This window comes from Oncorhynchus mykiss, chromosome 12 (genome assembly GCF_013265735.2).
Source record: "Oncorhynchus mykiss isolate Arlee chromosome 12, USDA_OmykA_1.1, whole genome shotgun sequence".
NCBI classification, from domain to species: Eukaryota; Metazoa; Chordata; class Actinopteri; order Salmoniformes; family Salmonidae; genus Oncorhynchus; species Oncorhynchus mykiss.
Window position 1 is genome coordinate 22,675,593 of NC_048576.1, and position 144,179 is coordinate 22,819,771.

The 144,179-nt window shown below is 42.3% G+C and overlaps 3 protein-coding genes, 1 long non-coding RNA gene and 1 pseudogene across 13 annotated transcripts in view; 2 read left to right on the forward strand and 3 right to left on the reverse strand.

Moving 5' to 3' along the window:
• Window positions 1-18,106: 18,106 nt before the first annotated feature.
• LOC110537220 (protocadherin alpha-C2) lies at window positions 18,107-81,390 on the reverse strand. Of its 8 annotated transcripts, none has more exons than XM_021623094.2 (4): window positions 78,855-81,390; window positions 30,908-30,966; window positions 26,140-26,225; window positions 18,107-21,013 (listed from the first exon to the last, which is right to left on the reverse strand). In XM_021623094.2, exons 1-4 carry the CDS (start codon window positions 81,237-81,239, stop codon window positions 20,706-20,708), a joined length of 2,838 nt encoding a protein of 945 aa, XP_021478769.1. In that variant the 5' UTR covers window positions 81,240-81,390; the 3' UTR covers window positions 18,107-20,705. The 8 variants fall into 8 exon arrangements, with proteins under 8 accessions (XP_021478769.1, XP_021478772.1, XP_021478770.1 ...); XM_021623097.2 differs by lacking the exon at window positions 78,855-81,390 and adding an exon at window positions 72,406-74,909; XM_021623095.2 differs by lacking the exon at window positions 78,855-81,390 and adding an exon at window positions 69,149-71,686.
• Window positions 81,391-94,290: 12,900 nt separating this feature from the next.
• LOC110537223 (protocadherin alpha-C2) lies at window positions 94,291-103,894 on the reverse strand. Of its 3 annotated transcripts, none has more exons than XR_002475588.2 (3): window positions 101,222-103,894; window positions 98,638-98,699; window positions 94,291-97,329 (listed from the first exon to the last, which is right to left on the reverse strand). XR_002475588.2 is itself a non-coding variant. In XM_021623103.2 (3 exons), exons 1-2 carry the CDS (start codon window positions 103,673-103,675, stop codon window positions 98,688-98,690), a joined length of 2,466 nt encoding a protein of 821 aa, XP_021478778.1. In that variant the 5' UTR covers window positions 103,676-103,893; the 3' UTR covers window positions 94,291-97,329; window positions 98,663-98,687. The 3 variants fall into 3 exon arrangements, 2 of the variants coding, with proteins under 2 accessions (XP_021478778.1, XP_021478777.1); XM_021623103.2 differs by having other exon boundaries at window positions 98,663-98,699; window positions 101,222-103,893; XM_021623102.2 differs by lacking the exon at window positions 98,638-98,699 and having other exon boundaries at window positions 101,222-103,891.
• On the forward strand, window positions 102,976-108,189 carry LOC118937650. The gene is made up of 4 exons (XR_005034915.1): window positions 102,976-103,037; window positions 105,227-106,025; window positions 106,142-106,216; window positions 106,369-108,189. It is a non-coding gene; the product is annotated as an uncharacterized LOC118937650 (long non-coding RNA).
• Window positions 108,190-116,515: 8,326 nt separating this feature from the next.
• On the reverse strand, window positions 116,516-121,141 carry LOC118937814 (annotated as a pseudogene).
• Window positions 121,142-138,655: 17,514 nt separating this feature from the next.
• LOC110536821 (fibroblast growth factor 18) overlaps window positions 138,656-144,179 on the forward strand; it is a 6,897-nt gene continuing 1,373 nt past the window's right edge. The window contains exons 1-3 of the mRNA XM_036939650.1: window positions 138,656-139,350; window positions 140,731-140,770; window positions 140,874-141,051. Of these exons, the coding sequence (XP_036795545.1) occupies window positions 139,319-139,350; window positions 140,731-140,770; window positions 140,874-141,051 (250 nt within the window). The 5' untranslated portion in view covers window positions 138,656-139,318. The remainder of the gene's footprint in view (window positions 139,351-140,730; window positions 140,771-140,873; window positions 141,052-144,179) is intronic.

Here is a 144,179-nt window from a genome sequence, read left to right on the forward strand (position 1 = left end):
ATACAAAATAACAGCCTAGAATAATACATACATTCAAGCTAATAGAAGAACAGTAGATGCCGCCAATGACCAATAATAAACACATTCAGGCTAATAGAAGTACAGTAGATGCAGCCAATGACCAATAATAAACACATTCAGGCTAATAGAAGTACAGTAGATGCAGCCAATGACCAATAATAAACACATTCAGGCTAATAGAAGTACAGTAGATGCAGCCAATGACCAATAATAAACACATTCAGGCTAATAGAAGTACAGTAGATGCTGCCAATGACCAATAATAAACACATTCAGGCTAATAGAAGTACAGTAGATGCAGCCAATGACCAATAATAAACACATTCAGGCTAATAGAAGTACAGTAGATGCAGCCAATGACCAATAATAAACACATTCAGGCTAATAGAAGTACAGTAGATGCAGCCAATGACCAATAATAAACACATTCAGGCTAATAGAAGTACAGTAGATGCAGCCAATGACCAATAATAAACACATTCAGGCTAATAGAAGTACAGTAGATGCCGCCAATGACCAATAATAAACACATTCAGGCTAATAGAAGTACAGTAGATGCAGCCAATGACCAATAATAAACACATTCAGGCTAATAGAAGTACAGTAGATGCAGCCAATGACCAATAATAAACACATTCAGGCTAATAGGAGTACAGTAGATGCAGCCAATGACCAATAATAAACACATTCAGGCTAATAGAAGTACAGTAGATGCAGCCAATGACCAATAATAAACACATTCAGGCTAATAGAAGTACAGTAGATGCAGCCAATGACCAATAATAAACACATTCAGGCTAATAGAAGTACAGTAGATGCTGCCAATGACCAATAATAAACACATTCAGGCTAATAGAAGTACAGTAGTTAGTCTTCTGATGACTTAATCTTGCTCCAGACTGCCATACCACATTTTTTATTTTGTTATTTAGCAGAAGCTCTTATCCAGAGCGACTTATAGGATAAATTAAGGTTAAGTGCCTTGATCAAGGGCACATCGACAGATTGTTCATCTAGTCGATTTGGTGATTCGAACCTGCAACCTTTTTGTTACTGGCCCAATGCTCTTAATACTAGAACCCAAACCATATGTTGCTGACATACCTGCTAATAAAACATAGGGTAATGCATTTCAGATTTGCACGTTTGCTATTAGACAAACTGCAAATTAGTAAGATCTCATCTGAAAACCATGTTACCATTCCCATAAATCCTAAATAAAGGCATCTCACTGGGCACACACTGGTTGAATCAACTTTGTTTCCACGTCATTTCAGTGATATTAGGTTGAACCAATGTGTAATAGATATTGAATTGACTGTGTTCAGTGCAGTGGGTAACCTCAAAGTCTCCTGCAGTGTTGATACTCCTTCTAATAAGTTACCTGGGCTCCTCTTCAGTGTCTGATCAGCCTGCAGCATGCTGTCATGTTATAATATGCAATCTGTCAGGTTATAATCTGATATTATCTCATGGTCTAGCTCATCTGTATTTACCAGAGAATAATAGTTGTTGATTGAGGGGTTTAGTTTGAAAGGAACATTTTGTTGAATGGAGCAGGGGACCTGCCTATTTCCCTGTACATTAATAATGCCCACCTCTGTGCCAGATAACACATTTTCAGGGATGGGATTGGTCAGAGATGTCCAATGTATTAGCGGGGAATTGTAATTGACAACTGTAATTTCTACGACTATATTGGCAAATGACCTCAATCCTGAGGCATATTTGGCTTGGATACTTATTTCATAAATGGACTCTTTCGAAGTCCATCCGTCCAGCTAGACTGATGTCTCCCATTTTTTGGGTCAAGATAAAATAATGTATTAAATTCCACTGAGATGGGTCCAAAACCGTACATATCTTCCCTATTTGCTCCCTCATCTGCATCTGTTGCCATGAGAGTAATAACTAATGAACCTAATTGAGAATTGTCGGCCACACTGACCATATAGATCTCCTGGCTAAGTACTGGAATATTATAATTTGCATCTAGAATAGTAACGGATATAAATAACTACAGTGCACACACATGATAACACAAGCACTTTACACACACATACACATGGATTTTGTATTGTAGATACAGTATGTGGTAGTTGCCTGAGGGAACACACTTCATGGGTTGTGGAAAGTGTTATGAAATGTAATGTCATGTAACATTTTGTAATTGTATAACTGCCTTAAAACGTCTTATGGCTGGGGGGCAGTATTGAGTAGCTTGGATGAATAAGTTGCCCAAAGTAAACGGCCTGCTCCTCAGTCTCAGTTGCTAATATATGCATATCATCATTACTATTGGATAGGAAACACTCTAAAGTTTCTAAAACTGTTTGAATGATGTCTGTGAGTATAACATAACTCATATGGCAGGAAAAATCCTGAGGAGAAATCAAAACAGGAAGTGAGAAATCTGAGCTTGGTATGTATTCACCACAGTTCCCATTAAAATCCCCTTGAGATATTAATGATGTTGCACTTCCTAGGACTTCCACTAGATGTCATTCTCATCTGTTATGAAGACACTCACAGCCACGTCACTGCTGAGTGGAGGAGAACCATTGTCTCTGGCTACAACGTGGACTTTGGAGCTCCTTAACTGCTCTTAATCAAATGCTCTAACAGCGTGGATCACCCCAGTGTCTCCGTTTATGGATACAAATGATGAAACCGGAACCCCATTGACTTTATTGGGTAATATAAAATATACCACAATACCGTTCTGTCTCCAGTCTGGGTCTCTGGCTGTAACAGAACACATAGAGGAGACAGGTGTGTTATTTTCAGTCACATAGGTGCTGTAGGATTGTTCTTCAAAGACAGGTGAGTTGTTATTTATATCAGAAACTTAGAAAATCAAAATAACACTTGATGACAAGGACGGCGTTCCTCCATCGGTTGCTATTATGTTGACATTATACACAGATATTTACTCCTGATCCAGGGGGGCTCTGTTCATTAAGGTGAAGTAGTTTCTAAATGGTGTTTAAAATGTAGGTTTTCCACAATGAAGCCCTTCACTCTGCTGTTCTCTCCATGGTCCTTGTCCTTAACATTAATAACAGCTATTTCAGTGCCTGCTGGATCATTCTCTGGAATCGGTAACGGATTTTACAGTTATTGTGGGTGCATTGTCATTTATGTCAGTTATTTCTACAAGGACTTTGCAGTGTCCAAGCTTGACCTCCGCCTGAATCACTTCATAAGACGAGGCCTTTTTGTGGTCAAGCTCGCCTACTACTGTAATCTCCCCACTGTTTTGGTCAATGTGGAATAAACCCTTGCTGCTTTGCTGTCCTTGCTGCTTTGCTGTCCTTGCTGCTTTGCTGTCCTTGCTGCTTTGCTGTCCTTGCTGCTTTCAGACACATTTCATGTAATACGCTTTTTGACCATTTGCTCCCTCATCATTATCAGATGCAGTAACCTTGACAACAGAGTTGCCTGGACTTAAATTTTTAATCACGTTAACTGTATAAAGAGTTTGTGTGAAAACATGGGCGTTACCATTAACATATATGCCGACAACCTATATGACGAGGATTACCCCCATCAATTGCCGTCAGTGTTAGAGAATGCTCCCCTTCTTTCTCTCGGTCAAGGTTATTTTTCAAAACATGTTCCACAACTTTCTTTACTGCCTTTTGATTCCAACACAAAGTACTTAAGTCTCGAGCCAAGGCTATTTTAAATCGACTCCCAGTTGGAGCGGTCTCGCTTATTTCCAATTTGATGAAAACCTTTGGGAAAATGGGAGGGTTATCATTATTATTATTATTGTCCTGTATGTCCACCACGATATTATGCAGTTCCAAAGGGTTCTCCAAGATGAACTCAAAATGCAAGAGGCAGGGTTCCACAAAGCATCTCCCTGTCGATTATATAGAGAACAATGAGATCTCCAGAGTACAGTTTCTGTCCCTGGTAATCAACTCGGGCTTTCCGAACCCTCAGTCGCCTAACATCCAAACGAAGGTTGGATTACATGTTTTGTCTTTGTCTCTTCGGGAACAGAATATATAATGTCCGCAACAGAGGCCTGAATGATGGTAAGAAAAATCACAGTACACTGCATACGCCATTTAGATCCGCACGGTGTAGTAAATATCGACATTCACTTAGGCCAATGGCTATGTGTCACGTTCTGACCTTAGTTCTTTTGTTATGTCTTTGTTTTAGTATGGTCATGGCGTGAGTTGGGTGGGTTGTCTATGTTCCTTTTTCTATGATTTGAGATTTCTGTGTTTGGCCTGGTATGGTTCTCAATCAGAGGCAGCTGTCAATCGTTGTCCCTGATTGAGAATTATACTTAGGTAGCCTGGTTTCACTTTTGAGGTGTGGGTGATTCTTTTCTGTTCTGTGTTTTATTTCACCGTTCAGGACTGTTTGTTTTGTTGTTTTATTGTTTTTGTTTCAGTGTTCACTATTCTTATCAAAAACCAAGATGAACACTTACCACGCTGCGCTTTGGTCCTCTCCTTCATACGACGACCGTTACACAATATCACAAAAAAATTCAAAATATGTCAACAAGTACAGCACTTTATGTTCCGCAATGCACACAATGGCCGAGTGGATAAATCCTGCTCATATAGTTAAAAACGAAACGGGAGTGTTTAAAGGCCCAATTTTAATAAAATTTTTTATTTCACCTTTATTTAACCAGGTAGGCTAGTTGAGAACAAGTTCTCATTTGCAACTGCGACCTGGCCAAGATAAAGCAAAGCAGGGTGACACAGACAACAACACAGAGTTACACATGGAGTAAACAATAAACAAGCCAATAACACAATAAACAAATCAATGACACAGTAGAAAAAATAAAGTCTATTTACAGTGTGTGCAAAAGGCATGAGGAGGTAGGCAATAAATAGGCCATAGGAGCGAATAGTTACAATTGAGCAGATTAACACTGGAGTGATAAATGAGCAGATGATGATGTGCAAGTGGAGATACTGGTGTGCAAAAGAGCAGAAAAGTAAATAAAATAAAAACAGTCTGGGGATGAGGTAGGTAGATTGGGTGGGCTATTTACAGATGGACCATGTACAGCTGCAGCGATCGGTTACCAAAATGTTCAAGCTTCAAATTTTAAAAATGAATCTCTCCAGAAAAAAGTCTCTCACTGTTGCTGCCTGTTATAGACCCACCTCAGCTCCCAGCTGTGCCCTGGACACCATATGTGAATGTATTGCCCCCCATCTATCTTCAGAGTTCGTTCTGTTAGGTGACCTAAACTGGGATATGCTTAATACCCCGGCAGTCCTACAATCTAAGCTAGATGCCCTCAATCTCACACAAATGATCAAGGAAACCACTAGGTACAACCCTAAATCCGTAAACATGGGCACCTTCATAGATATTATCCTGACCAACATGCCCTCCAAATACACCTCTGCTGTTTTCAATCAGAATCTCAGCGATCACTGCCTCATTACCTGCATCCGCTATGGGTCCGCGGTCAAACGACCACCCCTCATCACTGTCAAATGCTCCCTAAAACACTTCTGCGAGCAGGCCTTTCTAATTGACCTGGCCCGGGTATCCTGGAAGGATATTAACCTCATCCCGTCAGTCGAGGATGCCTGGTCGTTCTTTAAAAGTAATTTCCGTCTTAAATAAGCATGCCCCTTTCAAAAAATGCAGAATTAAGAACAGATATAGCCCTTGGTTCACTCCAGACCTGACAGCCCTTGACCAGCACAAAAACATCCTGGGTCGGACTGCAATAGCATTGAATAGTCCCCGCGATATGCAACTGTTCAGGGAAGTCAGGAACCAATACACACAGTCAGTCAGGAAAGCAAAGCTAGCTTTTTCAAACAGAAATTTGCATCCTGTAGCTCTAACTCCAAAAAGCTTTGGGACACTGTAAAGTCCATGGAGAACAAGAGCACCTCCTCCCAGCTGCCCACTGCACTGAGGCTAGGTAACATGGTCACCACCGATAAATCCATGATTATCGAAAATTTCAATAAGCATTTCTCTACGGCTGGCCATGCTTTCCTACTGGCTACCCCAACCCCGGCCAACAGCTCCTCATCCCCCGCAGCTACTTGCCCAAGCCTCCCCGGCTTCTCCTTCACCCAAATCCAGATGGCAGATATTCTGAAAGAGCTGCAAAACCTGGACCCGCACAAATCAGCTGGGCTAGACAATCTGGACCCTCTCTTTCTAAAATTATCCGCCGCCATTGTTGCAACCCCTATTACCAGCCTGTTCAACCTCTCTTTCGTATTATCCAAAATCCCTAAAGATTGGAAATCTGCCACAGTCATCCCCCTCTTCAAAGGGGGTGACACTCTAGACCCAAACTGTTATGGACCTATATACATCCTGCCCTCCCTTTCTAAAGTCATCTAAAGCCAAGTTAATAAACAGATCACTGACCATTTTGTATCCCGCTGTGCAATCCGGTTTCCGAGCTGGTCATGGGTGCACCTCAGCCACACTCAAGGTACTAAACGATATCATAACCGCCATCTATAAAAGACAGTACTGTGCAGCCATCTTCATCGACCTGGCCAAGGCTTTCGGCTCTGTCAATCACCGTATACTTATCGGCAGACTCAATAGCCTTGGTTTCTCAAATGACTGCCTCGCCTGGTTCACCAACTACTTCGCAGACAGAGTTCAGTGTGTCAAATCGGAGGGCCTGTTGTCCGGACCTCTGGCAGTCTCTACCACAGGATTCAATTCTCGGGCCGACAATTTTCTCTATATATATCAATGATGTAACTCTTGCTGCGGGTGATTCCCTGATCAACCTCTACGCAGACAACACCATTCCGTATACATCTGACCCTTCTTTGGACACTGTGTTAACTAACCTCCAAATGAGCTTCAATGCCATGCAACACTCATTCCGTGGCCTCCAACTGCTCTTAAACGCTAGTAACCCTGGTTCGATTCCAGGCTGTATCACAACCGGGCTTGATTGGGAGTCCCATAAGGCGGTGCACAACTGGCCCAGTGTCGTCCGGGTTTGGCCGGGGTAGGCCGTCATTGTAAATAAGGATTTGTTCTTAACTGACTTGCCTAGGTTAATAATAATAATAATAAAGATTAAATAAAATAATACAACATTGAAAACAATTGTATAAGTCTCCGCACAGCAGAGCCTGGACCATTTCAGCACCATGGACAGCGGTGACTACCGCTCTTTTCCCTTGCAAAAGAGCCATTGGTTTCAATGGGATTTCCCTGTTAAAATAAAGGTTAAATAAAAACCATAAATAAATACTAGGCCTACTGCATGTTGTTCAGAGGATCTAATTGTAATTATAAATTGAGTAGTTTAAGTACTGGATGCTGAGACTAAAAATAGTGGTGTTTCAGACAAAATACCACACAAAATTACTTGTTTACTTTTCTAATGACTTGGTAACCAGTTTATAATAGCAGCAAGGCACCTCGGGGGTTTGTGGTATATAGTCAATATACCACGGCTAACGGCTGTATCCAGGCACTCTGCATTGCATCGCGTCTAAGAACAGCCCTAAACCGTGGTATATTGGCCATATTAAGCAATAAGGTGCCTTATTGCTTAATCACGCATCCCCAGCTATGTTCATATTTGATTGGGTAAGGATATGCAGGTTGTATAAATCGGACCGCTCTAAAGGGATTGGTGTATACTGTAAAACCCATCACATAAAGAGATGAGCCAGAATCTCTCTTCAGGCGCATCACTGCCACATACAGGCACTACCTTGGTTGCATTTAGACAGGCAGCCCAATTCTGATATTTTATTCCACTAATTGGTATTTTAAAATAATCACATCAGATCTTATTAAGAGCTGATCTAATTGGTCAAAAAAGATCAGAATTGGGCTGCCTAACTAAATGCAGCCTCTGAGCCACGTGCTAGACAACAGCATAGGCAGCCAGTATCTCTCAATAACTGCAATGTGCAATATAAATCACAAAGGATCTGCTGATAGACAGATTTACAGTAATGAAATGCGTGTGCAAAGACCTGCAGCTTATTAGTGTAATATCTGTAGGCCTAGTCAATTTTCAGCAATGTTTTGATTCAAATCTCATTGGCTGCTGCTGGAGACCAGGAGTTTTAGCAAGCCACTGTTGTAACGGTATTCACCGTCTGAAGAAGAGGAGTCATCGGACCAAAGCGCAGCAAGGTAAGTGTTCATGCTTGTTTTATTAAAACTGAACACTATAACAAAAATAAACAAGAGAATAACCGAAACAGTCCTATAAGGTGCAAAACACTAAACAGAAATTAACTACCCACAAAAACCATGTGGGGAAAAGCTATCTAAGTATGGTTCCCAATCAGAGACAATGATAGACAGCTGTCCCTGATTGAGAACCATACCCGGCCAAAAACAAAGAACTACAAAAACATAGAAAAGGGAACATAGAATGCCCACCCAAATCACACCCTGACCAAACCAAAATAGAGACTAAGGTCAGGGTGTGACAACTGTTCCCATCTCAAAAGTATGTATTCTTAATAATTAAAGCTCACCACATAGGCTATAGAGCAAGATATGACAAAAGCAACCCATTTGATTGCAACTTAAATTCATGCCACTTGCGGGCGATTCCTCATTGACAAACCCTGTCAGGCCCTGTCAGGGCAGCACTATTCACAACACTAGTGTAAAGTTTATATCTTGATGGTCATAACACAACTTTTTTGAAGAGTAACAATTCCTGTAATAGCTGAATCCATATTCTGTTTTTGGTTGAATTTAATTTATTTTGGGTAACAGACATACAACAAAAAGTATATTTTGGACCCAGAGGATATCACTTGAAAGTAATAATTAAAATGCTTGTTTCCAGTGGTCCTCGAGCTCCAATGGTAAATTGACACACAAAAGAAAGCACAAATCAATCTCCGTACCAGATGTTACTGTGAGTAACCCATCACTTTATGTATATTTTGGTGAATAAAATAACAGACTGGAATGAGGGTTTCTTACCTGTATAGCCTATATCATGTCCTCTGAAACGGTGGCCACACAAGGAGCAAAGGTCTGTATAACTGTTGCCTTACTAGAACATAAACCATTATACAGAATTACCAAACATGCAAGTCAGTGCAGATACATAGGGTTGTGTGTTGGAGTAGCACAACACACTTTGTTTTACACACAGTGCAATGTTAAAAGATGCATGCACCTACACTCTTAGAAAACAAGGTGCAATCTAGAACCTTTTTGGTTCCATGTAGAAACCTTTTTTGTTTCCAAATAGAACTCTTTTTCCCTGTGTGGAAAGGGTTCTACATGGAACCAAAAAGGGTTCTCCTATAGGGACAGCCAAAGAACCCTTTTCGAACCGCTTTTTCTAAAAGTGTTGTGTGCATGATCACCCAGGCCAGTACATCATATCAGTAGTCTAGGGCAGGCTGCTATATCGTTTGTCAAATTAACCATAATACTTTGAGATGGTCATGTTTCCGTATATATAAAGCCATATTCCAAGTCGGCCTAGACCTATTCTGGGATATAACGATATGAGGGTCACAGCGAGTGTTGGGGAATTCGATCTCTATTTTTGTGTGATCTTAGCATGGCTAGTTTCTTTGTGACGTTCATGATGACAAAAAGTTAAGCCTATGCTAATCAGTCATCACCAAAGAAAGTAAATCCCAATCACCACATAATCAATCAGCATAACAGCTGAAGTCCTGGCTAACAGCAACCTTCTTTTTTTATTTACATGTTGTTGTCTTGGCTTCGGTTAGAAGATGTGCGTTTCAAGTTGTCAACATACTATGGACAACACTTTTCTGCTGTTTGGTAGCTACCTTCTCACAAGTCATTCAGGCAATATATTCCTGCTTGGATTGCAGTTTGGCGCCGTTGACCGCGGCTTGAGAAAGGTTCTGTCTGACGCTTCATTCTGGGAGCATTTGTTTTCGTCTCCCCAAAGGTACTCTCAGCAGTGAGAAGAGGTATGATTTGATTAGAGTTATGGTGTGTTTATGATAAGTGGATAAATGCTGTTTAATTGATGGGGTAACATGGGTTGGTTCATATATGATAAGACAGGGACAACAAAATAAAAACCTCTCTCTTTTTCGTTCGCACATTATGTGCACGCACACACACACACACACACACACACACACACACACACACACAGACACACACACACACACACACACGCACACACGCAAAAACATAATCAGTAGCACTGACAGTAAACACTCCCAATTGCATGATACATGGGGTTGCATATCATCTCATTTCAGCTTGTGAGTGAACACAGACACGCTCTGCCACATTTCAGCTAATTGACTGCAAAATGAAAATCCAAACAAGTTGATGATGGAATGTCTCAAAAATACTCTGACACCTAACCAGTCTCCGACTTCAGCTCTGATGTCTTTGATGTCCATCATTTCATTCCCTTGATGGCACCTCTCCTGGCCTCTCCCCATGTGAACAGATTCATTGACAGATACAAGGATAGTGCAGTGAATTTGACTCCATCTTCCTCATCTGCCTTGGCATAGCAGCTGTAGCCACTGGATGCCTTAACTCCTCCATCAGTCTTATACTTCCTCCCTTCCTTCCCTCCTACAGACAGTCTTAAACAACACACCCAATATATCTGGTGGCCTGTTTTAAAGGATGCTCTCTAGAGTGATCTGTTTTTAATGATGCCCTCCACCCTTAAGGACACTTTAGGTATCTTGGGTGTGTTTATTGAAGACAAACAGCTGCTGATGTATGGTGGTACATTATAAATGTATATAATTTGAGTCTGTGGGGTTGAGAGAGGTCAATATCAGGAGTGGTGGAAAAAGTACTTGATTGTCACATGTGGGACCTATGCTTGGTGCCCCTTGTGAGTGATTGCCCCAGTTTAGCCTCTGTGAGGGAAGCAGCCTGTATGAGTGAAGCAGCTTGTGAATGATTTTACTCCCAGACTCCCAGATGGCATGGCTGGGTACTCAGCCAGACAAGCCCAGGGGGAAGAGGAAAAAATATTGTCACTGCTTCAGCTCATTCAGGCCCTGGTAAACCTTTAACCCAGGCCAACAGTCAGCCTGTTTCCTTCAATCAAGCCCCCTTATAATTAAATGTCCTCTTCTTACCTTTCTAACCTTCTACTGCCAGTCTATTGTTCTCTTCTTATTACTGTGTTTTTGTTGACTAGATTACCGTTGCCGTTGGGATGAAAATGGTGACATATCTTTGAACAAATAAGAGATGACATTGATACATACATACAATGATTATTACCCAAGATGGCATAGCAGTAAGACGTCCTTTGTCCTCGTCTTGTTGTGTCCCGTGTATATATATATATATATTTACACCTTTCTTCGCATATCTTTTACATATTTTATTTTCCAAAAACTCAACTTCAAAACACTCTCGACTAAGCATGCCTCTCCTTAATGTCAATATGCCTTGTCCATTGCTGTTCTGGTCAGTGTTTTTTGCCTTATTTCACTGTAGAGCCTCTAGCCCTGCTCATTATACCTTATACAACCTTTCAGTTCCACCACCCACACATGCGATGACATCATCGCATGTGTGGTGACCTGGCCAAGGCTTTCGACTCTGTCAATCACCACATCCTCATGCCACAGGGTTCAATTCTTGGACCGACTCTCTTCTCTGTATACATCAATGATGTCTCTCTTGCTGCTAGTGAGTCTCTGATCCACCTCTACGCAGATGACACCATTCTGTACACTTCTGGCCCTTCTTTGGACACTGTGTTAACAACCCTCCTGGCAAGCTTCAATGCCACAACTCTCCTTCCGTGGCCTCCAATTCCTCTTAAATACAAGTAAAACTAAATGCATGCTCTTCAACCGATCGCTGTCTGCACCTGCCCGCCTGTCCAACATCACTACTCTGGATGGTTCTGACTTAGAATTGTGGACAACTACAAATACCTAGGTGTCTGGTTAGACTGTAAACTCTCCTTCCAGACTCACATCAAACATCTCCAATCCAAAGTTAAATCTAGAATTGGCTTCCTATTTCGCAACAAAGCATCTTTCACTCATGCTGCCAAACATACCCTTGTAAAACTGACCATCCTACCGATCCTCGACTTCGGCGATGTCATTTACAAAATAGCCTCCGATACCCTACTCAATAAATTGGATGCAGTCTATCATAGTGCCATCCTTTTTGTCACCAAAGCCCCATATACTACCCACCACCGCGACCTGTATGCTCACGTTGGCTGGCCCTCGCTTCATACTCGTCGCCAAACCCACTGGCTCCAGATCATCTACAAGACCCTGCTAGGTAAAGTCCCCCTTATCTCAGCTCGCTGGTCACCATAGCAGCACCCACCTGTAGCATGCGCTCTAGCAGGTATATCTCTGTGGTCTCCCCCAAAACCAATTCTTCCTTTGGCCGCCTCTCCTTACAGTTCTCTGCTGCCAATGACTGGAATGAACTACAAAAATCTCTGAAACTGGAAACACTAATCTCCCTCACTAGCTTTAAGCACCAGCTGTCAGAGCAGCTCACAGATTACTGCACCTGTACATAGCCAATCTATAATTTAGCCCAAACAATTACCTCTCCCCCTACTGTATTTATTTATTTATTTTGCTCCTTTGCACCCCATTATTTCTATCTCTACCTTGCACATTCTTCCACTGCAAATCTACCATTCCAATGTTTTATATGTTCTATATTGTATTTACACATGGCCGAATACAAGTGAACACTTTACCGTGAAATGCTGACTTATAAGCACTTAACCAACAGTGTAGTTCAAGAAGAGTTAAGAAAATATTTACCAAGTAGACTAAAATAAAAAGTCATAATAAAAAGTAATACAATAACAATAACGAGGCTATATACAGGGGGCACCGGTACCGAGTCACTGTGCGGGGGTACAGGTAAGTTGAGGTAATTTGTACATGTAGGTGGGGGTGAAGTGACTATGCATAGATAATAAACCGTGTGTAGCAGCAGTGTACAAAAATAGGGGGGGTGGGGGGTCAATGTAAATTGTCCGGTGGCGATTTTATTAATTGTTCAACAGTCTTATGCCTTGGGGGTTGAAGCTGTTGAGGAGCCTTTTGGTCCTAGACTTTGTGCTCTGGTACCGCTTGCTGTGCGGTAGTAGTGAAAACAGTCTATAACTTGGGTGACTAGAGTCTGACAATTTTATGGGCTTTCCTCTGACACTGCCTATTTTATAGGTCCTGGATGGCAGGAAGCTTGGCCCCAGTGATGTACTGGGCAGTTTGCACTACCCTCTGTAGTGCCTTAAGGTCAGATGCTGAGCAGTTGCCATACCAGGCGGTGATGCAACCGGTCAGGATGCTCTCGATGGTGCAGCTGTAGAACCTTTTGAGGATCTGGGGACCCATGCTAAATCTTTTCAGTCTATTGAGGGGAAAAAGGTTTTGTTGTGCCCTCTTTACAACTGTCTTGGTATGTTTGGACCATGATAGTTCGTTGGTGATGTAGACACCAAGGAACTTGAAACTCTCGACCCGCTCCACTACAGCCCCGTCAATGTTAATGGGGGCCTGTTAGACCCACCTTCTCTTGTATTCCACGATCAGCTCCTTTTGTTTTGCTCACATTAAGGGAGAGGTTGTTGTCCTGGCACCAGACTGCCAGTTCTCTGACCTCCCCCTATACGCCATCCCATCGTTGTTGGTGATCAGGCCTACCACTGTTGTGTCAACAGCAAACGTAATTATAGTGTTGGAGTCATGTTTGGCCACACAGTCATGGGTGAACAGGGAATACAGAAGGGGACTAAGTACACACCCCTGAGGGTCCCCAGTGTTGAGGATCAGCGTGACAGACGTGTTGTTGCCTACTCTTACCACCTTGGGGCGGCCCGTCAGGAAGTCCAGGATCCAGTTGCAGAGGGAGGTGTTTAGTCCCAGAGTCCTTAGCTTAGCGATGAGCTTCGTGGGCACTATGTTGTTGAACGCTGAGCTGTAGTCAATGAACAGCATTCTCACATAGGTGTTCCTTTTGTCCAGGTGAGAAAGGGCAGTGTGGAGTGCGATTGAGATTGTGTCATCTGTGGAACTGTTGGGGTGGTATGCAAATTGAAGTGGGCCTAGGGTGTCCGGGCGGATGTTGTTGATGTGAGCCATGACCAGTCTTTCAAAGCACTTCATGGCTACCGATGTGAGTGCCACGTGACTGTAAAAATTTAGGCAAGTTACCTTCACTTCCTTGGGTACAGGGACTATGGTGGTCTGCTTGAAACATGTAGGTATTACAGACTCGGTCAGGGAGAGGTTGAAAATGTCAGTGAAGACACTTTACAGTTGGTCCGTGCATGCTTTGAGTACACGTCCTGGTAATCTGTCTGGCCCAGCGACTTTGTGAATGTTGACTTGTTAAAAGGTTTTGTTCACATTGGCTACCGAGAGCGTTATCACACAGTCATTCAGAACAGCTGGTTCTCTCGTGCATGCTTCAGTGTTGCTTGCCTCGAAGCGAGCATAATATGCATTTAGCTCGTCTTGTTGGCTCGCGTCACTGGGCAGCTCGCGTCTGGGTTTCCCTTTGTAATCCGTAATAGTTTTTAGGCCCTGCAACATTCGAAGAGCGTCAGGGCCGGTGTAGTAGGATTCAATCTTGATCCTGTATTGACGCTTTGCTTGTTTGATGGTTCGTCTGAGGGCATAGCGGGATTTCTTATAACCGTCCAGATTAGTCTCCCACTCAATGAAAGCGGCAGCTTTAGCCTTTAGCTCAATGCGGATGTTGCCTGTAATCCATGACTTCTGGTTGGGGTATGTACATACAGTCACTTTGGGGATGACGTCGTCGATGCACTTATTGATGAAGCCGATGACTGAGGTGGTATACTCCTCAATGCCATTGGATGAATTCCGGGAACATATCCCAGTCTGTGCTAGAAAAACAGTACTGTAGAGTAGCATCCGCGTCATCTGACCACTTCCGTATTGAGCGAGTCACTGGTACTTCCTGCTTTAGTTTTTGCTTGTAAGCAGGAATGAGGAGGATATAATTATGGTAATACTTGCCAAATGGAGGCAGGGGAGAGCTTTGTATGCATCTCTGTGTGTGGAGTAAAGGTGGTCTAGGATTTGTTTTCTTTGGTTGCACATGTGACATGCTGGTAAAAAATTGGCACAAGAAGTAAAAAAATAAGTTATACAAAAAGGCAAAAAAACTAACAAAATAGCGCAATTTGTTGGGAGAATGTAAAATGTCCGCCATGTTCTTCGGCGCCATCTTCTAAAACGAGACTGGACCCACTGGACCCGGGTGTAATAAAAGTGTGTGTGTAGGTGAGCACAAGTAAAAATGAAACTAAAATGTTTGCTATGTGACTTCACTCTGTCTTCCTCCTCCCCGGGCCTTCTGTTTCAACATAGCACCAAGAATCTCTGTCTCCCACTTTTCTTGCAATCTATGCCCTTTGTAGAGTGTGAAACTACACAATGTCTTGCGGGAACCTCCACAATGTTATTACAATACATTATTTAGATACCTCATTTCGATACATTGTAAAAATTCAGTACTTTCCCACACTCTACCCCAGCCAGGTGCAAATTGGGGGAGGAAAGGAGCGTCTTCCACTTTGGACCCTCAGCCAGCCACAGGACTAGCCCGTCATTATCCAACTCATCAGCAGCCTGCAGGAGGATTTTTTTTTTTTTTAATTGAATGGTCTTCTTGCCCAAGGAATGAGCCACCCGCATGGCTGTCAATATGATAAGGATGCAACCAGGGCCGACGCGGATGGTGGTTACTCATGTGCAGGACATAAAGTCTATTTTTGAACTGTTCATCCCAGACACCATCCAGAAAATCATTATGGACTGCATTAATATGGAGAAGGTGTGTTTTTGGAGAGAGATGGAAGGAGATGGACCAAACTCATTTACATGCAAACTTTCGGGTTCTTATCCTTGCTGGTGTTTTCAGATTCAATGGGGAATTCACAGTATCCCTGTGGGATGCAGAAACTGGCAGAGAACTTTTCCCTGCAACAATGTCTTTGGAAAACTGTTTTACAACCCTGGGCCCAACGTTACTGTTTATGAGCAGCTTATGCCATTTAGGGGCTGCTGCCTCTTCAGGTAGTACATATCATCTAAACACGCAAAATATAGAATCCAAATCTGGGCAGACTGTGATGCTGCTTCATCATATGCGTGAAACTTGCAAGTGTATACAGGGAAGCCAGATGGAGGAGCCCCTGAGAAAAACCAAGGGATGTGAGTTGTCCTGGACTTGACACAGGGACTCCGTGGCATTAGCATCACATGCAATAACTCTTTAAATTCGCACAAGCTGGGATAGGAGCTCCTCAAGAGGAAGCTGACAATAGTAGGAACAGTACGAAAAAACAAGCCAGAGCTCCCACCTCAGCTGTTCAATACACGGAGCAGGCCTATTAATTCCTCTAAGTTTGTGTTCATGGCCAACACGTCCCTAGTGTCCTTACGTGCCAAAGAAAGGCTGAAATGTGGTACTCATGAGTACGCTGCATAGGGATGGGAGAATATGTGGCTAGGAACATCAAAAAACAGAAATCATAATAGATTACAATGCTACAAAAGGAGGAGTGGACAATTTAGACAAGCTGGTGACTGGTTATAGCTGCAAAATAAGAACCCTACACTGGCCACTTCTTCAACACACATTCTGCAACATCTTGGACATCTCGGCGTACAACGCGTTTGTCATCTGGATGCCGTTGAACTCAGATTGGAACAACAGTCGAGAAGCTGGGCAAGGCATTGGTAAGACCTCAAATCCAGAGGAGGCAACATATCCCAAGGACCCCAGCTTCTGCAGACATCATGAGGAGGATTCAGGAGGAGGATGTTGGTGCCCCATCCGCCCAACCCACAGAACTAACAACTCCAATACCGGAAGTAAGTGTGAGTGATGTTGTTGCGTGTGTGTGTGTGTGTGTGTGTGTGTGACTCTCCTACCTTGGCCTGCTGTAACTGCATATGTGGGTGAGTGAGATGTTAGTAAAATTCCTGAACTAAGTGTTTCATCATTCTAGATTGCAGCCGGTAGCAACAAGAAGTGCTGTGATGTGTGTGGACCCAAAAAGGACAGGAAGACACAGTACACGTGCATCAAGGGCAATAAATACATTTGCAATAAACATGATTTATTCCACCCATGTCTTGATTATAATTGTTTTTTGTTTACAAAAATCCAATGTTATTTTAAAAAAGCAAATAGCGCTTTAATTGATAAATGTGATCTAGCAGAGTTAAATGGCAAATATTAACAATGTATGCTGTCTATATTGCTTATAATTGATATAAGTCAACATCTAAGTATTAAGTATTGTATGTACCTTGTTATTGCTATTGCTGTATTGTTTTAAAAACCCAATAATGTTGTGGGTCCAACAGACCCGCAAACATTTGAGTGAATAACAAAAACATGAACACCACACAAGGGTTAAATTGTTCTTGCTCTGACTGGGAGAGCCCTGTCAGCCACAGATATATAATTTATCATAGAGCAGAGCTGTCTCTCCCTACAGTGACAAACTCAATGAGATGTGTTATCTAACCCAGATGAGAGTCCACGTTGGGTCCGGGTCTCTCAATCTCATCTTCAGACCTGGTCAGATTTGCCCCTAGCACTAATAGCAGGTTAGGATAACTAATATAGCAGGTTAGGATAACTAACGTAGCGGGTTAGCATAATTAACATATTAGGTTAGGGGAATGAGGTTAAGGTTATGGAAAAGGGTTTGGATTTTGCTACAATACTAGTTGACCCATAGAATATGAGAGCAGCTAGGATCCAATAGAAAGAGAAGCAAGACGGGGTTTGGTTCCCCGGGGCGTTTCTTCCCTGGACTTTCCCTGGATGCAGGTCAGGGGCAGACCCTTCTCGTTGATTAGCGCTCAGGTATTAGACTCAGGGGTGTTTGTGTGGGTCTTTCTGCAGTTTTTGAGCGTTTTTCTCCTGTAGCCGTTAGGTTTCTACAGAACTTAGGATATTATTTTGTCAATTGTAGCCAAAATCTGTAAATATATGTAATTGTCATTTTTGCAGTGGGCCTGTTCAACCTTGTGCCCAAAACCCAACTAACCAGGCTGCTGGGCTTAGCAGTATACATTAGTTGAAATCCAGGCACAGACCATTTTTTCCCAATATTTAAGAAATAACATTTTATTTGTGATTTATAAACAAAACACGATACCAGATCCATCAAATAATAAAGAAGACAAATCACTATATCACCATTACATTGATGAGCAGGTGTACAAAAAGGTTAACAGATCTGCAATGTCGCAGTCGACTGCTTTGTGCCATACAGGCACCAGATGACTCAGGAAACATTCACTTCACACAAGCAGAGAGTACATCAAGATTAGCTTCTTTTTTTTGTGACAATTTTGTTCGTTTTTTTTTTCTCAACATTATAAAAACATTTTCAAAGGTGTTCGGGATATATATTGATGGTGAGTAAATGATTCAGTATTACGTTAGTGTTTCCTTGATCATCAGTTCATAGCTTAACACAAGGTATAAGGACTCATTTTGTAATCCTCAAAAATCATAAGGGCATGAACAAAAATAGCATTTCATAGCATATCTACAGCATTACTTATATTTAGAAGGTTATTTTAATTGAACTTCAACAGAATAAAAACAAGTGATTTCTGTTTGTCTAGGAATACATAGTATGTGTGTATTTGTGTTCATGTGTGTTTTCGAGAGTGAGTATGTATACATATTTTAGCAGAGTTTGTGATAAATGGTTGAAGGAAATGAAACATATCGATCTATATATATATTTCCTTTGCTTATAACATGCAAACAGCCACTTAGTGATCTGACAGCACAGATTCACACCTGAAGGGGGAGCACATGTTTAATATGGGGGGGATTCAGTCCAATAGCAGCGCTAGCATCATCCCTGTGTCCCCTCTGATTGGTCAGATATCAGCCAGGAAGAGGAAACAGAGAGGTGAGTAGGAGATGCTGTGGAATTAGCCCTCACACATATTGAGTTCATTCTGGGGATGCTCTATTCTGGAGAAGACTCAATGCTGTTGATGCTTCCTTTTCATCACAAAATATGAGTAGAGTTTAACACAGCAACAAAGCTCTCCAGGGAATGTCTGTGGACTGGAGTGCCCATCACAACAAATCCACTTCTCTCTCCTTGCCTCTACATCCTTCCATCCCTCTTTTTCTCTCCATCTGGACAGAAGGAAGCCCGTCCATATTTCTGCTAAGCTCCTTATGTTTGCCCCACTACCCTGTATGTAACTGGTGGAAGAGACGGCAACTTGTCCCCAAAACAGTGCTAGGAATGTTGATATTTCAGTAGCAAGGCTTGGTTAAAGCTAACAGAAAGTGTGTGAGTGTGTTACACAGGTTCATTCTGTTGCTGTGTTTGCAGAGGAACAAGTTATCTGAAGTTAAGAGTGTCTTTGAGAGAGGCCTTCTGAACATGGTGATCGGAGGACGGAGGAGTCGAGGGTCAACAGACGAGGCGTGCGAGAGAATCCTACTAGCACCAAAGCGGGAAAGGTAAGGGGGCGGGGCTTTAAGAACTACTGAACATTGACTATTGAACATTGCATTGACTGACAGAAGCTGGGGGGGGGGGGGGGGGGGGGGGGGATCAGGCTTGAACAGAAACAGGCTGTCATATATTACACTCCCATAGAAAAGAGGCCACTGAAATAGGCCAGTCTTTTGGCTGAGTTAGAGCTGTACACTATCCTGAGAGGTGTGTGCATGTCCCCCCCAGACTGTCTAGTGTGTGTGTGTGTGTGTGTTACAGTGGTTGTGTGCTGCACAGACTGTGGGTCCAAGGTCCCACTGGCCTATTTTGTGTTCTAGATGAGAAGGCGGGGCAAGGTCTTTAGCCCCTGCCCTATGCTGCCAACAGTGCCAACAGTACCAGGCATGAAACAACCCACGGGCAGCCTAATCCAGAACACGGTCAGCCTAATCCAGCCTTCAATCCCAGCCAGCACTAATCTCAACACATTCCAATCTCACACAGCTCACTGTACTGTACATATACACGTCAGGTGTCTTGTTTGCACCACTTTTTCTTTTTTATATTTTGTCGAAAAAAAACCGACTCATTTTTTTGCACAAGGCTTCCATCTTACTGTAGATGAGAGCCTCTGTGTCACTCTTTGTCAGATTGAGCTCCTCCTCCCCCCCTCCAATCAGGAGAGCAGAGGAGGCAAGGGGCAGAGTAAAGACAGAGATGCCAACAAGGGGCCAGAAGGGCCAGGGAGAAGGGTCCCATTTCAAGCAAGGTTGGGGAGGTGGGCTGGCAGGACTATAGCACCACCATTAATAGGGTATGTGAGGTTTCTCTCACATACTGTATGGCATTTTATACATGAAACGTCTGGGTATCGGTAGTTGATTGCATTATCATCTTTAGGTTATTCTAATCAAAGATTTTTGTGGAATTTTCAGCAAATGTCTGGTAAATGAGAGCCTATTAAATATATTTAAAAATAGTGTTTTATAGCCAGAGGTATGGAAGCTTCAGAGGGCCAATCTGGCAGAGGCTACTATTGGCTGCTTACATGTCTTTATAGAGATAGGCCTCTGCTAATGGGGACTTGGCTGGGCAGACTTAACTATGCAAACACAACACATGGAGACTCTCCTGATTCGAAAATATACATTTGGCTTTTTGTCTTGCAGCTGTTATTTGGACTTTAGTTGGTAGCTCTGTTTTCATATCTCCCCTTTCTCCTCTACTCGTCCACATCCTCCTTCCCCTTGTCTTTCTTGTCTTTCTTCTCCTTCTTTTTCTTTTTCTTCTTCTTGGCTTCCTCCTTCTTGCCGAAGGAAATGAAATCACTCTTGTCATCCTCTCCTCCCGGGCCCTGGCGGATTGAGATGATGGCGGGGGAGCCGGGGATGATGAAGGCTTCAGGGGGAATGTCTCCAGGCTTCAGGACCTGAGGGGGGCCGTAGCCAGGGCCAGGCCCGTAACGGAAGTGCCAGCTGTTACTGTCGATGCCAGCTCCAACCGGAGGGGACAGCTCACCCCCCTCACCATCTACAAGAGAGAAAGAGAAGAAACAGAGCGAGATAGAAGAGCTATGTCTTATTCATGATCATCTTCATCCCCATTATTGATCACCACAGTGAGATTGTGAACATACCAGCACATTCATAAATTGAGCCTTATTCAGTCTCCTATTTCCGGCTGAGGTAAAGTGTTACCACAGCTGTAATACAGCCAGTGGTGTAAAGTATGTAAGTAAAAATACTTTAAAGCACTATTTAAGTAGTTTTTGGGGGTATCTGTACTTTACTATTTCAATTTTTGATCACTTTTACTTCACTACATTTCTAAAGAAATATTGTACTTTTTACTCCATATATTATCCCTGACACCCAGATACATTTTGATATGCTTAGCAGGACAGGAAAATTGTCCAACTCACACATTCATCAAGAGAACATCCCTGGTCATCCCTATTGCCATCTGGTGGACTCACTAAACACACATGCTTAATTTGTAAATTATGTCTGAGTGTTGGAGATAGCCCTTGGCTATCAGTACATTAAAAAATAAGAAAATTGGGCGTCTGGTTTGCTTAATTTAAGGCAGTTGAAATGATTTATACTTTTACTTTTGATACTGAAGTATATTTGAGCAATTACATTTACTATTTATATTTAAGTATATTTCAAACCAAATAGTTTTAGATTTTTACACAAGTAGTATTTTACTGGGCGACTTTCATTTTTACTTGAGTCATTTTCTATTAAGGTATCTTTTACTTTTACTCAAGTATAACAACTGGACACAGCATAGATAAGCAAAAGAATTCAAGCCAGAGGCACACCGATAAACTAAAGAAGGGGAAAGTGATTGCAGGGAGTATAACTTTATCAGCCAGTGGTGCAGCTGATAACAGACTAAACAGACGTGACCTTTAACGGCAGAGAGGTACTGGGATGTTTAACACTTGTGATGTGACAAGAATTAGCACGTAAGGATGACAGGAACTGTGAAAACCCAGCACTAACCTAATCCCACTCTCACAAGGGCTCGACACAGCAGTGGAAAAAGAGAGAATCTCATATAATATGCCATCATGAATATGACAGAGAGAGAGAGAGAAGCAGGGTGAGCGGAAGAGACAATGAAAGAAAAAGACCAAGAGAGCCTAGAGAGGGTGAACTGAAGTACTAAGAGAATGAGACCCTATTCTCCTTTCATTTAGCATACAGTATAAAGCAAGATATGAAAGAAATTTAATTCTAACCAGCAGGCAAGAGACAGAGGCATATGAAGGGAGATATCGATTGAGGTGAAGAACAATGCAGAAAAAGAAGAGGGGAAATGAGAGGGCGTCAGTAAGGGAAAGAAATAGTGAGGTAATGTTCTCCGGGCTCGGCAGACTCAGTGCTCTCAGTCCCACAACAGCTTCTCTGGGCTCGGCAGACTCAGTGCTCTCAGTCCCACAACAGCTTCTCTGGGCTCGGCAGACTCAGTGCTCTCAGTCCCACACCAGCTTCTCTGGGCTTGACAGACACAGTGCTCTCAGTCCCACACACCAGCTTCACTGGCTCTGACCTACTTTCTGCCTGTGTTTTATTTAGATCAAACTAAGGCACTGCAAATAGATTATTTTTGTATTTTATTTGCAGGTTAATTATGAAATGGCTGGAGTGCCTAATTAAATTCATGCATGGTGCCACAGGGACGTTGTACTCGAATATAGCCTACTATTCTGACAAGATCCTTAAAGTGAAACAGTGTGTGTGTGTGTGTGTGTGTGTGTGTGTGTGTGTGTGTGTGTGTGTGTGTGTGTGTGTGTGTGTGTGTGTGTGTGTGTGTATGCCTGCAATGACTGTAGCATGCAATGCAAGAGCTCTCAGAAATAAAGTAAAGTAAATAAAATGAAACAAACACATAGATCCGCTCTGGTACCCTCTTCAGTACAGTAGCTCCAACAAGCCCTAGGGAACCAAAAGTACTGAAGAGGGTGTCGTACTAGCTCCAACAAGCCCTAGGGAACCTAAAGTACTGAAGAGGGAGTTGTACTAGCTCCATCAAGCCCTAGGGAACCTAAAGTACTAGGGCTTGATGGAGCTAGTACGACACCCTCTTCAGTACTTTTGGTTCCCTAGAGCTTGATAAAGCCAGTATGGCTGAACAGCTCAGATAATTGTGGCACGCAGCCATAACAATTATTTTACATTAGAAACTAAATTAAACCTCTGTCCCTGGTTAGTGTGGGGAAGTTATTACATTACAACAACATTACCTCACCTAAAGTACATCACTTCCCTCAAGCCCACTGTGATTGTGTTAATGGGGGTAGCCTATACTGATCAACAACATTTTGAGTGCATTGATTATTTGTCAAAGCAGGTCAGTTGAGCTTGTCATTGGTTTGGAGAGGCCCACATGTTTGAAAGTGGTGTGTGTAGATGGAATAATCTAATGTATTTATCAAATGTGCACCTATTGAAAGAAACCAAAAAACAGTTCTACACCTGTACTTCCTCTTCTCTTTCTGTTTTTATCTCCCCTCTCTTCATCTCTTTTGCGTGTCTACATGAGAGAGTTGTATCAATTTGCAGAATGTTACTCTGTGGAAGATGTGAGTCTAATTCTCAGCGGGGACTATGCAGGAGCAGGCGTGACATGCTCTGCACACACAGTGCCTTTGTATATCCAGTAATATGGAGGCTTATTTGGAGCTCTGCTCTACCCTGACCATTGCCTATTTCCCCCCTCCGCAAACATCATATTAAAATGATCCTGCTGTGGCTGCTGATTTGCAGGTTACTATAGCTTTCTGTAAGGAGGTTAACATGGTACTCAGCTGTCTGGGGTGATTCTAGCCTCATTTCAGCACCCAGTGTTCTACATTCAAGTCCATTATTCCTGGTCCAATCTGGGTTACTCCTCAGCCCATTCTTCTTCTTTGTTCTACACATCCCAATTTAAAGATCATAAGTTAGATTAAGGTTTCTGAATATGAGTGTGTGTTTATGTTATTTGTGTGTGTGTTTTATTTGTATTATTATTCTACGCTATTTATTAAGTGTGTGTGTGTGTGTGTGTGTGTGTGTGTGTGTGTGTGTGTGTGTGTGTGTGTGTGCACATGCTGTATCCGCATTCTTTATGAATACATTTTTCTCTTAAAAGCTCACTGTATTTCTGTCTTTTCCACCTCCATTTTCATTCTTCTCAATGTCTGACTGTTCACTCTTTCCTCTTAACACCTATCCATCTCTTTTCTTCTCTCTGTCTCTCTCGCCCCCTTTCCTCTCTGTTTCTCTCTCATCCTCTAAATCTTCCATTCAGCTTTTGAATGGTTGCCATGGAAACTGCTTTCACCCACTCCCTGTTGATGTAGGATGGTGCAGCAATCTCTCAGTTAGACAGAGTTGCCTAGAAGCAAGTCACAGCTTTCCCTAGCAAGTACTGCAGGGCCCTGACAATCCTAAACCTTTCTCTTTCTCCAAACCCCCATACCTCTCTTTCCTTTACCACCCTTGTCATTTGTGTCTCTCTTTTGTCCTCTCGCAAATTACTCAGAATTCCAATAGTACTCTAAAAAAGATGGCTGTCTTGCCATGCTTTATTCAACACCCTCTCTATCTAACTCTGTGTCTGGTCTTAATCCAACCATGCCCCCTTCCCCTTTCTCTGCAGGTAACTCAAATGAATCACATTGAGGAAGTATACTCTCTCTTTGAGGTGCAATAGCACTACTATGCAGTATGTGAATTATTTCCTTTACACTTCCAACCCTACTTGATTCAACATTTAGAAACAAAGCCAATCCTGCTATATGACATCATATATATACTGTATAAGCCATAAGGCTTTGCTTACTTCCCCTATAATGAAAACTGTCTCACCCTGCAGCATACCAGGATGTAGCACTAAGCCCCTATTAACCCTGCATGACATTTCTGATAAGCCTGCAGTACACTCTGCATGTCCTCTGCCTCCACAGAGTATTGGATTCTCTGCAAGACCACAGAGTGCAAGTTTTCCCTAAGCTCAAAAAAACGTCAGTCAGTAAAAAGAAAAAAAATCAATAGCTTGATACACTCTCTCCCTCTCGTTAACCTACTCTCTCTCTCCCTCTCGTTAACCTACTCTCTCTCTCCCTCTCGTTAACCTACTCTCTCTCTCCCTCTCGTTAACCCTACTCTCTCTCTCCCTCTCGTTAACCTACTCTCTCTCTCCCTCTCGTTAACCCTACTCTCTCTCCCTCTCGCTAACCCTACTCTCTCTCTCCCTCTCATTAACCCTACTCTCTCTCTCCCTCAATCTCCCAACTCAATTTCAGCTTGTGCAGACACACACATAGAAACAGACACACTTCAGTCCATCACCGTGCTGATACCTCAACCACCTTAAGGTCCTACACCTGTACTCTAACTCTTGTCACTGGACAGTAAATCGATGAGTCCTCAGCCTGGGCTGGCAGGCATTAGAGAGGAAGCAGGCAGCTGACAGGAACACCAAACCAGCGCCTAGGCATTCTGACAACCCCTCCGAATACAACCACAGGAGCGAACCAGTCAACTGTGATCAAGTCAGCCCTCTCTGTCTCTTTCACTCGCTGTCTAGTTATCCCTCTCTTCACTACCAGACAGATTCCTAAAATAGTCTTCAAAGGCGATTGTTTTCGCTCCATTTTATCTAAGATACTGTGTATATGGACAAATGAATGCCTTGCTTTCTCTCTTCTTTTGTCAGTGGCAATGGTTTTAAATGTACCACTCCCAACAGCACCCCATTACAACTATTAAGTTGGGCATGGTGCAGTGTCACACTTCACTTCACTTATCAAAGTCTGTCCCAATTTCCCCTACCTAACCAACAGACAGATATTAGCCCACATTTTCTTGTCTTGTAACAACTTCTCATTGGCTCTTTTATTTTGGCAGATTGTGTTGCTGTCTGTCATTGGCCTTCCTCTAGTCTTTCCAGGATGCTCCCTCTGGAGTCTCAGCGCTAATGATTAGCATTCATCTGGCAGGGATTCTAAAAGGTCACCTGCATGTTTCCCATCTGACTTCCTTATTTCTATTTATCTTCTGTCATTTCACATCACTATGTGTGCAGAGTGCCTCCATTACAGGAGCGGGCAGCAGATAAACACTGTGTGCTTTTGACCCCCACCCAGCCAGCCATTTCACCTGCAGCACTGGACACTGTGGGCCAGTTCTGGACCAGCATCCCCTGTGCTCCCTGCATCACTGACGACTCCTCCATATGGACCGAGCTGGAACACAAAACACACATTCACGTATGCTCATTAGATACATCAATATTATCCCCTGTCGTATCAACACATTAATAAGCTGAAAGTAAAGTATAGCTTTGGTCATAGCCTATCAAAACCAGCCAGATGTGTGTGTTGGCCCACCAGGTTGTTTAGAAAACCTCAAACATTCTGATTGATGGCATCACAATAGGCTACCAACTCAGTCCTTAGTCAGTTTTGCCGCCTGATGTCATAACTCAGGCCTGTACATTCTGATTGATGACATCACCATAAACTACCAACCCAGTTCTTTGTCATAGTTTTCCTGTACGATGTCATAATTCAGGACTGAATATTCTGATTCATGACATCACAAATAGCTGCCAGTTAAGTTTGTATTTAAATATTTTTCCGGGTGATGTCATAACTTGAGTTCAGGTCACAATTGATAGTTTGACCATCATTCTCCAAGTATGGATCACCTAAAGGCTATGAATAGTTTTTTTTGCAACCCTCAAGCTACCAACATATTTTACATATACCAGAGAAGAAACTACTGGAAAAAACAACAATAATAACAAAATATCAACTTATGTCTTATCAAAACACCATTAGACATGTAATAAATAAATAAAGACTAAAACAGACTTATTTTAGCAAAATTATCAGTTATTTGCATATTCTGATTAACAAAAATATGCATTTTTCTTTTATATAAATGTGTAGTTTTACAAAGTACAATCCACATTAGTAATAAAAAGCTAATTTACCATCATATAGCATCATTTACTTTTCAGATTATTTTAATCAATACTACTTTTGTCATCTGTATGTGGTAAAAACTACTTCCATTTAAATATATTCTTAAAAAATTGCAAAAAGGGATTCTATTCACTTCAAAAAGTAATCCTTTGAGACATTGACCAACAAATATGGCTTAGTTTTCTTTATGTAATTACCCCACAGCCAGAATTAGCATCGCTGTTAGTGAAACAATGGGAGTGGTAGGGGCTTTGGCAGCATGCTTCAAAAAGCATAACCACATGTTCTAAGTCACTTCAAAGCAAATTATATAGCAACTAAATCATAACAAGTTGCACATATAGAATATTGGAGGATATTATAGGAATTCTGGTATTTGTATCACATTTTCAGTAGAATAAAGCATTTTTGGAGAATAACTTTGGTTTTGTACACAGTCAAACGATGTGGTATTGAAAAGTACAATCTTAGGCAAGTACATGGGGAGCTAGCTGCAGTGTATCTCTGCAGGTGATCTGTCTATCTGGTCAAAATGAATGAAACAGGTCCCCTTCCACCCTCGGATGATGTGTACTACTTAATAGTATGTCTCCAGAGAAACCTAGATTAAAATAAAGGTCCAATTTATCAAATGACTATAGGGCAGGGTTTCCCAAACTCGGTCCTCAGGACCCCAAGGGGTGCACTTTGGGTTTTTTGCCCTGGCACTACACAGCTGATTCAAATAATCAACTAATCATCAAGCTTTGATCATTTGAATCAGCTGTGTAATGTTATAGCAAAAACTAAAATGAGCACCCCTTGGAGGTATGGAAGCAAGGGTTTGGATTGGCTGTGTGCAGAAAGAGGTATAGGGAGTGTGCCATTTGAAACTGCTGCAGCAATGCCAAGACGGTGGATGAGAGTCTATGAGAGTCTATGTCACCATGATACACAATCTCTCTGCATACCAGATAAATCATCAATCCAATATATCAAAATATCCTACTCAAATGCATTAAAACCAAACCGGAAAATCCGACTCCATTGAGATAGTACACAAAAGGAGGACCTGCACTCTTAGCAGATGATTGCGTAATTGTTGTAGAATGGCTAAATTGTATGCATGGGAGAAACATTGCCCCTGGAGGAGAATATTAATGTGTTTGTATAGCAGTGCTGTTATTAATCTAAAATGTCTTCTGCCGTCTGTGTTCACACCCTCTGCCCTTCCCTTCCCTTCACTTCCCTCACACACACACACACCCTAGTGCGCATGCACACACACTAGGGTTGAATGGCGGGAACCCGGTTACCAAGATTTACCTCCCAAAACCACTCCCTTTTCCAGTGATAAATAACTGCCTAGAATCCAGAAATGATAATACATTATTTAAATGAAGAGCATGGGGTGAAACAGAACTGTTAAATTATATACGATATCTAAATCTGGCTTCTCTAAGCCTCTGCATGATGAATCAACGCTCAGGGTGGGGACAGACAGCCCATCTTAGTATGGAGTGCAGTTCCCAATGCATGAAGACCCATCATCTCACCATGGGAACTATTTTTCTTAGGCCTACATTTTCTGCAGCATAGCCTATGCTACAGTAAAATAAACACAGAATGAGCGTCTAATTTACCCGTCTCCATCTGGCTTTCAGGGGTCACCTTGTTTTTTAATTGTAAATAATATAATTGTTTTAATTGCAGCTCCAGTTTTAAAACAGCTTAGCACTCTAATATTATTGCTCTAAATCAGTGCACGCGCGAGCAGTCTCTCCTTCTCTCTCTCCTTCACCCCCATTTCGAATTGAATCCAAAGTAGATCATCTTTTCTAGATTGATATATAGCCCTATATATACACAGTGGGGCAAAAAATTATTTAGTCAGCCACCAATTGTGCAAGTTCTCCCACTTAAAAAGATGAGAGAGGCCTGTAATTTTCATCATAGGTACACTTCAACTATGACAGACAAAATGAGAGAAAAAAATCCAGAAAATCACATTGTAGGATTTTTTATGAATTTATTTGCAAATTATGGTGGAAAATAAGTATTTGGTCACCTACAAACAAGCAAGATTTCTGGCTCTCACAGACCTGTAACTTCTTCTTTAAGAGGCTCCTCTGTCCTCCACTCGTTACCTGTATTAATGGCACCTGTTTGAACTTGTTATCAGTATAAAAGACCGCCAGGTGGAAGTTTAGGGCTACGGCCATTCCCCGCAGAAATGTCCGGGAACTTGCATTGGTGGAAGACTGGGGAAACATCTCACAGCAAGAACTGGCAAATCTGGTGCAGTCCATGAGGAAGAAATGCACTGCAGTACTTGATGCAGCTGGTGGCCACACCAGATACTGACTGTTACTTTTTTTTGACCCCCCCTTTGTTCAGGGACATATTATTTAATATCTGTTAGTCACATGTCTGTGGAACTTGTTCAGTTTATGTCTCAGTTGTTGAATCTTGTTATGTTCATACAAATATTTACACACAATTTGCTAAAAATAAACACAGTTGACAGTGAGAGGACGGTTCTTTTTTTGCCGAGTTTAGATTGTGTGTATTAGGTTTTGTTTTGGAATTTGTTAGATATTAGGTTTTGTTGTGGAATGGTTAGATATTACCTGTTAGATACTGCTGCACTGTCGGATCTAGAAGCATAAGCATTTCGCTACACTCGCAATAACATCTGCTAACCATGTGTATGTGACCAATAAAATGTGATTTGATTTGATATGTATGGTTCCCACTGTGAACCATGGAGGAGGTGGTGTGATGGTGCTTTGCTGGTGAAACTGTCTGTGATTTATTTAGAATTTAAGGCACACTTAACCAGCATTGCTAGCACAGCATTCTGCAGCGACACGCCTTCCCATCTGGTTTGTGCTTAGTGGGACTATCATATGTGTCCATATCCATATCCATATGTGTTATTTCATAGTTCTGAGGACTTCACTATTATTCTACAATGTAGAAAATAGTTTTTTTTTTAAAGAAAAACACTTGAACGAGTAGGTGTGTCCAAACTTTTGACTGGTACTGTATAAATATATATAAATATATTCAGTACCAGCCTTATACAAATAGGCCCTATTACAGTATATTTCAAAATGTTTATCAAATTTGCTAGCCTATACTTGTAACTTTGTAGGCTGCATGTGCTGCACTAGAATTCCATGTTCTCTTCTGCTTTATCATGGTTTGAACGATGTGTGTAATTCCAGTCCATATAATACAGTATAATACAATACAGTACACACTTCACACTCAAAAAGATTAGCCTACTGATTTTGTTTATTTACCCAAGAGAGCATACACACCCCCCCAACCGCCAGGGGCTACTGATTAACACATTCATGTAAATAACGAAACGGTCTGCAGCCCTTTATAGTGTGTGTGTGTGTGTGTGTGTGTGCGTGCATGCATTTGTGTGTGTGTGTGATGATCTGAGGCTGAGAAAGCTCCCAGTCAGTTCATCAGCTCATTTGTCCTTCACGGTTCCTTCTGAAAGACTGTGTATCTGGGAAGAGTGGTGCTTGGAATGTAGATGACCTATATACACTATGGCAGAGCAGAGGAGCAGAGCTACTGGGGCCTGGCTGGAACAGCATGGCTCTGCCCCACTGTCTCTGTGTGTACCCCTCTGGGGTGGCTGACAGGACAGCCAGGGCACAGCTGGCCCAAACAGGGCAACAGGGGGCTGAGTGGGGTCAGACACATGTTGAGGAGCCACTAGTGGTTATGGATTCTGTTGTTAATCTGATCTGAGACCTGTCTGTGGTCATGTTATGCTGTCTGCAGGCAGGTGCTTCTGCAGAGTGCAGTAGTCATAGTGGCTGCCTCCCAGTATACTGTAATATACTGTAATTCTAAGAGCTAAAAGTCGTAAGGGGCTTAGGAATCTTTTTAAGGAGGGTAGAATTTACAAGAGGGCAAAAGAGTAAAGTGCTTACCTCTGCATCCCTGTCCTCAGAGAAGTGGAGTATTGCCAGTCAGCATTTGGGGCCTTCGGCTAAGAGAGAGAGGGGGGGGGGGGGGGGGCAGATATGGTCTCATTAATTAATCATGGTGCACATCCCAGCTCTGCATCCTGATTGGAACACTGCAGTTCTGGAAAACAGTGTATCACTGCCATCAGATACACACACACATGCCCTTTACCAAAGCAATGACTTTGAGAGACACACTGATACATTATTGGATTACCTGTGTGTGTGGGAGTTCTTCTGTGAGAGAGAGAATGTGTGTGTGTGTGTGTGTGTGTGTGTGTGTGTGTGTGTGTGTGTGTTTGCTGATGAAGTTTGCTTGAATGCCATGAGCTCAGAGCTCCAGGCAGCCCTTTTAAATTACTGCCTCATCAGTCACACTGCAGCTGGGCTTTGAGCTAATCCAATCAGGACGAGCCCCTCTATCACCATCCCTGCTCATGTTGGGCTGGGGTTAAGACGTAAAGGGCGGGTCTCCTAGGGCAGTCACACATTACTCAAGTTCATTGATGTTTTCCTCCAGAAGGCTGCTGCTCCATGTGGATGTGGGTTTTTTCAATTAATGTAGTTTGTTTTCCACAAGGTTTACACATTGCATGAAGGTTCATAATGGAGCTTCAGAGATTTCAATATGTATATCTTAAAAACACAAATCATAACCACTGACATCATCAGAGCCCTAGACATCAGATCTGTGGGTAGGGGTGAGTACTGTAGTAGTTTAAGACCCATACCTGTTTAGGCTTCAGTAGGTACCCCAGATAAAGAGGGTACATAATGTTATTTAATTTGTTTCATTCTGAAGGGAGTATCTCCTGCTCTGAGACACAACCTCTCTGAGTGAATCTAATTTGTGGGGCTGGAGGTTAATTTAATTTCCACCACCATTCTTATCTTGGCCAGATGCTGCCTCTGCTTGTTGCGCCATCTTGACCCATCCACGACCACAACCTAAACCCCAAAACATTCCAATCAACCCCATGTCGCCTCCGAACTACATTCTGATAATGTTTTGACAATCAATCTATCCAATGCAGAGAGTGGAGCGCTGAAACAGTAGAGCATCAGATCGTATGACAGCCAGCCCATTAGAGGACACAACCCAGATCTCTGCTCGTTAGAGTAAACATGAGTTCCCGCCAATTAAACAGAGACAAAAATTCAACAAATCAACCTTAAAAGATGGCTAATGTAGGCAGAGAGCTCATGGATCTCAAAAGACATAGCTGCTGAATACAGCCATTTGCACACTCTCCAGGAACGTTCATTCCTTGAGCTCTAGTCTGTAATGAAGCACCCCTATTGGGAGTTTTACTGAGGTTAAACGAAAACTCAACTTGTGGTTCCTCGTTAGAGAACATGTTTATCATGAGTGCTGCTGCAATACAATGCAATTTTCATTTCCTGTAGTACTCAGCCTTGGCTCCTAAGCCATGCTCGACCATGAATGCCAACACTTTCCTACGGCAGCATAGTGCTGCAGTAGAATAGGTTCTAGAGAGGAGAGACAGCAGGAAAGACTGCTAGAGAGAACTCTGGGTGAGGAGTCAATGTGGCAGACTGGAGAGGAAGGAACACAGGAGTAAAGTTATGAGAGGATCTTTCAGTTACTGCAATTTAACACATACGTTGTTGTGACTAAAGAAAAAGAAGACACAAAGACACACACACACACACACACACACACACACACACACACACTGTGCAGCCACATTTAAACTGGAGAAATCACAGGCACACACAGGCACTGTGAGATATGATGAAGTCAAACACACTTGGATAGAAAATGAGCCAGTGGTAGAGTCAAAATGACCTGCACTGACTGAATATGTGATGACAACATCAAAGTGAACTACAAATCCCTGAATCATCAAAAATACAGCAGGACTCCAGAAAGTCTTCCAATCTTACACTGACACAGTGTGAGTGCTGAGCTCGGTGGAGGAAGTAGCTACACTGTGCAACTAGAGAGAGGAACTAAGAGACACACAGACACACAACCATACACACACACACACAAACACACAAAGAAACATGTCATATCTGACGCAGTCTCAAGATGTACTGGCAAATAAAAAGAATATGACAACAAAGCAAACAATATGACAATGAACGACTTAAGCTAGCATGTAAAACCACTGAGCCTCTACAGCCCTTCATGTAACAGACAGTTCAAAGAACAGTGGTAGGATGGAATGTGTTCTACAACACTCATCTAAAGACAACCAGCACCAACATACCCAATACATATAAAGCCTAGTACAGAGGTGTCAAACTCATTCTGCCCTGGGAACCACAATAGGTCTTCAACATGGTCCAGAGAGCCACTCTGAAAATGTTAAATTTTTCCTCACCGTCGAAATTTGCAAAAGACAGTCCTCTATCCTTTGTTTTTTTTTTAAACATTTTTGATACTCTCTAGCTTTAATTTCTGTGATTATTAGTGAGCTGGACACAGTCAAGAAACTTTATAAATGCAGGTCCATTATAATTTCTACACACTTTCAATTTGGGTTTAGTCATTTTAAAGTATATTGAGAAAAGCATATCGTTTTTAAATCATTTCTGTACTCAAACCACCAGCAGGCTGTATGCTTGACACCCCTGGCCTAGTATGTCATCTGGAGAGGTGGCAGATTGTGAGGCTATACTTCTGTTATGCCATGTATGACCTGTTAGTCATTTGGCTTAAAAGAAGAGGAAAAATATGACGCACCTCTGGGCAGACTTGCAGTGAAGCGTCGGGCATGCTTAGTCTCCGTACAAACCCACTACCTCCTGTGAAGAAGCGCTCAGAACCCCAGGTGCCGCTAATGGGCCGGCCTGTGTTGTAGAACATGAAGGTGTCGCTGCCTGAGGTGGCCGTCAGACAGGTCTTGTAGCAGTAGGTCTTGGTCATAGAGCCATTCCCACGCACCTCAATGTAGTGAGGCTCCACCTTGAGGTCTCTCCGCAGCGCCACATTGTTATTGGGTTGTCCCCCACCACCACCTACTATACTGCTGCTCCCGCCGTCAGGGGGGGTCTTTTGGGATACGCAGCAGGGGGAGCAGGACCCAGGCTGGGTGCAGTAGGCATGGCAGCGCACGATGGCCAGCACCACCACAGTTACCAGGAACACAAAGGTGGTGGCGCTCAGAGCCACGATCAGATAGAGGGTCAAATTAGAAAAGAGCAGGGTGCTGTGGGGCCGGATGACCCTCTTAGGGTCAGGGGTCACCTTGGGTGGCACCTCCATGACAGCCACATTGACAGTGGCAGTGGAGGAGAGAGGCGGCTGGCCGTGGTCCCTCACCAGCACCGTCATGCTGAAGGAGGTGGAGTTGTCCTCCAAGACCCTGCGTGTGGTGCGGATCTCCCCCGTGTGTTCATGCACCTTGAACAGTTCCAAGTCTGTGCACTGATCCAACACATAGATCAGCCAGGCATTGGGACCTGCATCTGCGTCGTACGCCACCACCTTGGTCACCAGGGCGCCAGCCTCAGCGTTCTTCAGGACTGTCTCTGTGGAGCGCGTACCGTTGCCTGGGGGATTGACGATCTCAGGCACGTGGTCGTTCTGGTCCATGATATAGATGTAGACAGTGGCCACCCGGCTGAGGGGGGGAATGCCCCCGTCCTGAGCTTTGACCTGGAAGTGGAACTCCCTGAGTGACTCATAGTCAAAGGCGCGCAGGGCGTAGGCCTCTCCCGTTTCGGCCTTCACAGAGACGTAAGAGGTGACAGGGATCCCATGGTTGTTGTCGTTGAGGACAGTGTAGGTGATGCGTCCGTTCTCGTTGACATCTGAGTCCTGGGCCTTAACAGTGCACAGTGAGGCCCCGGGGGCGTTGTTCTCCGTCACATAGACCGTGTAGGAGGTCTGCTCGAAGCGTGGCGGGTTGTCATTCACATCAGCCACATCCACCTGTATGGTCTTTTGGGAGGAGAGGGGTGGGGTGCCGGCGTCAGTGGCGCTGAGGGTGACATTGTAGGCAGCGGTGGTTTCACGGTCCAGGAAGGCAGAGGTGACCAGGGTGTAGTAGTTTCTAAAGGACTTGATCTTGAAGGGGAGGCCCAGGGGTATTTCTAGGCTAACCTGTTTGTTAGCACCAGAGTCCCGGTCTGTGACACTGATCAGGGCCACCACGGTGTCAGCCCTGGCATCCTCCCTCACCGGGCTGGAGAGAGAAGACAGGACTATCTCTGGGACGTTGTCATTCACATCCACCACCTCCACCACCACCTTACAGTGGGCTGCCACAGCACCAGGGCCTTTATCCATGGCCTGGATATACATCTCATAAGAGTTGGTCTCTTCATAGTCCACATTGCTCCTCACTCTGATCTCTCCCGTGTTGCTGTCCATGCTGAACATCTGTCTGACTCTCTCAGAAGTGTAGCTGCTGAAAGAATAATACACCTCACCATTGGTACCCTCGTCAAGGTCTGTGGCATTCAATTTGATGACCAGTGTGTCTTTTGGTGAGTTTTCTAACAATTTTACTTTGTACACTGAGCTGTCAAATACAGGGACATTGTCATTGGTGTCCAGGACTCGCACATTAATTTTAGCTGAACCGGTTTTTGCTTGCGTTCCGCCATCAGCAGCAGTCAGAATTAATTGGTGGTAAAGCGCCAGCTCGCGGTCAAGGGGCTTTTTGAGCACGAGCTCAATGTGCTTGCTGTTGATGGAGGGTTTGTTGGAATCCAGCGCGAAGTGTTCGTTTGGGCTGAGTCGATATAGACGAACGGAGTTGGATCCCACGTCCGGATCCAGGGCATTCTCAATGGGGAAACGAGACCCTGGTAAAGCCGATTCTGTCATTTCCAATTGATACTCATCTCTAGGGAACTTCGGCGCATTGTCATTAGCATCCACAATCTCCACCTCAACATTGTGCACCTCGGATGGGTTTTCAACAAGCACCTCTAAATGTATAAGACAGGTGCTGCTTAAATCACACAACGTCTCTCTGTCGATTCTTTCAGTGACAATTAATTTTCCATTTTTGGGATTGACATCCACATACCGTTTTCCAGTGGTGGAGGTTACCTTTATCTTTCGATTTGAGAGCTTTCGGATATCCAACCCCAAATCCTGCACAAGATCCCCCACCGCCGCTCCATTTTCTAATTCCTCAGGAATGGAGTACCGTAGTTGTCCAAGTGAAAGGCCACAAAATAAGAAAAATACAACAAAAGAAAGAGCCACATTGTTTCCTATACAGTTACATATCCTCGTAACAGCCATTGCAAGCTCATGGGATCCGCAGACGGATTAAATACAGCTTTCCGCCTTTTTAGCTTGCAGTACCTCGCCTCCCACCACCGCATTAAAATAAGATAATTGGTTCCCCGTTAAGTGCAGGAGGAACGGCACATCCATTCCGTTATCTGTTTAAATGGATACTTCTCCAACGCATCCATGTTGTCTTTGTCCGTGATGTATTTTTTCTCCCCTCAGCGCGCGGCTGACGGGTGTGTTTCCCTGCCACTGGTGCTGCGTATCTCGCTCTCGCGCGCAACGGTCTCTCTCTCTCTCTCTTTCTCCTCTTCTCCTTCCCCACTGGTGCAACCTCCCCCCGTCCCCATCAATTTCTTCCTGTGTCTCTCTCTCTACCTCCAGTGCTCAATGTGATGGTGTCGGTGCAGAGCAGCGGGGGAGGGTCCGTGTGCTCAAAGACGGTTGGCTCCATTTCACATATCAGCACCTTAATTAAGAACAATAACAGAACTGAATACAAATCCACCGCCTTAGATTGGTTTAATTTATGGCCATTTACCGTGTCTGTGCACATGATCAATTGAGTCACCACTGCAATTCATCACTCGTTTAAATGGATATGGAAAATCAGCACTGCTGTATGGTTTAAAATTAAATTGTTAATTTGGGCTGTCCCACCAATTATTCTCTAGTTTTTTTTAAATCATGATATCAAATTTGCAATTAGCCTGCCTCATGCTGCGACGCAAAACCCTGCAGTCAAATTGTACAACAGGTAGCCGTTCTCAAACATGGCACGTTTTGGGGACTGTCATTTCCCTGATTTGTTTGAACCTGAACCGCTGCATGGCGGCTTCCCCTAAAGCAGCTCGAATAGCTATGTCCTCTGCTATAGCGCACCCTGCGCCTCCACATTTGGGAAAGGCATATAACGATGCAGATCACTGGCATCGCCCTTACATCCACAACCTCTAACACCGGGATCGCTGTCAGTGCTAGACTTCAGTGTCAGCTCAAATAATCACATCTAAGATGCCCGTGGTGTCCCCAATAAGCCCTACGTCTCATTCCCTCTCTGTATCACCACTGTGCACGCGGAACCCGCTTATTTTCTCCACCATCATCCTAACTATCCAGCACCATCACTTTCCACATCATCATCACAGTAATAATCGTCATCTTCATCATCATCATTAACATTATTGTAATCATCTTCATCATTGTCAAAATGTTAACAGATTTACACGAGACAGTGCAGACCATATTGGCCAGCATGCCCCAGGCACGCTCTCTGTGCATCCATCAACAAAATTAGAGTACATTAATCTGTCACTCTGAAACTACTGTCTATTCAGAGTGACAATTGAGTCCTGTGCACAAGAGTTGGCGAATGGGGAACATGTGGTAGGCCTATTACTGGGCAGATACTTTAAAACATCTGTCTTTATAACATCTGTAGGCATACAGGGTTTATGGCACAGACAGAATTCACTGTAATGTTATGGATTTTAATGCAGTAGTTTACTTTCTCATTGAGCAAGTTAACACAAAGTCAGTCATATACTGTCAGTTTTGGACTAGTAATATCTTGAAGTTGCTAAATCGCCAATACAAACCTGCTCCAGCATATAATTAACATATAATTAATTAACCTTACCATCCAAGAAAACAAATACAGATGTAGCATCTTAATTTGAGCCAGTTTTTTACAGCCGGAATATAATCCTGCAGCAACAGGAAATGTGAATTATTATGTGGATTATAATTAATGTACATTTTTGTTGGGGTTGATCATTTTTTTGTAAGGGAAAATCAAGTCTGACATTACAAAGTGGAAATTACAAACTTCAGAAGCCTTTTTAAACTTCAAATACACTACAAGTTGTTTTCCTGCACTGCAGGAAAGTTCCCCTGGAACAGGGTGATCAAATTAAGATCCTACATCTGTAGAACAAGTGTTTTCCTACAGAAAAGAAAGAAGCTGCTTTCTGTGGTTAAAGCAGGAGGGCACAAGACTTCAAGATGATAGTGTGTTGCCAATGTCATGTATTTGCTGAGAAACACTTTGTTTGGGGCGCTGACTTCAGTGAAATAAATTCAGGTGACTCATTAAATCACAACTTGAGTACCAAAGTTAATGATGCTCAATACATTTTGTACCGAGAGCAGTGAAGTCAGTGTGTCAATAGCTTTAGCTATATCTAACAGGCCGTTGAACGGAATGATTTGCTTGTGTTACACACTCTATGAGCTTATAAGGTAAACTCAAATGTGAAAGGTACTGTTTATTTACTTTTGATGTTGCGACGTGTGTGTGTGTGTGTGTGTGTGTGTGTGTGTGTGTGTGTGTGTGTGTGTGTGTGTGTGTGTGTGTGTGTGTGTGTGTGTGTGTGTGTGTGTGTTTGAGAGAAAGAGAGAACGGCTCTGACTCATTACCGAAAAGCCCATTATCTCCAACACAGGCCCATGGACTTGTAAGTCTAAACCCAAGCAAGGCTATGTGTCATTGTGAGGACAGATGATTCCGAGCGAATCAGGGGATCTTGGGATCTGGGTGAATTATTCCTGCAGTAAGCAGCGGACTACAGATCACTGATGCACTGAGCAGCCAACCCATATCCGCAGTCCTCATGCAATGGGTAACCCACATCCTAACGACTCTGGCTGACCAAGACACCCTGACCCCATCACAAGAAGAGGAAACGACAACTCTGAGCTGGACTCGGAAAGGAATACTGGGTGGAAAGGTCACCAAGACATATCTAACATAGCCAATCTATTCTAGAGATTCTGTTGATGCACACCAGCAATAAACCTTTATCAATCATGTCATGTTATAGTGTTGGATACTGAAGAACCAAAGGGAAAATGACATCTGGAATGGTTCCACTTAGACAGTTTGCATAATTTCCCAACTTTACACTAACAAATAAGGGTAGCAGTAACTAAATAATTTAATGAATAAGTCATCTCCTGGTTTTATATCCTGATTTTCATCTGTTGACATGAGAGTAGAAAACAAAATGACATTTAGTCTTTCAGCTGGAGGGACTGGTTATCACAGCCTGAAAAACAACACAATCCTATCAATTACACACACAGCAGCACAATCTTTCCACCTGGCTCCCGCAGCAGGGAAAAGTACCTCTTCTGGCTCATATCTTAAATCTTGTCTAATTGTCTCTTTTAAGGAGCTTGTCAGGCAGCTGCCCCATCTGTTGTCCACATTGTAAATAAGAGCCATTTCCTGTTGTAGACTCTGATTGAGAAATATCATCCCCACTGTGTATATAAAACACAACCCTTCCAAGTGAGTCAAGAACGACAGGTCCAGAACACATTTCACAGGAACACTAAGTGACACTGTGTTCTAATGACCTGGGTCTGCTTTTCATCAACAAGACCAGGAAGATATCTGACACAGACAGGAAGAGAGATACTGTATATTGAGAGGTGAAGAGAGTGACATAGAAAGATGGACAATAAAGAGTACACAGATACTGTAGATACAGTGTGTGAAAGAGATCTCGGAAGTGTGAGTAAAAGAGATAGGTACATTTCTCCTGTTCTATAAAAATAGCAAATTCCAAAACACAACATACAAAAAGTTAATGCAAAACTGTCTGGGGGTTGTCTTTGCGTCCCAGAACTGTGCCTCTCAGAAAGTTCAAAATGATTCTGTGCAAACACAAATTGAAAATAGAAATACTTCTTCGAGGGAGAATGAAAGAAAGAGAGAGAGAGAGAGAGAGAGAGAGCATAGAGTTGGGAATGAACATCCATTTCCAGTCCATTATTTTATTCTGTGTGGTATTTTGATTACTTGTGCAACGTCTTGTGTGTTATTTCTGTGTACTATAAATGGCTTTTTGCAACATTGGATGGTACTTCTCCTGTCAATAAAGCTTATTTGAATTTCAACTAGAGAGATACATATAGATAGAGCGAGATGAACAGGGGAGGACACAGGACAGTGAGTAGGGGGAGAGGGGTCTGTCTAAGTGGATTAAAGGCTTATGGCATCGCTCCATTCCCCTTCATGTTGACACAAGATAATGATGACCTATGAACTCCAGAAAGTGGTACATTCTTTTTGGCATCTGAACTCACACCCAAAGCGGTCGAGACACCAGAGTTCAGACATGCCCTCCATCTCATCAACGGCAGACAGACAGCCCCCACCACACCAGAACAGCGCACTCACCAACGGCAGACCGACAGCCCCCACCACTGCAGAACAGCACCCTCACCAATGGCAGACAGACAGACCCCACCACACCAGAACAGCACCCTCATCAACAGCAGACAGACAGCCCCCACCACTGCAGAACAGCACCCTCATCAACAGCAGACAGACAGCCCCCACCACACCAGAGCAGCGCCCTCATCAACAGCAGACAGACAGCCCCCATCACAGAAGAATAGCACCCTCAACTAGACCAGACAGATAGCCTCCACCACAGCAGAACAGCGCCCTCAGCAAGAGTAGAGAAACAGCCCCCACCACAGCAGAACAGCACCCTCAGCAAGAGCAGACAGACAGCCCCCACCACAGCAGAACAACACCCTCAGCAAGAGCAACTGCGGACACACAACCAGCTACAGGCACGACAGCTACACGGACCACTCAAGACAAACTCTCTCTCTCGATCTCTCTCTATCCCTCCCTTTATCAAACTCCATTCTCCCACTTGTTCCAGTTATTTATCCAGCTCTCTCTCCCCCTCTCTTGTTCTCAAGCCGAGACTGGACACTGCCGCAGCCTGCAGCTGAAGGGTGTGATCACAGACTAGATCTGACATTGGGTGCCCTCTAGTGTCCATTTCTCACTGCAGTATTGTATGAGGTTCCAACATAGTGCACATTTCACAGTGCCTGATGAATTCTGCCCTGTCTATCCGAACACCTCAATATATCTAGCTATCAGAGGAGCAATTCAGGTATATTAGTTCCTAAGTCTGTGCTATTATACAGAACCAGTCAAAAGTCTGGACACACCTACTCATTCCAGGGTTTTTCTTTATTTGTACTATTTTCTACATTGTAGAATAATAGTGAAGACATCAAAACTATGAAATAACACATGAAGTAATCAAAAAAGTGTTAAACAAATCAAAATATATTTTATATTTGAGATTCTTCAAAGTAGCCACCCTTTGCATTGATGACAGCTTTGCACACTCTTGGCATTCTCTCAAACAGCTTCACCAGGAATGCTTTTCCAACAGTCTTGAAGGAGTTCCCACATATGCTGAGCACTTGTTGGCTGCATTTCCTGCAGCCTGCGGTCAAAATCATCCCAAACCATCTCAATTGGGTTGAGGTCAGGTGATTGTGGAGGCCAGGTCATCTGATGCAGCACTCCATCACTCTCCTTCTTGGTCAAATATCCTATACACAGCCTGGAGGTGTGTTTTGGGTCATTATCCTGTTGAAAAACCAATGATAGTCCCACTAAGGGCTCCCGAGTGGCGCAGTGGTCTAAGGCACTTAATCTCAGTGATAGAGGCATCATTACAAACCCTGGTTCGATTCCAGGCTGTATCACAAGCCCCCGTGATTGGGAGACCCATATGGCGGCACACAATTGGCCATCATTGTAAATAAGAATTTGTTCTTAACTGACTTGCCTAGTTAAACAAAGGTTAAATAAAAATCAACTAAAAAGTGCAAACCAGATGGGATGATGTGTCGCTGCAGAATGCTGTGGTAGCCATGCAAAGATCCAAAAATCTCACATTTTGATTAATCAGACCAAAGGACAGATTTCCACCGGTCAAATGTCCATTGCTTGTGTTCCTTCACCTAAGCAAGTCTCATCGTCATATTGGTGTCCTTAAGTAATGGTTTCTTTGCTACAATTCGACCATGAAGGCCTAATTCACACAGTCTCCTCTGAACAGTTAATGTTGGGATATGTCTGTTACTTGAACTCTGTGAAGCATTTAAATTTGGGCTGCAATCTGAGGTGCAGTTAACTCTAATGAACATATCCTCTGCAGAAGAGGTAACTCTGGGTCTTCCTTTCCTGTGGCGGTCCTCATGAGAGCCAGTTTCATCATACCACAGCAGAGGTAACTCTGGGTCTTCCTTTCCTGTGGCGGTCCTCATGAGAGCCAGTTTCATCATATCACAGCAGAGGTAACTCTGGGTCTTCCTTTCCTGTGGCGGTCCTCATGAGAGCCAGTTTCATCATGGAGCTGCAGCAGAGGTAACTCTGGGTCTTCCTTTCCTGTGGCGGTCCTCATGAGAGCCAGTTTCATCATGGAGCTGCAGCAGAGGTAACTCTGGGTCTTCCTTTCCTGTGGCGGTCCTCATGAGAGCCAGTTTCATCATAGCGCTTGATGGTTTTTGCAACTGGACATGAAGAAACTTTTTGAACATTTCCGGATTGACTGAAGAAATGATGGACTGTCGTTTCTCTTTGCTTATTTCAGCTGTTCTTGCAATAATATGGACTTCGTATTTAACTAAATAGGGCTATATTCTGTATACCACCCCTAGAACTGACTGGCCCAAACTTATTAAGAAGGAAATAAATTCCACTAATTAAATTTTAACAAGGCACCTGTTAATTGAAATGCATTCCAGGTGACTACCTCATGAAGTTGTTTTAGAGAATGCCAAGAGTGTGCAAAGCTGTCATCAAGGCAAGGGGTGAGTGGCTACTTTGAAGAATCGCAAGTTAAACCAATATTTTGATTTGTTTAACACTTTTTTGTTTACTACATGATTCCATGTGTTATTTCAGAGTTTTGATGTCTACACTATTATTCTACAATGTAGAAAATAGTCAAAAATAAAGGACAAACCTGGAATGAGCATGTCCAGACTGGTACTGTATATCTACGTCAAGCACGTGACAATTAATGTTACATTTAACCAACAACTACACCTGTACTCATTATCCTATGGATTGAGAGATTGGTTTGCTTTAGTACAATAACCTGAAGAGTACCCTACTCATACAAAACTAGCTGGTAGTGAACATTATACAAGGAAATAAATCCTGACTTGCACAGAATGTGGCAGCAGATGAATGTAGCTGTTTAATTTCAGAAATCTGCATCATGTACATGACCTCCAAGGTCAACTGGATGTATTATGACATAGTAATATAAACCAGCATGCCTTGAGTCAGTGTTTATCTCTGTCTGTGTCTCTGCTGATGCATAACATGGCAAAGAGAACATCCCATCACACAGAGATTGTGGGGGATCAGTGACACGCAAAAAAAGGTAGAACTCTACAAACAATTTCAAGCACTGAGGAGTTCTAATGGGTAGATCTCTTGGCTGAGTAAGACATCCAAAATTGGAGCCTTTTAAAGACACTTCCAGAGACAACTCCCATCCTTCCCCCTTCCATCACCACCACTACACAGACAGAGGGCGCCAGTGAACTTGCTAGCAGCCAATGCACCCAGCTCGGCTTAGCTTGGTCTGCCACCTGCAGCCCTCCAAAGAAACATACCAGCCAAGCCATGCAAAAGACTGACTGATCGAAACACTAGATTATCATGACCTGGGCCTTGCAGCTATAGAAATGCATAATAAAGAACATACTGTACATCTTAGAAGACAATGACATGACTAGAAACACATCACATACTTACAGCAGTGATATAGTACAGATAAAGGGATATCTAGGTGTAGCTGTGTGTGTTCTCTCTGTCTATCCATCAATCTTTCAGTCAGTCAGTCTCTCTCTCTCTCTCTCTCTCTCTCTCTCTCTCTCTCTCTCATACTGATCTGTAATGATGTTATGCCTTTGGGTCTGACCCATGACCTTTGGATGTGAGCAGACTAATGGATGGGGGTGGACTAATGATGGTTGTATAACGGTAGATAGATGGCTACGGATTACCATTTTTGTGAGAGGGATGCTGCTGCCTCCCCACTGGCCCTGCTGAATAATACATAAAGAGATGCATGACCGATAGAAGAGTTGACATTTGTGATTCATCTGTCCAAGCAACACACAGGTGATGTGGCACGGAGAGGAGAGAGATGGCGAAAAGAGAGAGAAAAAAGGGAAATAGGAAGAGAATGGGGTAGGGAAGGACACAATACAAGAAGGTGGGAATGAGAAAAGACAGAGAGAGACCTGCATGTGACAGTGTGTGTATCTGAAGCCACACCTTTCCCCCAGCATAGCCCTATATCTGGCTTCAGTGGTGCAGTGGAGAAATACAGAGTGGAATATTACTGGCAGGCATCCTACACAGCCTGCAAGCCAATGTGTGTGCATGTGTGTGAGAATGCGTGTGTGTGACTCTGCATATCACATCTGCTGCCTGTGACTGGAACGAATTGCAAAAATCGCTGAAGTTGGAGACTTTTATCTCCCTCACCAACTTCAAACATCAGCTATCTGAGCAGCTAACCGATCGCTGCAGCTGTACATAGTCTATTGGTAAATAGCCCATCCATTTTCACCTACCTCATCCCCATACTGTTTTTATTTATTTATTTACTTTTCTGCTCTTTTGCACACCAATATCTCTACCTGTACATGACCATCTGATCATTTATCACTCCAGTGTTAATCTGCAAAATTGTAATTATTCGCCTACCTCATGCCTTTTGCACACATTGTATATAGACTCCCCCTTTGTTTTCTACTGTGTTATTGACTTGTTAATTGTTTACTCCATGTGTAACTCTGTGTTGTCTGCTCATACTGCTATGCTTTATCTTGGCCAGGTCGCAGTTGCAAATGAGAACTTGTTCTCAACTAGCCTACCTGGTTAAATAAAGGTGAAATAAATAAAAAATAAAAAAAATTACACACCCTCCTTAATGCAGTACTCAGCATAAATGAAACACAGATGTTTCCAAATATATCAGTCTATTAATATGATTGTAAAATTCTTCCTGAATTCCCTTGGGCATTTGGAGCAGGCTCGCTTAAGGTACAAACAAAAGCAGAAGGCATGAAAGGATATCCTGTCTCTTCTATTCCCTCTCCTCTCCTCTCCTCTCCTCTCCTCTCCTCTCCTCTCCTCTCCTCTCCTCTCCTCTCCTCTCCTCTCCTCTCCTCTCCTCTCCTCTCCTCTCCTCTCCTCTCCTCTCCTCTCCTCTCTGTCTTTGCTGCACTGCAGGGACTTGATTTTCTCTCTTCCTGAGACAGCCCTACAGCACTACTAACTAAAGACAGACAAAGTTTAGAAACTCACATTTTTTGGGGACGCTATCTGAACAATAGTGTTAATATAGCATGGGTAATTGTCCCTGTGGCGCCCCAGAGCACCAGCAGTATGACCCCCAGGGAAATGTAATCTATCAGACAACAGCTCAGGGAGTGGACTGGGGAAATCAAATCTCACAATAAGAATGTACCATTCACTCTCAATTTCAACTAGGATGGGATAAAAAGTAAGTGAAATATTGACATACACAGCCACTTTGTGTGAGAGGTGTGAGACACACTTCCTCTGTAAGGTCAACAAGTTAAAAAAAATCTTAATCATAATCCTCATCCCAGCCACCCAACATAGAAGTGGGCTCTGTGTAAGACTGACTCTAGAAGTACTTACAAAGAATTAGAGAAAAAAAGTGTAGAACACTTTTAATGAGATCCTGATTCTATATGGTGATAAAGGGAAAGAGACAGGGAGAGAGAGAAAAAAGGAGAGAGAGAGGGAGACAGAGAGAGAGAGAGAGAGAGAGAGAGAGAGAGAGAGAAAATGAGAGAGAGACAGAGCGAGAGAGAGACAGAGAGAGAGAGAGAGAGAGAGAAAATGAGAGAGAGACAGAGCGAGAGAGAGACAGAGAGAGAGAGAGACCGAGAGAGAGACAGAGCGAGAGAGAAACAGAGAGAGAGAGAGAGAGACAGAGAGAGAGAGAGAGAGAGAATGAGAGAGGGGGAGACAGAGAGAGAGAGAAAGAGAGAGAGAGACAGAGACAGAGAGAGAGAGACAGAGAGAGAGAGAGAGAGAGAGAGAGAGAGAGAGAGAGAGACGGAGAGAGAGAGAGAGAGACGGAGAGAGAGAGAAAGTGAGACACAGAGAAAGACAGAGAAAGAGGAGCAGGGCTCTAGCCCAGGCGTGTCTCTCTGGGGAGCGAGGCTGCAGTATCGCTCTCAATGCAGCAGTGAGAGTGAATCATCCTGCCTTCCACACATAATGCAAGTGGGATTGCTCCAGTACTCCGGCTTGCAGACCCAAGACCCTCTAATCCATGTATCTCTCTCTGCCAGATGGGCCAGGTGGAACCACAGGCCTGACCCACTTACAGCTGGAGTCATCCATGTCCTCTGTTAAGGACTCATGCACAACTGACCCATGGGATGGCATTACAGAAACATGCTATCATTACCTATCCTCAGTGAGAACCACAACACACAGTCAGAGCTGAGCTCAGTGGCATAGAGTATAGGCAATTATAGGGAAATAATGCACTCTCTAGAATGCCCTTCATGCAGAAAGGGGTATTCAACAATGCCATGGTATAAGCTGAAATCATGCATTGATGTCAATGAGAAGTTTACATGTAAGTTTGAATTAACTGGATCAGTATACATTGTCACAGTCTCCTCTGGACCTTAGAATGATAGCTATATGTTCCCTGAGAGGCCATGACAGGATGGCTACACAAGCTGTGACAAACACAGACACAGACCAAACACAGAGCATGCAAAGAAAGGTTTACATGATTATATGGAGGTTGACTTGTGAATCCACAGTGGCCATGCATTTTTTTTAGGGTACAGATTAAATAAATGATGATGAACTTCACATCCTGGTGAAGGTGATGCTATCAAGGGTCTTATTCTGGTGACATGATGATCGATTCTTGGCTGCCATTTGACAAATACAAATTATCTCGCTCTTTTGTCCATTATAATCGTATCATATAGGCTATACCCGCACTATATATGTGAGCTGTTGGCTAAATGATTCAGCATGCTTCAGTTCGGCTGGCGCCAGCCAGACTCAGCTAGGCAAACTGAAAGAGAGATCTTGCAAAGTGCCTTATTAAAAGACCTTTGCTTGAAAAACAAGGGAAAGAAACAGCAATAGTACCATGCTTCTCCACCTGCATTGCTAGCTGTTTGGGGTTTTAGGCCGGGTTTCTGTACAGCACTTTGTGACATCGGCTGATGTAAGAAGGGCCTTATAAATACATTTGATTGATTTGTCCATTTTGAGACGGTAGCCAAAATAGTCCAAATTAGTCTGAGATAACTGAAGAAATCTGTAATTAATTTTTCCGAGGATATCTTAGTCGAGCAATATTACATCGAACTAAGATGTTTGGTGCAGTATTTCTCAATGGGGAAAATGAGCATGAAAACGAGTCGTCTCTCGTTGAATGACAACAAAGACTTTATTGAAGTATCCCTGCTGTTGACCAATCATCGCCGAAAGGACATGCCTCCAGAAAATGTTTTGTTTTCCGAACAGTCGAAAAATCCCTCAATGAATTCCAAAACAAACTAAAACTTCACCAAATGTCGTCATAATGTATGCACGAACTCTTCCGAACTGTTTTCACTGGTAAGCCTTTAGGCTCACGTGCCAATACCAGTGTGAGCACAATCGCTATATGACTCAAAAAAAAGTTTTTACAAAACCATTTAACTTTTATCCGTACTTAGGAGTTTAACCGCAAAAGTTATTTTTATGTCCACTACTTCATCAGACACGGCCTTTTATCGGCAACAAGTCAATTTGATGGAAACATCTCTGGTGGGGAAATGTGCATATTGTTTTTATGCAGATTTTAGAATATTCGCATGAAAATTTGTTGCCAATTGGATGGAAACCTATTTATTCACACACACAATAGCTCATTGGAGATCAATGGGAAAGTGAGGATGTAGCTAGGTTTCCATCCAATTTTTATTTTCATGTGAATACTAGAATCCACATAAAGAAAAAATGCATTTTCTCAACAGTGGTGTTTTTCCCCCCAAATGGACTTTGTGCTAATAAAAATCAGTGCGTGATGATGTAGCGCAAACAAAAAGTACTTTTTCGCTGAAGTTTTCATTTACCTAATACAAATATCATGTTTAATATGTTTCCATGGCATTTTCAACTCTAACGTTAGTTTCGTCACAAAAACCGCTGCGATAAATTGCAAATGTGCCTACTCTGGTCTTGGCACGTGTGCTCTGGCCAACAGATCTCAGGTAGCCTACAGTGCAGGTAGGATGTGCAGTATAGTCTATATTATGAGATTATTATGGATAAGAGCTAGAATATTTATATTTGTCAAACGCAGTCAATCATTGATCCTCAGAATAAGACCCTCAATATTTATTGGAAAGGAGCATCAAGATCACAGTTCACTTTCACCACCCTGTGAAGTTTCATCTGTAGCCTAATAAACTGTATGGTTTCCTAAATCGAAGTGGGAGTACCACACGCCATATAATAACGTGACTCCAAATTAATTAGACATGATGGTTATTATACGGTATCAATATTTGCGCATAAAGGCACACATTTCTCGCATAATAAATTTTACCGACAGAAAAAGATCCCACCATGTCAAACGAACAAATTATCTGTTGGGATTTATAAAACTGTACCGAAACTTCATGTTTCCATCACAGCTGTCATCAGTGTAGCCAGCTCAGCTATCCCCATTGAGACCGTGTCTGTGCCTCGATCTAGGCTGGGCAAAACTAAACATGGCTGTGTTCGCCTTCGCAATCTCACTGGAATAAAGACCTCCATTCCTGTCATTATTCGAAAGAGATTGTGATATCTCACATCTCAAAATAGGGCTACTTAATGTTAGATCCCTCACTTCCAATGTCGTTATAGTCAATGAACTAATCACTGATCATAATCTTGATGTGATTGGCCTGACTGAAACATGGTTTAAGCCTGATGAATTTAAATGAGGCCTCTCCTCCTGGTTACTGTAACGGCTTTCCTCTTCCTCTTCTGAGGAGGAGTAGCAAAGATCGGACCAATACGCAGCGTGGTAAGTGTTCATATTTGTTTTTAATAAGAACACTGAACAAAACAATAAACAACAACGTGAAAAAACAAAACCGAAACAGTTCCGTGTGGAAACAAACACTGACACGGAAAATAATCACCCACAACTCAAAAGTGAAACCAGGCTACCTAAGTAAGGTTCTCAATCAGGGACAACGATAGACAGCTGCCTCTGATTGAGAACCATACCAGGCCAAACACAGAAATCCCAAATTATAGAAAAAGGAACATAGACAACCCACTCAACTCACGCCCTGACCATACTAAAACAAAGACATAACAAAATAACTAAGGTCAGAACGTGACAGTTACACTAGTGACCATATCCCCCGGGCATCCCGCAAAGGTGGAGGTGTTGCTAACATTTACAATAGCAAATTTCAATTAAAAAAAATAAAAATTACTGCGTTTTCATCTTTTGAGCTTCTAGTCATGAAATCTATGCAGCCTACTCAATAACTTTTTATGGCTACTGTTTTACAGTCCTTCTACTCTTCTACTCTTCTACTCTTCTACTCTACTCTTGACCTAGTTTTGTCCCGTGGAATAAATATTGTGGATCTTAATGTTTTTTATTAATGTTTAATTTTACTATGTTTGCAATCGCAACAAATAATCTGCTCAGACCCCAACCAATGATCATCAAAAGCTGTGCTATACATTCTCGGACAACACAAAGATTCCTCGATGCCCTTCTAGACTCCCTTCATCTACCCAAGGACGTAAGAGTACAAAAATTGGTTAACCACCTAACAGAGCTCTGTTAGGTGGTTAAATTATTGTTGTACTCTTATGTGTAAGGTTATGTAACCTTGCATAATACCCTAGATGCAGTCGCACCCCTAAAAACAAAAAACATTTGTCATAAGAAACTAGCTCCCTGGTATACGGAAAATACCCTGGACAAGCTCCCAGAAAATTTGAACGGAAATGGCACTACACCAAACTGGAAGTCTTGCGACTAGCTCGGAAAGACAATGCCGTGCAGTATCGAAGAGCCCTCGCTGCTGCTCGATCATCCTATTCTTACAACTTAATTGAGGAGAATAAGAACAATCCAACATTTACTTTGATTCTGTCGCGAAGCTAACTAAAACGCAGCATTCCCCAAGAGAGGATGGCGTTCACTTCAGCAGTGATACATTCATGAACTTCTTTGACGAAAAGATCTTGATTAATAGAAAGGAAATTACGGACTCCTCTTTAAATATGCATATTTCTCCAAAGCTCAGTTGTCCTAAATTTGCACAACACTGCCAGAACCTCAGATTAAGGGAGACACTCAAGTGTTTTAATACTATATCTCTTGACACATTGATGAAAATTGTCTTGGCCTTTAAACCTTCAAGCTGCATACTGGACCCTATTCCAACTAAACTAGTGAAAGAGCTGCTTCCTGTGCTTGGCCCTCCTGTGTTGAACATAATAAATGGCTCCCTATCCACCGGATGTGTACCACTCACTAAACTCATTAAAAGTGGCCGTATTAAAGCCTCTCTTGAAAAAGCCAAACTTTGACCCAGAAAATATAAAAAACTATCGGCCTATATCGAATGTCCCATTCCTCTCAAAAAGTTTAGAAAGCTGTTGCGCAGCAACTCACTGCCTTCCTGAAGACAAACAATGTATACGAAACGCTTCCGTCTGTTTTTAGACCCCATCATAGCACTGCACTCGTGAAGGTGGTAAATTACCTTTTAATGGCGTCAGACCAAGGCTCTGCATCTGTCCTCGTGCTCCTAGACCTTAGTGCTGCTTTGATATCATGATCACCACATTCTTTTGGAGAGATTGGAAACGCAAATTGGTCTACACGGACAAGTTCTGGCATGGTTTAGATCTTATCTGTCAGAAAGATATCAGTTTGTCTCTGTGGATGGTTTGTCTTTTCAAAAATCAACTGTAAATTTCGGTGTTCCTCAAAGTTCCGTTTTAGGACCACTATTGTATTCACAATATATTTGACCTCTTGGTGATGTCATTCGGAAACGTAATGTTAACCTATCCATGTGAGAGACGTAGACTCGGTCTCAACCTTTTAAGTCTTTATTGAAGACTCATGTCTTCAGTAGGTCCTATGATTGAGTGTAGTCTGGCCCAGGAGGGTGAAGGTGAACGGAAAGGCACTGGAGCGACGGATCTCCCTTGTTTCTCTTCCTGGCCGGTTCCCCTCTCTCCACTGGGATTCTCTGCCTCTAAACCTATTGCGGGGGCTGAGTCACTGGCTTACTGGTGCTCTTCCATGCCGTCCCTAGGAGGGGTGCGTCACTTGAGTGGGTTGAGTCACTGACATGATATTCCTGTCCGGGTTGGCGCCCCCCTCGGGTTCGTGCAGTCGGGGAGATCTTCGTGGGCTATACTCTGCCTTGTATATATCCCTCTAGTGGTGTGTGGAGGCTGTGCTTAGGCAAAGTGGGTGGGGTTAAATCCCGCCTGTTTGACCCTGTCTGTGGGTATCGTCGCGACAGTGCCACAGTGTCTCCTGGCCCCTCCTGTCTCAGCCTCCAGTATTTATGCTGCAATAGTTTATGTGTCGGGGGGCTATAGTCAGTCTGTTATATCTGGAGTATTTCTATTGTCTTATCCGGTGTCCTGTGTGAATTTAACTATGCTCCCTCTAATTCTTTCTCTCTCTTTCTCTTTCTCATTCTCTCTCTCTTTCGCTCTCTCTTCTCTTGGATGACCTGAGCCCTAGGACCATGCATCAGGACTACCTGGCCAGATGACTCCTTGCTGTCCCCAGTCCTGGTCATGCTGCTGCTCCAGTTCAACTGTTCTGCCTGCGGCTATGGAAGCCTGACCTGTTCACTGGACATGCTACCTTGTCCCGGACCTGCTGTTTTGGACTCTCTCTCTACCACATCTGCTGTCTCTAACTCTGAATGATCGGCTATGAAAAGCCAACTGACATTTACTCCTGAGGTGCTGTCCTGTTGCACCCTCGACAACCAGTGTTATTATCATTATCTGACCCTGCTGGTCATCTATGAATGTTTGAACATCTTGGCCATGTTCTGTTATAATCTCCACCTGGCACAGCCAGAAGAGGACTGGCCACCCATCAGAGCCTGGTTCCTTTCTAGGTTTCATCCTAGGTTCCGGGCTTTCTAGCCCCTGTGCTTCTAAATCTGCATTGCTTGCTGTTTGCTGTTTGCGGTTTCTGTACAGCACTTTCTGACATAGGCTGATGTAAAAAGGGCTTTACAAATACATTTGATTGATTGATTGATTGATTGATGTTTTGCTGTAGCTTGGTGGTGCTAAAATAGACCTATAGAATACTTCAGAACTGATGCTGCTATCCACACCGGTGGTGCTGAAATAGTCCACTGCACAGTCTACTGTCCACAACTGTATAAGCACTTTGTAACATCTGCCGATGTAAAGCTTTATAAATACATTTGATTTCATTTCATTTGGAGAACTCCCTTCACCTAGGTCTAAATTGAAATGAAAAAACTAAAACCGCAGACACTAGGCCCTGCATGGAATGAGTTTGACAGCCCTGCTTTAAAGTATGATGAAGCAGCAGATGCTGTTATGTGAAATCTGAATCACTTCACAATCGACGACAATTTATAGGCTTACATTTACATGTACACTAATAATTCGATATTTCAACTTCATTCCATTTTTAGTATTCACAAGATTATGCAATAGTCATGCAAACACGTTACTCTGTTTATCGTAATCAGCATAAAGTCAAAATAGAACTAAGCATACGCCGATTAAAACCTGGTTTTCTAAGCAATCTTTCGAATTATTAGGACATGTAAACACATTTATCCGCGTTCCAGCTGTGTGTTTGATCTGCGCATGTGCTAGCACCAGCGGAGCGAGCCTCCCTCTTTATCGCAAGTGAAGTGAGTTTGGAACAACTGAATGTACGCATCTTAGAAGTTTTTTTTTTTCACATACAAACGTTATGTCGAACTTAGAATTAAATATGTTTCACAAAAATAACATGGTCGATGTGGTAGAACGTATATTTTCATTGGGGATTTTCTGCATTCATCAGAGTGCCATCAGGTAGCCTGATTGTAAAGATTATTAGGGAAATGGTACTTCTTGCAAAGAATGTAAAAGTTGTAATCGAACTATTATATTAATCTGACTATCCACAATAATCGTACTATTGGGTGCATGTAACCGTACTCAATGTCACTGTCAATAATCATCCAACAACATTTTTATAAAAAACAAATCCATAAGCAGTGAATGAATTAAAAAGACCCTCATTCTAACAGATCCAGTACTTATTGTGAATAGTGAAAAAGGCTTACCTTCTCACTACTAGGAAGCGTTCGTGTCCTTTGAAAAGTATCCCCGCCATTAATGCTGATCAGCTCCCCATCAGCAGATGAAAACGGAGTGGGGAAAACTACTACGTCACTCTTCAGTGTGTCAGAGCTGAAACACACGTCATACTGCTGAGTAGATTTGGAGTAAGACCAGCTCCCGTCAGGGTGTGTGGTGATCATTGGGGCGCTGCACCTGCTGAAACTGCCGTCTGTCCTGTGGCATTTTACAACTATTAAACTGATGAGTATCAGTAGAAATATCACTGATACTGACACAATGGCGACGAGCAGATACAGATTTAAATCTGAGAAACTCTCCTCCTTTACAGGCAGTTGTCTGAAAGTTGTCTGTGTGTCATCTGTACTTTCAACGACCATAACATCAATAGACACAGTCGCAGACAGGGAAGGTTCTCCATTATCAGACACCAGAATGACCAACGGGTGAGTTTTTAGGTCATTGTCACTCATGCGTCTCTTAGTCCGTATTTCTCCGTTGTTGGTTCCTATTCTGAATAGATTGGTCCCCTTTGGTTCAGAGATGTGATAAGAAAGCAGCGCATTATAACCAGAGTCGGCGTCTACAGCCCTGATCTTGGCCACAAAGTATCCCGCTTCAGCAGAATAAGGAATGTTCTCAGAATTAACGGAGCCGTGGTCAGAATAGGGCGGGAGAATCACAGGACTGTTGTCATTCTCATCCAGAATAAAAACGTTGACAGTGACGTTGCTGCTTAGCGGAGGAACACCAGAATCTGTGGCCTGAACTTGGAACTGGAACGTTTTCACTTCTTCATAGTTAAATGACTGTAAGCTGAATATTTCACCAGTTAGAGAATTTAAGTGTAGAAATGTTGACAAACGGGCGTATGTTTTGTTTTTTGATAGTGTATACGTCAATTGAGAGCTTTCATTGATATCCGGGTCATTCGCTGTCACGCTGCCAACACGAACCCCCACTGGACTGTTCTCCTCTATATAAAAGTTCAATATGGGCTCCGGAAAGAGTGGGGCGTTGTCATTCACATCAGAAATGTGTACAGTAATAACACTGGTACTGGAGAGAGGTGGGGTCCCTTCATCAATGGCTTTAATAGTTACGTTATGAAGAGAGGCACTCTCTCTGTCTAGAGGCCCGTCTACCACCAAAGAATAATAGTTCTTATAGGACGACTGTAATTTAAAAGGAACATCTCCTATAATAAATGCTTTGATGAGCCCATTTTTACTCCCATCTTTGTCTCCAATACTCAATGAAGCCACTGCTGTTCCTTTCTCGGCATCTTCTTTGACTGCAATGGTCAGTGATGTTATTTCTATCTCGGGTGTATTATCATTGATATCAAGTATTTCAATTAGGACTTTTGAATGGGCACTCCTTTGTGGATTACCCTTGTCTTTTGCTTGTACACGGATTTCAAACGCGGGGTTCTCCTCGTGATCTAACCTTCCTTTAATGGTTATTTCACCTGTGTGCTGATTGACTGCAAACAGCCTATGAAGATCCATTTCTCTGTTACTAATGAAGGAGTATTCAATCTCACCGTTTGCAGCTTCGTCTATGTCTGTTGCGTTTATGATTAGAACTAAAGTTCCAATGGCAACATTTTCTAAGACTTGGACTTTATACAGAGATTTATTGAAAATCGGGCTGTTGTCGTTCACATCTATCACATTAATTATTATCTCTAAAGTCCCGGATCGTGGAGGTTTCCCTCCATCAACAGCAATCAGTATCAGCCTAATTACAGCTTGTTTCTCTCGGTCTAAAGCTTTCTGCAGCACTAACTCAGCAGTCACACTATGCTCATCGCTCTGTACATCCAGAGAAAAGTATTCATTCGGGCTCAGGTTGTAGGTTTTTATCGATTTACTGCCAACGTCCGCATCACCGGCAAGTGGTAATGGAAATCTTTCACCTGGAGAGGCATTTTCGGTCATATTGATAACGTGAATGCGCTCTTGAAATGATGGCGCGTTGTCATTTATGTCCAAAATGTTTACTTCAATCCGATGGATTCGCATGGGATGGTTCATGATAGCTTCTACATCTATGGAGCATGTTATGGAGTTGGGGCAGATGGCATCTCTGTCAATTATCTCACTGACAAAAAGAACGCCAGTCTTCACGTCGATATCAAAATACCTCCGTTTGGATCCGGTTACTATCTGAATCTCTCTATATTCTAGTTCCCTCACGTTAAGATTTAGGTCTTTGGCGACATTTCCAACAAATGTTCCTTTATCCACCTCCTCTGAGACTGAATACACGAACTGTCCGGAACACAATCCCCATGAACAAAGCAGCAGAAGACATTGTATCCCAACACGTCTTCTGTGGTCACACAGGCCCATGGCTGTACAAGTAAACGCTTATCCAAAATATACTAAAAGGGAAAAATGAAAATAATACAAGCTCTGCTAATCCGTGTTTATACAACCCAAGTAATCCAGGACGCACAAGCATTTTCCTCTCATCCCAAAACACACGACTGGTTTCAACTCCATTCCCTTTTTAGTATTCACAAGAATAGTCCAGTATTATTCCTCCTAGAAATAATGTTCATGGTCAACAGCGACATCCTGTGTTTGTTGTATATACACCGCACAAATACTATTGACATAGCTGTTTATTTTTTTAAAAACCTTTATTTAACTAGGCAAGTCAGTTAATAACAAATTCTTATTTTCAATGACAGCCTAGGAACAGTAGGTTAACTGCCTTGTTCAGGGGAAGAACAGCAGTTTTTTTTTACCTTGTCAGCTCGGGGATTTGATATTGCAACCTTTCGGGTTACTAGTTCAACGCTCTAACCACTAGGATACCTGCCGCCCCTCCCATCAAAAGAACCGCGGTATACTAGTCGAGAGATTATTCTTAACGATACTTTGCAATATAATGAAACGATCATAAATAACTTGGGCCTACAGAAGAATAGGGTGGTCCGTGGATAGTGATGGGCCTTTCCGGTAGTGCAGAACCCCCCCTTGGTGCAGCGCCCCAATGATCACCACACACCCTGACGCGTTTACATACAGTACATCTCGAGTGCATTCCCGTCTCACCAAACTTGCTTGACTGTGCCTTCAGCAGTGGAAGTGCAGGAAGGAAGGAGGAACCTAATCAACACAATATAATCACGGTTTACAGCAACACCAAGTGTTTTTACTGTGTTTATTTGTTTAAATAATAAATATGTATTATTTTAGTTATTCAAAATATTGGTATCAACAGAATTGCAGAAATGGAAGCAGATTGATTTGTTTGGTTTGCTAAGCTAGCTAGCTAACTAGCTATAGCTGTGTACTGTTTGCATTCAAAAGATGCATTCAGCACTTCTAGTTTCCCCCACCCAAAGTGAGAGGACTGCAGTATGCATATGTCACAACAGTACGCATATGGCAGAAGGTGACGTTACAATGGACTGATGTGTGGGTGAGCTTTAAGCGCCAGTATTGGCAGCAGAAGAAGCATCTCCCAAGACATTTTGATTTGTTTAACACTTTTTTGGATACTACATGATTCCATAAGTGTTATTTCAAATATGCGATGCCTTCCCTATTATTCTACAATGTAGAGCATAGTAAAAATAAAGAATAGCCCTGGAATGATTAGCTGTGTCCAAACTTTTGACTGGTACTGTATATATATATATATATATACAGTTGAAGTCGGAAGTATACATACACTTAGGTTGAAGTCATTAAAACTCGTTTTTCAACCACTCCACAAATTTCTTGTTAACAAGCTATAATTTTGGAAAGTCGGTTAGGACATGTATTTTGTGCATGACACAAGTAGTTTTCCCAACAATTGTTTACAGACAGATTATTTAACTTATAATTCACTGTATCACAATTCCAGTGGGTCAGAAGTTTACATAAACTAAATTGACTGTGCCTTTAAACAGCTTGGAATATTCCCGAAAATGATGCCATGGCTTTAGAAGCTTCTGATAGGCTAATTGACATCATTTGAGTCAATTGGAGGTGTACCTGTGGATGTATTTCAAGGCGTACCTTCAAACTCAGTGCCTCTTTGCTTGACATCATGGGAAAATCAAAAGATATCATCCAAGACCTCAGAAAACAAATTGTAGACCTCCACAGGTTTGGTTTTACCTTGGAAGCAATTTCCAAATACCTGAAGGTACCACGTTCATCTGTACAAACAATAGTACGTAAGTATAAACACCATGGGACCCTGCTGCCGTCATACCAATCAGGAAAGAGACGCGTTCTGTCTCCTAGAGATGGAAATACTTTGGTACGAAAAGTGCAAATCAATCCCAGAACAACAGCAAAGGACCCTGTGAAGATGCTGGATGAAACAGGTACAAAAGCATCTATATCCACAGTAAAACGAGTCCTATATCGACAAAACCTGAAAAGCCACTCAGCAAGGAAGAAGCCACTGCTCCAAAACCGCCATAAAAAAGCCAGACTACGGTTTGCAACTGCACATGGGAACAAAGATCGTATTTTTTGGAGAAATGTTCTCTGGTCTGATGAAACAAAAATAGAACTGCTTGGCCATAATGACCATCGTTATGTTTGGGATGAAAAAGGGGGAGGCTTGCGAGCCGAAGAACACCATCCCAACCATGACGCACAGGGGTGGTAGCATCATGTTGTGGGGGTGCTGTGCTGCAGGAGGGACTGGTGCACTTCACAAACTAGATGGCATCATGAGGCAGGAAAATTACGTGGATGTATTGAAACAACATCTCCAGACATCAGTCAGGAAGTTAAAGCTTGGTCGCAAATGGCTCTTCCAAATGGTCAATGACCCAAGCATACTTCCAAAGTTGTGTCAAAATGGCTTAAGGACAAGAAATTCAAGGTATTTGAGTGCCCATCACACAGCCCTGACCTCGACCCTATAGAACATTTGTGGGCAGGACAGAAAAAGCGTGTGTGAGCACGTTTGACTCAAGTTAAACAATTTAAAGGCAATGCTACCAAATACTAATTTTGTGTTTGTAAACATCTGACCCACTGGGAATGTGATGACAGAAATAAAAGGTGAAATAAATCATTCTCTCAACTATTATTCTGTCATTTCACATTCTTAAAATAAAGTGGTGACCTAAAACAGGGAATTTTTACTATGATTAAATGTCAGGAATTGTGAAAAACTGAGTTTAACTGTATATGGCTAAGGTGTATGTAAACTTCCATTTTCAACTGTAAATAACCAACACAGTCTCACAATCAATTCGTGCATATATGTACAAAATGCATTTCAGCGTTTTTCTGGCTTAATTCGTGAGAAAAGACACGAATTTATGTGCTTCTTAATTCGTGCGAAAAGACACAAATTTAACCAGTATGCTACACACAAGCCTTTTCAACAACCATATAGACGCGATAGTTTATATTTAATTTTTGTTCTTAAACTCGATGTAGGATCAGGCAAAATCCCTTGAGTTGCGCACCTTATGCAGGTTTGGTCCTCGGTTGGTTGCCATGTGTCCATATCGAGTGTTGTGGTCATGATGTCTAGGTCCGCTTGTCAACGGATGTGGAAAGCATAGTGCAACCTAGGAGTTTGGTTTCTAGTTTTGAGTCGGTTGATCCACTTCCATCTCTGACACGTGGAAACCGGAGGGGGGAAGGGAGGGGGTGCACTCCACACATATGCGCGTAGGCCGTCCGTAGGGTGTGGGTTAGGGTTAGGTCCAGTTGGAGTTAGGGTTAGGTATAGTTAGTAGAATAGTTAAGGTTAGGGTTAAGGTTAGGGTAAGGTATAGTCGCGTATATGGTTGTTGCAAAGGAAACAAAGATACAAACAAAGAATGTTCAGTTTTACATGAAACAACGAAAAACTACAATATTCTGACATGTTCATACCTTTATCTGTTAGAGGACAATACGACACAACTTTGCTGCAGTTTTATCTAGAAAAAGTGAGCAAGAATGAGACTGGCTAACCAAAGTAGCCACAGGTCGCTGTCCATGGTGTTGAATTAAAAAGCTGCATTCTGCATCAATTTGGAGCAAAATTTTACCCAAACTATACCGTACCCATTAAATTTGTCAAGTTAGAAGAGAACTTCCCCAAGTTTTTCGGGAATTTGAAAAAATATAATGTGCACATAAGACAATAATGTCAATTTTTAAAAAGCAATTACAAAGCAAAATCCTTAGAAAAAGTGATCCTTACCTTCTCTGTGTTGGAAAGTGTTCCTGTCCTCTGAAAAGTGTCTCCTCCACTAATACTGATCAGCTCCCCATCAGCAGATGAAAACGGAGTGGGGAAAACTACTACATCACTCTTCATTGTGTCAGAGCTGAAACACACGTCATACTGCTGAGTAGATTTGGAGTAAGACCAGCTCCCGTCAGGGTGTGTGGTGATCATTGGGGCGCTGCACCTGCTGAAACTGCCGTCTGTCCTGTGGCATTTTACAACTATTAAACTGATGAGGCTCAGTAGAAATATCACGGATACTGACACAATGGCGACGAGCAGATACAGATTTAAATCTGAGAAACTCTCCTCCTTTACAGGCAGTTGTCTGAAAGTTGTCTGTGTGTCATCTGTACTTTCAACGACCACAACATCCATAGATACAGTCGCAGACAGGGAAGGTTCTCCATTATCAGACACCAGAATGACCAACGGGTGAGTTTTTAGGTCATTGTCACTCATGCGTCTCTTAGTCCGTATTTCTCCGTTGCTAGTTCCAATTCTGAATAGATTGGTCCCCTTTGGTTCAGAGATGTGATAAGAAAGCAGCGCATTATAACCAGAATCGGCGTCTACAGCCCTGATCTTGGCCACAAAGTATCCCGCTTCAGCAGAATAAGGAATGTTCTCAGAATTAACGGAGCCGTGGTCAGAATAGGGCGGGAGAATCACAGGACTGTTGTCATTCTCGTCAAGGATAAAAACGTTGACAGTGACGTTGCTGCTTAATGGAAGAACACCAGAATCTGTGGCCTGAACTTGAAATTGTAACTTTTTTACTTCTTCATAGTTAAAAGACTGCATGCTATATATCTCACCAGTTAAGGAGTTTATGTTTATCATTGTAGACAAGGGTATTGCATTATTGCCTTCTAAAAATGAATAAGACATCTGAGCATTTTCATTTATGTCTAAATCATTCGCAGTCAAGCTGGCAATATGACCTCCCACTGGGCTGTTTTCTTTTAAATTCACCATTACGGTCTCTGAAAAGCGAGGCGCATTGTCATTCACATCAGAAATGTGCACACTAATTACTCGAGTGCTGGAGAGAGGTGGGGATCCTTCATCTGTTGCAACAATGGTTACATTGTACATTGAAACAAGTTCTCTGTCTAGTGGCCCATCAACTAATACAGAATAGTAATTATTATATGAAGACTGCAACTTGAAAGGACCAGAACCTGCAATGTTACACTGAACTACTCCATTCTTACCCCCATCTTTGTCACTGACTGTGACTAAGGCAACAGCTGTGCCTGTTTTCACATCCTCGCGAATAGTGTCAATGAGTGACGTCACTGATATTTCTGGAGTGTTATCATTCTCATCAATAACTTCAACTAAGACTTTACAACGTGTACTCCTAGGTGGAATACCCTTGTCTTTTGCTTGGACTCTTAACTCAATTGCAGCATTTTGTTCATGGTCAATCACTCCCTTTACCTCAATCACCCCTGTCTCAGGAACGATAGAGAATAGAGCTTCGTTTTCAGGCCCATATCCAACTAGAGAATATATTACTTCACCATTTATTCCTTCATCTATATCCGAAGCAAGAAGAGAAGTTACTTTTTTTCCTACCGGCGAATTTTCATTCACTTTCACTTTGTAGAGAGGTTTGCTGAAAATTGGATTATTGTCATTTATATCCATAACGTTTACCACAATCTGTAACGTCCCTGATCGAGGAGGGTTTCCTCCATCAACAGCAGTCAGTGTCAGCTGGATCACAGCCTGTTTCTCTCGGTCTAAAGCTTTCTTTAGCACTAATTCCGCAGACACACTCTGCTCTCCACCGCTCTGTACATCCAGAGAGAAGTGTTCATTTGGACTCAGCTTGTAGCTTTTTACCGCGTTACTACCAACATCTGGATCTTTTGCAATGGGTAAGAGGAATTTGTCTCCCAAAATAGCTATCTCTGTAATATTCATTGTAAGTGTATTACCTGAGAAAAATGGCGCGTTGTCATTTGTATCCAAAATCTCTATCTCGATCCGATAAAGACTATGCGGGTTTTGTGCTAGGGCCTCTAAATTTAAGGCACAAGTCTTGCTCGTCACACATAGGTCTTCTCGATCGATTCTCTCAATCACAAACAGAGCACCAGTCTTAACATTCACATCAAAATACTTCTGGTTAGATCCGGCTACAATCTGAAACATACGAGACTCCAATTCCTGAACATTGAGATTGAGGTCCTTGGCTATATTCCCAACAACGGTTCCCTTGTTCACCTCCTCTGAGACAGAATAGACAATCTGGCCGGATGATAAATTCCAGAAACAAAGAAGAAGCAGAATTCGAATAAAAATACATGCATGGAGAAAGAGGCCCATCGTTATCCACGGTTCAGTTGTTTGTGCCAAACATCGATAAGTAGATTCTGAAAGTAGTGTTATCTACCATAAAAACATTAGACATAAAACGCCCAAAACGCAGTGAGAATGCTTTCTTGTATAAAACACAAACCGAGTGCGATGTATCCTGGACCTGTACAAATCCCTCCCAGCTCATGAAAAGCCATAGAGGGAGGGGCACCAGACTGAGAAACAACCTTCATATCCATGGTCTGCAGCGACACGGTGTGACATGAAAGGAGTGTTTTTAAAAACCACCAGCGACCCAGTTATGTCGCTGTCCACCCCAGTGGTGCTGAAGTCAAAAGAAAAGTGCTTCTTAAACGAGCTGTCTTTTTTGACCTACAATTAACCATAACATTTACACCATATGAACCCCAAATTATGAAAATATTGTTTGAACAAAGTGATTAATATTCAGAAGGCAGAAAAGTTCAACAAGGTAGGCCTAACTCTATTCAACAACATAAGGTACCCACCCCTACATGACCTTGTCAAAAGGCACATTGAACGAAACAACAACATGCTGAGACATGAGGATTTCCTGATCAAAACTAATGATATAAAACAAGAGACATATTATCGACATACAAATAGCATTTTGGTCAATAGATGGTGCATAGTATGCTTTTATAATGAAGGGTAATTACCTTCTCGCTAATGGGAAGCGTTCGTGTCCGTTGAAAAGTGTCTCCTCCATTGATACTGATCAGCTCACCATCAGCAGGTGGAAACGGAGTGGGGAAAACTACTACTTCACTCTTCAGTGTGTCAGAACTAAAACAAACGTCATACTGCTGAGTAGATTTGGAGTAAGACCAGCTCCCGTCAGGGTGGGTGGTGATCATGGGGGCGCTGTACCTGCTGAAACTGCTGTCTGTCCTGTGGCATTTTACAACTATTAAACTGATGAGGCTCAGTAGAAATATCACGGATACTGACACAATGGCGACGAGCAGATACAGATTTAAATCTGAGAAACTCTCCTCCTTTACAGGCAGTTGTCTGAAAGTTGTCTGTGTGTCATCTGTACTTTCAACGACCACAACATCCATAGACACAGTCGCAGACAGGGAAGGTTCTCCATTATCAGACACCAGAATTACCAACGGGTGAGTTTTTAGGTCATTGTCACTCATGCGTCTCTTAGTCCGTATTTCTCCGTTGTTGGTTCCTATTCTGAATAGATTGGTCCCCTTTGGTTCAGAGATGTGATAAGAAAGCAGCGCATTATAACCAGAGTCGGCGTCTACAGCCCTGATCTTGGCCACAAAGTATCCCGCTTCAGCAGAATAGGGAATGTTCTCAGAATTAACGGAGCCGTGGTCAGAATAGGGCGGGAGAATCACAGGACTGTTGTCATTCTCATCAAGGATAAAAACGTTGACAGTGACCTTGCTGCTTAGTGGAGGAACGCCAGAATCTGTGACCTGAACTTGGAACTCTAACTTTTTCACCTCCTCGTAGTTCAATGACTGTAGGCTGAATAATTCACCAGTTAAAGAGTTTATATTCATCATTGTAGACAACGGTATTCCATTATTGCCTTCTAAAAATGAATAAGACATCTGAGCATTTTCATTCATATCAGGATCATGCGCAATCAAGCTGGCAACAAGCCCTCCAACGGGACTATTCTCCTTCAAATAGACATGAATTATTTGTTCTGAAAAGCGAGGCGCGTTGTCATTCACATCAGCGACATACACAATAATGACACTGGTACTGGAGAGAGGTGGGATGCCTTCATCTGTAGCTGTAACGGTCACATTGTACTGGGAACCACTCTCTCTATCTAGAGATCCATCTACTACTAATGAGTAATAGTTTTTATAGGAGGATTGCAATTTGAATGGAACAGAGCCTACTATTTGGCAGTGTACTTTTCCATTTACACCCCTGTCTTTATCAGACACTGTTATTAGACCAACAGCTGTATCTGATTTTGCATCTTCTCTGACTGCATTCATCATTGAAGTTATTGATATCTCTGGAGCATTGTCATTGACATCTATCACTTCAACTAAGACTTTACAGTGCGTTGTGCGAGGACTAGAACTCCTGTCTTTGGCCTGTACGTGCAGCTCAAACGCAACATTCTCTTCCTGATCAATCACTTCTTTTACTGTAATTTCACCAGTAGCTGGATTTATTTGAAAAACATCCAATGCTTTCTGATTGCCGTGATGAATCAAATGAAAAAATATTTCCCCATTTACTCCTGAGTCCAAATCGGTTGCGTTCAGTTTTATTATAGGTGTGCCTATAGGTACGTTCTCCGACACACGTACTTTGTACATTGGTTTGCTGAAGATTGGACTATTATCGTTCACATCTATCACATTCACTATTATCTGAAGAGTCCCAGATTTAGCAGGTTTCCCTCCATCAAGAGCAGTCAATAGGAGCCGGATCACAGCTTGTTTCTCTCGATCTAAAGCTTTATGTAACACTACCTCGGAAGACACACTCTGCTCTCCACCGCTCTGTATATCCAGAAGGAAGTGTTCATTTGGGCTCAGCTTGTAGGTTTTCACTGAATTACTGCCGATATCAGCATCATTAGCCCTTGGTAGAGGATATCTTTCACCTGGAGAGGTTGATTCTGTTATATTCAATGTATGATCACTAATATGAAATGAAGGTGCGTTGTCATTTATATCTAATACTTGGATCTCTAAACGATACATGTTGAGAGGGTTCTGTGCAATGGCCTCCAAGTTTAGAGAGCATTTTTGACTGGTCATGCAGAGTTCCTCTCGGTCGAATATTTCCTTGACAAACAAAGAACCGGTCTTTAAATTCACATCAAAATACTTGTTGTGAGATCCGGATACAATCTGAAACATACGAGACTCCAGTTCTTGAACATTGAGATTGAGGTCCTTGGCTATATTCCCAACAACGGTTCCCTTGTTCACCTCCTCTGAGACAGAATAGACAATCTGACCGGAAGATAAATCCCAGAAACAAAGAAGCAGCAGAATCTGAATCCAAATACATCCATTGACGGAGAGGTCCATTGCTATCCACTGTTCATATGCAATTTGCAGTAATCATTAATAAGGAAATCACGAAAAAGCATGTATAAGCTAACGAGATCAACTCCTCTACCCCATGCCAAACACTCCTTCACGAATACAAGCCATGATGTTATGACAAAGCCCTTCCTGCAATGAATACCAGACACCGCACAAAGACTTCAAGAAAAAAAAAGTTGTTTTTTTCCCTTGGTCTACAGCGACACTTAGTGCTTACTAATGAATATGATGTTGGTCAAACGAGAAAGTACAACAATCAGAGTGCATCATGTCTTTCTTTATACAGTTAAAATGTGATATCAGTTTGAGTATTACTAGGCGTACTAGACTACACATAGAAAAGGCTGAAATCGAAGTTATTTTTAGGAGCAATAGATTACGAAATAAAATGTAAACGTCTGGATAGGCTGCTATACTCAATAGCACTTTGACAGACACATTTAACCAAATATCTTTACAGCTGTTCATCAACAGTAGGCAACAATGATATTGTAAGAAACGTTTTGGATGTTGAAATTATGCAGGGTCGAGAAATAATCATATACATTTGTCACGTTAAACGATACTAATCTGAAGAAGCAACGTTTCTGATCGAGATCACAACAAGACTACAATTGAAAGCGCAACCTTCCTCAAAGATGAGGAAAATAGGGAAAGGACAACTCACCAATCTGCTGGAGAGGACAGTTTCTCCCACGGTGTCGCTCTCCACCAGTGTGGTGCTGATGCCACCAGGGCTCTCCACAAACACTTCTCAAATATTTTGTAATAGTTGGGAAAATCTATATTATTGTCTTACCTTCTCTGTGTTAGGGAGTGTTCGTATCCTTTGAAAAGTGTCTCCTCCATTAATACTGATCAGCTCACCATCAGCAGGTGGAAACTGCGTGGGGAAAACTACTACTTCACTCTTCAGTGTGTCAGAACTAAAACACACGTCAAACTGCTGAGTAGATTTGGAGTAAGACCAGCTCCCGTCAGGGTGTGTGGTGATCATTGGGGCGCTGCACCTGCTGAAACTGCCGTCTGTCCTGTGGCATTTTACAACTATTAAACTGATGAGGCTCAGTAGAAACATCACTGATACTGACACAATGGCGACGAGCAGAAACAGATTTAAATCTGAGAAACTTTCCTCCCTTACAGGCAGTTGTCTGAAAGTTGTCTGTGTGTCATCTGTGCTTTCAACGACCACAACATCAATAGACACAGTCGCAGACAGGGAAGGTTCTCCATTATCAGACACCAGAATGAAAAACGAGTGAAATTTTAAGTCATTGTCACTCATGCGTCTCTTAGTCCGTATTTCACCATTGTTGGTTCCTATTCTGAATAGATTGGTCCCCTTTGTTTCAGAGATGTGATAAGAAAGCAGCGCATTATAACCAGAGTCGGCGTCTACAGCCCTGATCTTGGCCACAAAGTATCCCGCTTCAGCAGAATAAGGAATGTTCTCAGAATTAACGGAGCCGTGGTTAGAATAGGGCGGGAGAATCACAGGACTGTTGTCATTCTCATCAAGGATAAAAACGTTGACAGTGACGTTGCTGCTTAGTGGAGGAACGCCAGAATCTGTGGCCTGAACTTGGAACTGGAACTGTTTTACTTCTTCATAGTTAAAAGACTGCATGCTATATATCTCACCAGTTAAATCGTTTATATTTATCATTGTAGACAAGGGTATTGCATTATTGCCTTCTAAAAATGAATAAGACATCTGAGCATTTTCATTCATATCTGGATCATGCGCAGTCAAGCTGGCAATAAACCCTCCAACGGGACTATTTTCCTTCAGATAGACATTCATTATTGGTTCTGAAAAGCGAGGCGCGTTGTCATTCACATCAGCGACATACACAATAATGACACTGGTACTGGAGAGAGGTGGGATGCCTTCATCTGTAGCTGTAACGGTCACATTGTACTGGGAACCACTCTCTCTATCTAGAGATCCATCTACTACTAATGAGTAATAGTTTTTATAGGATGATTGCAATTTGAATGGAACAGAGCCTACTATTTGACAGTGTACTTTTCCATTTACACCCCTGTCTTTATCAGACACTGTTATTAGACCAACAGCTGTACCTGATTTTGCATCTTCTCTGACTGCATTCATCATTGAAGTCACTAATATTTCTGGGGAATTGTCATTGACATCCATCACTTCTATCAGGACTTTACAGTGTTTTGCACGGGGACTAGAACTACTGTCTTTGGCCTGTACTTGTAACTCAAACGCAGCATGCTCTTCGTAATCAATTGTTCCTTTAACTGTAATTTCACCAGTGACTGGGTTTATTTGAAAAAAGTCCAGAGCGTTTTCCTCCCCATGGCCTATCAAAGAATAAATTATTTCCCCATATACTCCTGAGTCCACATCAGTTGCGTTAATTGTTATTATAGGTGTGCCAGTAGGGAGGTTCTCAAATATACTTATTTTATACAAATGTTTGCTAAATGTCGGGCTATTATCGTTTACATCTATCACATTAATAAATATATTTAATGTCCCGGATCGTGGAGGTTTTCCTCCATCAACACCAGTCAGAAGGAGCACGATAACCGCTTGTTTCTCTCTGTCTAAAGCTTTCTGAAGCACTAAGTCAGCAGACACCGTTTTCTCACCGCTCTGTACATCCAGAGAGAAGTGCTCATTTGGGCTCAGTTTGTAGGTTTTAACAGAGTTACTGCCTATGTCAGCATCATAACCTCTTGGTAGGGGATATCTTTCACCCGGAGAGGTAGATTCTGTGATATTTAATGTATGATCACTTGTACGAAATGAAGGTGCGTAATCATTTATATCTAATACTTGGATCTCTAAACGATACATGTTGAGAGGGTTCTGTGCAATGGCCTCCAAGTTTAGAGAGCATTTTTGACTGGTCATACAAAGCTCCTCTCGATCGATTCTTTCTTTCACAAACAGAGCACCGGTCTTTAAATTCACATCAAAATACTTCTTGTTAGATCCGGATACAATCTGAAACATACGAGACTCCAGTTCTTGAACATTGAGATTGAAGTCCTTGGCTATATTCCCAACAACGGTTCCCTTGTTCACCTCCTCTGAGACAGAATAGACAATCTGACCGGAAGATAAATCCCAGAAACAAAGAAGCTGCACAACCGTAATCCAACAATTTCCACAATGCATGGAATGACCCATCGTTAAATCCACGTGAATCCCACACTTTCCGTATTCTATGAGAAAATCATGAAGATAATAAGGCAAATATTTTAGAAAAGAACCACATCATATACTCTCACGAAAGAGCTGTCGTTTCAAATGGAATCTGGCTCTGTTATTCTGACAAAAGCCTGCACAACACTGACTGATCGGCTCAGAAGGAGGGGCCCTAAAGAAATAAATAATGGGTTCATATCCACGGTCTACAGCGACACCCTGTGTTTTTCTTACTAAATGGACATGACACTGCTCAATTAGAAATAAGCACATGACCTACATATGCATCATGTCTTTGCCTGAAATAAAAGGGTTTAATAGTCTAAGTAAAAAATCTACTTCATTACAAGAAGAGGCAAATAGTACGCCAACTTATTTCACTTGTGGTTTACTTTATATAATTTAGAGACCACCTACCACGTTGACTAATCAATAGCACAACACTTGAGATAGTTATCATACAGGCATCCGCTATAGTTATTAGTAGTTGAAAAAGAAACAGAGAACTGAAGGTTATAACCCTTATGGTTGAATACATTTCAAAAGGAGATGGGTCACAACATTTAGGCAGTTCACAAAATGAAGCACTAAAGAAGATAAAGAAAAATAAAAATCCTTAATTTAATAATGTGGAAGAATGACTGAGAAAACTGATGCTTAATATTTTGAGCCCGTTAATTCCAGTTATGAAAGAGAAAGGTGTCACAATTTAAGGTTAATTGAAAGTCGAGAGATGTTAACACAACCCCTCAAAGATGAAGAATTTAAAGAAAGAACAACAATGTATACTGCTCGTCATTCACCAATCCACTGATGGAGATGGTTTCTGTCGCGGCATCGCAGTCCAAGAGCATGGTGCTAAAATCACCAATGCTGGAATCTCGGCAGATTTCACGAGCTCTGCACTAAAACTTTAATGAAACATTAGAATATTGGTAAAATAAAAATATGTTCTTACCTTTTCAGTGTTGGGAAGCGTCCGTGTCCTTTGGAAGGTATCCCCTCCATTAATACTGATCAGCTCACCGTCAGCAGGTGGAAACGGCGTGGGAAAAACGACTAGGTCACTCTTCAGTGTGTCAGAGCTAAAACACACGTCAAACTGCTGAGTAGATTTGGAGTAAGACCAGCTCCCGTCAGGATGTGTGGTGATCATTGGGGCGCTGCACCTGCTGAAACTGCCGTCTGTCCTGTGGCATTTTACAACTATTAAACTGATGAGGCTCAGTAGAAATATCACTGATACTGACACAATGGCGACGAGCAGATACAGATTTAAATCTGAGAAACTCTCCTCCTTTACAGGCAGTTGGCTGAAAGTTGTCTGTGTGTCACCTGTACTTTCAACGACCATAACATCAATAGACACAGTCGCCGACAAGGAAGGTTCTCCATTATCAGACACCAGAATGACCAACGGGTGAGATTTTAAGTCATTGTCACTCATGCGTCTCTTAGTCCTTATTTCCCCGTTGTTGGTTCCTATTCTGAATAGATTGGTCCCCTTTGGTTCAGAGATGTGATAAGAAAGCAGCGCATTATAACCAGAGTCGGCGTCTACAGCTCTGATCTTGGCCACAAAGTATCCCGCTTCAGCAGAATAAGGAATGTTCTCAGAATTAACGGAGCCGTGGTCAGAATAGGGCGGGAGAATCACAGGACTGTTGTCATTCTCATCCAGAATAAAAACGTTGACAGTGACGTTGCTGCTTAGTGGAGGAACACCAGAATCTGTGGCCTGAACTTGGAACTGGAACTTTTTCACTTCTTCATAGTTAAAAGACTGTAAGCTGAATATTTCACCAGTTATAGAGTTAATGTTGACAATTGACGAGGGCGATATATTATCACTTTTACTTTCCGATAGAGAATATAATACATGCGCGTTTTCCATTTCATCTGGATCATACGCACTTACACTAACTATCAGACCACTTACTGGACTATTCTCCTTTAGAAACATGTTAATAAGATGTTCTGGAAAACGTGGTGGGTTGTCATTCATATCAGAAATGTATACAGTAACAACACTGGTGCTGGAGAGAGGTGGGGTCCCCTCGTCCATAGCAATAATACTGATGTTGTACTGAGAACATTTCTCTCTGTCCAGAGGCCCGTCCACAACTAAAGAGTAGTGATTTTTATAAGAAAACTGCAGATTGAAAGGGACAGTATCACTTAACTGACAATTCACAATTCCATTTTTACCCCCATCTTTATCTGAGAGCATGACTAAAGCAACAGCAGCGCCAGACTTGGCATCCTCTCTTACTGTGCTCATGAGTGATGTTATTGCTATCTCTGGAGCATTGTCATTTATATCGACTACTTCCACCAACACTTTACAATGTGTCGTTTTTGGAGGTTGGCCTTGGTCTGATGCCTGGACTCGCAACTCAATCCCAACGTTTTCTTCATAATCGACATTACCTTTCACTGATACATCCCCAGTATATGGGTCAATAGAAAATATACTAGATTCTTTTGCATTCCTGTTACCAACAAAATAGTAAAGAATGTCACTGTTGATACCCTCATCCAAGTCTGATGCGGTGAGAGTTAATATTTTGGTTCCATTTGAAACGTTCTCCTCAACTTTCACTTTGTAAAGAGGTTTGCTGAAAATTGGAGTATTGTCATTAGTATCGAATACGTGTACAGTGATCTGTAATGTCCCAGATCTGGGAGGTTTTCCTCCATCAACAGCAGTTAGTATGAGCTTCATCACAGCCTGTTTCTCTCGGTCTACAGCCTTCTGCAACACTAACTCTGCAGACAAACTCTGCTCTCCACCGCTCTGTACATCCAAATAAAAATGTTCATTTGGACTTAGCTTGTAGGTTTTCATAGAGTTAATGCCCCCGTCGGCATCCTCAGCCACTGGCAGAAGAAATCGCTCTCCCGCAACAGCGTTTTCAGAAATATTTAATGTCAGAGAATTTTCCATGAAACAAGGTACATTGTCATTTGTATCCAAAATCTCTATTTCAACACGAAAAACATGTAAAGGATTGTGCGCAATGGCCTGCACATTCAAAGAACACTTCACATTGGTCTCACAAAGCTCCTCACGGTCGATTATCTCATTCACGAACAGAACACCAGTTCTTAGATTTACATCAAAATACTTCTTGTTGGATCCGGATACAATCTGAAACCTACGTGACTCCAGTTCCTGAACGTTGAGATTCAGATCCTTGGCTATATTCCCAACAAATGTTCCCTTGTTCACCTCCTCTAAAACAGAATAGACAATCTGACCGGAAGATATCTCCCATAAGCAAAGAAACAGCACAATCCGAATCCAAAAATATCCACAATGCACGGAATGGTCCATCCTTATACACAGACCTTCTGATTCTTCTGTGAGTTGTTTATGATAGATTTCTAATATTGCTTAGCAACGTTTTTATGTAGAAACAATCTCTCTATTAGTATACAACGGTTGTGTCTACACACAGACCTATCTCGAGTGCGTTCTCGTCTCAACAACTCGCTTGACTTTACCTGCCTCATCAGTGGAAGTGAGGAGAGGAAGGAGAAGCCCCATATAGTTATCAACTGAATAATCACGGTCTACAGCGACACCAAGTGCTTTTACTCTGCTCTTAAAATGAATACAGATGTGACTGCTCTAGTTATTCAAGATGTTGGTATCTATCAGAAGAGTTCATATAAAAAAAAAAGATAATCCAATGAACAACGCTTTGCATGATCCTCTCAAATGTAATTTATTGCTTAGCCCTAAATCTGACAAACAGCTGATGACCAGTAGTCGAACTCAATGGCTAAATATTCTGTGGTGTGCATATACATTTAAATAACTTTACCAGTTACTGCGTCAACCATAAACCATTAAAAACTACACTAATTTGACAGATCCAAAAGATTATCTGATATGGGAGAATATGAAACAACTTTACTGCAAACTAATTGAGAAAACGTGAGCAAGAATTAGACTGACACAAATCAAAGCAAGAAGCCATATGTTGCTGTCCCTGGTGCTGAATTGTAACGCTACATTCTGCATCAATTTAGAGGAGAATTTTTTTTTAAACTATCCTAAACCGTACCCATACAATTGGAACCGTCTATGTAAATGACAATAAATCTCGGGAATTTGAAAAATATAATGTGCACACACAAGATGAAAATGCTAATAAAATAAATCTAGACGTGACAAAAACATCCCATATCATGAACAGTTCTCCTTACCTTCTCTGAGCTCGGAAGCGTTCTTGTTCTTTGAAAAGTGTCTCCTCCATTGATACTGATCAACTCATCATCAGCAGGTGGAAACGGCGTGGGGAAAACTACTACGTCACTCTTCAGTGTGTCAGAGCTAAAGACCACGTCATACTGCTGAGTAGATTTGGAGTAAGACCAGCTCCCGTCAGGGTGGGTGGTGATCATGGGGGCGCTGTACCTGCTGAAACTGCCGTCTGTCCTGTGGCATTTTACAACTATTAAACTGATGAGGCTCAGTAGAAATATCACTGATACTGACACAATGGCGACGAGCAGATACAGATTTAAATCTGATAAACTATCCTCCTTTACAGGCAGTTGTTTGAAAGTTGTCTGCATGTCACCTGACCTTTCAACGACCATAACATCAATAGACACAGTCGCAGACAGGGAAGGTTCTCCATTATCAGACACCAGAATGACCAACGGGTGAGTTTTTAGGTCATTGTCACTCATGCGTCTCTTAGTCGTTATTTCTCCGTTGTTGGTTCCTATTCTGAATAGATTGGTACCCTTTGGTTCAGACATGTGATAAGAAAGCAGCGCATTATAACCAGAGTCGGCGTCTACAGCTCTGATCTTGGCCACAAAGTATCCCGCTTCAGCAGAATAAGGAATGTTCTCAGAATTAACGGAGCCGTGGTCAGAATAGGGCGGGAGAATCACAGGACTGTTGTCATTCTCATCAAGGATAAAAACGTTGACAGTGACGTTGCTGCTTAGTGGAGGAACGCCAGAATCTGTGGCCTGAACTTGGAACTGGAACTGTTTTACTTCTTCATAGTTAAAAGTCTGCATGCTATATATCTCACCAGTTAAAGAGTTGATGTTTATCATCGTAGACATTGGAAGGTTGTTGCTAGTTTCTGTTATTGAATATGTAACTTGAGCATTGCCATTGACGTCGGGGTCAATTGCAGTCAAGCTTGCAATTAAATTTCTCGCAGGACCATTCTCCTTTAGAAACATGTTTATTGTTAGTTCTGAAAAGTGCGGTGGGTTGTCATTCACATCAGAGATGTCTACTGTTATAACACTGGTACTGGAGCGAGGAGGTGTTCCCTCATCTTTAGCAATGATGGTGACATTGCACTGCGATGCGCTCTCTCTGTCCAGAGGTCCGCCCACTACTACAGAATAATAGTTCTTATAAGTAGAGATAAGTTTAAAGGGAACTTCTCCGACTATGGTACACAAAACACGTCCATTTTTACCTCCATCTTTATCTAATGAATTTATAGATGCGACAACAGTGCCAATTGGAGAGTCCTCTTTCACGGCGCCCATGTGTGATGTTACAGCTATCTCAGGGGCATTGTCATTCTCATCAAGCACTTCAACTAAGACTTTACACTGCGTGCTTCGAGGAGGGACGCCTCTGTCCTTAGCCTGTACACGGATCTCAAATGCTGTACTTTCCTCGTAGTCTATTTTGCCTTTAGAGGTGATAACTCCCGACTGCGGATCAATGGAGAATATTTCAGCATGTTTTGCATCTCCCTTTGCCGTTAAGAAATACATTATATCTCCGTTTACACCCTCATCAAAATCAGTCGCATTTAAAATAAGAATTGTCGTTCCACTTGGGACATTCTCAGGAATCTGAACTTTGTAGAGTTGTTTGCTGAAAGATGGGGAATTATCGTTTACATCAATAATGTTAACAATAATCTGTAATGTCCCGGATCTAGGTGGTTTTCCTCCATCAATGGCAGTCAGCACAAGCTTGATAACAGCCTGTTTCTCTCGGTCTAAAGCTTTCTGTAGCACCAACTCAGCAGACACCTGCTCTCCATCGCTCTGTACATCCAGAGAGAAGTGTTCATTTGGGCTCAGCTTGTAGGCTTTCACCAAGTTACTGCCAACATCCATGTCCTGGGCTTCAGGCAGAGAAAATCTCTCTCCTGGAGAGGCATACTCAGTAATATTACAAATATGAACTGTCTCTCGGAATGATGGTGCATTGTCGTTTATGTCTAAAATATTGATTTCTATGCGGTGGAGATGTGTTGGACCTTTCAAAATGGCTTCAACGTTTACAAAACACTTGACTGAATTCTGACACAGCATCTCCCTGTCGATTATTTCATTGACATACAGAAGCCCAGTCTTCCGGTTTACGTCAAAATACCTCTTATTCGATCCAGTTACAATCTCAACTCCTCTCGATTCCAAATCTTGCACATTTAGATTGAGATCTTTGGCTATATTTCCAACAACTGTGCCTTTATCCACCTCCTCTGAGACCATGTAGACGATCTGTCCTGAAGACAATCCCCATGAACAAAGCAATACAAAACACTGTATCCAAACATGTATTCTACGGTCACACAAATCCATCGCTGCTCAGTTCCTTGACACTGTAATCGAGATTAATCCCAAATTGATCAAATTGGTAGACCTGCGATAAATCCGCGACATTCCACCCAGCCGATTTATCTGTGCAGCAAGGTATTCCAATGTGTTCTTAAACAAAGCCTCACTACTATGCTAGCCTAGATCTACACATCCTGTAGCGAAGGATAGGAGGAGCCCGGGCTAAATCAGGTGCATTTCTATCGTGGTCAATAGCGTCTCCCAGCGTCGAAACACAATAATAGTAACCCATTGCTGAACAGAACAAATGTAAAAACACTTCAATGTGAAAATAATAGTTACAGCCTGTGGGTCTTTCTATGTCCCTCTGTGTACCCTCTGTGACTTCTAGGAATATTTGAAATCACTTAAGCCCTAAAAGTCCTTTTCACCATCATTGTAAAGCATTGGTTATTTTGTTGCTTTGACAAAGTCATTTCTGTAGATAATTATTTATTTCATGTGATTAGTGATTCAGTTTAAGGAGAAATAAACCTGTCTCTTATTTTAAGGTCAACCCTGTTACGTGAACTGAACTCGTATTTTAAAATGGTGAAACTAGAAACTATAATTTTTTTTAACCTTCACACTATCAACATATTTTACGTACATGGAATACCAACTGGGGTCATTTTGACACCAAGAAGAAACACATTTAAAAAAGCAACAATCAGTCAAATATAAACTTCATTTTTTTCAAAACCAATTTAGATGTGTAAATACAGTTATCAGAAATAAATCAACAATAACCAAAACAGACAAATATTTGAGCAAAATTACAGTTAATTTGCATATTTTGCAACACAAAAATATAAATGTTTCATAAAGTGCAGCTTTTTTCCAAAGTACAATAAAATCCATATATGTCCTAAAAAGCTGATTGACCATCATTTGATTGTAGTATCACTTAGTTTTTAGAATTTTTAAGTAAATACTAATTCACGTGGTAAAAATGACTGCCATTTAAAGGGGTGGTACACAAAAATGTGAAATACACTTAATTTTATTGACAAAAAGTGATTCATTCATTGATTCTGAGAGGCAATGACCAAAAACATGGCTTAGTTTTCTTTATTTACTTACCCCACAGCAAGCATTACTGTTGTTGCTAGCAAAACAATAGGAGTGGTAGGGCCTAAGATAGGACGCTTAAAAAATAATGCCCAAATACTCAAAGTCACTTCAAACCAAATGTTATAGCAACCCAAATGCCATAAGTTCCACATATATAATAGTGTAGGATATTGTAGGAACACTGATATTCACAGTGCCTTCAGAAAGTATTCAGACCACTTGACTTTTCCACATTTTGTTATGTTACAGCCTTATTCTAAAATTGATTAAATAAAACATTTCCTCAGCAATCTACGCACAATACCCCATAATGACAAAGCGAAAACAGGTTTTTAGACATTTTTGCAAATGTATTCAAAACAAAAAACAGAAATACCTTATTTACATATGTATTCAGAAACAGGTGCATCCTATTTCCATTGACCATCCATAAGATGTTTCTACAACTTGATTGGAGTCCACCTGTGGAAAATTCAATTGATTGGACATGATTTAGAAAGGCACACGCCTGTCTATATAAGGTCCCACAGTTGACAGTGCACGTCAGAGCAAAAACCAAGCCAAGGTCAAAGGTACCAAAACATTTCTGCAGCATTTACTGTCCCCAAGAACACAGTGGTCTCCATCATTCTTAAATGGAACAAGTTTGGAACCACAAAGACTCTTCCTAGAGCTTGCCGCCTGGCCAAAATGAGCAATCGGGGTAGAAGGGCCTTGATGAGGGAGGTGATCAAGAACCCAATGGTCACTCTGACAGAGCTCCAGATTTCCTCTGTGGAGATGGGAGAATCTTCCAGAAGGACATCTCTGCAGAACTCCACCAATTAGACCTTTATGGTATTGGTCAGACAGAAGCCACTCCTCAGTAAAAGGCACATGCATGACAGCCTGCTTGGAGTTTGCCAAAAGGCACCTAAAGACTCTCAGACCATGAGAAACAAGATTATCTGGACTGATAAAGCCAAGATTTAACTATTTGGCATGAATGCCAAGCGTCACGTCTGGCGGCAACCTGCCACCATCCCTATGGTGAAGCATGGTTGTGGCAGCATCATGCTGTGGGGATGTTTTTCAGTGGCAGGGACTTGGAGACTAGTCAGGATTGAGGCAAAGAGCAATGGAGCAAAGTACAGAGAGATACTTGATGAAAACCTGCTCCAGATCGCTCAGGACCTCAGACTGGGGCGGATGTTCACCTTCCAACAAGACAAGACTAAGCACAACGTCAAGACAATGCAGGAGTAGCTTCGGGGCAAATGTCTCTGAATGTCCTTGAGTGACCCAGCCAGAGCCCGGACTGGAACCCGATCAAACATATCTGGAGAAACCTGAAAATAGCTGTGCAGCAATGCTCCCCATCCAACCTGACAGAACTTGAGAAGAGAAGAATGGGAGAAACTCCCCAAATACAGGTGTGCCAAGCTTGTAGCGTCATACCCAAGAAGATTCCAGGCTGTAGTTGCTGCCAAAGGTGTTTCAAAAAAGTAAAGGCTCTGAATACTTATGTAAATGTAATATTTCAGTTTTTTATTTTTTATAAATTAGCAAACATTTCTATTTGCTTCGTCATTATGTGGTATTGTGTGTAGATTGCTGAGGGAAAAAACTATTTTAGAATAAGGCTGTAACCTAACAAAATGTGGAAAAAGTCAAGGGGTCTGAATACTTTCCGAAGGCACAGTATATAACATTTAGCGTAGAATAACTACTTATGTAGAATACATACCAATACAGCACTACGTGTACATTTAGAAGGAAGCTGGTTTCTGCATTACAGTAATACTAAGTATTCATCCCACTGACAGACTTCAATGAGCTGTTTTGACTGCAACTTAGCAGTCAAAATGACCGCAAATGACTTAATAAAAAATGTCCATATTGATACAGAAACACTAAACAGTGATTTAATTTATTAAGAAAGAGTTGATTCACAAAGTCATGAAGATTTTGAAGAATTTAATAAACCACCTTTGGGCTATGATAACAAATATTCCTCTGAGGTCAAAATGACCCCAGTCGCCAGTATGAGGGTTAAATAATATTTTCAAAATAAATATTGAACATCTAATAGTAAAATCCTAGCGTAAAAGCAGGTGAGCTGATTCTACTATTTTTGGCCATTTTCTGATGTTTTGTGGTGGGAAACGGAGCGGTCAAGCATAACATGTCAAGCCTGTCACCCAAAGCTAGACAAGCTAGAAATGTTTCAACAATTTAAATATTTTTGTGAAGCTTGCATTTAATTGCCCCTCCCTGTTCTACACAGTAACCTTCCATTCCCCCTGTCACAAGGGGATTTATGGCTGATGTAAATTGAAATCGCCAACCTTGTTACTTTATTTGGCACTTAGTAGGCACCTACTATAGTATTTTTTCCTTCTTCTTTTTTTGACCTCTTGAGGCGGGAAAACGTGTTTTTATGAAGTTGACCATGTGGTATTTATACCAAAATGTTAATAATATCTGAAATAAACCTTTTTTTTCACCAAGTTACACTACCGAAAAGGGACTAATTTCTCGGAAGTCAATTGTTCCTGATAGCCACTCTGGCACAGGTGGGATTGCAAAAGTTAATATACACGTGGAAAACAAACCACTTTCCAAAATGGTATCTTGGGTTGGATCATTTGCCCATTAATTAGCAGTAAAGATATAACATACCATTAATCATTACAGGCAAACTACCGTAAACGCAATCCATAGCTCCAACGCGTAAAATATGAGCACGGTAGTATACTCTCCATGCCTACATCCATACTCTCTGGTCACCTGTCTGCATATATAGCCTACAAGTTGCCAGTAACCCATGACCCGACATACAGTGCCCTCTAATGTACAAATTAAGTGGAATATACAAAGACAGACAACCACAACACAACAACCACATTGTCTATCGAAATGGAATTTAAACTGTTTCAAAACAACATTAGTAGAAAAATAAACAATAGGCTAATATGGAATTAGACATAATAAAGTTACCGGCATACCTTATCTGCGTTGGGAAGCGTCTGTGTCCTTTGCAAAGTGTCCCCTCCATTAATACTGATCAGTTCGCCATCAGCAGGTGGAAACGGCGTGGGGAAAACTACTACGTCACTCTTCAGTGTGTCAGAGCTGAAACATACGTCATACTGCTGAGTAGATTTGGAGTAAGACCAGCTCCCGTCAGGGTGGGTGGTGATCATTGGGGCGCTGCACCTGTTGAAACTGCCGTCTGTCCTGTGGCATTTTACAACTATTAAACTGATGAGTATCAGTAGAAATATCACTGATACTGACACAATGGCGACGAGCAGATACAGATTTAAATCTGAGAAACTATCCTCCTTTACAGGCAGTTGTTTGAAAGTTGTCTGCATGTCACCTGACCTTTCAACGACCATAACATCAATAGACACAGTCGCAGACAGGGAAGGTTCTCCATTATCAGACACCAGAATGACCAACGGGTGAGATTTTAAGTCATTGTCACTCATGCGTCTCTTAGTCCGTATTTCTCCGTTGTTGGTTCCTATTCTGAATAGATTGGTCCCCTTTGGTTCAGAGATGTGATAAGAAAGCAGCGCATTATAACCAGAGTCGGCGTCTACAGCCCTGATCTTGGCCACAAAGTATCCCGCTTCAGCAGAATAAGGAATCTTCTCAGAATTAACGGAGCCGTGGTCAGAATAGGGCGGGAGAATCACAGGACTGTTGTCATTCTCATCAAGGATAAAAACGTTGACAGTGACGTTGCTGCTTAGTGGAGGAACACCAGAATCTGTGGCCTGAACTTGGAACTGGAACATTTTCACTTCTTCATAGTTCACTGACTGCATGCTATATATCTCACCTGTGGCATAATTCACATTGACAGGTGTCTGCGAAGCTGTAGGCCTATTTCTGGGCTCTAGTAAATTATATGTTATCTGAGCGTTTGCTTTTGAATCTGGATCCAGCGCAGTCACAGAAGATATCACAGATCTTGCCGGACTATTTTCTTTTAAGAACACGTTAACAGTGGGTTCTGGAAAGCGTGGCGTATTGTCATTGACATCAGAAACATGGACAGTAATAATGCTAGTACTGGACAGGGGAGGGGTCCCTTCATCTCTGGCTATGATTGTGACATTATACTGAGAGTTGATTTCCCTGTCCAGCGTTTCTCCAAGGACCATGGAGTAGTATTTACCCTGAGATGACTCCAATAGAAACGGCGAGACACCAGATATGGTACAATGCACATTCCCGTTTTTACCGCTATCCTTATCAATAATCGTGATTAGCGCAATTGCCGTACCCTTCTTTGCGTCCTCTCTCACACTCTCCAAAAGCGAGGAGAGTTTGATGTCCGGGGCATTATCGTTTACGTCAACTACCTCTACCAACACTTTGCAATGTGAGGCCAAAGGTGAGTGGCCTCGGTCCTGAGCTTCTACACGAATCTCATACGCACTGGTCACCTCATAATCTAAAGGTCCCGCTACTGTCATTTCCCCATTGCTCTGATTGATTGCAAATGTACCATAACCCCCCTTTTGTCCTTGTTTGCTGAACAAATACATTATTTCACCGTTCAAGCCTTCGTCTAGGTCTGTTGCATTAAGCCTTAGAAAAGCAGTGCCAATTGGCGCAGTCTCTAAGACTTTTGCCTTATACAGGGCTTTGGAAAACACTGGCGCATTATCGTTTGCATCGAGTATGTTGACAATGATTTCTGTGCTCCCTGATCTGGGAGGCTTTCCTCCATCAATAGCAGTCAGTGTTAGCTTGATCGCAGGCTGTTTCTCTCGGTCTAAAGCTTGATTTAGAATTAACTCTGCTGATGGACCACTAACAGCCTCAGTATGAACGTCTAGATTGAAAAAGGCATTTGTGGAGAGTTTATATGCGTCAATAGTGTTGCTCCCTACATCCATATCGTCAGCTGTAGACAGAGGAAATCTTGCTCCAGGTGAAGTGTGCTCAGAAATACGAATAATCTGTGATTTCACAGGAAATTGTGGTGCGTTGTCGTTTATGTCTAGTATATTTACTTCAACATTGTACATTCGTAACGGATTATTAACAATAACCTCCAAGCTTTCAGTACAAACAAGGCTGTTGGGACAAAGCTTCTCTCGGTCTATTGCTTCGCTAACGAAGAGAACGCCAGTTTTCAAATTTACCTCAAAATGTTTCTTATATGATCCAGATTCAATCTGAATCCTGCGTGCTTCCAGTTCAATCACTTTTAGATTTAGATCCTTAGCCAAATTCCCAACAAATGTCCCCGGTTTAACCTCCTCGGAAATTGAATAGGTAATTTGTCTAGAAACAGAACCCCGAAAACAAAGCAACAGCCAAAATATATTCACAATCCAACCCCACTCACGGTTCTCGAGTACAGCCATTGTTATATAATCCTTTTTAGAATGTAATCCATGGAGTGTGACAGAGAACAAAGAGAACCCAAGTAACGCAATGGATTTTTTTTAAGAAAGAGAAACATAATCCTCATATCTCCGTGCGCCATCTCATTAAGATTTCACTGACAGTCGGCTATGAGTGGGATTTTTGCTATTGTGCTAGGACCTAGGTGGAGTTCAAGAGTAAATTGGTCTTGCTGGTAGACACTGACACCGTGTGGATAAGAACTGGTCCGACATAAGAGCATACATGCAAGAAAACCGTAAACTCAAAAACTGGCATAAACTAGAAAGGGAAGACAGAAAAGCATTTCTGCACAACAAATTGTAAATTCGCATGAAGGGGGAACTTATGAGGTATAATAAACTAATTGACACATAGCCTAGTGAAAGATAAGTGTCCAGGGCTGAAATAGATTTCTATAACTATTAGGTAGGCTACTGTAAAATGTGTTATGCAATGAATGTACCCTAACACAATTCACTTGATATTTGAGACGTTCTCACTTTAAGGTCCTAAATAAATGTCTAGTGGCTATGAACTGTAAAAAATCTGTGGAAGAGAAAGGGGAAATAAAATATGACTAATGAAAATGAAGAACCCTGGAATCGGAATTCAGAACCATAGACAGCTCCTGGTTCCAGAGATCTGTAAATAACGACGAGATGTCTCTGCCCTAACAATGGGACGGGAAGCCAGACGATAGGCGTAGGTCCAAAATAAGCCAATAGAAACGCGTTGGATTTATTTTGGAAAGACTTTGGCGAGAGTGAAACCTCTCGCTTCGCTTCTTCCTCTCTGCTGATACGCAGTCAGATTGGTGGTTAAACCAGGACACAGGAGCGGCGCTCAGAGGCCAGATAAGTAAATGATCGCGCCATGGGACAAGCACACAGTTCTACATAGAGGATATTCCCTCATTCAATAGAAACAACACCGCAAACAGCAATGTAAGCACACATAGCCATCATTAATCCCATATTGCGTTATATAGTTAATACATGTAATGTTAATACTGTAGTCGCACAAACATGCAGACACAGGATAGAGCGCACGTACACACAGACGCACGGGTATTTACTCATACTAACCTTTAATTACTCAGTAAATTTCATCAATCATAGGACATCTCTTTCAAATCTAGAATTCTCACATAGGAACGAACATAATGTAACATGATCACTGTCGAAGTATCACCAAGGTAGCCAACTCCTAGTTATTGTTTATGTTTTCACTTAACTTCTTCCTTTTGCTAGTCAGATGTGTTCTAAATATCTACCATGAGGATGGGCTTCCTCTCTAGTCTGAGGAGCATATTTCACTCTATGAGTGTTTCTGGAGTCTCTTTTCTGAAAGGTTGAAGTCAGTATGATCATGTACAGTAGTGAAGCAGAGTGTCAGTAGTGTTCAGATTTTCCTCAGGGCAGACTACACCCAGGCTGCTGCCTGCTCACTTTATGTAGGCCAGACATCAGCCAGAGCCTCATCAGCAGAAGATAAAGAGAGAGGGAGAGGGAGAGAGAGAGGGTGGGAGAGAGCTGAGCCATAGACCAAGAGAGGGCAGCATTCAGATAAGTCAGAGAGCTGAGACACAGACCAAGTAAAAGTCTGCCTATCAGCTATACAATGGAATGAATAATCAATGGTGCACTGTAAGAGCTCAGCTGTATATTTAAGCAATATGGCCAGAGGAGGTGAGGTATATGGCCAATAAGGCACCTCGGGTTTGTGATACATGGCCAATATACCACAGGTAAGGAGTGTTCTTATGCACAACGCTACGTGGAGTGCCTGGACACAGCCCTTAGCAGTGGTATATTGGCCATATATCACAAACCCAAGATGCCTTATTACTATTATAAACTGGTTACCAACGTAATTAGAGCAGTAAAAATAAATGTTTTGTCATACCCATGGTATAGGTCTGTCAGCTAATACCATCGCTGTCAGCTAATCAGCATTCAGGGCTCGAACCACCCAGTTCATAATTACACTTAGTGCAGCATGCACAAGACTCTAGTGGATGCTCCTCAGAGGAGGAAGGGGAGGACCGTTCCAGGGCTGCCGTTATGGGTGGGTCTTAGGGGGCCTGTCCCGCCCTACCGTACCTACTTGCCCATCCAAATAAAACATTGAAATGTTGATCATTTATTTGACTGAAACAGCGCTCCTCTTTCTCAGTCTGTGTAGCTATGTATCTGATGCTGTCTGGACCAAAATAATATGGCATGTCATACTATTTCTGGTCAGACAGCATCAGATATATGGGCTACAAATAGTAAAACAGAGGGGGCGCTGTTTCGCTCCGGTGATAAAGTTTCAGCAGCAAGGAAGGACTCACTCTCACCAGAATTTGTCCAGAATAAGCACAATGTGTTTCTATGCGCATAATATGCAGACCTAAGCATGTCGTCTGCCTTCACACCTTTTGGACAAAGACTCCAATTGTTAGGGTAAAGACATTGTCATTGTCATTATATGCAGATTTCTGCTTTTAGCATCTTGGGAATTGGAAAGGAAAGCTGGCTTCACCTAAAGCGGTGGTTCCCAAACTTTTTATAGTCCATACCCCTTCAAACATTCGACCTCCAGCTGCGTACCCCCTCTAGCACCAGTGTCAGAGCACTCTTAAATGTTTATTTTTTTGGCATCATTGTAAGCCTGCCACACACACTGCCACATACATTTATTAAACATAAAAATGAGTGTGAGTTTTTGTCACAACCCGGCTCGTGGGAAGTGACAAAGTGCTCTTATAGGACCAGGGTACAAATCATAATATAATAATAGTCAATCATTTTGCTCTATTTAGCCATCTTACATATAAAACTTTATTTGTTATTCGAAAATTGCGAATAACTCTCTACAGGTTAATGAGAAGGGTGTGCTTGAAAGGATGCATATAACTCTGCAATGTTGGGTTGTATTGGAGAGAGTCTCAGTCTTAAATCGTTTTCCACACAAATTCTGTGCCTGTATTTAGTTTTCATGCAAGTCAGGGCCGAGAATCCACTCTCACATAGGTACGTGATTGCAAAGGGCATCAGTGTCTTAACAGTGCGATTTGCCAAGGCAAAACTCTGAGCACAGCCCAATCCAGAAATCTGGCAGTGGCTTCTGATTAAATTCAATTTTCACAGAACTGCTTGTTGCAATTTCGATGAGGCTCTCTTGTTCAAATATCGGTAAGTGGACTGGAGGCAGGGCATGAAAGGGATAAGTAATCCAGTTGTTTGTGCCATCTGTTTTGGGAAAGTACCTGCATAATTCCGCACACAACTCGCTCAGGTGCATCACTATATCACATTTTACATTGTCCATAAGCTTGAGTTCATTTACACACAAAAATCATACAATGATGGAAATACCTGTGTGTTGTCCCTCTTGAAGCAAGGGGGCAGTATTTTGATGATTGGATAAAATCGTTCCCAAAGTAAACTGCCTATTTTTCAGGCCCAGAAGCTAGAATATGCATATAATTGGCAGATCAGGATAGAAAACACTCTAAAGTTTCAAAAACGGTCAAAATATTGTCTGTGAGTATCCATTGCAAGCCTATCCTCCATTTAAAAGAATATCAACCAGATTCCTTTCCCTATGGCTTCCACATGGTGTGAACAGTCTTTAGACATAGTTTCAGGCTTTTATTCTGAAAAATGAGCGAGAATGTTCACATCGCGTCAGTGGATAGCTAGGTGTCCCCAGATTTGTGCATGCGCAAGCACCTGGAGCAAGACCTTTTCTCTCTCTCTCCTATTGAAACGGCTACAGTCTGGTTGAAATCTTATCGATTATTTATTGTAAAAACAACTTGAGGATTGATTATAAAAATGTTTGACATCTTTCTACGAACTTTACGGATACTATTTGGAATTTTCGTCTGCCCGTCGTGATCTGCACGAGCCTGTGGATTACTAAACAAAACACGCCAACCAAATGAAGGTTTTTGGATATAAAAATAATCTTTATCGAACAAAACAAACATGTATTGTGTAACTGGGAGTCTCGTGAGTGCAAACATATGAAGATCATCAAAGGCAAGGGATTACTTTTATTGCTTTTCTGACTTTCGTGACCAATCTACTTTCCTGCTAGCTGTTTGTAATGTTTTGACTGCTGAGAGAGCTGTCCTCACATAATCGCATGGTTTGCTTTCACTGTAAATCATTTTTGAAATCTGACACGCCGGGTGTAACGGCCGTCGTCAGTGGAAGAAGGTGAGGACCAAGGTGCAGCGTGGTATGTGTCCATAGTTATTAGATGAACACATAAATAACAAAATAACAAAGAGAAACGACCGAAAACAGTTCTGGCTGTTGCAGACACACAACAGAAAACAGAAAACACACACCCACGAAACACAGGTGGAAAAAGGCTACCCAAGTATGATTCTCAATCAGAGACAACTAACGACACCTGCCTCTGATTGAGAACCATACCAGGCCAAACTCAAAAACCAACATAGAAAAACAAACATAGACTGCCCACCCCAACTCACGCCCTGACCATACTAAAACAAAGACAAAACAAAGGAACTAAGGTCAGAACGTGACACCGGGTGGATTAACGACAAGTTAAGCTGTGTTTTGGTGTATTGCACTTGTGATTTCATAAAAAATAAATATTTTTTGTAATTTAATTTGAATTTGTCGCTCATCATCATGCTCATGCAAGCGGTCAGACAAGTGAAAATTATGGTCAGTAAAGAAAGCTTTAAGCTCATCTCTCAATTTAAAAAAGCATGTCAATACTTTGCCCCTTGATAAACAGCGCACTTCTGAATGTTGTAAAAGCCTTACATGGTCGCTGCCCTTATCATTGCATAGTGTAGAAAATACACAAGAGTTTAGAGGCCTTGCTTTAACAAAGTTAACCATTTTCACTGTAGTGTCCACGTTGTCAGGCTGTCAGGCAAACCTTTGGCAGCAAGAGCCTCTAGGTGGATGCTGCAGTGTACCCAAGTGGCATCGGGAGCAACTGCTTGCACGTGCGTTACCACTCCACTATGTTTCCCTGTCATGGCTTTTGCGCCATCAGTACAGATACCAACACATCTTGACCACCAAAGTCCATTTGATATCACAAAGCTGTCCAATATTTTAAAAATATCCTCTCCTGTTGTCCTGGTTTCCAGAAGAGGATGTCTTCCTTAATTGACCCCCCATAAACGTAACGGACAGACACGAGGAGCTGTGTCAGGCCCACCACGTCCGTTGACTCATCCAGCTGTAACGCATAGAATTCACTGGCTTGTATGCAAAGCAGTAATTGTTTCAAAACATCTCCTGCCATGTCACTGATGTGTCGTGAAAACGTGTTGTTTGATGAAGGCGTTGTCTGTAGTTTTTTTGTCATTTTCCCTCAGCATTGTCCTAGTTATATCCGTGGCAGCAGGAAGAATTAAGTCCTCCACAATAGTATGGAGCTTGCCTGTCCTAGCCACTCGGTAGCTCACCATATAATACGCTTCTAGCCCCTTCTTAGTAATGGTATCTTTTGCTTTTATACTTGTCCTGCTACTCAAAAGTTGTCTTAATTGTTGCTCAAAAAACTCCTGTGGCTTATTTTTCAAATTGGCATGTTTTGTTTCTGCGCAAGAGTGAAGTTTCATCGAGTTGTCAGATAGTACTTCTGCACATACTGTATAACACACTGTGGCTGAGGAAAGACACTACTCCCAATATAAGTGCTAATATAACTACTCCCAATACTCCAAATCAATGTAGTTCTCATCATATTTGCACCTCCTCGATGGTCCAACTCTCCTGTCTGTTGTTCAGTGCTTTCCTGGGTAAGGGGGCAGTAGCTCTTAGGCTGCATCAGATTCACAACTGTCAGTGTCCATGCTAGCTGGGCTAACAACAAATATGGAATTACTGATGCTAGCATTAGATGTGCTCGTGGAAGCAGAACAACTTGTGTCGTCGACAGGTTCAGGTGTAGTACTGCGGGTAGTAGCAGTACTACCAGTAGAACTGGAATGTGTCTCTATGGACGCGGGCCTTACATTTTAAACTATTCATCTATTTTCGAGCAAACGGAATGAGCAGCAACTACATTTGGCTACATAAGTGAATTCCCACGAGAGATTAATGGTTGATGTGATTGGATGGTAATTATTTGACTAGGCTACCTGTATTTGACATTGTGTTGTTATTTTGCTTTTCACTAGATGGTTTAAAAAAAAAAATTGGCAGTGAAACGAGGCTACTCAGGCGAGAAAAAAACCTCACCCAAATGTATAGCCCTGTTGGAAAATATACATGGACTGTTTGAAAATGTGAATAATTTATTATTATTATTTTTATTGTGAATTACATTTTTATTTGTATTACCCACGATGGCATTGTGTGTACCCTTGGGGGTATGCATACCCCAGTTTGGGAATACCTGCCTTAAAGTAAATTGATGTCTTGCCCACATTATATAATTACTCCTGTCTAAATAAAATCATTCAAAATACTTCACCAAAGAGCATGACTTAGTCACATAGGATCATTATCTTCTTTTCTGTTAAATAGCTGTGGATTGTTTCAAATCACAAGTGCCTATTTGGAAATCACATCATTTGGTTACATAGATTTCTGTTACTGCATGTATTAATTCAATTAATTTACCTGGCTTACTGTGTGCAAATGTGGGAAATTGCCCATTTGGCAATGTCTGTTTTCTGATTGTCTGAACTCACCACGTCCACCACTAACTTCTCAGTAATGTTTTGTTCACCTCACACGTTGTAAACCAAATCTGTTGTTTTTTTACATCCATTGCAAATGATAGTTCCTCAGTATTTGAAAAATCGTTCCAACACTCGGCCTCGATAATCATCAAGCCTTTGTGTGAATGAGCAAAATATCATGATCTGATGATCCCATATATCCAGTGGAAACAGCTGTCTGTCCTGAGCTCACTTGCGTGGGAAACTCTGAGGGCCCCAAATCGGCTAGTTGATACAATGTTGTAAGTTCGCTAGCAACAGCTTCTGGCCAGACCCAGTTGATGATTTGACACAATGTTGCACTTCACTAGCAATTGCTCAATTTAAAGGGAGGCAGGAAGGTGGAGTAGAGAGATGAATGTGATTGAAAGAACCAGAATTTTCATCAAGATATTTTCTGATGTTTTTATTTTCTCTGCTTTCTTAAACAGAAGCAAACGGAATGAAACGGGGAGGGTCTTGGCTGAATTTGTCCAATAGAAATTCTCGTTTTAGTTTTGACTAATGATTACACCCCAGATCAGATAGATGCAGGCAAGAGTGTGCAAGGCAGTATTGAATGTGCCACTGTCTCTCACCTTGACTACTCCAATTTGTCTCTCAACCTGTGCACTTGTAGGCTAGGTAGGATAGGTTATAGCAACCTCATGATGGGAGTAGGGCAAATTAGAGTATCATGTAGTAACCTAAACCTATCAATGTTACATTGAGCTGGGTGAATGGAATATGAAATCAACCAATATGTTGTAAAAGAAGAACAAAAATATGTCCTCCCTAATCTTAAACGGCACTAACCGCCCGACACTGAACTAATGCTCCATGATCACACACGTCACACACGGGGAGAGGCAGACGGCGGATCAAGAGCCCCCCTTAGTGACTCATTGTTTGCATAGATGCAAACAGTACATGATGAAGGCATATACACTGAGTGAACATACCATTAGGAACACCTGCTCTTTCATGACATAGACTGACCAGCTGAATCCAGGTGAAAGATATGATCCCTTATTTGTCACTTGTTGAATTCACTTCAATCAGTGTAGATGAAGGGGAGGAGACAGGTTAAATAAGGGTTTTTAAGCCTTGAGAGAATTGAGACGGATTGTGTATGTGTGCCTTTCAGAGAGTGAATGGGCATGACAAAAGATGTAAGTGCATTTGAACAGGGTATGGTAGTAGCTGCCATGCATACCGGTTTGAGTGTGAGTTTCCCTTGTGTATCAAGAATGGTCCACCACCCAAAATGGTCCACCACCCAAAATACAAACAGCCAACTTGATACAAATGTGGGAAGCATTGGAGTCAACATGGGCCAGCATCCCTGTGGAATGTTTTCGACACCTTGTAGAGTCCATGCCCGACAAATTGAGGCTGTCCTGAGGTCAAAAGGGGGTGCCACTCAATATTAGGAAGGTGTTCCTAATGTTTTATACACTCAGTGTGCGTTTTAAAGCATGCATGGTTAGCTTGATGAACAGTTTAATGAGTAAATATCCAGGTGATGAAGAGCATATGTCTGGGTCAGAGTCAGACATAGGAAATTACCTATAGAAAGAGAGGGGGGAGAAGAGAGGGTGGAGTAAGGTAGACAGAAAGAAGAAAATAGAGTGTGAGGAAAGTTAGGGGAAGAGAAACTGTAGAAAAAGATAAGTGAAAAAGATATGTGCTGACTCTAGTCCACATACTTTACCACAATCTCCCTCCACTTTTTTTGCTTCAACTCCTCAGATGCTGAGTGCAAATCAATACGGGAGTTTCAAACATCCAAAACCCAGAAAAATATACAAGTCAGTGGGCATGTCATATGCAACTTTTGTCATTTTAATATGTGGCTACATAAATTATGTACAACGAGCCGCAACCTGTCAGGTCATAAATCATTGATTCAATACAATAACTGGTAGGCTTCAACTTAGACAATTAAGATATGACAAAGTAGCTTTACGAATGTGTAGGCTTACCCCCACAAAGAGGAAGCTAATATAGACAGTAAGTGCTGGGCAAACTATTGGAGTTCTTGAACTACAGTGGGTTGCGAAAGTATTCAACCTCCATTGCAGTTTTCTATTTTGTTGCCTTACAACCTGGAATTAAAATGTATATTTTGGGGGTTTGTGTCATTTAATTTACACAACATGCCTACCACTTTGAAGATGCTAAATATATTTTATTGTGAAACAAACAAGAAATAAGACAGTAAAACAGAAAACTTGAGCATGCGTAACTATTCACCCCCCCCCCCCCCCCCCCCCAAAGTCAATACATTGTAGAGCCACCTTTTGCAGCAATTACAAGTCTCTTGGGTTATGTCTCTATAAGCTTGGCACATGTAGCCACTGGGATTGCTGCCCATTCTTCTAGGCAAAACTGCTCTAGCTCCTTCAAGTTGGATGGATTCCGCCTGTAAATGGCAGTCTTTAAGTCAGACCACAGATTCTCAATTGGATTGAGGTCTGGGCTTTGACTAGGCCATTCCAAGACATTTAAAGGTTTCCCCTTAAACCACCCGAGTGTTGCTTTAGCAGTATGATTAGGGTCATTTTCCTGCTGGAAGGTAAACCTCCGTCTCAGTCTCAAATCTCTGGAAGATTGAAACAGGTTTCCCTCAAGAATTTCCCTGTATTTAGCATCATCCATCATTCCTTCAATTCTGACCAGTTTCCCAGTCCTTGCCGATGAAAAACATCCCCACAGCATGATGCTGCCACCACCATGGGGATGGTGTTCTCAGGGTACCGAGAGCTGTTAAATTTTCTGTAAAGCTGTGGAATTTTCCTTGATGGCCAAAAAGCTAAATTTTTGTCTCATCTGACCATAGTACCTTCTTCCATATGTTTGGGGAGTCTCCCACATACCTTTTGGCAAACACCAAACGTGTTTGCTTATTTTTTTATTTAAGCAAAAAAAAAAATATTGACACTCTTCCATAAAGCCCAGCTCTGTGGAGTGTATGGCTTAAACGACAGATACTCCAATGTCCGCTGTGGAGCTTTGCAGCTCCTTCAGGGTTATCTTTGGTCTCTTTGTTGCGTCTCTGATTAATGCCCTCCTTGCCTGGTCTGTGAGTTTTGGTGGGCAGCCCTCTCTTGGCAGGTTTGTTATGGTGCCATATTCTTTCAATATTTTAAATAATGGATTTAATGGTGCTCCGTGGGATGTACAAAGTTTCGGATATTTTATTTCTAACCCAACCCTGATCTGTACTTCTCCACAACTTTGTCCCTGACCTGTTTGGAGAGCTCCTTGGTCTTCATGGTGCCACTTGCTTGGTGGTGCCACTTGCTTAGTGGTGTTGCAGACTCTGGGCCCTTTCAGAACAGGTATAGTGAGATCATGTGACAGATCATGTGACACTTATATTGCATACAGGTGGACTTTATTTAACTAATTGTGGCTTCTGAAGGTAATTGGTTGCACCAGATCTTTTTTTAGGGGGTTCATAGATCATTCATGATAATTTTCATTTCACTTTGACAATTTGGACAATTTTGTGTATGTCCATTACATGAAGTAAAAATAAAAATCTATTTAAATTACAGGTTGCAATGCAACAAAATAGGAAAAACGCCAAGGGGGATGAATACTTTTGCAAGGCACTGTATACAGTGGCAAGAAAAAGTATGTGAACCCTTTGGAATTACCTGGAATTCTACATAAATTGGTCATAAAATTTGATCTGAACTTCATCTACGTCATAACAATAGACAAAGATGGTGTGCTTAAACTAATAACACACAAATTATTGTGTTTTTCTTGTCTATATTGAATACATAATTTAAACAATCACAGTGTACTGTAGGTTGGGAAAAGTGTGTGAACCCCTAGGCTAATGACTTCTCCAAAAGCTAATTGGAGTCAGGTGTCAGCTAAACTGGAGTCCAATCAATGAGACGAGATTGGAGATGGTGTTTAGAGCTGCCCTGCCCTATAAAAAACACTCACAATTGGAGTTTGTTATTCACAAGCAGCATTGACTGATGTGAACCATGGCTCAAACAAAAGAGATCTCAGAAGACCTAAGATTAAAAATGGTTGACTTGTATAAAGCTGGAAAGGGTTACAAAAATATATCTAAAAGCCTTGATGTTCATCAGTCCACGGTAAAACTAATTGCCTATAAATGGAGAAAATTCAGCACTGTTTTTACTCTCCCTATGAGTGGCCGTCCTGCAAAGATGACTGCAAGAGCACAGCACAGAATTCTCAATGAGGTTAAGAAAAATCCTAGTGTCAGCTAAAGACTTACAGAAATCTCTGGAACATGCTAACATCTCTGTTGATGAGTCTACAATATGTAAAACACTAAACAAGAATGGTGTTCATGGGAGGACACCACAGAAGAAGCCACTGCTGTCCAAAAAAAACATTGCTGCACGTCTGAAGTTAGCAAAAGAGCACCTGGATGTTCCACAATGCTACTGGCTAAATATTCGGTGAACAGATGAAACTAAAGTTGTGTTGTTTGGAAGGAACATACAACACTATGTGTGGAGAAAAAAAGGCTGCCTTAGGGCCTGGACAGCTTGCTATCGTCGCCGTAAAAATGTATTCCCAAGTTTAGTCTGCCAATTGAAGCTCAACAGAAGTTGAGTGATGCAACAGGACAACATCCCAAAACACCGAAGTAAATCAACAGAAAAACAATACCCCTTCTGGAGTGGCCCAGTCAGACTCCTGACCTCAACCCTATTGAGATGCTGTGGCATGACCTCAAAAGAGCAGTTCACACCAAACATTCCAAGAATATTGCTGAACTGAAACAGTTTTGTAAAGAGGAATCGTCGAAAATTCCTCTTGACCGTTGTACAGGTCTGATCCGCAACTACAGAAAACATTTGGTTGAGGTTATTGCTGCCAAAGGAGGGTCAACCAGTTATTAAATCCAAGGGTTTGCATACTTTTTGGACTCTGCACTGTGAATGTTTACATGGTGTTTTCAATAAAGACATTGAAACGTGTAATTGTTTGTGTGTTATTAGTTTAAGCAGACTGTTTGTCTGTTGTGACTTAGATGAAGATCAGATCAAATTTTATGACCAATTTATGCAGAAATACAGGTAATTCCAAAGGGTTCCCATACGTTTTTTTGCCACTGTACTGTATATAATCTGTTGTCATAATGTAGTTATTTTTGTCCAGTGTAAGAAAAACAACAATTCATTCTTCAGTTGCTATAAAATTAGCCTATTATTTGCATGTGTGACTATGTAACATTTTCCAGATATGGACATTTTTGAATATGGGGTTGGCAGGGTATATATATGTTCCTTGCAATTAATGTATGATGTATTGCTGACTTCTTATGAAAAATGAGAGATATGACCTCTCCCTCGTGCTCTCTCTCTCTCTCTTTATCTCTATTGTGGCACAGCTTGTCTCCATAGCAATAGGAGTTTGAGGTGGGTCGCTATCCATGGTGCTGAACCTCAAGAGCTATCATTGAGGAAAATGCTGCCGATTGAAAGAGGAATGTAGTGTGTGTGTGGGCACACACGTACTTCCTCGTGTGCAAGTCAGCATATTGGTGTGTATGTCAGTGCACATACATATGTATGTATGTATGAGAGAGGGACTGAGAATGGTTGGCGATAGAGAGAGGGAGAGCAAGAGAGTAGAGGTTTGTGGGGGTTGGTACTACATATAGAAGGTGCTGACCGTTGTAACTGGAGCACTCTGCAGGGGTTAGAATATGATTTCTGAAATACTGGAGTGTCAAACAATAGTTCGTATGAATTGAAGATTACTTCATTATCAGTGCCCAAGAGATTGTGTCATGATTTCTGAAATATTTTGTGCAAAGGCAGTCACACGGCAGAAACATTCAATTAGAGAGAGAGAGAGCGAGAGGGACAGAACAGCCAAAAGGAGAGAGGGAATGATGGAGACAAAATAGAAAGCAGGGTGTTCATGATAATCCCCTCCTCCGTAATCACAGGAAGGTGGTGTGGTTGTCATAGCAACCATTTCCTAGGTGCCGGGTGGTTCCTGGCAAACAGCCACTCCCATCAATCGTTTGCAGCAGACTGCAGGGTAGAGGCTCTGTCTCTGTGCCGTCACAATGGAGATCATCCATCAGTGTTTCACTGTGCAGTGTGGGCAGTCTTTAAGATAAGAAGAAGATCACCAGGAAAGCTGTGTTTCTACCTGAAACTTCCTTCATATTAACCTCTCCCTCAGTTTAATACTCAATCTCCTTGATTTAGCATGGAGTACCGATGTGAGAAACTGGGTCATCATCAATGTCTGACGATTTAAGTATCCTAACAACACCGATAACTTCAATAATGGCCTTCAGAAAGAAAGGGACCCACAGAACCACATATCTTAAAGCTTTATTGACACCAGCATCTACAAGCAGGACATTTAAGCAACAGAAACAACATCCAAACTGTTTTTGAATAAAAAAATGTAAGCAATGCCATTCTCTCTCACTCACTTTTTAACTCGCATCTGCCAATCAGCGTTGTGGGTTGTGTCCCCGCCCCCCACCCACCTATAAATAACACAGGAAGCCCTACAGAAAGGGAGGCAGATACAGGCAGACCATAGAATCATAATGCAGGAATAAGCAGTGTAGCTACACAACAGAGACAGACATGATCTGCATGATACTTAAGCAAGCACCACAGACACCCTCCTGTACCATCAAGCCAAGTGCAGAGATTACATCAGATATAAAAAGTATATTGCATTTTTAAAAAAGTACAAAGTAGATACGCCGATACAGGTTTTAAACCCCATCCACTGTCAAAGTAGAGCTTAAGGTCTCAGGTCATATCAGCCAATCACCCAGCCACTGGCTGCTTGGGAGATTTTCTCCAAATGCCTGGGATCTAAATGAATCGAGATGACATCTTATCCCTTGCAATAATCATGACTTGAATCTGGATTAAGAACCATCATCTCATTCTCCTCAAGTCACATGTACTGGTATAATGCAGGAGACCCATAAAGAGCTCATGACGTCTGAATTTAGTTTAATATTTTCTGTTGCCTAAATGTGTAATAAATGTGTCTTCATACAAGGCTCAGGCAGCATATTCTCCCCACAGGCAGAGCAGGCAGCGCCCACATCATTAGTGTAGCAATCAGACAGCTGTGTGTCCAACACCATCAGCCCTCAGACCCAAACAGTGACCTCACATTGTGACGGGAGGTGAGGTCATGATTCACACAGGGCTTTAAATAGGAAAAGACTGATAAAGAGAGAATTGGAGAGTTAATTAGAACTTCAATCTATGACTGCACTGCAGCCTGTGGTAGATGAGTGGTGTAGCCAGATCTGGATTCAGTGGAAATCACTGTGAATAGGAATAGCTTATTGTTTTTCCCATTAAACCTACATGATTGAGATATATACAGTATTATTTAAGTTCAGTATTTCATTTCAAATGAAGACTGGATGGATTGTGAGTGCAGGGCCTATAAGGTCATACATGACATGCACTGGCGTCAAAGGAACCCCCTTTCTGTCTCACTCGTCTTCAGATTCTTTCTCCTTATCTCTCTCTCTCCTTCTTTTGGCCCTTTCCCTTCATTGTGACGTGTATATACTGCTGTCTGTTCTAGTTTCTCATTTCTAAGACCAAATTTCCTTGCATTAAATCTCTGCACTTCAGGGTATTGCTGGGAGAAGAGATACTCTATATGTCTATAAATTTAAAATAACATTTTGGCTAAATTCTTAATCAGGGGAGCGCTACATTCACATTTCATAAAATAATTTAGATTGTTTGTCTGTACACTGTATCAGATAAAATATTTGAATGATGTATTGCAATACAAATGTCATACAGTAGGCTACACAATGTACTTGAATAAGTCACATAAAAAGCAGTGTTAACAATTGTTAGTTCAAAATATCCAATAAAAACATGACAATTCATAAAACATTGTAAACTTTAAAAACATGGCCAGAGTATTGTATTGCACCATGCCAACATAAATACATTTCAAATATACAACAATACATTTTTTTTTTTAAACAGTCTTATTTTTTTAAGTGAATATAGTAACATTTCTCATATAAAGTACACATGGTTTCTTCCTCTAAGCTTCCTGTTTAACACTGAATTCTCCTTTAGCTGATTCTCTGAGGTTTGTTCACAGTGACAGGGACACTGGGAGTGTGGGATGGAGTAAGTGTTACAGTAATTGGAACCTGGCAGAGGCCTGTGGAGTTTAGTTGAGAAGGCTCAGACAGAGGTATGATAAATTGTTGTAAAGTGAACCCCTTTAGTGCCTCAGATATTCTACATACAGTGTTGGCTACATTTGACCCTCATATTGTCCTGCTTAGGCAGGTAGGAACTAAATCTGTGTATTTCTCGCTGTCCTGAGTTTTTCCTTGGACATGATTCTCACACAAAAAATTGATTATAGTCTGTGCTTTATATATATATACACATGCTGAGCAGGAAATGTTTCTCATCAAAATATACTAAATATAGCGTCAGTGTCAAATGTGATCATGAAGATTTCAACCGTGAGAATATATTAGCTATCTCTGTCTGCAATGTGAAGTGGAGTAAGATGGGGTACTTCTCTCCTACCTGGCTCATTGAATGACAGGTATGAGGTCTTGATCTATATTGTTACCAACTCAACATGCACATCCCATACCATGTCTCAGGAGATAAATAATCCCATAACATAGGCTGATGTTCAGAGTCAAAAACATAATCCAACACATTCAAGAAAATTGGTAAGGTCTAGAAAGTCAAATGATGAAAAACTTTAGTATTATTTCTAAACAAAATGTACAAAAGTTATCTATGCACACTACACATTCACAGATGAACAAAGATAGTTATTTCACTAGCTAACAGAGTTATGGCATTGACCATATTGTGACCTCTCACACATACCCCAATAATGCATTGACATCACAATGATGAGGAATCCTCACAAGGACTAAACAGAATTCCCTTTTGTGTAATGTGTTTCTTGGAGAGGTAAGGTAGGATTTTGGAAGATATTGAGTGCCTGGTCCCACATTTACAGTCAAAAGTCCCAGGGAGGGTGCTATGCATAATAACATCAGTCCAATGTTGTCTGAAAGACCTTGTGTTTGATGTTCCTTTCTTCTTTATGATATTTTCTAAATACAAGTACCTGTTGATGTAGCCATGCAGATTCATGCTTGATGGAAGATGATAAAGGTAGTCTACAGTTGCTGAGGTGGTTGGTGTGGTATGTTTGGGCAGAGGGTTCGACGAGCTGCCCCCAGAGGTAACTGTTGGATCCCAGTGATTGAAGGAGGCGTGTTGGTCACTCTTAACTTCTTTGAACGTTCTGCACCCGAATACCCTAGATTGAGGACATCATGGCAGGTCACTGCTGGCCCTGGAATCCTGCCAATAAATAGAAAACACAGTCAGCCAATAGGAGGTGGAGAGAGGAGGGGGATCAGCTTGACTGACAGCCTATAAGGAGTCACAATTCATGCAACTGTTAAGATCTCCAACTGGGGCTTGACTGGTTATTTCCACCATCAATCGAACATGGGTGGGCATTAGATACCAAGTTGCTTACTTTTACGGTCATAAACAATTAACATGCCTCTGGATTATGCAAGGAGGTGTGCATGGTAAAATCTATAAAATTGTCTACATGGGCTATTTCTCAAATCATTATATTTTATTGTCCCCACAGGAATTGAGAAATTACAGAATGGCCAAATTGCAGAATGGATCTATCATGTGCATCTAGGTCAGATTAAAAAGCAAGCAAGTGAAATTTGAATAAAACCAAACAAATGACAAAAATAGGGCAACAGAAAGGGAGATGTACCATAGAGACATGCACATCACAGTCTGTAGGAGTGAAGGATAGGCAGGCTGGTGTTTGAACTACTTTAGTGCAATTGTGTGTGTGTGTGTGTGTGTGTGTGTGTGTGTGTGTGTGTGTGTGTGTGCGCGTACGTGCAGGGCTAAAGGTAATATGTCTATGGAGGCCACAGTTAGTCTGTGTTAGACAGTGGCCGACAGGCATTGAGCAGCTCATAATTTCATTATTTCTCCCTGTATTGGGCCAATGATAAGATGTGGCTGCTGGGGAGCAGGGGCAGAGCCAAAATATGCAGGGATGTGTGTGGGTGTGACAGAGGGGCTGGATGCAGCCGCTGCTCTGAAGGTGGTGTGCACACTGAGCTTTGGAACAAGACAGTGCATACCTTAATCCTATCCTTTATCTGTGCTAGTTAGCACTTCACCCTGAGTCTCTGCCAAACAAACCACATATTGTCATTACTGCTCTGACCTGGCAGCCACTTTGGGCCTAATCTCAACTGTCAGTGATTGGTTTCCCAATCTAATCACAGATGCATCACAATGAAGGTCAATGGGAAGAAGAGTGTGCCGTGTGTGTCAGGGGAGGGGGACAGAAAACAAATAGGGAAAGGGATAGAGAAAGAGACCAGGAATTCAACCCTCTCTCTGCATCCTCTCTGGAAATCAATGTATGTCGGCTCTTTGCTGACATTTTATAACCCATGCCCCCTTTTACAAAGGAGACTGGACTCTGCCCACACAGAGTCAAACCCACGTTAGGGGTGATAAAGTGACAATTAGACCTATCATTAGAGCAGGACAGCGACACTTGCACACAAAAATAGTGAGAAACACAATTCTAGATTGAGCTACACCAATCAGTGCTCCTACATCATGTTACCAGCAACCAGCATACCTCCAGCTGTAGAATGGGCTTCCTTTCATTTTGAGTACTTTAGAACAGAAAAAGAGACAGGTTCAATGGTCAGAGTCCAACACACACACACACACACACACACACACACACACACACACACACACATACACACACACACACACACACACACACACACACTTTTCCAAAACACAAGATCCACTAATCCAATCCAAATCTCTTGTTTGTTTTCATGTCATGTCAGTACAATAGAGAGTAGACTGCCTTGTCCCTAAGTCAGAGCTAAAATTAAAACAGTACTTCAGTTAGACAAGGTTAGCCTCTTATTGGACCTGGAAAAGACAATGCACACAGACAAACACATCAACACAAAAGGAATTAGAATAAACTAACAATGTCATACAATGTTTAGCCTACACTGGCATTCCCATTATACTGTATATAGCTCACATCAGTCCATTATTTTCCCCCAGGTTAGTTTTATTATTACACAAACCCCGGTCCTGGTTTTTGCAATTCAGCTCAGAGAGTTGTAGTGTCTGAGACAACAGCAGACAGACGTTCTTGGAAAGCTATTTTTTGTTATTAAAATTGCATGAACTGCAAGCAAAGAATGAAAGGAAGTGGCACTAACATGACTTGGGAATTAGCATGGCTCAATGACTTAAATAAGCAAACTGAGCCAAACCCCAGTAGAGTGAATGACTGCAGGGCAAATTAAAAGCAAATAAGTTTTTCTGTTATGTCTGCATAACACTTACACAGTAATAGCCTAGCTGTGTTCATACACCACAGGACTGGAACAGAGCTTAAATGGATACAGTGATATTCTTGTTTTACTTTCCCAGAGTCTGGTGTACTTGTGGATGCTTTGTTTATGTGTGCTGTATAAAGAAAGTTAGCGTTAGTTCCACGGGCCAATTCTAACTAGCGGTAGTGCAATTACTGGAACTCAACAGGTACAGGAGCAATGCTACTCACAGTATCCCTTAGCGAAACACTAGAAAACCTGCAGATATCCCATGCATAGAGGACATTTTGGCAAAATACATAGAGGATTTATTTAAAACCAAACTAAACCCTGGTCAGATAAGTAGTACAGTACTACTGTATTGGTTCATTAACTGGAGTGTAGCCTGTCAGATAAGTAGTTATAAGTAGTACAGTACTACAGTATTGGTTCATTAACTGGAGTGTAGCCTGTCAGATAAGTAGTTATAAGTAGTACAGTACTACAGTATTGGTTCATTAACTGGAGTGTAACCTGTCAGATAAGTAGTTATAAGTAGTACAGTACTACAGTATTGGTTCATTAACTGGAGTGTAACCTGTCAGATAAGTAGTTATAAGTAGTACAGTACTACAGTATTGGTTCATTAACTGGAGTGTAGCCTGTCAGATAAGTAGTTATAAGTAGTACAGTACTACAGTATTGGTTCATTAACTGGAGTGTAGCCTGTCAGATAGTTAGTTATAAGTAGTACAGTACTACAGTATTGGTTCATTAACTGGAGTGTAGCCTGTCAGATAAGTTGTTATAAGTAGTACAGTACTACAGTATTGGTTCATTAACTGGAGTGTAGCCTGTCAGATAAGTAGTTATAAGTAGTACAGTACTACAGTATTGGTTCATTAACTGGAGTGTAGCCTGTCAGATAAGTAGTTATAAGTAGTACAGTACTACAGTTTTGGTTCATTAACTGGAGTGTAACCTGTCAGATAAGTAGTTATAAGTAGTACAGTACTACAGTATTGGTTCATTAACTGGAGTGTAGCTTGTCAGATAAGTAGTTATAAGTAGTACAGTACTACAGTTTTGGTTCATTAACTGGAGTGTAGCCTGTCAGATAAGTAGTTATAAGTAGTACAGTACTACAGTATTGGTTCATTAACTGGAGTGTAGCCTGTCAGATAAGTAGTTATAAGTAGTACAGTACTACAGTATTGGTTCATTAACTGGAGTGTAGCCTGTCAGATAAGTAGTTATAAGTAGTACAGTACTACTGTATTGGTTCATTAACTGGAGTGTAGCCTGTCAGATAAGTAGTTATAAGTAGTACAGTACTACAGTATTGGTTCATTAACTGGAGTGTAGCCTGTCAGATAAGTAGTTATAAGTAGTACAGTACTACTGTATTGGTTCATTAACTGGAGTTTAACCTGTCAGTAAACATAAAAAGCTGAGAGCTGCACTGAGGTGACACAGGGTCTATAGGCTCCTCCTCTCAGTGGAATATGATTGTGTAAAGTTGGTCAAACGGTCAGTCTGAAGGATGCGCAGAGGACACGCATAGAAACCGGCAGAGGTGGCTTTGGTCTCAAAAATTATGCAGAGGTGGCTCTGGTATAAAAACATTTTTTTTTTTACAAAACAAGGCCCTGTTTGAATAGTATTTGAATGCGTCCTTCATTCATGTAATCAGTGACACATAGTCTCTATGAAAGAAAGGCTACTGCTTTCATCAATCCAACCTTGTCAGATGTGTGATTACATGAAGGAAGGAAGCGTGTGCATTTCATATAAGGAAGTATATGTCAGAGGAAAACTGCTCCGGGCCTCCATCTCAGAGGCGCACATACCTGTAGCGTGGATGCTCTTGAGTCGCTGGTCTCTGTAGGCCCTGTGCTTCTGGGTATACTGGACACAAAGTAGCCTGCTCCCTTCGGTACTATAGGCTGTCTGACAACCACCTTGCCTTTCCTGGTTTCTGCTAGAAACAGGCTGTACCAGTAGGCATCACTGGAGATGAGGGTGGAATCGGCTATGGTAGAGCTCCTCTGGCTGATGATACTGTTTCTGCTGATCACACTGTTCCTGTTTAGACTGTTCAGATTCATATTCATAGCAGGAGGCATCTTCAAGGGCTTTGGTTTCTGACACTTCAGCACGATGACCACCAATATGGTGATCAATAGCAGAAAGGATACTGAGCCCAAACCAATGACCAAATACAGATTTAAGTCTGTGAACAAGTCATATTCCAAAGGCAACTCAGTAGTTTCTGAGAATGGTGTCACCATGTGTTCTACTGTTGATATCTTGATGGTGACTGTAGCGGAAAGAGCAGGGTCTCCATTGTCTTTGGCGACAACAACCAGCCTCTGATGACGGGGGTCCCTATAGCTGAACATTCTTGTGGTACGGATCTCCCCATTGTATTGATCTAGACTGAAGAGGCTAGAGTCACTGATCTGTAGAAGCTGATATGTGACCCGTGAATTCTGTAATGAGTCTGCGTCAATGGCGATTACTTTGGCAACTAGGAATCCTTTATCAGTGGACCTCGGTATCACCTCTTCAATAACCGAGCCCTGCGCACGCCAAGGTGACACTATGAGTGGGGTGTTGTCATTCTGATCCAGAATGATGATGTGAACTGTCACATTGCTGTTCAGTGGAGGTACCCCAGAGTCTCTGGCCTCTATGTGGAAAAGGAACTCCCTCTCCCTCTCAAAGTCAAAGGTCTTCAGAGCATAAAGGTTGCCATTCTCTGGATTAATAGAGAAAAGCATCGACATAGATGTGTTAAGGATCTCCTTCTCCATGATAAAATACACCAGATACTGGTTCTCATGGAGGTCCGGGTCGAAAGCACTGAGTGACGTCAACAGTGCGCCGGGGACGTTGTTCTCCACAACATGGATTGTGTAGAACGACTGGGGGAATATTGGCGAGTTATCGTTGACATCCAGTATCTCCAAGGTGATTGTCTCATTGTCAGATAAGCGAGGTGTTCCTTTGTCTGTGACTATGAAAGTGATTTCATATCTTGGAATTGTCTCACGGTCCAGTGGTTCTGAAACATGCAGAGCAAAGTAATCCTCCGAAGACTTATTAAGAACGAAAGGTAGGGATGTTTGTTGGTTCAAAGTGAGCTCAACTTCACCGTTGTCCCCAGAGTCCCTGTCGCTTATACTGATCACTGCTATTAATGTTCCTATGGCAACATCTTCCTTGAGCGTGCTTTTAAAAGATTTAATGGTAACCTCGGGATAGTTGTCATTCAGATCGGTAATAAATACCATTATTTTACAATCTCCGGATAACGAATTAGATCCTTGGTCTCTGGCTTGAATATATATATCGAAACTGTGGCTCTCCTCAAAATCAATCACATCCTTAACCTTTATTTCCCCTGTATTCGAATTTAGAGAGAACTTTTCTTGTGTCTTCTCGGATGTATATAACGTGTATGAATATATAATCTCTGCGTTAGTGCCCTCGTCCAAGTCTGTTGCGTTCAAGGTCATTACTAGAGTTCCAATTGGGGAGTTCTCAGTTACATTAATAGCATATATCGGCTGGTTAAAAAAAGGGGCGTTGTCATTGATATCCAGAACCCTAACGATGATACTGGCTGTGCCTGAGCGTGCAGGGACCCCGCCATCTACAGCGGTTAGTATTAAATTATGAACCGCCTGTTCCTCTCTGTCTAAATTACTGTTGAGAACCAAATCTACGTATTTAGATCCATCGCTTCCCGTCTGTATGTCAATTATAAAAGACTTGCTTTCGCTTAAATAGTAAGTCTTAATAGAATTCGCACCGACATCTGCATCCACAGCATTTGTCAAAGAGAATCTCTCTCCTGCAGCGGTAGATTCTGAAATATCCAAGTGCATTGTCTCCCTTCGAAAGACCGGTGCATTGTCATTTATGTCCATAATTTCAAGCTCAATGTTAAAAATTCGAATGGGATTTTCAAATATGACATCCATTTTCAGAAAACAAGACGTTGTCTTGCTCGAGCATATATATTCCCTATCTATCTTTTCAAGTATGAACAGGTCTCCCGTTTCTTTGTTAATGTCCAAATATTTGTTTCTGTGGATGATGTCAAGCTTTGCCTTGCGTGTTATCAGAGTGCGAAGGTCAAGTCCCAAATCTGTAGCCAGGTTTGCAACAACGGAACCCTCTTGCATTTCCTCGGGAATAGAGTAGCGATTAATGGACAAAGCAATTCCCCACATCGCGCTGAATACAAAGAGAACGGTGACGCACCTTGTCCATACAGTTGCAATGGAAAGCGCCATTATTGCAAAGAAATATGTTAAATTAGGTCAATACTTGAAGCAATCCGTTAAAGACGAATAACTTTACATCTACGAGCTATTGCTTACGTGAGAAACAATCCGTAGCCTTCTGTTCTGCACCGGGGAATTCATGCCGAGCTTCCACGCGGTACAACTGCGGTGCGCTGCTCTCCCAATCGTGATGACGTCTGCTGGGTAGTCGTCATTGAAAAGGAACAGCGACATGATTGATGTGTGCTATGTAAAATGGTTGTACCTTATTATGAATGTTATGGTTACGAGCGTAACGTTAATTAATGTTTACAGACGAAAAGTAATATTTCGAAAGGTTATTGCAATGGTAAACCATTTCCTATGTGAGGCACTAACGCTACCTGTTTAAAAAGTTTGCATATGCACATTTTCTGAGATTCTGTGGTTGCACTCCAATTCTGTGGTTGTTCTCTTTTTTTGACTAATGTATGAATACCAATTTAATGAAGTACAACAAATCCAACGCAAGTTCTCAATAGTAATTTTAGCACCACACAACATGCCTTCAAAAAATATTGTTTGAATGAGGAACTCTATAATGACCAGAAGTGTTATTAATATTGAAGTAGATGTCAAGCCAAAGTTATGTCCACTAGTATAGGCTATTGTGTGACGAAGGAGCATTAGCACAGTGTCCAATATTGGTCTATAAAACATTCAAAACAAATAGGCCTAAACAAGTCAACAAGTGAAAGTATAGTATTGCAATTATTCTGCATACCCTCATATCTTAAAAAGCTGCAATTTGTGATCATCAGCACCTCAAAGCCACCACTTTACGGCTCCTGTACACTAGTAAATTGTTGAGTGCCGCTTCGACCGCTCAGAATGGCTCGCTTGTGGCCGTGCTGGCAGAATATGGCAGCAGCAGTTGGTTGTGCATCAAGAATAAAGCATAGCGCATTTGTATGAAGGTCTGGTTATTAAATGAATAGGTTCTCCACATGGCTTGGAGAACCTATTCAAGTAAGTAAATACTTTTCGAAAATGTAAAAAAAACAACAATGTATTATTAGCTAACTAGCTACAGTGCAGGCTAACTAAAATGAGCTGCTAATATAGCTAGCTAGTTATATAGACAACTTTACATACTGTATAGCTGAATTAAATATCACAAGCTCCCTAACTTCATATTAGCTAGCTATCTTGATGTATTTATCATTGTAAAAAATAAACTCCAAATGCATTTGTTGGTAGGTAGCTAGCAGCCATGGAGGAGGGTGAAAGGATAGCCGCTCCAACTGTAAAAGAAGGGAGAGAGTAGGATATGCTGGATAAGGCAGATACTGTTGTACCACTTGCAATTCCAAACTGCAAGTGGTGTGTATGTATTAATTTGTAATGCTATCCTTGATATGATCCTGCTCTCTTCACATGCTACACATGCACGTATGTGCACATGCATCTATCTATCAAATGTTATCATGATTTGTTATAAGATATATTATACTTTAGTAGTCCACAATGACCTGGTGATGTAAAAGTCTAATAATGACATTATCTTCCATATTCCTACAGACTGTAGATTCCTTAAAAACGATTGCCTAAAGTTACAGTTTGGGGCACTGCACAGTTGGGTGACCAGGGCCATCTTGGACTGCCTTGTGAGGGAAATCAGGCGTGTGTGAAGGCAACCTGTGTCCTGCATAACACATGAGGACCAGGAGGGGATCTGCAGCTTGCCGCCATGTGCGAGAGGAGAGGTCTGCTGCTCTGCGTGATGTTTCAAGGATGGGGTCTAACAATGAGGCAATCCGCACGGGAGGCAATCCGTGTGCAGGAAATATTCACCTGCTACTTTTTCAAATAGGGTGCTGTTTCCTGGCAACACCATAGACTACACTATGCACAACCAACAACCAAAGGCTCTTTTAAGAGCCATCCATATTGCAATAAGAGTATTCTTTCATTTACTTAGCTATGTCAACTGCAGTTATTCAATTCCCAGTTTATCTCCCATTGATTTCTACTTCTCAGGTGAGGGTGCTGTTTAGGTAAGGGTGATGTCTGTACAAAAACAAAACAGGCTATTTTAAGAGTCACCCATATTGAAAAGATTTAGAACAATTAGACACCCTATAACCCACACCTATGCATTCGTGTATCAATCTGATGGATTGTGTTGTGCAATAAGCAGGCTCAGTTGTATAACTGTGGCTCCTTCCACCTTCAAATAATAGTTAAGAGGACCAACCATGGAGAATAGTTAGACACTTCATTATGTCTATTTATATAACTATGCCATATTGTTTGCCTCGCATGTCTGTGCATGTTTTTCAGTATAATGTACCCTGCAGCCACTGATTGTGGACATTAGGTGAGGTCCCACACACACACATTCCTGTTGAACTGTCTCTGTAACTACCTTGTTTTCTCAATAACAGTCTCTCTCCTTCACTTCATCCCTCTCCTCCTTCTCCCTAAATCCTCTAGGTTATATCAGCTGTGTCGGTGAACCCCTCCTGCATCTGAACTGCATGACACATAGAGGGCACAGCATGATCAGAGGTGAGAGGTCACTTGGTCAGGTCAACAGGAAGTATTATTAAAGCGATGCTTTACATTGAAATACAGATAGAGATGTAGTATTCCCAGAGTTAATGATCCAAGGTTAGTTTTGTGATGATTGATGATTTTTTAATTCTATCTCTCGTATGCAGATATGTTTTGATGTGAGAGAGGATGCCAACCCCCAGTCTCGTCATCGCCACCTCACCCGCTCTTAAAATAACCTTCAGGCCAACTGGGGGCCCAAGGCTGGTTAGGAGACACCGCTAGAGACACTGTTATGTAATTGTGATGACCTGAGAGAATTGTAGCACTGAATTGTAGCACTGTAATTAATTAATCATATGCTGTCTTACCTGCTCCTCTGTTCTTACCTCTTTCTCTTTCTGTCTTTGACACTCTTTCTCGCACCTCTCTCCCCAGTTTTACAGCACTCTAGCCGAAGCTTGACATTGCACATGGTGATCTTAGGCTTGTGTGCGGCTGCTCGGCCATGGAAATCCATTTCATAAAGCACCCATTGAACAGCTCTTGTGCTGATGTTTCTTCCAGAGGCCGTTTGGAACTCGGTAGTGAGTGTTGCAACCGAGGACAGACGATTTTTACGTGCTACGCGGTTCAGCGGTCTAATTCTGTGAGCAAGTGTGGCCTACCACTTCGCAGCTGAGCCGTTGTTGCTCCTAGAAGTTTCCACTTCACAATAACAGCACTTACAGTTGACTGGGATAGCTCTAGCAGGGCAGAAATTTGACGAACTGACTTGTTGGAAAGGTGGATCTAATGACAGAGCCACGTTTAAAGTTACTGAGCTCTTCAGTATGGGCCATTCTACTGCCAATGTTAGTCTATGGAGATTGCATGGTTGTGTGATCGATTTTATACACTTTTCAGCAATGGGTGTGGCTGAAATAGCCGAATCTACTCATTTGGCCATGTATTGTAGATGGGGCCACTTTTCTTCAAAGCAATGCTCCCATGACTTGTTCAAAGGCAAAACAATATTCAGAAAATAAATCAAAACATGGCCATATAATAAAATAAAGATCTGAGATCGAAGGTCTGAGATTGAGTTCCTCATTAAGCCCCCCAACTAAAATAATTGGATGTAGGATTATATTTCCTATTTATTTTATTTTCAGAACCCTTGCAGAATAAATTCCTCACCTTTTCTGGCCATGATGGGTTCATATTCCCATAGTAACCGTACAACAAATTAGCATGCGTCTCTCATTTAATTGAGCCTATGTAAATAGATAGGCTATATATTTCTAGTTTTCTGTATGTGATCGCATAGTCAATGCGGTTTAGCCAACAGACTAATTTAACAGGTGAACAGTTGACAGTTGATATTTTACTTTGAAGTATGTCTGCTATTACTGCATACCCAGCCGTCACCATGTCTTGAGACATTTTGAGAAATGTCTTGAGACATAAAAATGAAGACATCTATAGACATATCTTGGAAATACCAATGTCTTGAGACATTAAGGCATCTTGAGACATTTTATAATTTGTTGTTTTCATGTTTTACTAGTAATGAATACTAATCATTCACTCTCTCATGCACATTCATAGCAAAAATTGTGCTGCTTACCCAATCACAGTAATCAAGATTTATCCACCAAATTATCTTGTCTGGATAATAGATCATCTTTGGTATGGCCTCTATGGCATGCACCAAGTTTATAAATTCATTTTTTAAAAGATTTTTAAGACACTTATTGTTTTTAGAAATGGAGCATGCAGATATTTATTGTAAGATTTAGGCTACGTTTTTAAAAGATGCACCAGAAATGTGATTATAAATCTTGATGTCGATATCAAGCCACAGTTATTTCCTCTGTCTGTATGACAATAACGGATATTCTAAAAGGAACAGCGACTATCATTTGTTTTTCAACTAGACAATGACCCCACACACCTCCAGGCTGTGTAAGGGCTGTTTGACCAAGAAGGAGAGTGATGGAGTGCTGCATCAGATGACCTGTCCTCCACAATCACCTGACCTCACCCCAATTGAGATGGTTTGCGATGAGTTGGACCGCAGAGTGAAGGAAAAGCAGCCAACAAGTGCACAGCATATGTGGGAACTCCTTCAAGACTGTTAGAAAAGCATTCCAGATGAAGCTGGTTGAGAGAATGCCAACAGTGCAAAGCTGTCATCAAGGCAAAGGGTGGCTAGTTTGAAGAACCTCAAATATAAAATATATCTGGATTTGTTTAACACTTTTTTTGGTTACTACGTGATTTCATATGTGTTATTTCATAGTTTTGATGACTTCACTATTATTATACAATGTAGAAAATAGTAAAAAATAAAGAAAATCCTTGAATGAGTAGGTGTGTCCAAACTTTGACTGGTACTGTATATATATATATATATATATGTGTGTATATATAACAACACATGATTCAATATGTGCAGAAAGTTTGAGGTGAAATAAATGCTATCCAGCTAGTTAACATAAACCAATGTCTGCTAGCATAGCTAGCTAACCCCCAGTTAGCAGGGTTAGGGGTCAGATTTAGAGTAGGGGCCAGGCTTAGGGTCAGAATGGGGGTTAGGGTTAGGTTAACATCAGAATAGGAGTCAGGCTTAGGGCTAGATTAGGGGTCGATTCTCCACCGTTCCTAAAATACTTTTCATTTTTTTCTTTTCAGGTGTGATTTTACAAGAAAATATATGATTGTGGTGTTTATGACGAAGAGGCTCTTTGTTGTGCCTTGAATGCTATTGAAATGGGGAGGGCATTAAAGCAGCTGCCTGTGCTTTTACTGTGCCACCCAAAACCCTGAGGCACCACCGTGACCAGCAAGTCAAAACCCCAGGCTACAGCCATTTGGGTGGGTTACCGGTCTTCACTGGCCTGGTATGGTTCTCAATCAGAGGCAGCTGTCAATCGTTGTCCCTGATTGAGAACCATACTTAGGTAGCCTGTTTTCACCCTTGAGTTGTGGGTGATTATTTTCTGTTCTGTGTTTTGTGTACAGGACTGTTTCGTTTCGTTCATTGTCGCTTTATTGTTTTCTGTTGAGTGTTCATTTATTCTATTAAATCAATATGGACACTTACGACGCTGCGCATTGGTCCTCACCTTCTTCCATCACAGACGAGCGTTACAGAATCACCCACCACAACCGGACCAAGCAGCGTGGTACCCAGGAGCAGCGGGTTCAAGACTCCTGGACTTGGGAGGAGATATTGGATGGCAAGGGACCCTGGGTACAGCTGGGAGAATATCGCCGCCCCAAGGCAGTGCTGGAGGCAGCGAAAGCCGAGAGGCGGCATTATGAGGAGCTAGCACGGCAGCGCAGCTGGGACGAGAGTCAGCCCCAAAACATTATTGGGGGGGCACACGGGGAGTGTGGCTAAGTCAGGTAGGAGACCTGAGCCAACACCCCGTGCTTACCGTGGAGAGAGGTGGACCGGGGCAGGCACCGTGTTATGCCGTGATGCGCACGGTGTCCCCGGTGAGCAGGCATAGCCCGGTGCGTTACATAGCAGCGCCTCGTATCGGCCGGGCTAGAGTGGGCATCGAGCAAGGTGCCATGAAGCCGGCTCAGCGCATCTGGTCTCCAGTGCGTCTCCTCGGGCCGGGGTATATGTATATATACGCATGGTGCCCCCGGTTCGCCAGCACAGCCCAGTGCGGTCCACCTCGCCGCACTGGCCTGGCTACGGGGAGTTTTTTATTTTATTTGTATTTATTTTTTTACCTTTATTTAACTAGGCACGTCAGTTAAGAACAAATTCTTATTTTCACTGACGGCCTAGGAACAGTGGGTTAACTGCCTGTTCAGGGGCAGAACGACAGATTTGTACTTTGTGAGCTCGGGGGTTTGAACTTGCAAGCTTCCGGTTACTAGTCCAATGCTCTAACCACTAGGCTACCCTGCCAGCCAGATAGGGTTGTGCAGGCTCGGTGCTCGAGACCGCCAGTGCACCTCCACGGTTCGGTCTATCTGGTGCATCCTCCACGCACCAGCCCTCCGGTGGCAGCCCCCTGCACCAGGCTGTCTCTCCATCTCCTCCCTACAGGTGCTCCCGTCTGTCCTGAGCTGCTAGAGTCGCCCGTCTGTCCTGAGCTGCCAGAGTCGCCCGTCTGTCCTGAGCTGCCAGAGTCGCCCATCTGTCCTGAGCTGCCAGAGTTGGCCGTCAGTCAGGAGCTGCCAGAGCCGCCGGTCAGTCAGGAGATGCCAGAGCCGCCGGTCAGTCAGGAGCTGCCAGAGCCGCCTATCATTCAGGAGCTGCCAGAGCCGCCTGTCAGTCAGGAGCTGCCAGAGCCATTCCTTACTCCGGTGCTACCGGAATCGCCCTTCACTCCGGAGCTGCCGGAGTCTCCCGCCTGTCCGGTGCTGCCGGAATCTCCCTTCCATTCGGGACCCGTGGCTAGGGTCCCCAGTCCGAGGTCGGCGGCGAGGGTCGCCGCTCTAAAGAGGCCACGGAGGCAGGTTAAGAGGCGGACAAAGACTATGGTGGAGTGGGGTCCACGTCCCGTGTCAGAGCCGCCACCGCGGACAGACGCCCACCCAGACCCTCCCCTATAGGTTCAGGTTTTGCAGCTGGAGTCCGCACCTTTGGGGGGGTACTGTCACGGGGGGGTACTGTCACGTTCTGACCTTAGTTCCTTTGTTTTGTCTTTGCTTTAGTATGGTCAGGGCGTGAGTTGGGGTTGGCAGTCTATATTCTTTTTTATATTATTTGGGATTTCTGTGTTTGGCCTGGTATGGTTCTCAATCAGAGGCAGCTGTCAATCGTTGTCCCTAATTGAGAACCATACTTAGGTAGCCTGTTTTCACCCTTGTGGGTGATTATTTTCTGTTCTGTGTTTTGTGTATTCACCGTTCAGGACTGTTTCATTTAGTTCGTGGTCGCTTTATTGTTTTCTGTTGAGTGTTCATTTATTCCATGAATCGATATGGACACTTACCACGCAGCGCATTGGTCCTCACCTTCTTCCATTACAGACGAGCGTTACACCATCCTGCAAAGATGATTGCAAGAGCACATGCTCAATGAGGTTAAGACGAATCCTAGAATGTCAGCTAAAGACTTACGGAAATCTCTGGAAGTCTACAATAAATAAAACACTAAACAAGAATGGTGTTCATGGGAGGAGACCATGGAAGAAGCCACTGGTGTCCAAAAAAAACATTGCTGCGCGTCTGAAGTTCCCAAAACTAAAACTAAAAATAAATTATTTGGAACTCAACATTCGCTGTGCCTTGGTCCGTTTCTACAAACGATCGTGACAGAATATCCCACCACAACGGGACCAATCAGCGTGCCCGGGAGGAAATGGCATCCTGGTCTTTGGAGGAGATCAAGGAGAAAATAAGTTGGACCTGGGAGGAAATAATGGAAGGACAGGAGATCCTTCCTTGGCAGGAGTCACAGCAGACACAAGGAGAGAAGGGAGAACAGCGATGATGCTGGGGTTCGCGGCCACAAGGAAGGCCCAAAAGACAGCACATTTTTTTTGGGGGGGGACACAGGGTGGTCACACAGGGTGGTCGGCAGAGCCGAGGTGTGAACCAGTGACAACATGGGAGGAGGTAGAGAGGTGGTCGGTCGACCCAGGGAGAGTGCCAGAGCCCGCCTGGGAGTCAACGGAACAGTGCGAGGAGGGATACCGGGGAATGGAGTTGCCGAGGAGTATGCGGCAATGCATGCGTTTGGAGGAGCGTGTTACCAGTCCGGTGCAATCTGCCGGTCCCACGCATCAGGCCTCCCCAGTCCGGTACGTCCTGTGCCTGCCAGATGTACGCCTCCACAGCCCAGTATGTCCTGTGCTAGCTCCTCGCACTCGCCATGCGAAGTGTGTCATCGTTCCGGTAAAATTTGTGCCGGCTCTACGCGCCTGTTCTCCAGTTCGCCTCCACAGCCCAGTGCGTCTTGTGCTAGCTCCTCACACTTGCTATGCGAGGTGTGTCATCGCACCGGTATCACTGATGCAGGCTATATGCACCAGGTCTCCGGTGCGCCTTCACAGCCCAGTACGTCCTGTTCCTTCTACCCGCACTCGCCCTGAAGTGCGTGTCACCAGTCCGGTGCCACCTGTACCGGCCCCACGCATCAGACTTCCAGTGCGCCTCCCCAGTTCAGTACGTCCTGTGCCTCCTCCCCGCACTCGCCCTGAAGTGCATGTCACCAGTCCAGTACCACCAGTGCCGGCCCCACGACAGTTCCCAGTCCAGACCTTCCTGCGACGGTTCCCAGTCCAGAGCTTCCGGCGACGGTTCCCAGTCCAGAGATTCCGTCGACGTTTCACAGTCCGGATCCTCAGGCGACGGTCCACAGTCCGGAACCTCCTGAAACAGTCCACAGTCCGGAACCTACTGAGATGGTCCACAGTCCGGAACCTTTGGCGAGGGTCAATGGTCCGGAGCTTCCAAACACGGCATCCAGTCCAGCTCCATGGCAGGAGGCCTCCTCTGCGCCGATGCCCAGTCCAAACACGGCGTCCAGTCCAGCTCCATGGCAGAAGCCTCCTCTGCACCGATGTCCAGGCCAGGGCCGGTGTCCAGTCCCTCTCCATGGCAGGAGCCTTCCTCGGCATCTAGGTCCAGTCCAGGGACAGTGTTCAGCCTGGGTCCATGGCTAGATCCGCAGGATGAGCGGGTTCTTCGGCCCACACCAGAGCCGCCACCAAAGATGGTGGATCCCCGAGCTGAGCGGGTACTTCATTTCGCCCCCGATGCTGGCGGATGAGCGGGTTCTTCGTCCCGCACCAGAGCCGCCTCCAATGCTGGTGGATCAGCGGGATGAAAGGGTTCTTTGTCCTGTACCAGAGCCGCCACCGACATTAGACACCCCCCCTAACGCTCCCTTTTGGTTTCAGGTTTTGCGGCCAGAGTCCGCACCTTTGGGGGGAGGGGGGTACTGTTACATCCTGACCATAGAGAGTCCTTATTTTCTAAGGTGGATTAGGTCAGGGCGTGACTGAGGGGTTAGTCTTGGTGATTTGTATGATTCCCAATTAGAGGCAGCTGGTAATCGTTGTCTCTAATTGAGGATCATATTTCAGTAGTGTTTGTTCCCACCTGTGTTTGTGGGATATTGTATTTTGAGTAAGTGTATGTAGCACCTCTGTAGTCATGGTTCGTTGTTCATTTATTATTTTTGTTAAGTTTCACTATTAATAAATTATGTGGAACTCAACATTCACTGGGCCTTGGTCCATTTCTACAAACGATCGTGACAATGACCAATTTATGCAGAAATCCAGGTAATTCTAAACGGTTCAAATACGTTTACTTCCCATTGTATATATTCCCACTGCATAAATGTGGTGCCACAGAAAAAGGTTATTCAGGTTCAAAAACCACAACAAACACCCTAAAAGAAGGGGATGCAGAATGCTTGTTCTGTAACGAGCTCTTCTCTGTTACCTGTGGGGACTGGATACGGAGCGAGCAGTGTCACAGGTGGGCTCATGAGCCATGCTCAAATGTAACTGGGATGGGATTATTTTGCTGTGTGTGCGTGTGAACCATTTGCTCTTGAATTTTATTTAAATTACTTATGGGATTTAAAATCTTGCCTATTGAAATGATTAACTGTACATAAGAGTGTAAGGAAAGAAAAAATATAGAGACACTTCCTGGGAGGTGGGCATTTTACACAGGTAGCAGGGAAAAATGCCCCCTTCCTAAAAAAAAAAGTTTTTAATTAAATAACCAAATATCTGTCAAATGTAGCACATTTTTTTCTTTTTAGTTTGTTACCCTAAACATGGCCATCATCCACCTACATTTATTTTCCCCAAACGTATCTTTTTCGTGTCAGCAATTACACGTTGATCCTGGAGAGGGGGTTACTGTACCTTGCAATGTCTTCTTATGTATTCATAAAATGCGTGCATGTTGAAGATAGCATGCAAAGCTCACAGGTCCGTGGACATCTTCACAATTGCTATAATAATCTGCGCAGAATCTCAAACATTGATCAATTGCACTATGTACTTTTAATGTAATTTCAACTGCAATTCAGATCATGTGGTTGTGCTATTAGATGAAGCACAGTGATAGCATATTAAGTTGTTGTATAAATACAAAATATCAGATATTGTATTACCATTTGAACATTGTTTTGCTTTTAAATGGTTGAAAGTGCAGTGATAACACACTTAAATGACTATTACACCAAAAATAAAAACGTTTTTCAATTGGAATTTGGATGTACTTTGTGCTTTTTATCGCATTGAGAAACATTTCAACCAAATATGATCCAAATTGCCAACACTTTATTTTAAGGGTCCGTCGTAAAACCACTTATAAGGCATTAATAAATTGAGTTCACCATTTATTAATCATTACTCCCACATTTAAAAAAAACATTTACTTATCATTAGTAAAGTCAAAAACATAGACATGCCATTGGTAGACATTCCTTCTGTACCTGGTGAAAAAACAAACAAGCACACAACACAGGATGTTTAAGTAACTTTATATACATGTGTGAATAACTAGCTTACTAGCATTTACAAATGTGGGAGAAATTATTAATAAATTGTGAGCAAGCTGTTTGTAAATGCCTTATAATTGTGTTATAAATGGTTTATTACGGACCCTTAAAATAAAGTGTTACCCCCAAATTTCCACATTGAAATTATGTGGTGTGCCCAGTGGGATGTCTCTGTGAATCCCAGGGCAACAGATAATAGAATTACTAACTTTTGATGCAATAATCATAGATGTTAACGTCACAGCAATTGTCTATGAGTAAATTCAGCACCATATCGCATGGGCAGCGCCACACTGCAGGTCTACGTCCCAGACTGAATCATAAGGCTATGTGTGTCCAGTATACCCGACCTAACCCATTGATCAAAATAAATCAGCATACATCTCTGATTGTACACATGATAGAAATGTTTATGAAGCCAAACAGGTCAAACATAAAGGTATAAAGTAAAACAATGTGAGATATAGTGCCTTCAAAATAGTATTCAGATCCCTTGACTTTTTCCACATTTTGATGCATTACAGCCTTGTTCTATAATTGATTAAATTGCAAAAATTACTCAGAAATCTACACACAATAGGTTTTGATAAATGTTTTTTTAAATAATAAAAATAAAAAATAACAGTATAAAAAATAAAAGTATTTAAGTAAGTATTCAGACCCTTTGCTATGGACTCGAAATTGAGCACAGGTGCATCCTGTTTCCATTGATCATCCTTGAGATGTTTCTACAACTTGATTGGAGTCCACCTGTGATAAGTTCAATTGATTGGACAGGATTTGGAAAGGCACACACCTGTCCATATAAGGTCCCACAGTTGACAGTGCACGTCAGAGCAAAAACCAAGCCATTAGGTCAAAGGAATTGTCCGTAGAGCTCCGAGACAGAATTATGTCAAGGCACAGATCTGGGGAAGGGTACCAAAATATTTCTGCAGCATTTATGTTCCCCAAGAACACAGTGGCCTCTATCATTCTTAAATGGAAGAAGTTTGGAACCACCAAGACTCTTAATTGAGCTGGCCGCCCGGACAAACTGAGCAACTTGGGGAGAAGGGCCTTGATCAGGAAGGTAACCAAGAACCCGATGGTCACTCTGAGAGAACTCTGGAATTCCTCTGTGGAGATGGGAGAACCTTCCAGAAAGACAACCATCTGTGCAGCACTCCACCAATCAGGTCTTTATAGTAGAGTGGCCAGACGGAAGCCACTCCTCAATAAAATGCACATGACAGCCCACTTGGAATTTGCCAAAAGGCACCTAAAGGACTCTCAGACCATATTCTCTGCTCTGATGAAACCAAGATTGAACACTTTGGCCTGAATGACAAGTGAGTCTGAAGGAAACCTGGCACCACCCCTAAGGTGAAGCATGGTGGTGGCAGCATCATGCTTGGGGGTGTTTTTCGGCAGCAGGGACTGGGAGACTAGTCAGGATCGAGGCAAAGATGATCAGAGAAAAGTACAGAGATCCTTGATGAAAACCTGCTCCAGAGCGAACGTTCACCTTCCAACAGGACTACGACCCTAAGCATACAGCCAAGACAATGCAGGAGTGCCATCGGGACAAGTCTCTGAATGTCCTTCAGTGGCCCAGCCAGAGCCCGGACTTGAACCCGATCAAACATCTCTGGAGTGACCTGAAAATAGTTGTGCAGCAACGCTCCCCATCCAACCTGACAGAGCATGAGAGGATTTGCAGAGAAGAATGGGAGAAAATCCCCAAATACAATCTTGTAGCATCATACCCAAGAAGACTCAAGGAGGTAATTGCTTCCAAATGTGCTTCAACAAAGTACTGAGTAAAGGGTCTGAATACTTATGTAAATGTGATATTTCAGTTTTGTTTTTTTAATACATACCTTGTCATTGTGGGGTATTGTGTGTAGATTGATGAGAAACATTTTTTTTAAAATACATTTTAGAATAAGGCTGTAACGTAAAAAAATTTGGAAGGCACTGTGCATGCCTGTAAATTATTGCCTCACAGAATGCAATGCATAATCTGCAGATGGTATATCCTCAGATAATTTTCACCATAAGTGGCTATAATTGCCATTATATCTGTACAATCATCATCATCATCATCATCATCATCACCCTCATCCTAAACTAGGATTGCACATGATATGAATTAAAAGGGATAGCATTATGACACAGACACTGCTGTATTGAGACAAAATACTATGGTGTAATGTTGCAAATTATACGTGCGAAGGAGCATGGATACAAACAGACACAGAGGGTTATAATTTATGGGTTGTTGATATTAATAGTTAGTGAGCATCCACAAGAAATTACCTTGAATTGTATGCACAGTCTGTCCCACTATATTCATTTAGAAAAGTCACTGTTGATCAGATTGTCCTCTCTCTGCTCAAGCTTGGGTCATAGCTAGAGACGGACCTCTTCTTCTTTCCAAATATAGAAAATTAGTTCAGCTCTCCTCTGGGCACAAGCTTCAGTGTACAGTAGCCAGACAGCATGCCAGGGATGTAGACATTGGGCTGGTAGTCAGGTGGTTGCTGTGCAGATAGGGGCTGGGTGTACCTTAGAGTCCACGTACGGTTTAGAACACCTCCTACACTCCCAACTTCTCCTTCCTGGGTGGACATGTTGCAGTCTGCTAACAAAACAAACCACATAATAAAGTGTTGGTTAGTGTTGTGATTTCTGCAATAGCAACATGCCCTACAGTTTGAATTTCAGAGATTTTTCATAAATGTCCAGTCAATGTTCGCTTGCTTGAGAGGAAACATTTAAACAGTAAGGTTAGCAATACAGCAGAAATGATAGACCACATTAATTACAAATAATTGCCAGAAAATAAATATTATTCTGTGAGAAACATTACATTATTTAATATGCAATGGATAGTTTAAATTGCTCTTTGGAAGAAAGAAATACACACTAGTACTACAATGAATAGGAAAACGGGCAGTACAGTTGTTTCATTCTTGCATTATTAATGCGACAGTTCATTAAAATACCCATGTACCTATTGCCCCCCTGCGGCACAATGGAGCATCCCTAGGAAGAGGCAGATTATCTAAAATTGCAAGTGATCCACCATCCCGTCAGTAATTGCAAATATATGTATGCAAATCAGCATTTTGTTTTTATGATGTAGTACTTGAATTACTTTTATTTAGTTATATTCGGATGCATTCATTATTTTATCTTTAATGTATGAGTTCCACACGTCATGCACTACTAACTCGAAAGGCCTTGAAACGTCAGTTTATTCTTTAGCAAACAAATTGATATTGTTGGATTGTTGAGGTAATTAGCAAAACTATACAATACGTTGTTTTGCTTATTACACGGACTACTTCACATGACCTCTCTCTTTATATAAGTCTATAAAATATACAATTATATTATATTCAAATTATTAGTGGATAGGCTATCTAGGTCTAGTCAATGATTAAACTCGAGTCTCACTCGCTCCTGATGCTTGCTCACTCGCTCCTGAAAGTCGGCTATTTTCTTCTCCCTCCACTTCAATATAGAATCTTCACGCATAATTCTAATAGTATGACTGAAAATATTTGTTCAGTCTCTAAGATAACTTTATAAGTTTATCATAGCGTTTCTGACTCATGCATCATTGTTTTCCATTCGTTTTCTCCTATCTTTGCAATGCTTCTTATTTGTTGAAAAAGCATGACAATCACCGAAACAGGATACAAATAAAATGATATATTACAATTTTAAAATGTGTCTGTCTGATGTGATTAAGTTTGAAACAGTATACATCGTTCGGAGTAATTGCTCCGTTGTTCACTATCAGGTTGCGGAGGTCCTGTGCGTTCCAACTCGATGTCGTCTGTGCCCTTGGTGTTATCCTTCTGTGGAGTTGCAGTTATCTGGATGCATGGCTTTAGGAACATGAAATCGCTCTTTGATGATTCCTGGGTCAGTCACATCTTGAAGTAGTGTGCCTGTGAAAGGGGGCCGTTGCATTTTTGCCTCGTCGCAGTTCGTGGATCCTTTGGTGCCTGTGGTTTTCTGCACATTCAGGTTGGACTTCTTGATCACATCAGCGGTAGACTCCTCAGATCGGAACTCGCAGCATCCACTAAAAGAGAAATTAAATCCTCGAATGGAAGGTCCCTGTATGCCCTTATCCGGGCCAAAATAGCCATCAGAAACGTGAACGAGATAGCGCACAGAGACACTACTAAGCACCGCGTATTTTGGTCGAAAATAAAAACATTCACAATAACATTGTTGCTCAGGGGAGGGAAACCGGAATCTTGTGATTGGACTAAAATTTGAACGTTTCTTAGCTGATCATTGTCAAAAGAACGCTGGGCGTACATATTTCCATTGTCTGAGTTTATGAAGACGTAGGTGGACACCGGCATTCCCTGTATATGTGATATATATATATATATATATATCCAGAATAGTGTAAGAAAGATAGGCATTTTGGTCCGAATCTGGATCCAGGGCAGTAAACAAATTGAGGTTCCTGTTGCGTTATTCTCTCTCAAATATACAGTGTATGATGGCTGCTTGAATCGGGGTGCGTTGTCATTCATGTCTGACACTTGCACTAAAATAGTTGTCATTGTGAACAAGGGAGACGCGCCCATTTCCCGTGCTGTGAGAGTGATGTTGTAGTCAGAAATGGTTTCTCGGTCCAAAAAAAGTTACCAAAGTGTAATAATTCTTAAAAGAGGAGTGGAGCTGGGACATGATCTGGAATTTCACAGTCAACGTTCCCATTTTCACCTGAGTCCTTGTCCATGACACTAATGACAGCTATCACAGTCCCGGGTGGTCCGTCCTCTTGGACAGGTGTGGACACTGATGTCAAAATCACCTCCGGGAGGTTGTCATTCACATCTATGATATCACCAGAACCGTACAGTGCACGGCCACTGCCGAGGAGCTCATGTCCCTGGCTTGCACATCTATTTCTTGCATCCTGTCTTTTTCGTAATCTACGACCCCTTTCACTCTGATCTCTCCAGTGCGCGAATCCATGCTGAAAATCTCGCGCACCTTAATGGGTGCATGCCCGATGAAAGCGTATGTGATTTCCGCGTTTGGACCGTCATCCAAATCCGATGCGTTTAGTTTAATCACAACAGTGTCCTTCGGTGCGTTTTCCACAAGCTTCACTCTGTAGAAAGACTGGTCGAACACCGGCGCGTTGTCATTTGCATCTATAACTGTTATATTGATCTGCGTTGTCCTGGGCCTCTCTGGCGAGCCTCCATCCACATCAGTCAGCACAATTCGGTGCGTATTCTGCTCCTCTTGTGTCCAGGACCAACTCCGCAAACGTACTGCTAACGCTAGGCGTCCAGGGCGAAATGGCCGTTCACACTCAGCAGATAGGAGCGGAAAGAGTCGCTGCCAACGTCCAAGTCCTGCGAACTCTCCAGCAGGGGAAACGGGACACGGTTGTGGGGTCAATTTCACGACCTACGTATTGAATTCAAAATAAAATAAATCGTGAACATGAAAAAAAAAGTTGAGAATGTAAACATTATATTTCCGAGGACGGGTGAAATAATGGATGTTGAAATCAAAAACCAAACAACCCCAAAACGTGTAGGCAAATCATTTTAAAGCGAGAGCAAAACTCTATGACAAATGATAAAAACATATATTTGAAAAAAAATGCATTTTTTTTTCGGTTAAACTTTCCCAGCAACCAATACTATTGAATACATTTTGCCTACGCTCTTGCCTGCATGTATAAAATTACAGTTTGTTCTTAACTGACTTGCCTCGTTAAATAAAGGTCAAATAAAACATTTAATAAATGTACAACCTTTTGGTTACGCTACTCGTATATTTGCTTTCGATGTATGTTTCTTTGCTTTCACTGCCATTATTTTCGATTGTGAGTTGTTGGCATTTTTTTTCCGTAAAGGGCGGAGTTTAGAGGGAGGCCTAGACAATGAGTCTCCATTGGCCCGCTAGTTTTGGAGTGACGGTTTGTCTATTTTATTTTGAATTCAATACAAATTGACCCCAAACCCATGTACCGCCACCTCGGATATATCTTGATTAAACTCGCTCCACGGAAAACTGGGAGAGTTATCGTTTACATCTAAAATATCCACCTCAACCCTTAATATTTCCAAAGATTTTTCGATTACCATGGCAAATGGAAAGAGCAAGAGAGACTGTTCACATAGCTCCTCTCCATCAATTATTTCGTTTACAAATAAAATACAATTTTCTAAATTCGTCTCAAAGTATTTTAATTTTTTTTTGTGCATGAAACTATTCTGAACCTGCGCACAGAGTCTCTCCACGTAGAAACCAAAGCCCAAATCCTCGGCTATATTTCCAATTTAAGCCACATGTTCCAGTTCCTCAGGGATTGAATAGCGATTCTGAGCTCAAACAAAATCCAGGAAACATTTGATGAGAGCTAGGCATGTCACCTGCCATGTCCCCGCCAGCCGTTTCTTCGCGCCTCGGAGGTCCATCTGAGCGACGCACTATATATACAAGAATGCGCAGTCCATGTCCAAAACGCACTCCATAACCGAAAAGGGTTTCAGTTAGAAAATAGCCACATTTACATCTATGTTATTCTGTATATAATCATATCTGAATTGTCCTCTTTCCTTCTCAAAGTGGAGCCGTTGTGTTTGCCCTAGCAGAGTGTCTTTGAATGTGTGTGAGTGAAAGAAAAAGAAGAGGGAGGGGTGTTGGGAGGAGGTTGCTGTCTCTGATCAGCATTGTGATGCTCGCTAGCGTGTGTGTGTGTACGTATTTGTTTGTTAATTGGCTCAATCCCAGTATTCCGATAGGGAGAATCGACAACTGCTCTGATTTCAGTTTGATCACCACACCACCATAATCTTTTTCACTAATAAAATCCAGCGAAACTGTTATTTAGCCCAAATTCTACAGGACGAGAGATACAATGACAGGCTATCATAGGTCAGTTCAATTAAACTAATATATATCAGGTGAAGGTTAAAAGACAATTAGCCTGTATTGTCCATGGGACATCTGTAATAGCATTATTTCATATTTCAAAACGTTTATTTCACATTTTAGGGTTGAGTTACAAATATGAATCATGTTTATTTGATCCTCAATTTTCCAAATAGGTTGCACAGCATAGGCTAGGCCTACTGCAGCACCTGCATTCGAAATAGCCTATTAAAATGAAATGACTGGCTAAAACGAATAACTATTGTAATGAAATGGAAATTCGATATATTTAAAGATCAAATAAGTAATATCCCACTAAAGTAAACAACCAAAACGTATATTCAAAATACAAAAAAATATATATACAGCACCAGTCAAAAGTTTGAACACACCTACTCATTCAAGGGTTTTTCTTTATTGTTACTATTTTCTACATTGTAGAATAATAGTGAAGACATCACAACTATGAAATAATACATATGGAATCATGCAGTAACCAAAAAAGTGTTAAACAAATGGGATGGCCTATCCCTGCAGAATGCTGTGGTAGCCAGCTGGTTAAGTGTGCCTTGAATTCTAAATAAATCACAGACAGCGTCACCAGCAAAGCACCCCCATGCCATCACACCTCCTCCTCCATGCTTCACGGTGGGAACCACACATGCGGAGATAATCCGTTTACCTACTCTGCATCTCACAAAGACACGGTGGTTGGAACCAAATATCTCAAATTTAGATTCATCAGACCAAAGGACAGATTACCACATGGTCTAATGTCCATTGCTTGTGTTTCTTGGCCTAAGCAAGTCTCTTATCATTATTGGTGTCCTTTAGTAGTAGTTTCGTTGCAGCAATTCGACCACGACGGCCTGATTCACGCAGTCTCCTCTGAAAAGTTGATGTTCAGATGTGTCTGTTACTTTAACTCTGTGAAGCATTTATTTGGCCTGCAATTTCTGAGGTGCAGTTAACTCTAATGAACTTATCCTCTGCAGCAGAGGAAACTTTGGGTCTTCTATTCCTGTGGCCCTCCTCATGAGAGCCAATTTTATCATAGTGTTTGATGGTTTTGCGACTGCACTTGAAGAAACTAATTGGCTAAAACGCATTAAGAAGGAAAAAAATCTACAAATTAACTTTTAACAAGGCTCACCTGTTAATTTAAATGCATTCCAGATGACTACCTCATGAAGCTGGTTGAGAGAAGGCCAAGATTGTGCAAATGTGTAATTTCATAGTTTTATTGTCTTCACTATTATTCTACATTGTAGAAAATAGTAAATAATAAATAAAAACCATTGAATGAGTAGGTGTACACAAACTTTTGACTGGCACTGTACACACAACTACACACACACATTTTGAAACAAATACAAAAAGTAAAGGGGGGATCAACCCATCTGGTCTTGGTCCTAATTATGACAAACCTGTAAAGCTGCAGATGTGGTAAACCTGGGTAAAAAATATATATATATATCCTAATCTTTCATTTCAAATTATATTTATAGAAATGATCATCAATCTGATGTATCAAAGTCAAAAAGCAGTACAGCCTACCTTTGGTGAAGGCAGCGGTGCTCAAAGGAATTTACAGGAAGGGAAGATGCAAATGCATGATACAGTATTTTGTTTCAGTACATGTGGAGGCCAGTAGATGGAGACAGAGACTTTAGATATGGATATAATTAGTCTGAGTCAATGGGAATCTCTCTCTCTCTCTCTCTCTCTCTCTCTCTCTCTCTCTCTCTCTCTCTCTCTCTCTCTCTCTCTCTCTCTCTCTCTCTCTCTCTCTCTCTCTCTCTCTCTCTCTCTCTCTCTCTCTCTCTCTCTCTCTCTCTCTCTCTCTCTCTTCTCTCTCTCTCTCTCTCTCTCTCTCTCTCTCTCTCTCTCTCTCTCTCTCTCTCTCTCTCTCTCTCTCTCTCTCTCTCTCTCTCTCTCTCTCTCTCTCTCTCTCTCTCTCTCTCTCTCTCGAGATGGAGCAGGGTGCCACAAACAGGGAATGTCAGGATTAACACTCATGTTCAATGTATGCTGTCATGTCAGTGTCTAATGGGAGGAGGGTGTCTGAAAAGAGGAGAAGAACCTCAAGGAGATACCTTGGTAAGGAGAGAGGGAAAGGCAGAGGGCAAGAGAAGGATAGTGGGTGATGGCAAACGCAGTGGGGAAGATGAAGAGTACAGAAGGGAGAGAGAGAGAGCAAGGAAGGAGAGGATAGAGGGTAGAAGACTATAGGGGCAGACACAGCACCTGTTACTCAGTTGTGTAAACCAGAGGATTCCCTCAGAAAAAGGGCATATACTCTAAATGAATAGGAAAGTGCTGAGCGTCTGTCTCACCCCTTCACAGTCAGAGCTCGCACACGAAGTCAGAGTGTATGGTGGTGGATCAAAACATGTGTTATGTAAAAGATGGCCTAAGGTCACTTTCAGTAGGAAGTACAGATGACAGCTGGGTTAGTTCATAAAGATATCTTTACGAACTAGAAATTAGTTAATAACGATATGGGAAGGGTTAGATAGAATATGGACAGACTTCTAAAGGACTGGCATAACATACTGTAAAATGGTGTGGCTTGCAGAACTACAGTAGTTTTGGATGATTGGCTAATTGATGTGCAGTTCCACTGTGTTCCTCAAAGTGGCAGCACTGGTGCCTACATCAGTCTCACCTGGCTGTTTGTCAGCAGTGTTCATTATCTCATGTTAATATCACTTCCTGGTACTCCAACACAACTACAGTCGAGTGACCTAAATGTACTCTTTGACACTAAGGCATTCCAATGAACCCTGAACAAGGCCACAGATTAGAGATTATTATCCAAGGACAAATGCTCACCTGTTGTCCTATTCCCTTACTGTTGTGTGCATTTTTCCACCACACTTTTTATTCCCAGCAGCCTATGTTTTTGTGTGAAAAGTGAGGATTGTGAAATGTTACTTGATTGAATAACACCCATGGTGCATCGGAGAACATGCTCTATCTATGTACATGGAATACATCTCAAACTCCTGTGTTCAAACAAGGGATGCATTCAATAACCCTTCCATTGTCTGAGTGTGTCTCCAATCGCAACACTGTTTTTTTTTGTTTTTTTGTGTTTTTACCCAAAAGCTCAACTATAATCCTTCACTACTAGGCTCATACTTCAACTGTGTCTGCACAGCATTGATATAGTTATTGCACATGCTGAAGTTGGACACAACAGGGAATAAGTCACTGGAGACATTAAAGGCCTTCTATCCTATTTTATATGCCGATATTCTATTGTCTATTTCGTTATTGTCTCCTTTAATCTCCTTGCTCCTGCCAATCCATCTTCTCTTTTCCTTTCCTGTTCTATTTTGAGCTCATTTCAGGTAAGAATATCTTCACTGCTCTGAGAAACTACAGTGGCAAGAAAAAGTATGTGAACCCTTTGGAATTACCTGGATTTCTGCATAAATTGGTCATCAAATTTGATCTGATCTTCACCTAAGTCACAACAATAGACAAATATAGTGTGCTTAAACTAATAACACACAAATTGTTGTATTTTTCTTGTCTATATTGATTACATAATTTAAACATTCACAGTGTACTGTAGGTTGGAACAAGTACGTGAACCCCTAGGCTAATTACTTCTCCAAAACCTAATTGAAGTCAGGAGTCAGCTAACCTGGAGTCCAATCAATGAGACGAGATTGGAGATGTTGGTTAGAGCTGCCTTGCCCTATAAAAAACACTCACAAAATTTGAGTTTGCTATTCACAAGAAGCATTGCCTGATGTGAACCATGCCTCGAAGGAAATATATCTCAGTAGACCTAAGATAAAGAATTGTTGACTTGCATAAAGGTGGAAAGGGTTACAAAAGTATCTCTAAAAGCCTTGATGTTTGTCAGTCCACGGTAAGACAAATTGTCTATAAATGGAAAAAGTTCCAAACTGTTGCTACTCTCCCTAGGAGTGACTGTCCTGCAAAGATGACTGCAAGAGCACAGCGAGTGTCAGCTAAAGACTTACAGAAATCTCTGGAACATGCTAACATCTCTGTTGACAAGTCTACGATACGTAAAACACTAAAAAAGAATGGTGTTCATGGGAAGACACCACGGAAGAAGCCACTGCTATCCAAAAACAACATTGCTGCATGTCTGAAGTTTGCAAAAGTGCACCTTTATGTTCCACAGCACTACTGGTGAAATATTCTGTGGACAGATGAAACTACTGTTGAGTTGTTGGGAAGGAACACACAACACTATGTGTGGATAAACAAAGGCACAGCACATCAACATCAAAACCTCATCCCAACTGTAAAGTATGGTGGAGGGAGCATCATGGTTTGTGGCTGCTTTGCTGCCTCAGGGCCTGGACAGCTTGCTATCATCGACAGAAAAATGAATTCCCAAGTGTTATCAAGACATTTTGCAGGAGAATGTAAGGCTATCTGTCCGCCAATTGAAGCTCAACAGAAGTTGGATGATGCAAAAGGACAATGACCCAAAACACATAAGTAAATCAACAACAGAATGGCTTCAACACAAGAAAATACCCCTTCTGTAGTGGCCCAGTCAGAGTCCTGACCTCAACCCTATTGAGATGCTGTGGCATGACCTCAAGAGAGCAGTTCACACCAGACATCCCAAGAATATTGCTGAACTGAAACAGTTTTGTAAAGAGGAATTGTCAAAAATTCCTCCTGATCGTTGTACAGGTCTGATCCGCAAATACAGAAAACATTTGGTTGAGGTTATTGCTGCCAAAGGAGGGTCAACCAGTTATTAAATCCAAGGGTTCACATACTTTTTCCACCCTGTACTGTGAGTGTTTACATTGTGTGTTCAATAAAGACATTTAAACATGTAATTGTTTATGTGTTATTAGTTTTAAATCCACTGTTTGTCTATTGTTGTGACCTAGATGAAGATCAGGTCAAATTTGATGACAAATTTATGCAGAAATCCAGGTATTTCCAAAGGGTTCACATACTTTTTCTTGCCCATGTAGATGTTACCTTTGACACATATTACATTTCAGTGTTGTGAATATATCCTGAAAAAACAATGGCGTGTGTGTTGGTTGGGGGTTTACAGTCTTTCTGGAGAGAGAGATGAGTGCTTACCCAGGTGGAGGCATCATAAACAACATATTGCTCAGTGCCAACAAAAGAGGGGGGAAGGTATAGAGCAGGATCAAAAGTGACCTTGGGTTTGCACAGTGTGGGTGTGTGGGGGTGTTTGTGGGTGTTCCTCTAAAGTTCTGAATGCTACAGAACAGATGTGAAATTAAATCATCGACCTAAGATACATAAAATATACACGCAGTAATTCCTACTTTCTCACACTGTATTTTTTGCACATTACCTCAGGTGGTTAAGTTGAACTGCCACATTTTGTAATGACCAGCTGTAAACAACCATCAGCATACAGTGTTTGATTATGCTAGTACATCATGCTGTGTATATAAGAGGTGAGTGTTGTTTATATGTAGTACTCACTCATTCTTCTTTTTCCAATATTACATACCGCTAAACTGCTCCAAATGGGATAATTTGCAATGGGCTTGTTTCTGGGGAAATCAGAAACTTAATTTGCATTGTCTATTCACACTCATTTCTTTCTCATTCATCCCTTTTGCGATATCCATCTGCCTACAGTATCTCTGTGTCAGTATGTGTTTCTATGATTGTAAGTTGCTTTGGATAAAAGCGTGTGCTAAATGACATTATTTATTTATGTATATGCATACATCGCTCTGTGTATTGTACGTGTTGGCCTACAGATGTAGGATCTTAATTTGATCACTCTTTTGTTGCTGAGAATTTTCAGCAACAAAATGCAGATGAGCTTCATGATTTACATAAATTCACTGAAAATCTGCACTAAAACATGTTTGGTTATATTAACAGCTTTCCACTTTTCATGTAGCCTCCTTTTGACCAGCTAATAGCCTAACCATCAATCAAGCAATATTATGGACTAAACTGTCAAATCCTTTTGCTGCAGGATTATTTTGCTGCGACAATACAGGTCAAATTAAGATCCTACATCTTTATACAAGTCTCTGTTCTACCAAAGATCACAGCACAGGCAAAAAAACAGCCCAGCAACACAACTCCCTGAGCACACTACAATCCTAGAGGCCAACCACACAGTGGCAGAGTATTATACTCTTTCTGAGTAGACCAAACCATACCACCTCCTGAACACACAGGGCAACCTTCTGCCACAACACAGGCCTTCAACACAACCCCAGAGCACAGTGCTGTTCAACAACACAGCTCCACAGCCCAGCAGCACTGCACTTCTTCCTCTACTGGGCAGGTGCCAGCAGCCCTTAGCCAATCATGTTGTGGCTCTAATAAGATGACTGACAAAAGGCCTCTATGCCAAGACCAAACAGGGTCAGGGAATTCAAGCTGCCACGGTAGACGTCCCTGTCTGAATGTTAAACACATTTCCCACAAAGCTCAAAGAAACTACACTTTTTTTTGCAATTCATAAAATGCATATTTTCCTTCTCCTTTTTGTTTGAAGTTACTCCAACAGATAAATAGCAAATAGCAAGTAAAATCTTTCCATTAGATTGGGTTGTGTTCCTGCCTAACCGGCTGGTTTAGATCAGTCCAGCTTATTCCTCTTGTCATGGTCATGCAGAGGCAAACGCACGGTTCCACACTTAGATTTCATAACATAATCTCCTATCTCTTTCATATCTCTCACACTAACCAAATTATCATTAATCTGCTGCTGATAGACTTCTCACCCCTAGTCCAGGAGTGTGTGTGTGTGTGTGTGTGTGTGTGTGTGTGTGTGTGTGTGTGTGTGTGTGCGCGTATTATAATGACAGCCAGTTAGAATGAAAGAGTTGGACATGGCAGGGAAGACAGGTATGTTAAAATATTGTCAGTAGATAGCCAATCAATAGATGTATCTAAGTACAGGGATGGTGTGTTTGAAACTAGGCAATTAATATAGAGAAGTATTCCACCAGAATAGTCAGGTAAGATAAGTCCATCTCTTTCAGCCCAATGTCTCCCCAGTCTCCTTCTACCTCATTATGTCTCTCTGTCACTTAAGCTCACCCTTTCACTCTCTGTTGCTAAACTATTCCAGAGGGAAGGCTACCATGGAAAACACATAATAAGTGCACATACTTCTCCTCCAGCCAAGAATGAAATAACACAGAGAAGGAAAATGGGAGTGGGGGACAGAAAGAAAAATGGGAGTGGGGGGCAGAAAGAAAAATGGGAGTGGGGGGCAGAAAGAAAAATGGGAGTGGGGGTCAGAAAGAAAAATGGGAGTGGGGGGCAGAAAGAAAAATGGGAGTGGGGGTCAGAAAGAAAAATGGGAGTGGGGAGCAGAAAGAAAAATGGGAGGGGGGGGGGGGGCAGAAAGAAAAATGGGAGTGGGGGGCAGAAAAAAAATGGGAGTGGGGGGCAGAAAGAAAAATGGGAGTGGGGGTCAGAAAGAAAAATGGGAGTGGGGGGCAGAAAGAAAAATGGGAGTGGGGGGCAGAAAGAAAAATGGGAGTGGGGAGCAGAAAGAAAAATGGGAGGGGGGGGGCAGAAAGAAAAATGGGAGTGGGGGTCAGAAAGAAAAATGGGAGTGGGGGGCAGAAAGAAAAATGGGAGTGGGGGGCAGAAAGAAAAATGGGAGTGGGGAGCAGAAAGAAAAATGGGAGGGGGGGGGCAGAAAGAAAAATGGGAGTGGGGGGCAGAAAGAAAAATGGGAGTGGGGGGCAGAAAGAAAAATGGGAGTGGGGGTCAGAAAGAAAAATGGGAGTGGGGGGCAGAAAGAAAAATGGGAGTGGGGGGCAGAAAGAAAAATGGGAGTGGGGAGCAGAAAGAAAAATGGGAGGGGGGGGCAGAAAGAAAAATGGGAGTGGGGGGCAGAAAGAAAAATGGGAGTGGGGGGCAGAAAGAAAAATGGGAGTGGGGGGCAGAAAGAAAATTGGGAGTGGGGGGCAGAAAGAAAAATGGGAGTGGGGGACAGAAAGAAAAATGGGAGTGGGGGGCAGAAAGAAAGGGTGGGAGAGATATTATTTATTCTAACTCCAAGTTTGATATTTTGTTTTGGTGGGGACCTGTCTTATATTCGATGTCTGAACTCCCTTCAAAGTCTGGAAAGACAGAGTATGAGCCAAGACAGTTTGTTTGTGCACGTGTCTGAGACATTGAGTGAGACAGAGACAGAGAGACAGAGAGAGAGAGAGAATTGCCCATGTATCCCAACAATAACCTGAAACACAGTTCTCTGGCACAGGGAATTGCTGAGTGTGCTGATATTGATATTGAACATATGTACTGAGATGAGATGGACATCTTGCTAGATACCAACAGACACATGTAAAACATAAAACTCTTCTATGAGATAGATACTGTGCTCGGCCTGACATACAGTATATGTATAATGTGCACTATTCTGAAGTAACAGAATGGAGAACAATGGCTTACACACTGTAACAGAAAAAAAGAGCATTCATCTTTCTTCGCACTGTGGAGATTGAGCTTGTTTAAAATGGGTCCAGTTTTCCATTGTTTTGTTTTTTTATCCATATTTCAACATTTACAAAAATAACAGTGTCTGGAGCGTGAGACTACTACTGAACACACACAGAGGCAGACATAGAGAGGGCGAGGCAAGGGTGAAAAGTATAATTTGTTCTCCGGGACAAAAGGTTATCCAATCACAGCACAGGTGTCAGGTAAAGCATGACAGCTCAAATAAAAGAAGACAGAAAGTGTGTTGGTGGTGCCAGGCCCAGTACTGTGTATCAGCTCAGTCTGACACAGGCCCAGCAGCCCCATATGGAACCTTTTAAGACCATGAGTCTCTCACAGCACTCTTATACTGATGCATTAGTTCACTGGTATATTATGGCTTGTGGTGATGGAGGTGTATATCTGATTCTGCTTTTTATTCAGAACCATATCTCATCCTACATCTGAAACTGAAACCTTGTTCTTATTGAGTCAAAGGTAAAAGGCTAAATAACTGTTTATGCTAATAGATGGCATATGTTCACCTAATAGAGAAACATATTAAAATTACAAAACGGTCAAACCTGATTTTGGTTTATATATTGCTTAGGCCTCTAGAAGTCCTTCAGTCTGTGGGTACTGGGTGGGTAGTCTTGGTTTCTGAACATAGGCTAAATGCCACCCAGCCCTGTTAATCATACAACTATGTATTTCATCTGAGGGGTTTAGCATCAGAAATAACATCTGATCTACACGAATCATCTCTACTGCATCCTAACTAACTTGCAAACAAAGGCCACGAGGACAAACATCTAAGCACAGTAAATTTAATTTGACAGTTTAGGTCTATCCCAACAAACATTAATTTGGTGTGATATTGTAGCCTAGCTATTGCAAGGGGAAAATAGCAGAGATTTTCTTGTGGCCGTCTTCCCATTTCGGAAATCGAATAATAAAAAAATCCCCATAAAAATCTGTCAATTTAAACTAGAGATATGTGTTGTTTTGCATTGGATGCATCTCAATATACCACATCCGCCGATGTCGCACTTCCGCATCTGCGGTGAAAACTGACAGAGCTAGTGCGATGTTTGTCAGACTGTGAGACATCCCGAAAATTGGCCTTCTTACATAATGGTCTGTGGCGTCCGAATAGTTTGTGCTACACACTAACATGTCCCCTCTGCGGAAAGGTGAGATTCTCACGAGCACGATGGTGCTTTGCTCTAGGATGCCCACAGACCTCACAAGACTCTGAAGGTCCCCCGGTACCAGTTGAAAAAATGAATGGAAGTATATATGGAGACCGTTTCATTCCAAAAATAAAGTGTTAAATACAGTGCCTTGCGAAAGTATTCGGCCCCCTTGAACTTTGCGACCTTTTGCCACATTTCAGGCTTCAAACATAAATATATAAAACTGTATTGTTTTGTGAAGAATCAACAACAAGTGGGACACAATCATGAAGTGGAACGACATTTATTGGATATTTCAAACTTTTTTAACAAATCAAAAACTGAAAAATTGGGCGTGCAAAATTATTCAGCCCCCTTAAGTTAATACTTTGTAGCGCCACCTTTTGCTGCGATTACAGCTGTAAGTTGCTTGGGTTATGTCTCTATCAGTTTTGTCACATCGAGAGACTGACATTTTTTCCCATTCCTCCTTGCAAAACAGCTCGAGCTCAGTGAGATTGGATGGAGAGCATTTGTGAACAGCAGTTTTCAGTTCTTTCCACAGATTCTCGATTGGATTCAGGTCTGGACTTTGACTTGGCCATTCTAACACCTGGATATGTTTATTTTTGAACCATTCCATTGTAGATTTTGCTTTATGTTTTGGATCATTGTCTTGTTGGAAGACAAATCTCCGTCCCAGTCTCAGGTCTTTTGCAGACTCCATCAGGTTTTCTTCCAGAATGGTCCTGTATTTGGCTCCATCCATCTTCCCATCAATTTTAACCATCTTCCCTGTCCCTGCTGAAGAAAAGCAGGCCCAGGCCATGATGCTGCCACCACCATGTTTGACAGTGGGGATGGTGAGTTCAGGGTGATGAACTGTGTTGCTTTTACGCCAAACATAACGTTTTGCATTGTTGCCAAAAAGTTCAATTTTGGTTTCATCTGACCAGAGCACCTTCTTCCACATGTTTGGTGTGTCTCCCAGGTGGCTTGTGGCAAACTTTAAACAACACTTTTTATGGATATCTTTAAGAAATGGCTTTCTTCTTGCCACTCTTCCATAAAGGCCAGATTTGTGCAATATATGACTGATTGTTGTCCTATAGACAGAGTCTCCCACCTCAGCTGTAGATCTCTGCAGTTCATCCAGAGTGCTCATGGGCCTCTTGGCTGCATCTCTGATCAGTCTTCTCCTTGTATGAGCTGAAAGTTTAGAGGGATGGCCAGGTCTTGGTAGATTTGCAGTGGTCTGATACTCCTTCCATTTCAATATTATCACTTGCACAGTGCTCCTTGGGATGTTTAAAGCTTGGGAAATCTTTTTGTATCCAAATCCGGCTTTAAACTTCTTCACAACAGTATCTCGGACCTGCCTGGTGTGTTCCTTGTTCTTCATGATGCTCTCTGCGCTTTTGACGGACCTCTGAGACTATCACAGTGCAGGTGCATTTATACGGAGACTTGATTACACACAGGTGGATTGTATTTATCATCATTAGTCATTTAGGTCAACATTGGATCATTCAGAGATCCTCACTGAACTTCTGGAGAGAGTTTGCTGCACTGAAAGTAAAGGGGCTGAATAATTTTGCACGCCCAATTTTTCAGTTTTTGATTTGTTAAAAAAGTTTGAAATATCCAATAAATGTCGTCCCACTTCATGATTGTGTCCCACTTGTTGTTGATTCTTCACAAAAAAATACAGTTTTATATCTTTATGTTTGAAGCCTGAAATGTGGCAAAAGGTCGCAAAGTTCAAGGGGGTCGAATACTTTCGCAAGGCACTGTACAAATAAATAAATAATAATAATAATAATAATAATTGTTTCCTGATCTTTCTTATATCTCTCGGATATAGGAAAGACACTTCAGAACAAACTTCCTTTTGATTTTTTTGGGGGGGGACTTTCTGTTTTTCTATGTTGTGAAACTATTATTCAATGCGTTTGTATGGACTAATAGTGCAGTAAATAAAACCTAATAAAAACATCTGTCTCATCCAGGACCAGACTCTACGCAGACAAGTGCACCATAGCCAATCCGAGGTACAGTAGGCGAATATGCAAACAAGCAATTTACAAGAAGGGCCTGCCATCATTCATTTTGACTGTGTGTTTACAGGCAGTTGCAACAGCACAACCTTAGATCATTAAAACGCATTCGGCAAAAGCCACAAAATACACTTGAATGGATTTCTGCAATTATATAGCTAAATATCATGGGAGTCCTCTTAAATTTAGGAAATGTGCAGTCCTATTGATCAAACAAATCAAATCAAATTGTATTTGTCACATGCTCCGAATACAATACAACCTTACAGTGAAGTGCTTACTTACAAGCCCTTAACCAACAATGCAATTTTAAGAAAATACCAACAAAAACAAAAGTAAGAGATAAGAATAACAAATCATTAAAGAGCAGCAGTCAATAACAATAGCGGGGCTATATACAGGGAGCACCGGTACAGAGTCATGTGCAGGGGCAACGGTGTCGAGGTAATTGAGGTAATATATGTACATGTAGGTAGAGTTATTAAATGACTATGCATAGATAATAACAGAGAGTAGCAGCAGCGTAAAAGAGGGTGGGGTGGGGGGCAATGCAAATAGTTTGGGTTGCCATTTGATTAGCTGTTCAGGCTTGTGGGTAGAAGCTGTTTAGAAGCCTCTTGGACCTAGACTTGGTACTCTGGTTCCACTTGCCGTGTGGTAGCAGAGAGAACAGTCTATGACTAGGGTAGCTGGAGTCTTTGACAATTTTTAGGGCTTTCCTCTGACACCGCCTGGTATAGAGGTCCTGGATGGCAGGAAGCTTGGCCCCAGTGATGTACTGGGCCGTACTCACTGCCCTCTGTAGTGCCTTGAGATCGGAGGCTGAGCAGTCGCCATACCAGGCAGTGATGCAACCCGTCAGGATGCTCTCGATGGTGCAGCTGTAAAACCTTTTGAGGGTCTGAGGACCCATACTAAATCTTTTTAGTGTCCTGAGGGGGAATAGGTTTTGTCAGGACCTCTTCACAACTGTCTTGGTGTGCTCGGACCATGTTAGTTTGTTGGTGATGTGGACGCCAAGGAACTTGAAGCTCTCAACCTGCTCCACCCCAGCCCCATCGATGAGAATGGGGGCGTGCTCGGTCCTCCTTTTCCTGTAGTGCATGATCATCTCCTTTGTCTTGATCACGTTGAGGGAGAGGTTGTTGTCCTTGCACCACACGGCCAGGTCTCTGACCTCCTCCCTAAAGGCTGTCTCATCATTGTCGGTGATCAGGCCTATCACTGTTGTGTCATCAGCAAACTGAATGATGGTGTTGTAGTCATGCCTGGCCGTGCAGTCATGAGTGAACAGGGAGTACAGGAGGGGACTGAGCAGGCAACCCTGAGGGGCCCCCGTGTTGAGGATCAGTGTGGCGGATGTGTTGTTACCTACCCTCACCACCTGGGGGCGGCCCCGTCAGGAAATTCAGGATCCAGTTGCAGAGGGAGGTGTTTAGTCCCAGGGTCCTTAGCTTAGTGATGAGCTTTGAGGACACTATGGTGTTGAAAACTGAGCTGTAGACAATGAATAGCATTCTCACATAGGTGTTCCTTTTGTCCAGGTGTGAAAGAGCAATAGAGATTGCATCATCTGTGGATCTGTTGGTGTGCAAATTGGAGTGGGTCTAGGGTTTCTGGGATAATGGTGTTCATGTGAGCCATGACCAGCCTTTCAAAGCATTTCATGGCTACAGACGTGAGTTCTACGGGTCCGTAGTTATTTAGGCAGGTTAGTGTTCTTGGGCACAGGGACTATGGTGGTCTGTTTGAAACGTGTTGGTATTACAGACTGAGACAGGGAGAGGTTGAAAATGTCAGTGAAGAAACTTGCCAGTTGGTAAACAATCATAAAAAGGTAGGCTATATTTCCCTGTATACACATCAAGAACAACAAGATCAACAACTAATTCTAGCCAGAGCAAGATGAGCTAAAATCTAACAAAGGAACATTAGATAAAACCTCTCAAACGTTTTTAGCTAGTTGGCCGTCAAAATTGCACTGATAAATGATGGGGAATAGGCTGCTCATCCTTTGTCCCAACCAAGCCAACTGGCAAAGGCTGGCTAGCTTGCTAGCTAGCTACTTCCAGACACAAATGAGAGAATACCTCACTAACCATTTTACTCGCCCTAGCAGAGTTGGTTAGGCTGTTTACATGTTATCTAGAGCTTTCATGATTAACTATTACTTTTTATGCCTACGTTTACTGACACTGGTCATATTCAGCGGGTCTTGCGCATTCGTAAATTCATCACTTATTCTGCTCTCTGGCACACTCAAACAAGACGAGTGTTTTGAAATTGGAGTAGATAGCTAGTCAGAATGAATTTGCAAACGCAAGAGATATGATAACTGGATAACGGCGTTCAGCATAGTGATTCACATTTCTTGCTAGCTAACCAAATGACACGTGCATCTCTAACTGTGTAGCCACTGAAAAACAAAACGAGGGGAAAAAGTCACTCACCCACTCCTCCAATGAAATGACGTCCTCCTAGCAGCTAGCTAGCTAACGTTAGGCTCTGTGTTATTAGCTTGCTACATAAATAGATATCAATAAATCAAATGTATTTATAAAGCCCTTCTTACATCAGCTGATGCCACAAAGTGCTGTACAGAAACCCAGCCTAAAACCCCAAACAGCAAGCAATGCAGGTGTAGAAGCATGGTGGCTAGGAAAAACTCCCTAGAAAAGCCAGAACCTAGGAAGAAACCTAGAGAGGAACCAGGTTATGAGGGGTGGCCAGTCCTCTTCTGGCTGTGTCGGGCAGAACATGGCCAAGGTGTTCAAATGTTCATAGATGACCAGCAGAGTTAAATAATAATAATCACAGTGGTTGTCGAGGGTGCAACAGGTCAGCACCTCAGGATAAAATGTCAGTTGGCTTTTCATAGCCAATCATTCAGAGTATCTCTACCACTCCTGCTGTCTCTAGAGAGTTGAAAACAGCAGGTCTGGGACAGGTAGCACATCCGATGAACAGGTCAGGGTTCCATAGCCGCAGATGTAACGGATGTGAAACGGCTAGCTTAGTTAGCGGTGCGCGCTAAATAGTGTTTCAATCGGTGATGTCACTTGCTCTGAGACCTTGAAGTAGTAGTTCCCATTGCTCTGCAAGGGCCACGGCTTTTGTGGAGCGATGGGTAACGATGCTTCGTGGGTGACTGTTGTTGATGTGTGCAGAGGGTTCCTGGTTCGCGCCCGGGTATGGGCGAGGGGACGGTCTAAATTTACACAGACAGAACAGTTGAAACTGGAGCAGTGATGTTTTTGGGCTGTTGTTGGGCAACACAGACTTTCAACTCCCTCCAAAGATTTTCTATGGGGTTGAGATCTGGAGACTGGCTAGGCCACTCCAGGACCTTGAAATGCTTCTTACGAAGCCACTCCTTCGTTGCCCGGGTGGTGTGTTTGGGATCATTGTCATGCTGAAAGACCCAGCCACGTTTCATCTTCAATGCCCTTGCTGATGGAAGGTTTTCACTCAAAATCTCACGATACATGGCCCCATTCATTCTTTCCTTTACACGGATCAGTCGTCCTGGTCCCTTTGTAGAAAAACAGCCCCAAACCATGATGTTTCCACCCCCATGCTTCACAGTAGGTATGGTGTTCTTTGGATGCAACTCAGCATTCTTTGTCCTCCAAACACGACCAGTTGAGTTTTTACCAAAAAGTTATATTTTGGTTTCATCTGACCATATGACATTCTACTAATCTTCTTCTGGATCGTCCAAATGCTCTCTAGCAAACTTCAGATGGGCCTGGACAGACGGCTTAAGCAGGGGGACATGTCTGGCACTGCAGGATTTGAGTCCCTGGCGTGTGTGTTACTGATGGCAGGCTTTGTTACGTTGGTCCCAGCTTTCTGCAGGTCATTCACTAGGTCCCCCCGTGTGGTTCTGGGATTTTTGCTCACCGTTCTTGTGATCATTTTGACCCCACAGGGTGAGATCTTGCGTGGAGCCCCAGATTGAGGGAGATTATCAGTGGTCTTGTATGTCTTCCATTTCCTAATAATTGCTCCCATAGTTGATTTCTTCAAACCAAGCTGCTTACCTATTGCAGATTCAGTCTTCCCAGCCGGGTGCAGGTCTACAATTTTGTTTCTGGTGTCCTTTGACAGCTCTTTGGTGTCCTTTGACAGCTCTTTGGTCTTGGCCATAGTGGAGTTTGGAGTGTGACTGTTTGAGGTTGTGGACAGGTGTCTTTTATACTGATAACAAGTTCAAACAGGTGCCATTAATACAGGTAACGAGTGAAGGACAGAGGAGCCTCTTTAAGAAGAAGTTACAGGTCTGTGAGAGCCAGAAATCTTGCTTGTTTGTAGGTGACCAAATACTTATTTTCCACTATAATTTGCAAATAAATTCATTAAAAATCCTACAATGTGATTTTCTGGATTTTGTTTTCTAATTTTGTCTGTCATAGTTGAAGTGTACCTATGATGAAAATTTACAGGCCTCTCATCTTTTTAAGTGGGAGAACTTGCACAATTGGTGGCTGACTAAATACTTTTTTGTCTGTCTGTCTGTCTGTCTGTCTGTCTGTCTGTCTGAGACTGAGACAGACAGACAGACAGACAGACAGACAGACAGACAGACAGACAGACAGACAGACAGAGAGGGGGGGGGGCGTAGTAGGGGTTAGTATGGTTGGCTGACCATATGTCTGCGGTTCTGTGGTGAATGAGGATCTGGCGGTGTTGTTAAATCCCTGAGAAATGTTCATTTTGGATCCCACTCTTTGCTTACATACCTTATGCACACCCACCCTCCCTCCCTCATTTCCAATGTTCCCATTCCCTTTCCTTTTCCATTATGTATTTCATAATCTTAATGGAATTTAAAACGAAATAAGACAAAACAAAAACAGTTCTTCAATGTACCCATCATGTTTGTATAGTGCAAATGCAATGGAGGCTTACTCTCCAGTCATCACCACACTTCACACACATATGGAAATCTTTAAGGTCTATAGGAGAGAGGGAAAGGTTGGTCAGGTAGGCTACCAACACAAAATCCAGACTATATGGAGGAAGGGCACTAGTCTTGCTAACACCAGCCTCTCTAGCATGCTGTTTAGTCACGTGAGCTGCGCGTCAGCCAGGCTAGAAGGGCACCAGGCAGGTGTCTCATTTTCACCTGCAGAACACCTGAAGTAAATCTTTCTGCATTGTATTGGGCTGGTCTTCTCAGTCTATGCTGACAGGCATTTTAATACAGCGTACTGGAACAAGGACGTCTGGCGGGGAAAGGATGTCCAGTTCACAGTGTGATGCCTAAACCACTTTTCACCCCACCCTCACAATCAGTGGACAGTCTGCTACCTCACTGGGTTCTCTGAAAGTCGCATTGCCCTTGCTTGTGGACTCCTTGATCTACTTTGTATTTCTATGACATGCCAAGCGGTCTCGACTCCCGTGGGACCAACCTAGATCATCACTTGGATTACACGAGCCGTATATCGCCTACCCCTTCCCCGCTGCTACTCCACTCATGCCCCACACCCACTCTCTAAATACAGACTTTCCGTGACACTGGGAATGGATGTTTCCCTGAACGACTATAACTGAGCAATTAACATAGATTATCGGAAAAAAGAAAAGTAATAAAGCCTACAGAAGAAATTAAAGAAGACAAGGGAAACTAATGGACAATGGGAATAATTAAGCCTATTTTAAATGTTTCTTATATAAACATTGTAGACCTAGTTTTAGAAACAGATCAAGTAAAAAAAAAGGCAAACCTGCGAACAGTTCTATTTTGCCCAACATCTGTCATGATTTCGGCGAATTGAGGTGTTGGACAAACGGGACATACCCTGCGCGTATTCACTCACATTTTGGCTATACGATACCAGAGAAAACCCATTCCCCTCCGCCAGCATCCTAACTGATGTGCCCGGAGTGCTCTGCTGATGCCCGCAGGAATTGTTGCATTCCCACAATCCTTTCTCCAACAAACGGATTACAGACAGTAGCAGTTGAGAGATTCTGACGGTGCCCGAATTTCCTTGGCAAGGGTAACTGAGCGGGATGAGAGATGAGTTACCTCCTCTCTACACTGGTGGTGTTGTAAGTTAAATGTGCAGTAACACTTGATGCGCAGTAACCCTTGATGCGCAACCTACGATTTTCTGGAGTGAAACGAGTGCAAGTATCCCGTGTTACATGAATGGTGTGTGTTTGTGTCTGTGCACATGTGTTTCTCTTCATGCATGCTCGGACTATCATTCCAGCACCAGTTAACAGTTAGACACGTCAGAAAGGGTCCACGTTCTCCTTTAGACATTTGATTAATGAAAAAACATTTATCTGGACAGCTAACTATGGTATAGAAATTGCATATGCATGCTTCTGTTTTTCCAATACCATGTGGTGGTGGAATCTTGTGTTTTTTTATCTGTGCAATTCCTCTGAGGCTGTTCCACATGGTCATACAGTTTATAAAACTATCATGTCAGCACCTGCAGCATTGCTCCTCCGGTCACTCAACCATGTCCCATAACCTCTTTTTATTCTCCCCAGACTGAAAGACCATTTGTCACTGACAAAGGGTCTGCTAACAGGTTATGGATTAACAAGTGGACTACAGTATGACTGTACCTTATTAGTGCCTTTGATTGGGTGTTTGACAGGATTGTGATTAGTTAAGTGGATAATCAGTAACTACCGCTTCCCCAAATGGGGCATCCATCCGCTATAACCAAGCATAAAGCAATTCTATCAGACTTGTTAACGGATCTTCCATTTACTGTTAAAAGTCACCCCGTTTCCCTCTGTAAAGTGTCCCTGTCAATCCCATTTTAGTCATGTATCTCTCAAACTTATTCTCCACTTCTCAAACAGAGAAGAGGTCAGGTTTGTAGAGGTAACACAGAGATAGAACAGAAGTAGACAAGGAGCAGAAGTGGAGCAGCAGACATCTGTGTGCAGTTTCCACCAGCTGTAGGCTGTGTTCCAGGCATCTGGACAGCACAGTAGGTATAGGGGTCTCCTAATGAGCACACAGCCAGACGGTACTGGGAAGCTGAAACAACATTCTACTGGTAACGTTTCTCCTGCTCTCCCCCCTCTTTATTTAAGATGGAGTTCAGCATTGTAATGCAATCTATGTATCTATGCATGTGCTGTGTATGCCGGAGAGGGATAAGAACTTGAAGTGCTTAGATAGATTGCTGGATGGATTTGTGAATATTGATATACTGTTAGCTCGCCATAGATATGAGCTGAGCTCAGCAGCTGTCCCTGGAGAGCGACAACGTGGCCACTGTCTCTTGATGTGAGGTTTTGATCTAAAAAAGTACATTTTTTGGAGGCATAGAGACTCGTTTAAAATTGTTGGTGGAGGCAGAAAAGAGGCAGGGACATGGCAGCCAGACAGCTTTTCTATTCTTTTGGGATGAAAAATACCACATGTAATCTCAAGGCAGATCCATTCTCCCCTTCTCTCAGATCTGTCCAGGCTTTACTGGTGGTCTGCAGCCACCTGCAGGTAAATGTGTGTATAGAATTGTATCCATTTTGTTTTTTTATATCCAATTCTGGATAAAGTCTCTCATTCTAACCACATGCCTGTTTGTTTTGTGGTGGTACAGGTCTTAGCTGTGGACAATGTTAATTTCAGCGTATACGTGGAGAATCAGACACGAGGTCGAGACGCCATGAGTCGCCGGCAGCACAGAGTGTACCAGCTCTACAGCAGGACAAGTGGCAAACACCTGCAGGTGATGGGGAGGAGAATCAGTGCCAAGGGAGACGATGGGGATAAATATGGTAAGATATAATAGTTTTGAAAAAAGGGTTCTTCGGCGGTCCCCATAGGAGTAGTTCCACGTAGAACCCTCTGTGGAAAGAGTTCTACATGAACCCAAAAAGGTTCTACCTGGAACCAAAAAGGGTTATTCTAAGGGTTATCCTATGTGGACAGCCGAAGAATCCTTTTAGGTTCTAGATAGCACCTTTTTTTTCTCCTATGAGTGTACTTCCTATTAACATATTTCACATTCACATGAATATACAGAACACTCCAATACAAATCAGAATCAGCTAGAACCAAACAGTAATTCCCTGTATGTTATCGTACCTACAGTACATGGCCCTTAAATTCATAAACTATCAAATGGACAGACAAGCCCTTTGGCTACTGATGACAGCACGGAAAGTGGTACCGGAGCGCCATGTCTAGGTCCAAGAGGCTTCTAAACAGCTTCTACCCCCAAGCCATAAGACTCCTGAACAGCTAATCAAATGGTTACCCAGACTACTTGCATTGCCCCCCCCCCCCCCCCCTCATCTTCTATGCTGCTGCTACTGCTGTTATTATCTATGCATAGTCACTTTAATAACTCTACCTACATGTACATATTACCTCAATTACCTCCTGCACATAGACTCTGTTCCCGGTACCCCTGTATATAGTCTCCACATAGACTCTGTTCCCGGTACCCCTGTATATAGTCTCCACATAGACTCTGTTCCCGGTACCCCTGTATATAGTCTCCACATAGACTCTGTTCCCGGTACCCCTGTATATAGTCTCCACATAGACTCTGTTCCCGGTACCCCTGTATATAGTCTCCACATAGACTCTGTTCCCGGTACCCCCTGTATATAGTCTCCACATAGACTCTGTTCCCGGTACCCCTGTATATAGTCTCCACATAGACTCTGTTCCCGGTACCCCTGTATATAGTCTCCACATAGACTCTGTTCCCGGTACCCCTGTATATAGTCTCCACATAGACTCTGTTCCCGGTACCCCTGTATATAGTCTCCACATAGACTCTGTTCCCGGTACCCCCTGTATATAGTCTCCACATAGACTCTGTTCCCGGTACCCCCTGTATATAGTCTCCACATAGACTCTGTTCCCGGTACCCCCTGTATATAGTCTCCACATAGACTCTGTTCCCGGTACCCCCTGTATATAGTCTCCACATAGACTCTGTTCCCGGTACCCCCTGTATATAGTCTCCACATAGACTCTGTTCCCGGTACCCCCTGTATATAGTCTCCACATAGACTCTGTTCCCGGTACCCCTGTATATAGTCTCCACATAGACTCTGTTCCCGGTACCCCTGTATATAGTCTCCACATAGACTCTGTTCCCGGTACCCCTGTATATAGTCTCCACATAGACTCTGTTCCCGGTACCCCCTGTATATAGTCTCCACATAGACTCTGTTCCCGGTACCCCTGTATATAGTCTCCACATAGACTCTGTTCCCGGTACCCCTGTATATAGTCTCCACATAGACTCTGTTCCCGGTACCCCTGTATATAGTCTCCACATAGACTCTGTTCCCGGTACCCCTGTATATAGTCTCCACATAGACTCTGTTCCCGGTACTCCTGAATATAGTCTCCACATAGACTCTGTTCCCGGTACCCCCTGTATATAGTCTCCACATAGACTCTGTTCCCGGTACCCCCTGTATATAGTCTCCACATAGACTCTGTTCCCGGTACCCCCTGTATATAGTCTCCACATAGACTCTGTTCCCGGTACCCCCTGTATATAGTCTCCACATAGACTCTGTTCCCGGTACCCCTGTATATAGTCTCCACATAGACTCTGTTCCCGGTACCCCTGTATATAGTCTCCACATAGACTCTGTTCCCGGTACCCCTGTATATAGTCTCCACATAGACTCTGTTCCCGGTACCCCTGTATATAGTCTCCACATAGACTCTGTTCCCGGTACTCCTGAATATAGTCTCCACATAGACTCTGTTCCCGGTACCCCTGTATATAGTCTCCACCCCTGTATATAGTCTCCACATAGACTCTGTTCCCGGTACCCCCTGTATATAGTCTCCACATAGACTCTGTTCCCGGTACCCCTGTATATAGTCTCCACATAGACTCTGTTCCCGGTACCCCCTGTATATAGTCTCCAGATAGACTCTGTTCCCGGTACCCCTGTATATAGTTTCCACATAGACTCTGTTCCCGGTACCCCTGTATATAGTCTCCACATAGACTCTGTTCCCGGTACCCCTGTATATAGTCTCCACATAGACTCTGTTCCCGGTACCCCTGTATATAGTCTCCACATAGACTCTGTTCCCGGTACCCCTGTATATAGTCTCCACATAGACTCTGTTCCCGGTACCCCCTGTATATAGTCTCCACATAGACTCTGTTCCCGGTACCCCTGTATATAGTCTCCACATAGACTCTGTTCCCGGTACCCCCTGTATATAGTCTCCACATAGACTCTGTTCCCGGTACCCCTGTATATAGTCTCCACATAGACTCTGTTCCCGGTACCCCTGTATATAGTCTCCACATAGACTCTGTTCCCGGTACCCCTGTATATAGTCTCCACATAGACTCTGTTCCCGGTACCCCTGTATATAGTCTCCACATAGACTCTGTTCCCGGTACCCCCTGTATATAGTCTCCACATAGACTCTGTTCCCGGTACCCCTGTATATAGTCTCCACATAGACTCTGTTCCCGGTACCCCTGTATATAGTCTCCACATAGACTCTGTTCCCGGTACCCCTGTATATAGTCTCCACATAGACTCTGTTCCCGGTACCCCCTGTATATAGCCCCACAGTATTTGTTTAACACTGCTTTTTAATTATTTGTTATTCTTATCTCTTACTTTTGTTTTTGTTGGTATTTTCTTAAAACTGCATTGTTGGTTAAGGGCTTGTAAGTAAGCATTTCACTGTAAGGTGAAATGTGTTGTATTCGGCACATGTGACAAATACAATTTTATTTGATTTGATTAACAGACCCTAACATGAGAAATAGAAAGAGGAAAAAGATGGAGCAGCAGTTTCTGTGTGTTAGACTCAGTCCCACTTTACGCCATTGATAAGGTCCTTGGTTTTCCATTTACCCTGCTTTGTTGCTTTGTTGGAGGGGGATCTAGGGGGTTTGGGG

Bases quoted from the DNA above. Each gene is read 5' to 3' on its own strand.
- LOC110537220 (XM_021623093.2), bottom strand. From the start codon at position 36,173: ATGGCTGTTACGAGGATATGTAACTGTATAGGAAACAATGTGGCTCTT. The intron at 30,967-33,656 runs GTGCGTCATATT...TCTCTCTCTTAG, and splicing joins CACTGCAAGTCTGCCCAGAG to CCGAAGGCCCCAAATGCTGA. The intron at 26,226-30,907 runs GTAAGCACTTTA...TTTGTGTTCCAG, and splicing joins CTGAGGACAGGGATGCAGAG to CTCGGTCCATATGGAGGAGT.
- LOC110537223 (XM_021623102.2), bottom strand. From the start codon at position 103,675: ATGGCGCTTTCCATTGCAACTGTATGGACAAGGTGCGTCACCGTTCTC. The intron at 97,330-101,221 runs GTATGTGCGCCT...ATTTATTGGCAG, and splicing joins CAAGAGCATCCACGCTACAG to GATTCCAGGGCCAGCAGTGA.